Consider the following 139,283-nt stretch of genomic DNA (forward strand, 5'->3'; position numbering starts at 1 on the left):
CACAGGACGGCGAAGTGAAAGACTTTATTTTAAAGTTGTAAGGACACTGGCTTGGCTGACTCACACTGCGAGATCACTGGGAGCCAACATGCCCACGAGACAGGACTGCTCCTGCCTCAGTAGAGTTACTGAAACATCACTCTCAGGGCTGCCTCTACAATGCGGCTTGTCAGCAGTGAGGGGGACACTCAAACCTGTGAGCAAGGAAAGTTAAGTTCTGGTCCTGACTGCCTCTAATTTCCTCTGTGTTTTTGCTGAGTCACCTTATTTCCCAGAGCTGCAGTTGGCTGTTAGCACCTTTAGGAGGAGGGGTGGGGCTTCCTGGAATCCATCTGAGCTCTGAATCACGTGTTCTAAGGAAGAGTGGCTAGAGCACTGATCCTCTTCAGATGTTCACTCACTCATCCAACTAAATGGCACAGGGAGCCGCTATATCCTGTCCTAGAGAGCTCACAGGCTACTGGAATGAAAGAGATAATTCCAGAACGATAAGAAGGGCGCGGGATGAGCCACTGGCCACGACTTTAGATAACTGAGTACTCTCGCTTGCAACAGACAGACAAGCCTTTTCAGGAATTCTTCCTATGGCTCGCAGATCTTCCCTTTATATGGCCTGTGTGTGTGTGTGTGTGTGTGTGTGTATGTGTGTGTGTGTGTGTGTGCGCGCGCATGTGCAGATGTGTGCACACGTGTACAAATTTGTATGCGCGCGCACACACACACACACACACACACACACACACACACACACACACACTGCATGCGCATGTGTATAGACCCAAGTTTACTGCTATCTCACCATATCGCTCATCCATGCAGAGGAGTGGGTCTCAGTCTGCAGGCCATCCGTTTTCACAAGTCCTGAAAGATAGGAGGAATTTAAGAGTCAGCAATTGCTGACTTTCATACTCAGGAATTGACTTTAATTAGAAAAGGTGGTGGAAATATTGTAACGACTCCCGGCTGATGTATTTGTCGTTGAAGGTACTTTGGGGGGTACCCTGGGACACAGTTCCCTTTCCTTTAATGGTACCACTCTAAATTTCCAGCCTACATCTAGTAGATTGGCAGAGCACTGTCTCCAGGATCTCCCTCCTCTTTGTCAGGGTGAATGGACACGTGACCTGAGCCAGCCAATCAGAATCCTCTTGGTCTCCGTGCCGGGCCGCAGTAGGTGTTTCAGAGCACCTTTTGTCCAGGTGTGGGCATGTGTGAAGAGTCGTCAGTGCTGATGCTTAGAACCCCCAAGGCTGCCCTGACTTCTCTGTTCTGTCCTCCATTCCTGGGCCTGGTATTTGGAGAACGTGGCTGATTTGGAGGAGACGGGGAGGGGCTTGTGTTGCTCTCTTCCTGCACCCGCTGTTATCCGTGGCTGTTGGGATTGTAGCAGAAGGCAGAGTTGCCTGGGGCTGCGACAGTTTCTTCAGCAATTTCTGTTACTTCTTATAAACCGACAAGAACTTAGAAACGTCACATTTTCTAAAGAGAGTGGATGTAATTGTTATTCCAATCAATTATTCCTTCAAATGTAGTGTAATAAACAACCCACCTCCTTAACTCCTTCAATCTTGCTCTTCTAAAATATTTCTGGACACTTGAAAGAAGAAAAAGGACTTTTCACAAACCCACATTGCCTTAAAATGGAACTGTGGAGGCAGGACGTTCAGATGTATGTGCTTCGTGCGCTCGTTAAAGATTCTGTGCCTCCATGCTAGCTTGGCTTCTTGGATTTCAGTTTTTAAACCCTCGCTTTTTGTGGTTTTCATTTATGTGTATGAATGTTTGTTTGCCCGCACGCTTGTTTGTGCACCATGTGTGTGTGGTGCCCACAGAGGCCAAAGAGGGCACCAGATTCCCTAAAATTAGGGTTTCAAGTGGTTCAAACTGCCATGTGGTGCTGGGAATCAAACCTAGGTCCTTTGGAAGAGCGACTGGTGCTCTTAACCACTGAGCTATATCTCCACCCCCTTCTTGCTTATTTTTAACTGAGTCTTTTTAAAAGTAGAGAAATATGCTCAGTAAAGATTTCAGGAGGTTGGGGATTTAGCTCAATGCGGTAGAGCACTTGCCCTAACAGGCGTTAAAGGCCCTGGGTTCAGTCCCCAGTCCGGGGAAAAAAAAAAAAAAAGACAAAAAGATGTATGTTTCTTTTAGGTTGGGGATTTAGCTCAGTGGTAGGCGCTTGCCTAGGAAGCGCAGGCCCTGGGTTGGTCCCAGCTCCGAAAAAAAGAAAAAAAAAATTTCAGATAATGCAAAAGTTACAATTTTTAAAAAGTAGAAGATTCACTAGCCCCTTTCTCAGGGTAACAGCAAGGTTAAAAGCAAGTATAGAAATAGCTGTGCAATGGGGTTGAGATTTAGCTCAGTGGTAGAGCGCTTGCACCTAGGGCGCAAGGGCCCTGAGGTTCAGTCCCCAGCTCTGAAAAAGAACCAAAAAAAAAAAAAAAAAAAAAAAAAAAAATAAATAGCTGTGCTTTTCAGTGAATGTGGCATGAGATCTCTATTGTCTCGAAGCACGTGGCGCCATCTCTCTCTGTTGTCAGTGCCATCCCCCCCACAGAGAAACAGATACAAATTTTAATTCTCATTTTATTGTTACACCTGTATGCGTGTGTGCATGTGCATGAATGCCAGGACCCATGTGCGTCTTCTCTCTCTCTACCATTGGATCCAGTGTTCTAACTCAGGCTGTCAGGTTTGTGTGTCTAGTACTTTTACCCACTGAGCCATCTCGCTGGCCTAACTCCGTCCTTCCTCAGGATCCAGGTATTTTGTTGCACGAGAAAGTGCCATCCTATATTAGTCAATCCCTTATTTGTGAACCTTTTCATAGCTTCCTTTTTTTTTTTCTGATTATAAGCAATACTGATATATATGGGGGGACGAGAGAGATATCAGATTCTCTGTATCTAAAGCTCTTTACGTAGCCTAGGCTAGCCTCGAACTAAAGCTCTTTACATGGCCTAGGCTAGCCTCGAACTAGCAGTAAGCCTCCTTCTCAGTTTCCTCCAGTGCTAGAATTGCAGGTACGCTCCACTGTAGATTCGCTTCTGACTTAACTTGCTTCTGTCTGCTCTCAGAGCTTACAAGGATCATTTATAACCTTTCCCTCATGATGTTATATTGAAGGACAAAAAAGAAATACAGAGTTCTCCCAATGCCTACCTAGTTCAAGGGAAAATGTTTCCTGTTGGCCGTTGAGTGACATTTGTATTTTGATTCTGATGTCCATGATGTGTGACACTGAAGTTGTCCCCGTGTGCAGCCTGAGACCTTTGCACAGGCAGTGACTGGGAGTCCTGGCTTTAGAAGATTAGCTTGGTGATGAGGTAGATAAAGATGAGCAATAAATGACACAGGCCAATGGAGAAGAATGCAGATGTTTGTCGAGCTCTCAGATGAGCAGTCCCTGACCAGGGAACGTTGTTCACTGAATTCTCATAATCCTGGGAGGCAGGTGAAATTGTTTCCATTTTATAGACGATGACACTGAGATTCAGTTGGTTAGCCAGCATGCCAGAGTCACTCAGCTAGAGGACAATGGAGTTGAGATGTGAGTCCAAGACTGGAAATTCAGAGCTCAGGGTGTTAGCCAAATTTTAAGAGTGAATATTCAAAAATAATGTGTACCCACCTTGAGCAGTTAGAATAAAAAACGTCTAGCTTTCTCCTGTCAGTACTTGTGGATCTAGGAACATGTGTTGGGCAGTGTAGGCTGGACTCCCCACAATGGGGTACCTGCTACATAGGTTTGAAGTCAGCCTTCAGCAGATTTTAGTAGAAGCCACAGAAAGAGGGCGTTTCAACGGAATTATTCGTGGTAACAGGGAAAAGACAAACAATTGGCCAAGACGGGCATTTGGGCATTTCCCAGATGGACATGAGAAAAAATGACCTGTGAAGGAGGCAGAGGCTCAAGACAGGGAGGGAGGGGCCGAGCTCAGCAAGTGCTCTCCAGGGAACCGGCAGGTGGGCATCCTCAGAGCCCAAGTCTCGGTTCCAGTCGGTGCAACTGTTTCTGGTCATGGGAGGGGCGGTGCTGGAGCAAGGGAAAACGGAAAGATGGTACCCACGGGGCTGAGTACCCCGCCCTCCATCCTTACCCTTTTTGCCCTTTAGGATAAAACCAGATGAGAAGCAGCAAGAGCGCGCAGCCAGCTGTGGCCACGCCTGCCAGGGCTGAGACCCACAGCTGCAAACCTGGGGCGGGGATGGGAAGGGGGTTAGGCTTGGCTGTGAGCCAAGAAGGACTGGCTTCTGGGGAACAACGGTAAGGTGCACCATAGTAGGCTCCCCTGAATCCCACCCTCAGCCCTTCCTCTCCCTCCCCCTCAGCAAAGGAAAGCAGTGAGAAACGTGTTTTTTATAAATAGCTCCAGCCCCAGCTGATTTGTAAATTCAGTGGGTTTTTTTTGTGTCAATGACATCACCCTCCTCCCCATGGCAACCCCCGACGATATCAAAATTGCCAGGCAACGTTGGAGCTGCTCGCGCCCTACAGGAGCAGGTCGCTGCCTGAGGATCTAATGGAGAAATCCCAAAGTGAGCTGGGGCGCACGGTGGAGGAGGGGTGCGCCGCGGCCGAGGCTGCCGGACCCTGATCGATTGGCCAGAGGAAGGCGGGAGCGGCTGTCGCTTGCTCCGCAGCCTGGACACAACCGGGGGCTCCACGCCAGCTCCTCCTGACAGCAGCGGCGGACCACAGCAGGTGGGGGGAGGGCACTGCTCGGTTCCTGACATGCCAGGAGCAGCAAGCAGCCATCCAGGTGACTAAGCCGGCCCACCGCCACTGAGTCACCCACCCACCCTGGCTTTTCTTCCTTCCCCCTTTGCATCTGATTATTTGGGGAGCTGAAAACTTGGAGGTGTCCCTGAGGCCCGCCCCTTCTAACTCTCCCCGCCCTACCTCGGCTTGGAGGAAGATGGAACTCGCCGGGAAGCTGCCACTACCCTCTAAGGACATGGAAGGCACGGAGGGAGCCAGAGGTGCCCATGGAGAGACCTCAGCTGGCAGAATACAATAGCAGACATGGTGTTCAGGCTGCCCGTGTGTCCTCTGAAGGTTCTGGGAGAGAAGGGGAGTCTGGTCCACACCGACTGGAGTCCTTCTGGGTTGCCTTTGAGCTCACCTCTCAAGGGGATCTTTCTGTAAAACGTGTGGCTTCCAGAGTCATTGGTATTTGGAGAGCAAGGCTGGACTGGCATAGGCAGGCCTGTGCAGGTAGGTGGCTCTGTATTGGGTGTGGACCCACGTGTGTGAGAGGGTGAGGGTGTGTCACAGTGTGTGTGCGCGCCCAGCCAGATCTGAGGACAGCCGCTGGTCAGCAGAGAGCTGGGATGGGGAGCTTACAGCAGTTGATTCTGATTGATGCTGGGCCAGCCTAGTCTTGAATGCATGCTGGGGAGAAGAGACATGAAACGCATAGCCTGAGTAGACTGAAGAACAGCTGCCTGCTCAGGCAGGCCCAAGCCCTTGCTGGGTCCACAGGACAGAGACATGGCCAGATGCCAAGATAGGAAGTGGTCCTGAGGCCTGGCCAAGTGTTAAGAGCTAAACTCCTAAGGCGTGGGACTTCAGGGCCATTGCTTGTCTTCCTGACAGCCCTGAGTGCCCAGGGAACACCTTCCTACAGGGATCTTATCACCCCCCACCCCCTTCCAGGCTGAGCTGTTAAGCTCCTTCCTATGTGTGACACATTCAATGAACAGGCTACAGGCTGAGGCTCAGCTGGGGGCCACCCCGAAACCCCCTTTCAGTCATGCCCAATGTGTGTCAGGCAGAGGGGTGTGTGCCCCCTACCTCCCCCACACAACTGTTAGGTTCCTAACTGGCAGGCTGTTAGGCACACCGGTGAGTAAGCTGCCGCAGGCAGGGAGGTTGTGCCCACAGAGGCAAGATGATACCAATCAGGGACCTTCTGGAGAAAAGCGACTGAAAGAGAAAATCACTGGGGTTTTTCTTTTTCTTTCTCCTTTTTTTTTTTTTTTTTTTTCCTTTGCCTAAAGGTAGCAGCAAGCTCTGGGCTCCAGACAAGCACCAACCTGCAGAGGGAGAGGGTGAGGTCCCGCTGCCCAGAAGGAGTGCCAAGGTAAGGTCTCCACTGTGGCAGCAGGCTCTGGATTCTTAAGCGGGGGACAGGGTGTCCATATATTGAGGCCACTCCTCACCTAAGCCATAGAAGCTAACTCCATGTTCACAAAAAAAGCTGTGAGCGCTTGGACTAAAGAGGCTGCCTGACTGTTGGCCACCCCCTCTTCAGGTAGATTTTGAAACAGCTCAGTGGAAACCAGTTTCTGGCTCTGGGCTTGTTTCTACAGTCCCTGTGTTTGCTTCCTGCTCCTGCCAGACCCAGCTAGGGCCACCAGGACGCCTTCCAAGAAGCCCTTCTCACCTGCCCCTCATGTAGTCATTCCACAAATATTTATGGTGCGTCCTCTGCCTACTGGGTTCCTGTTTCCTACCTGTGCCCTTCCCTGAACTTAACCTGGCAGACTCTGACTCTGAAAGTCAGCATGAGGACAGGGCCAGGGGCCTGCCTGGGGAGCAAGCTAGTGCTACCCTTAGTCTTGCTTGGGCTCCCCATTATGCTCAGGGCTGTGAGCTGGTGGCTTCATCAGGCCCCAGGAACTCAAGTTCATGCTCCAGGGAACAAGGCTAACGCAGTGCAGCCTCTGGTGTAGAATGCCAAGGTCAGAGAATTTTGCATTTCTTCGGTGGGGGTGGCAGGGGTGTGTTTCCCTAAATTGATTCTGATAAACTGAGTTCCCAGGGTGGGCTTGGGAGCTCACCTAGTTAAGATCAGGGATTGGCCTTTGGGTTAAGAAGGGTCCCCCTCTGTGAGCATTTTTACCCACATTTTTTTTTTCCTGGTGATCAGCCTAGGAATGCTAATGGCAGGTACCAGGGGACTTGGCCCCAAGAATAAACCCTTCTAGAAGAATTTGACTTGGGTGGAAACTCTGAGCCCCTGCAGGGCATATAGGAACTGCATAACCTTTCTTTTTTTTTTTTTTTTTTTTTTTTTCCCGGGCTGGGGGCCGAACCCAGGGCCTTGCGCTTCCTAGGCAAGCGCCCTACCCCTGGGCTAAACCCCCAACCCCTGCATAACCTTTCTGATGACCCCTCCCCCACCCACATACACTGGGTGCATTTGAGATTTGCCAGGCACAGGGACGGTGCAGGCCAGTGGGACTCCAGCCTACTCTATGTAGTTTTCCTCAGGACGACCAGCACAGTTCCCTGCCCTGGTCCTGGGAGAGAGAACACAAAGGATCACAGTCAGGAGGAGACTCTAGTATTTTCTATACCTGGCTCCAGGATGAGGAAAATGGCTAGGCTGTGGAAGGGCTTCTTGCTTCCTCTCAGAAGGTGACTCTTAACCTTGGGAGCCTCCAGGTCTGCAAAACTGAGCAGAAGCCAGAGCCCAGCTGCGAGCAGGATGGCAGATGCTCGGAATGTGCAAGCAAACAGTAGTCCCTCAGGGAGGCAGCTGGCATGGCCAGGAGGAAGCCTAGGGTAGAAGCCAGGCCACCGGAAGATGGAAAGTCTGTTGCAGTCTTAAGAGGGTTCAGTGAAGCCCTTGGGCTGGTTTCTGACCATATCTGTCTCTGTGAGAGATTCTGGGTACAGAGGACTGGCAGAGCCAGTCAAAGAATAGGCTGAAATACTAGAAGATGGTATTATTCCTTACCCACATGGCCCAGAGGTTTCCCCCAGTGCAGTATATCTCCCTTGCAGAAGGCAGAAGGAGCTTCTGAGAGACCTGTGGCTGGAAGCAGAGAGCCTTTCCTGGTGGCTCCATCCAGATGTCAGTGGGGACACCCAGCAGTAGAGCAGGTGGTCAGACCTGGACAGCACTGGGCCCTGCAAACCTTACTGTCAGGCATCTAGTTTATAGCCAGCCTTGGCAGGGCGGCAGCTTGAGAAAAGAGCTCATTTCTGTGAGTCTCCTGGTACAAGTGGGCTAGCTAGGAAAGTGGGGCACAGCATAGGAAATGGGAACTTCTTAGCTGAGGTTGGCCCTCCTGTGTGTGTGAGCTATACGCCTGACCTGGAAAACTGCCGGCCCCTGAGCCCCACATATACTCTATCTCCATCATAACTTAAACTCTGGCTCCAGGAAGGAATAAGCCGAGAAAGGGACCAGTGAGAAGGAGGAGGCTTGTCTCTTCTGGTGTCTCAGTCTGTGTGTGCTACTACAACATAGTCCGTGCTGTTGTTTTAAACACAAAATCCCAGCCATTCGGTCTACCAAATGAAGACACTGAAGTGAAAGCCTGCTAGCTCGGAGAGCCAGAGAAGCACCCCACTGTCCTTACTCTACTGTCATCCCAGAGGGAAAAGCTCCTTCTCCTTCTCCACTCTGTCTTAAATACCTTCCGACTCAAAGACCCTCCTTTCTGTTTACTTCCGCCATCCCCCGTCAGCTGGTTCTCTGTCAGCTGGTCACTGGCTCTGCCTCTTGACCTGGGGTTGACTTACTTAGCTCTTGGATTAAAGGTGTGTGCTAGGGCTGAGCCACAACGCAAGTTTTTTCTGGTCCATGATCTTGGGGTTCACAATGTGATCAAATATCCTGCAATAATGTACTGCTACCTAATTTACACCCCAAGGAGCTTTATTTGTACCTCAGTTTCAGAAGCCAGGGAGTCCAAGGTCAAAGGGCTCACATTTAGTAAAGCCTCTGTGCTGACTGAGATGTTACAAGGCAGAAAGGCAAAAGAGCTGCACCCACTCTGATCTACGCTGTGTAAGGACAGCAATCCACTCATGAGGGTGACACCCTGGTGACCCAAATACCTCTCAACCTTTTGTACTGGGGTTAGTTGCCAGTAGACCATAGTACCTGGCAGGTAGTGAGATCCAGACAATGCTTGTTCCTGCTTGCTGGCTGGTAGCTAGTGATTGCCTGGTTACTAAGTACCAAATCCAGATGGCTGGAAGAGGGAGTGGGAAAGATAAACGGGACAGATCTCTGGGCCTCGGGAACTTTGCACAGAGTAAAGGGATGGAGAGAGAGGCTGAGCTTGGGGTCAAGGCTGAGCCACAGGGCCAGGTTATAACTGGATGGTTTCTCCTTATGCCTTTGATGGCCCATCTCATTTCTGAAGTTGTCACCCATGATTCATCCAGTCCAAATAATTTATGAATTCAAGCAAGTCCTAAATTAGAACTTCATAGAAATGTACCCCACCCCCACAAAGTCCCTATGTTCTGAGAGAACTCTATGTGGAAGCAGCTCCTATCTCTAGATCCAGGCAAAGCATGCTCAGGAATAAGTCCCAGACCTGGGACATGTCACCGACCGACAGAGTCAGGAGTGTGTGTCAGGCCTGCGTTGATGCTTCTGATGACGTCTCTCCACCTCAGTTTCCTCTCCCAACCCACAAGGGTAATTAGCACCCGTGAGCTAGGGCTTTTGAAGGGGTGGCTAGGATGCTTTGGAAACTGCTGAGACCATCAGAGGAGAAAGGTGCTGGAAAGAAGGGGCCCATCTTATTTAGGGGACCCAGGAAAGGTTCGCTGGGTGACTGTGGAAGACCCTCTCCTGAGAGAAGTGAAGATATAACGTTGACAGCTCCACCCCCAAGAAAGCCAGGGAGAACAGCGACACCAGATCTGTTTGCCCCATTGAGTAAATCGTGTGCCCAGGTTCTTTAAAGATCCCCAGGCCATGGAAAACAGTTCCTTCTGAGGTCCAGCATTCAGGATCCTGAGGGATCTGGAGTACGCTGTACCCATGCAAGGGATGGGGAGGCGAAGTGTTGCTTGGTACCACTCCTCTGAGAGCCTGACACCTCTCTCACAGTGGAGGCTGCAGTTCCTGAAGAGCTATGATCTCACTATGCCCATCTGACGTACAAAGGCTGCATGTAGAGAGGACCACTGATGAAAGACTTGGGATGCTCCGTCCCAGACACTTTTAAAACTTTTCCTACCAAGTGGTTTTCTATCCTAGTAATTTAGAAAAGTTAATTACCACCACCACCACCACCACCAGCACCATCACCACCATCACCACCATCACCACCACCACCACCACCACCACCATCACCACCACCATCACCACCACCATCACCACCACCACCACCACCACCACCACCACCATCACCACCATCACCACCACCACCACCGCCATCATCACCACCATCAGCCATCACCACCACCATCACCACCACCACCACCACCACCACCACCACCACCACCACTGCCACTGCCCTCTCTGATTTCACCTAGAATCAAGGCAAACCCAGAACAAGACAAGTTCCCTTGTTAAGCTGGGAGAAATTTCCTCTCCAGACAAGAGGTCACAGGACCTGAACCCCAGCAAAGCAACACTCACATTGGTCAGTAATGTGTATAAAAGCTCAGTATGGTGTTACAGTGCAGAGGCCCAAGCATTGGCAGAGGGACACTGAGTCCCGTTTTTGGACAATCGGGACTTCTCTGGGGCACTCGTTCTGCTCATGATTTGGGCAGCACTGTACTGAGGACACTCTGATTGGGTCAGCATTTTTGTCTGGATTCTAGGGCCCTAGACCTTGGCTAAGGAGGGAGCATCATGGCTGAGTCCTTCCTTCTCACTTCAGGCAACCCAAAGCTTGGAAAAGGCTTTCCTGAGTGCTCAGAAAAGTATGGGCAGAAACCTCAAGTCAGCTGTGTTCTGGCCTCTGATCTCAGTGCAGCAGGGGCCCAGGCTACTTTCCCCCACGGCAAATAGCAACAAACCAGTCACCTTGCTCAAGGCTGCCTACATGGCACCCGGACTCCCAGAAGCTCAGGCATCAGCAGAGTTACAACTGGGAGGACTGGTTCTGTAGTTTGGTTTTCTGGCCTGGAGCTTCTCCAGCTTCGTTTCTTTCTTCCAGCTTCAAAGGCATCATGTGGAATTGGACAAGAAGGAACTGAGGCAGGAGGAGCTAGGGGACCATTCAGCCAGAGTACAAGTTGCCCAGGAGAGGAAGGGCTATCCAGAAGTGAGCTGGCCCTCTTAGATGTTGCAGCACCTTCAAGACAGAGGAGGGGTTTTCTGACCATGTTTAATCCAACTCTCATTAACGTATAGAGGAAAACCAGCCCAGAGAGAAAATGGGGAGGGGGGTCCTGAGGTCACCCCGCTAAGTAGAAGCCCTGCCTCCCTTGACCAGCAGTAGGTGAGCATAGCTGGTAGCTTGATGGTTTTGAGAGAGGTGGCTTGGCCTGACAGTGGGAGGCTGGACAGGTCCCTCTGCCGCCTGTGCATGTTGTTGTAACAGGGCCTGCACTGGCCGTCTCACCCTGCATTCTGCTCAGCACAAGGCCTCAGTCTGGACTGTGTTTATTAACCAAGTATTCCCCAAGGACAGATATCATTCCTGGGCACTGCACTAGGCCACTGGCCAATAAACAGAGCTAACTAATCTGTAAATGGACTGACTCAAGTTCTGTTGTGTCCCAGGAAGTATCGCAGGCTGTGATGAAAGCCTTAGGCCAAGAAGCGGACAATGATAAGATATCTGGAAATGAGAGAATCTGGGCAGAAGGGAGGGGAGAGAAGGCATGTGTGGAGGCAGATCTCCAGTTATCTCTCCCCCCGTATATATTCTCCTCTCTCTTTCTCACCATGTGTCTGTCTGCCCGTCTATCTGTCCATCTGTGTGTTACATGGTGATGTGCTCAACAGACCCATGAGAAGGCCAGAGGCTGACATCATTGTTTTCCTCAATTACTTCTCTACCCTACTTTTTTTTTTTTTTTTTTGAGAGAGAGAGAGATTAAGTTTTCTATGTGAGTGTCTGTGGATGTGGATGCCATCTATGGATGTGGATGCCATCTATGGATGTGGGTGCCAATGTGTGTGTACAGACCAGAAGAGGACGGTAGGTTCTCTGGAACTGTCCTTATAGGCAGTTGTGGGCCACCTGATATGGGTGCTGGGAACTGAACTTTGTGTCCTCTGGAAATGCCAAAAGAAGTCAAGTGTTGAGTCATCTCTCTAGCACCCCTTTCGAGATAGGGCATCTTACTGAACCTGGGGCCTGTTATGTCAGCTAGACAGCCTGGCCAGTAAGCCCTGGGGGGGGTCTGTCTCCTGCTTGCCCCAAGAGCTGGGGATACACTCCGTGCTGCACCATAGCTGGTCTTTTATGTGGGTCTTGGCAGGGGAGAGTGTTTGAATCCAGGTTCTTATGCTTGCACAGCAATTCCTTGGCCCACTGAGTCATCTTTTTATCCCAGAAGGAGGAATGTAAGTGTGCAGCCCTCACCATCAGAGGTCAGTTCCCAGGAAGGAGAGCATGGTCCCATGTCAGCAGATCTAAGACAGGCAAGAACTTGGTGGGTAGAACTTGCTGGGAGAGGGTGTGCCCAATGTCCAGAAGAGAGGGGTGGTAGAAGTGTTAGCCCTTGGGAAGAATGGAGCCATATTCACAGTAGATGGGCAGGATAAGTAGATACTCGGGACTCTATAAAGCATGAAAGAACAATACGGGGGACCCCTCCCCACCATCCACCAGCCAAGCAGGGGCGCAGGTGTCGCTGTGGCAAGGGTGTGGGTGTGGCAATGGTGTGACCAGGACCCATCCTGTCAGTGTTCATAGGAATGGTCCAGTAAGCAAACAGGAGCTTTGACCAGAAAAGGAAATACCCAGGGAGAATAGACAGTTCAGTCAAGCACAGACCAGCCAAGTGGCAGTTAAACAAGCCGTGCCTTCAGATATCAACCTAAAGTCAGAGCTTCCCAGTGACCGCACAGCCCAGACCCTATGATGTCCATCCAACTACACTTAAGTATTTTCAAAGAATTGGGGGTGGTACTTGGGAAGGGTAACATCATACACCCTCCGAAACTTTGGTCCTTATCTGTCCAGGCACAGGAGTCTCCCCAACCCCCATACCATCACCATCTGTGGCTCCCTGAAAATCAGACCGAAGGGCTACAGGCATAGCCCTTCCCCGGCCTCAGACCTGAGCTAGCAATGGCAGGTCCAACAGAGAGAAAGAATAATGAAGGGGTTCTATTCAAGGGGCCTTCCAGCGGTTAGTTAAGCCTGTAGCAATGGCAGCTAGTGAGCTGAAGCGACAGCAAACGGCATTTGGAAGAAATTTTGGAGGAAACTTTGGAGGCATTAATAGTAGCGCCTGCAAAGCAACTGTAGCAAGAAGATATTAAATGAATTCATCACGGCTCTAAAGCAAGTGTCCTTGCTGTAGAGATAGCTTTGCTCCCCAGGCCTTCCCGGGATGGCTTAGCTCATAGTCCACACACCCGGGAAGGGTGCCATGGTCTGCAGAGAGGCCAGTGTTCCTGAATGGCTTCTCTCAGGTTACCAGGTCCCTTGGGAAGGTCTGGCTAGTTGAACTGAACTCCCACTGCCAGTTTTTGTTTGGAGAACAGTCTAGAAAAGGTCAGAATTTGGGAAAAAGGAGGGGGGGGAGGGAGGGAGGGAGAGAGAGAGAGAGAGAGAGAGAGAGAGAGAGAGAGAGAGAGAGAGAGAGAGAGTTATGGGTAAGCTCAGTATGCCTGAGTTCTTGTACCATCAGCAAATGGATGGACGGTCCCATCAAGTGGGACTTTTCCTTAGGCTTAGACTTTTCCCAACAATAACTGGATGCTAGGCAGAGCTGAATTTTTCCCCCCTGGGCCATAGAGTAGATGGACTTACTCTATGGATTGGTTGAGTAGTTGGCCGTCTATCTTCTGGAAGAATCCTGGGATTCTGCTCTGTGGCAAACCTCAATGGGCTTGACTGATCTTTATGGAAGGTGTATTTTGGATACACTGTGTGTGTGTGTGTGTGTGTGTGTGTGTGTGTGTGTGTGTGTGTGTGTGTGTGTGTGTGGTTTGTGAATGTCTGTGTGTGTGTGTGGTTTGTGAATGTCTGTGTGTGTGTGTGTGTGGTTTGTGAGTGTCTGTGTGTGTGTATGTGTGGTGTGTGAATGTCTGTGTGTGTGTGTATGTGGTGTGTGTGGTATGTGTATGTGGGGTGTGTGTGTGTGGTGTATGTGGTATATGTGTGGGGTGTGTGTGTATATGGTATGTTTATGTGGTGTATGTGTGGTGTGTGTGTGTGTGCTTGTATGTGGTGTGTGTGTGTGTGTGTGTGTGTGTGTGTCTGTGTCGTGTCTGTGTCTGTGTGTGGTCTTCCTGACCTTTCATCAGGTGTGTTCACTCGGTTTGGAGGTACTGGTCCTAAGGACCCCTGCACCCCAATGCTTAGACCTCATCATTTCATTATTCTCTCAAGGGAAGGGAGCAAAGTTCTCTCACTATCCACATCAAGAAACCAAAGCTGAGGTCATGGCGAACACCCAGACAGGGCAAGGAGCTCCGGTTCTGCAGGAATTGGTGGTTTCTAGAGCTGGACTCTGCCTTCTCCTGCAGGAGGACCCAAAGGTCTGACAAAGTTAGCTGCCAGACCCTTAGAGCTAAGCACTGTGCTCTCGTCCCACCAGCGAATGCATGGATGGGTTGCACAGGAAGGGCAATAGTTAGAACCAATCCCAGAGCAGAAAGAGATAGGTGTGGAACATTCTAGAAGAGAGGGCTGGGAGTTCCAGATCTGCCCCTCCTAGAGCCCGGTCTCCATAGGACCCCTTATCCTCCCGACAGTGTGCAGTGTCAGTGCCTGCCTCCCCAGTAGTCTCTGAATGTGGGACTCATCATTGTGGTCTGCGATGGACAGACAGCGTGAAGCAGGGTCTGCAGGCACGGTGTTGACTCATGAGTAGTGAAACCCAGGACTCAATTCCTTGCAGTGGTTCAGTGATCACCTTTGCTTTGCACATATGGAGGCTCCCCTGTCCTCTTCAGATTCTGGTTAGACATATCCACTGTACAGGACTCACCCTTCCTGAGTAGTGGTGTAAGGTGCCCTCTTCCCACTGCCACCTTTTCAGACTGTCCTTGGCTTAGGGACTTCTGAGCACCTTCACCTGTGTCATATACATGTGGCTTCTTCACTCAGCAGCCGGCTTACAGCACTGGCTGCTGTGCAGAATCCACTGACCACACTCCTTCTATACAATGCTCTTCCTCCTGACTCTGAGAGCTCAGAAGTCCAAGGTTAAGATGCTGGAAGGTTTGATGTTCAGTAAGACCCATTTTCTGGTTTATTAGTGGTTGTCTTTTCATAATGACATCAGGGGGCTAGAGATAGGCCTACTCTGGGGCCTCTTGTGTAGGGCACTGACTCTAACTCATGCCATGTTATGGGGTTTTAGGGTAGAAGCCTGTGCTCTGCAGCCCCAACAAGCCAGGTGCAGCCACCTCACTGATACAGTGCCAATTAAAGAAGAGAGTAGTGGGGACTGGGAGTAGGGGGAAAAAGATGTATACAAAATGGCCACACCGGGAAAGGAGCGGATGAGGGATCCAGTGACCCCCTAAGTCCATCTTCAGGAGTGCCGACGGGTTTGGTTTTGAATAGAGAGCAGTAAGAGTGTGTAAGTAACCGGTCTTTATTGTCAGTGTGCGGTTCTGCACTTTAGAAACCCATTTCTGTCTCAGCAACATCCTGCTAGGTGGGTGGATGGGCTGTCAGATCTGTACGAAGTCCCTCCCTGGGAGGCAAGCTCTGGCTGGCACCAGGGCTTCCGCTTAGCCTTTTCCTTAGAAAGGAATTCAAGCAGAAAATCATAATTCCTTGTGGTCCACTACCTCATAGACTGATAGCTGGAAGGGAGGGCAGAGGCGTTTCTCTTTAGAATGTTTCCCTCCAAGCCAGGAGTTACTTGGTAGTGTTTGTTTGTTTGTTTGGTTGGTTGGTTTGGTTTGGTTTTGGAGACAGTTTCTCTTTGTAGTCCTGGCTGTCTTAGAACTTGCTATGCAGACCAGGCTGGCCTCCACCTCACAGAGATCCACCTGCCTCTGCCTCCCAGGGCTGACTGGGGTTAACCACTAGGCTAGTTACAGGGCCTTTAGGTGCTAAGCACTTCTAAGACCCTGCCTTTTAGTAACCTTCTCACGCTGGTGATTTGATCGCAACATTTGAATAGGTAAGTGTGGGGGTGGGGAGGACCCATACATTTGCTTTACGAAGGGATTATGAGTCCTTTCCTAGCCATGGTGTGCCTCAGTTTCATCACCTGTAAAGTAATAATAGTAATATGGTATTTCCAGGGTTATCGTGCAGACTAAATAAGACAGTGTATGCTAAGAGCTACATTCAGGGCGCTGCCCAGGAAGCCTTCAATAATTGCCAGGTCTGATTACTACTGTTAGGGAGCAGAGGCATCCAGAGATAGGAAACTCGTAGAGAGCTTGTTAGCAAGCTCCAGTCCCTAGGAAGTGTGTCAAGTCCTGAGCAGAAAGGATTATGCCGGGAAGGATAATGTGTTTGTATTTCTAAACCACAAGTTGATCCATATCTTTCCTCTTTGGCCCTAACCTGGGCTCACAGCCCTAGCTGTGCCTGGTCAGATGTTACAACAGGCCTGACAGCCACTGACTGAGAGAGAACTGGGAAGTGCTCACCCCACCCCATGTGCCACCCTGAGGCACTTGAAGATTGTGCTGGCTGGCTGACTGGCCAATATTCCAAGAGCCCTTTTTCCTGGTGTTACCAGTGCTTTCTCCAAAGCTCCTGCCTGTTGCGTGGACAATAACACATGAACTCCCTCAGCAGCAGACCCATGCCAGAGACCATGTCTCCTCAGGGGAGTGTATGCCTGGTATCCACATCCTTGGCACCACAATGGCGGAAAGAGGCCTAGAGTGAGCTTCCTGTACACAGGAGGCAACACTTTTCATCTGTTGCTAGGCGTTTCCACACTGTGGTCCTGCTTTCTCCTCTGAGGCAGGGTTGAGCTGGGCATGGATCAGAGGAGCAGAGAGAGAAAGAGACACAGGGGAATCAGCCCCTCAATCCACCCTGCAAATTCTAGTCATCCCAACTGGGCATCATCCAACCTAGTGCGGCTGAACTTGGGTAGAGGCAGTGGGAAGTGTAAAAATGCGGCTTGATGTGTGTTAGACCATTTGACTGAGATGCCCCCCAGTATGGTCCTGTACGGAGCATGGGGACTTTTCTTACTGATAGCAGGTTTGGTTAACTTCATCCATCTTGCTTGGGAGCCCCTGCCTTTCTTGAGGCCCCAGTCCCTAGTTCAACATCTAAGGGTGGAGGGGGAACCTAGGGCTTTCTAAACTTACTCCCTGAAAGGAAAGGAGGAGTCTTGGCTGATATCTACCCTGGGATATGTAATTCTTTTTTTTCTTTTCTTTTCTTTTTTTTTCGGAGCTGGGGACCGAACCCAGGGCCTTGCGCTTGCTAGGCAAGTGCTCTACCACTGAGCTAAATCCCCAACCCCTGGGGTATGTAATTCTTGATTCAAATTAGATGCCAATTGATTTCTGATAATATTCTAGTATTCCTATTTTATTGTAGTTCAGCAATTCAAAATTAATGCTTAGAGCCATGGTCTTGGCATATAAAGGGATTTTATTAAAAGATAGTAATTCGCATGTACACTTGTGGATCAGTAAAAAGCAATTTAGGGTGTTGGTTCTAGATTCATTCAACGCTGTGTTTCTTTCCAGCCTTCGCTTGTAGTTCATTTCAAACACACAACAACCAATCTCGTTCTTCCCTCCACGCTGCACAACCTTCTTGCTACAGCCAGCATCAGACAAGTACCTTGGCCCCAGAGATCTGTGGGGAAGCCATTTGTATCACGGCAAGGGGCTCTGGCAGCTTCCCGGCTGGCCACAGATGTTAGGGTTTGCTTACAAGGTCCAAAGGAAAGCGAATCCACTTAGGAAAGATATGGCAAAGTAGGGAGCAAAGAGCCACAAACTGCACATGTATGTGTACCAGATATGGTGGACAAGAGTGGGTGACCAGAACCTGTGATCAGCCGCGGTGATCTATCCCGCCCTTCAGTGCACTGCACCTGAGTCTGGCCCCATGCTTTCTCCAGTACAGCAGGGGGCATGGGAGTCTGAGGGGCAACCAGACAGGGCACAGGCCTTTGTGGGTCTGGCAAGTTCCCATGGATCCCCTTCATGCTGGTTAGTGGAAGCCATATCATAAGCTCTAGGTAAGCTACCCAGCCCACAATGTGGATGACTTAATCAGAAATATCACCCATGATGTCCCTTAAAAGCCGAAGTTTGAGATACCAGCAATGGTGGCAAAAGAAGGAGTCCTGTTCCGTGTCCATCCCTGTGTCCACAGGGATGTCTGTGACACGTAGCCTCCCATAGGAAGCAGTCCCTTGGGTGCCAAATGTCACATATTTCTAAGCCAGAATCCCTTTAGCACTTAGCAAGGCAAGTACGGTTCTCTCCGAGAGCCCAAGGGAAGGACAGCGAAGGTCTTTTCCATTCCTTGTTTGGGGAGGAGGCACAGGTGGCAGGTGGCAGGTGGCCACTGCTCCTCCAAGCCAGGTAGAGGCTCCTGCAGGAACTTATCACTCTGTTTCCGTGTGCCAGGCTGCTGGAACCGAGCTCTCCCCAAAGTCCCTTTCTTGTAATCTTAAAGCCACATAAAGTTCTCAGGACTAAGCCAGGATGACAAAGAAATCGGGATCCCTTTATATCCTGCTCTCCTGCCTGCATAAAGAGGCCACCCCAGGACAGTCGCAGAGCTGGGGAACTTGTCCAGACTCGGCAAGCAAGCCAAGATGCGGGATTTCAGGGCTCCGGATCCGGCCCTGAGAGATGTGCGAGTGGGCACATCTTGGAGAGTGGGCCCGGGGCTCCAAAACAAGCATTTGCGAGCAACTTAACGAGCCGATTGCACAACAGCCGATTAGTAGATAATCCAAGTCCTGGCTTGGCGCCGTGGGGGAGGTCGCCGCTGGTAGGAGGTGGTCGGAGGGGTTGGGGCTGAGCTTCTGGAGAGAAGGCGGTGGGCATGCAGCCTCCCCTTAGGTTGATCCGGGAGCGCCCCTCGCGATCTCTCCGGAGCTCCCGCGCTCTCGGCGCCCCACCTGAAGCCACACCCTGCAGTCCAACTCCGCGCCAGGTGAAGCGGGCGTCGCACCGACGTGCTGCCGCCCCTCCTTGCCGTGCCCGCGCCCAGGTCCCTCCCGCGGAGGGCGGGCCCGGCTCCCGCGGCCTCTCGGGGCTCTCCGCGGCTTCCCGCTTGGCAGGTGGGTGCCCGGGGCCCCGGGCGGACCGGGGATCCCGGGACCCGAGCGGGGATTACGACTCCCTAGGGGACCGGCTGGTCGTGCGCACGAGGCCCCTGTCCCGGGTTCTCAATCCCCGAAGTTCGGGGATGGCACACGGCAGGTCTTAGGGGCCTTTGGGCTCCGGCACACGGGCTCGGCGACACACCTCGGCGTAAGCGCCGCACAGGACCGAGCGCGCGGGGACAAGGGCGACCTCCGAAGCGGCGCTGCGCCCCCTCCCCCACCCTCTTCAGCCCCACTCTCTGCGGCTCAGCAGGCACCCGAGTTCGCTCAGTCGCTAGGCGGGCGGGGTGCGGTTCCCAACGTCCTGGACTCCAGCCAGTCGCAGAATCCGCGGGGACACTTAATTACATTGATCACAGTGTGTTTCTCCCTAGGTCGGCAGAGGACTGGCCCTGTAAGGTCCTGGGATCTTCCCTCACCTCCATGCTCTAGAGAGCTGACCGCAGAAGGGAGAAAGGAGAGGCGAGAAGGCCACAGAAGGTGAGTGAGGGGCCTCCTGCCCCAGACCTTCCTAGGGGTAAGGTGGGAGGGGTAATGGGAGGGCAGGGGGCTGATTGCTCCCGGTACTGTTAGACAGTGGCTGAGGCCCGGTGGAGGTACGATTTCTCAATCCATAGCGTGTGTCAGATAAGTCATTTGCAACCTCTTCCAGCACATGGTAGGCCAGCAGGGAGTCAAATGGCCCGCCCAGTCTTGGGCCCAGCCTCTGATGTTATGAGGTTTAATAACCCGCTGAACAAGACAGTGTCCTACAGCTCAGGTTCACGGAATGCAAGCGCGAGGCTTGTGCTAATCGGTGCAGGAAGCCCTGCTAACAGGCTCCAGCCCATTCCACACTCTCCATGTGGGGTCTGCTGTGGAGTCACCAGGGGCTAAGGCACCAGAGTTCCTGGGATGTGAGCTGTAGTCTGCATTTTTGCCATATTCTAATGCTTTTTAAGTTCTTTTGGCTCTTTCCTGTGTGAAGGTGGGGAGTGGTCCCCGGTCCAGGTTGGATTATTTTGCACGGCTTGCCGTATATTGAACAGTGGGCTGGGAACGCATTGGGAACCAAATGGCGGTGGGTTCAGACCCCCACTTTGCTGTTGATTAATTAAGCAGTTGTTTTTCCTCCTAAAAGTTTCAATGTCTGTAAAGTGGGGTTCAGCGTCAAGTGTCAAGGATAGAGCTGTTCGCATCGGACAGCTCAGGTGTGAAACTGGAATGGTTAATGTTCAACAGCCCAAGAAGGTACCTCACCAGCCTTCAGCTAGAAGGGTTTATGCTACCTTGAGCTGGGGACTTTTGAGTTTTGAGAACAATGTGGTCCACTCTGTAAGATATTTTGGAGGGCAGAAGAGAGAGACAGAGAGAGACAGAGAGAGAGTCTAAGGAAGGATAATAATAGGAGGCCCTAACTCACCATCTCTAACACGAGGGAGGGAAGGGACCGTATCTAGAAGAAGACTGAGCTTCACAGACAAGAACAGCAGCATCTGTGTTCACATTCGTTCTCGAATGTTCATGGCCTGACCTGAGCATAGTGTTACCTGGGGTACTTTTGGGACACCAGGAGCCTTTGGCTTATGGTTTCTCTGTCCATCTCAGCTCTTAAGTAGATGCATGACAGGGCAGGCTGTTTGACATCTCTCGTACTTCTCCTGGTGGAGTGGCTTGGAGTCAGAGAGACTTTGTATCCCACATCTCCACAAGGAGAGCAGCTTTTTTCAGAACCTTGGTTTCTCCATCTGTAACACAGATGCCCAGGATAGCTTTACAAACCACAGATACGAGAATCAAAACCATCCAGGATGGCTTCATAACTAGGGAGCAGAGGCAGGAAGAACTCTGTGAGTTCAAGGCCAGCCTGGTTCACATAGTGAGCCCCAGGACAGTCAAGACTATGTAGGGAGACTCTGACAAAGCAGGCTTCACCTACCTCCCTGAGCACAAAGCAGGGAGGTCGACAAAACAGATCTGGAAAGCAAGGGCTACAGAAATATAAAACAGTCTTGTGGTTGGGGAGTCACTGCTGAAGTTCTTCTGGAAGGGTACCGAAGACCAGGGAAGTCACTGAGATCTGATAGTAAGAAGGGCCGTGGCCTGGAGCACCCTGACGGAACGTCCTCCTTCATCCTTCTTAGAGCCACTGTCCAACTTAGAACCTCATGCCCAGGACAACCCTGTGCTGTCTTGCACTTGCACCAGAAGCAGGATGGGACAAGACTGAGACTCTAGGTACAGCACACAGAGGTCAGAGAGCTGTGCTAGTGTAAGCAGCTGCTGGACCACAGCACTGTTAGAATGGTCTGGACCTGGGCCCAGACAAGGCCCAAGTCAATAACGACTGTCCTGAGCTGGCTAGCCTGCTCTTCAACCTCTCCTTCAGCAGAAGTGTTGACATTAGCTACTGAATGAGCTTCATCATCGTGTTCTTTTAAACAACAGCCATTATCTCTCCCCTAGGAGTCTCTCTGCGGCCTACAGTGTGGGAATGGTAGGAAGGTTTAGACCCACTTCTTCTCCCTGGGTTACACGAGTGGAGTACTCTGTTACCTGTGTCCTGCTTTCTGGGGCCTTCTACACCTCAGCACCATGGCCCTTTGGAGCTCTACAAAGCCAGCAGAGGGCCATAGCTTGAGTCTAACTTCTCACTCTGAAGGTGGCAAGTGAAACTTCCTCCTAGTGTGGTTTGGGAAATCAAAATAGGAAGCTGGGGTGCCACCTTTTCTGACTCTCAGGGCAGGTACAGACAAACAAAAGGTAGGCCTGGACCCTGTGGATGCTGAGCAATGAGGGGACCAGACAGGCCTGGGGCAGGGACAGGAGCTCCCTGTTGCTGAACTTATTTAAGCAGAGTGCGGCCGGACTCCTCTTGGGAACACCATGGGGATAGAAATCTGGGTAGAAGCAGAAGTGTAGGTCAGAGGCTTCATGGAGTGGGTATCTCTTCCTCTGGGGCAGGATAACCAGCATCTATTTGGAAGAAGCAAGCTTACCTTTCCCAAAAGTGAAGTCTTGTGTACTATGGTATGTGTGCGCAGAGCTGGGAGTGAAGCAGGTGCACAGTAAATGATATAATTTGATATTTAGGCAAACCCCAGAGAGTGAAAGCTAAAGAAAATCTTCCTGGCCAACAAGACAATTGAAACCGTCTTCTGTTCCCAGGAATTTCTAATCAGGGGCTGATGGGGACTGCCATTCCTCCTAGGGGGGTGGAATGACAAACCCAAGGTGAGTTTCAAGGAAGCTCACATGGAACAAGGCCCTCCTCCTTCTACAGGCCACGTGGGGCCTCAATAGGGGCAAAAAAAAAAAAAAAAAAAAAAGGATACATTTCTAAGCTCTGCACTAAGCTCTGCAGAATCCAGGAAGGTTGCCTCTGTCTTGCAGTCTGATTTTGAAGTAAGAAGGCCCTTCCTCAAGTGGAAACACCACTTGGGTGGGGTTGGGGTCCTGACAATTGACCGTAGCTAAATTTTCCTCAGGTCTAAATAGACCTGGTTTTTCCTTGCTGCTATCCTTGGGCGAGTAATTTAGTCCTTGTGACCATCTCATTCTTCACCTCCATGATGGAAAGCAAAGAGAGCTCCTCTCAGACCAACAGATACAGATCTTGAATTCGGGGTGCTCACCTAGAGCCTGGCACTTCAAACCTGAGGGATTCTTGTTAAAAATCACTCTAACTGCCCCCTTCGTAAGAACAGGCTGTTCTTCTCTTCCGGTGTACCTAAAGAAGCTGCCCAGAGGGAAAGAATTTCTTCTCTTGTCAGCAGTGGATACAAAGGCTGGGACCTAAAGATTAGGTCAAGGCCACAGATTCCAAGATTCCTGCCGAGCCTGAGGGCCCTAGATATGAACTCCCAGAAGCATGGCCTGAGCCTTCTCGTGAGGAAACTGGGCCATTACTCCCCGCTATGTTACTGTCACCTGGGCTGGGGGTCCCAGCCTCCTTCCAGTATCCCAGAACTTGCTTGTGTAAGTAACTTAATCTAACCTACTCCAGTCCCCTTCCCAGGAGCTTTACACCCCTCTCCATTCACGTTTGTTCTCAGCCTCTGGTCCCTTCCCTGAAGGAATTTTAAGTGCAGAAACCTAAAGTCATCGAAAGCCAGGTGTGGCAGGGTGAGGTGGGTAACCACACTGGACACTCACTCCTGGTGAAGGCAGGAGTGGCAGAGTGAGGTGGGTGACCACACTGGACACTCACTCCTGGTGAAGGCAGGAGTGGCAGAGTGAGGTGGGTGACCACACTGGACACTCACTCCTGGTGAAGGCAGGAGTGGCAGAGTGAGGTGGGTGACCACACTGGACACTCACTCCTGGTGAAGGCAGGAATGGCAGGTTAGGAGAACAAACACCTGATATTGATTCAAGATTGGACCCAAAGGTGATTCCCAAATAGAACAGCACAGTACAACAGATGTATATACCCCAAGGGCTCTGCTGTGAGGTTTCTGTCTGTCTTGGCCCTCTATAGCTCTGTTCTGGATCTGTGAGGAGCTAGCTGTGTGTTGTCTTGTCTCCTCCAGGAGCAGCAGTTTAAGAGCTACCCACTCATCCTCCAAGTGGATGCTTGAACTGTTTTCCCTTGTCCCTATAGAATGATGTCATCAAACATGGAACCCTGCCCACTTCCCAGTGAGTCAAGTCAATGGTTGCCACCCCAGGGGCTTTATTTTTAATATATGCCAGACCCCAGTCATCCCCAGTCTCTAGTGAAACCTTTTAAGAAACATTTCGCCTACACCTTACAGAGTACAAAATGTTCTGGTTCCATATATGGTAAGAGACAGCCTACAAGTTAGGCTAGCCCTGCTTACCTGGGCTCAGACAAGTCCTAGGTCAGGTGGAGAGCGAAGGTCCTGTCCTTCCCACTTTAGATTTCCATTGGTTTTCATTGGGCCATTAGCTAGACCCTGTTTTCTGCTGGTGAAGACTTCCAAGAAGAAGATCGTTAACACAGCATTGCACATAGTGCATCAGTGGGCACAGGGAAGGCATTGCTCACTGCACAGGTGGGCATAGGAATGGCACTGCTTACAGTGCATGGGGGGGCATAGGAAAGGCATTGCTCACTGCACAGGTGGGCATAGGAATGGCACTGTTCACCATGCGTAGGTAGGCATAGATACGACACTGCTCAGCATGCATGGGTGGGCATAGGCGTAGAGCAGGGCTCATAGAATCTGATCTGGGTTTAGTCCCCACCCCCACCCCACACACATACACAGTCATTTCCTGTTTCTGTGATCTGGGGCAGGCTCTGCCCTCCTGAGTCTCATCATCTAGATGATGAGAGATGATTACTCCCTTGCAGAGCTGCGAGCCCTCAGAAAAGGTCTGACAGATACTCAACAACAGCTCTGGCCTTTTCTGATTCTTCTCAATCTTCAAATCTCCTTGGACTCTGATCCCTCTTTCAGTGATCCCAGGCCTGTGGCTCCCTGAATTGTCACACCAGTGCTCCTCCTGGGTTCACTGCGTATGGTAACAGTTCACCCAGAAAGCTTCTGCCAGGGACTGCTACATTCTTTCTGATAGGCTCCCTGCCAGAGGAACCTCCGTCTCTAACTGGTATTGGCTGGAGTCAGCCCTCCCAGCACTGGGCACCCTGCTCTGATCCAGTCATGGGTCAGAGAGCTGGAAGGTAATATTGAAAGCACGCCTCAAACCACAGTGCATGCTGAGCCTGAGGTCTGATCCTCGGCCAGCATCCTACTTCCGGGTTAGAGCTGGAACCCGACAGAAGGGGAGAGGCCAGCCATCTTGTGTCTGCCCATTTCTACATAGATCTGAGGCCACAGTCTCTTTCTCAGGCTGGGCAGAAGGGAAAGTATGGTTTGAGCAGAGACTCCTGCCTTGCTCCTCTCTGGATGAATAGAGTGGTGACATTTAAAGACTGGTGTGGCCTGATTTGATGGAATGCCCCCCCCACATGGTGGCAAATGCAGCAACTGCCCTCTCAGTGTTCTCGGAAGTGTGTGAGAAGGAGGCCCTAGAAATGCCAAGCTGGAGGCCTCTGACTAAGCAGCTGTCCTCGGCAGAGGACGTGGATGTCCTGCCTCACTCATGGAGCCTGGGCAACACTGGCTATCTTGGCTCACTCTTCTATTTAAAAATATTGTGAGGTCTGGAGAGACGGCTCAGTGGTTAAGAGCATGAACTGCTCCAGCAATTTGGTTCCTGGCACCCAGGTCAGTTGGGTGGCACACAAGTGTCTGTAACTCCACTTGCGAAGGGTCCTACACCCACTTCTGGCCTCTGCTGGTACCTGCACTCGCATGCACATACGCAGATGTAAAAATAAACCAAACCATTACAAAATAGATAAAAGTTTTTATCTGGGTGTGGTGATCCGCTCCTGAAATTCCAGCGCTTGGGAGTGTGAAACAGAAGGATCAATGGAAGGGCCAGCTTGGGCTATATCTGTAATGACAATTTTGGAATTCTGGTTTCTTTAAAAGCCACAGAAGTATTATAAGAGTATGCTTTTGTTTTAATCCTAAGTGTGGGGTGTGGGCTACTTCCGATTGTCCGCAGCAGCTGACTGATTTGCCTCGAGCTCTCCAAGGCGCCTGATCTTGCCAGCGACAGTGTCTAAGATTGTGTGGTGTTTGGAATTCTGGGGACTTCTCAGGGAGTGTATAAATGCTAGGACCCCAATAGGTGGGTTCTTGGTGGGCTGCTGTTGGTTGTTTGTAGTTGTGATTTGTTAAGTAGTTGTTCAAAAGGAAGAAACTAAAACAACAAGAAGAAATTAGATATCCTGACAGCAAAGATCAAACGTTCCCCAAGGAATTCGATGCCCCCGATCGGCAAGAAGTAGTCTAACAATAACGATAATGTCGCCCCTTTCTGACCCCCGACTTTATTCAGCGATCTCTCTCTTTTCCTCTTTATCCCCTTTTCTCTCTTATGTACTGTGAGGGAGTTGAAAGGATAGAACAAGAGTGGAAAAGGGTAAAAGACACAAAGACACAACGTAGCCAGAGAAAAGCTACATATGTCCTAAGAACCCTATCTAAAAACCTGGTTGTTTTCCTTAGAAGACTAGGGAGGTGGCATCTGAGGAAATCCCCCATTACCCTAGCAGTTAAACTCACCAGTTATTTTCATCTATTTCCTTCCTACTGCACTGACAAATGGCAGAGGTGAAACTTCAAGTAATGATCCCCTATTCCTGTTTAAACAAAGAAAACCTTGATGTATTAATTTGCCTCTGGGATCCATGAACACAGACAGGTTTGGGACACAGCATGTCAGAAATTCCAGAAGAAACCATCAAACTTGGGCCCAATATAGTCTTCACATATTGGGGGAATGGACACACGCGCGCGCGCGCGCGCGCGCGCGCACGCACACACACACACACACACACACACACACACACACACACACACACACACACACACACTCCTGCTACCAGCTTTATGAGTTTCCCTTTCACATGTGGGTTATTATGATTTGTCACCAGTTAATTTGAGGGTATGCCAAGAGCTCATCTCTTCAGGTTCATCCCCGCCCACAGACATTTAATTGCTTCAGCTACAGAAAAGACCGTCCATTGCTACCACATTGCAATGTCACCCTTGCCATAAATCAAGTGACCTTATCTGAGTGGGTCTATTTCTGGCTTCGTGCTTCTGTCCCATTGCTCTGTTTGTCGGTCCTTGTGCTGTTTCTACAGTATATTAATTCTGGGAGCTTTATGGTAAACCTCGGTATATATTTAGTGTAGTCCTCCAACTTTGCTCTCTCAGATTGCTGCAGCTATTCCTGGTTCTCTGTTTCCCTGCACATTTTAGAATCAGTGTGTCAGTTTCTGCCACAAGAAATATGCTGAGCCTGAAATAAGTCTGTAGGTTGACTTGGGAGTAACTGACATCTTCACAGTGTGAACTCCTCAGCAGATGAACATTCTTTAATATCGCTAATAATGGTTTACGGCTTTCAATATGAAGTCATTTATTCCTGGGTGTTTGCTATTTTTAATGGTAGATGACAAATAGTGCCATTTCATTCCTCTCTTTTAAAATTTATCTTTATTTTGTTGTGCATGTGCATGTGTGTGCGTTGTTTATCAGCCTGCAGAGGCGTCAGATCAGTTCCAGGCCGCTGTGAGCTGCCATGTGGGTGCTGGGAACCAAGCTCAGGTCTTCTGTAAGAGCAGTAATTACTCTTAACCACTGAGCCATCTTTCCAGTCCTCCTCCTCTTCCTCCTCCTCCTCTTCCTCCTCCTTTCCCTCCTCCTCTTCCTCTTCTTCCTCTTCCTCCTCTTCCTCTTCCTCTTCTTCTTCTTCTTCTTCTTCCTCTTCCTCCTCTTCCTCCTCCTCCTCTTCCTCATCCTCTTTTTCTTTTTCTTCTATTTTTCGGAGCTGGGGACCGAACCCAGCTTCCTCATCCTCTTCTTCCTCCTCCTCTTCCTCCTCCTCCTCCTCCTCCTCCTCCTCTTCCTCCTCCTCCTCCTCCTCCTCTTCCTCCTCCTCCTCTCCTCTCTTCCTCCTCCTCCTCCTCCTCCTCCTCTTCTTCCTCTTCTTCCTTTCTTCTTCCTCTTTCTCTCTTCTTTTTCCTCTTCCTTTTCCTCTTCATCCTCTTCCTCTTCTTTTTCCTCTTCTTTTTCTCTTCTCTCTCCCTCCTCCTCTTCCTCCTCCTCCCCCTTCTCCTCCTCTTCTTCTCCTCTTCCTCTCCTCCTCTTCCTCCTCTTCCTCTTCTTCCTCCTCCTCCTCCTCTTCTTCTTCCTCCTCCTCCTCCTCTTCCTTTTCCTCCGCCTCTTCCTCCTCTTCTTATTCTTCCTCTTCCTCCTCCTCCTCTTTTTCCTCCTCCTCTTCCTCCTCCTCCTCTTCCTCCTCCTCTTCCTCCTCCTCCTCTTCCTCCTCCTCTTCCTCTTCCTCCTCCTCCTCTTCCTCCTAGACAGGCTCTCTAGCCCAGGCTGGCCTCAAACTCATACAATGCATGCTGGCCTTGAATGCCCGATCCTCTCACCTGCATCACAGGTGCGAGCTACCATGCACCACTTTATTTCATTTTATATTGAAATTCAATTAACTTTTACTTATGTTGACCTTGAATTAAGAACTTTCTAAATGAATTTGGTGGTTGCAGATTCTTCTGACTTTCCCACTTTCATAAATACGCTGTCCCAAGCCCAGTTGGCCTTCCTGTGTTTTGGATGAGCCCTGGTGGCCTTCCTTTAGGTTATAGATTTCCCATTGTTTAAATGGTCAGCCGATTTCTTAAATCTTGATCTGATCTCCTCTACCCGAAGCTCCACTGACTACTTCTGTTAGTCTCTAACCTCTGTGATCCCCTTGGCTGATGGTCTTTCTTCTCAAATCTCTCTACTGCCTCTGGGGAGAGCTTGTCAAGGAATAGCTGTTAGGGTGGATCTGGAAGGTATTAGAACTACTGATAACCACTTGATGCTGATGCCTTCCCTCCTCTAGAATCCCTGTGCAAGAGCCAAGAGCTGATCTCCTGGTGGGCATGGAGGAGTTGAAGAAATCAGGGTTCTTGAGGGAAGGCCTTGGGCAGTTCTTTTGTGTCTCTGGGTGTAAATACTCTAGGTTTCCCAGCTACAGAGGAAGCACGTGGATCTGTGTCTTAGTTAGGGTTTCTATTGCTGTGGTAAAACAGCATAACCAAAAGCAAGTTGGGGAGGAAAGGGTTAATTGGGCTTACAATTCCAGCTAGCAGTCCATCACTGAGGGAAGTCAGGACAGAAGCTGATGCAGGGGTAATGGAGGAGTGCTACTTACTGACTTACTCCTCATTGCAAACTCAGCCTGCTCTCTTACAGAGCCCAGGACCACCAGCCCAGGGATGGGACCACCCACAGATGAGCTGGGTCCTCCTCTCAATCATTAAGAAAATGCCCAACAGCCAGGTCTTATGGAGGCCCTTCCTCAATCAAGGTTACCTCCCTTCAGATAACTCGAGCTTATGTCAAGTTAACATAAAACTAGCCCACAGAGCCTGCTAACAACAGTCCAGGGAGAGGGTCTGCCTGAGAGGCTGTGGAGACTGGCCATGCTGACCGAAGCAAGAGGCAGAGGCCTAAGCGGTCCAGAGAGGCCCAGAACCTAGAGTTTTAGTCATGACCCCTAGAGAAGTAAATGAGAGGGGAAAGAACGTTGGCATCACTCCCAGACCCAAATCTACCCAAGTGTCAGTGTCTGAAGACCCCAAGCAGAGGCACAAGGTGAGAGAGAACACAGCTAGCGAGATGACCAGCAGTCTGTCGCTTGCTCCCCTCCCCCCACCCCACAAACACCACTAGACAGATAGGTAAGGAGTGCAGAGGCTCGAGTTGCTTGGGTAACCGTTCCAAGTCACTCCTATTTAGGGTAGAGACTCTCTGCAACTCATGATGCGTTTCAATGTAAAGTCTTCAGTCTACAGGGGTTCTGGCCTGTCTACTCTGTCTACAGTCTACTCTGCCCCTAGGGAATATTAGAGTCTGCTGATCTTCTAGGGGTGTGCCATGGATTCCACTGCCTTACATATGGCAAGTTCCTGGCGAGGAAGTGGTGGTCCTTCCACCTTTTCTTGGTGGTACTATTGCCTGCAGTCTCTCCAGAACCTACCGGAGTGATGGGGGAACTACCGTCTCTAGAATGAGAACAGTCGGAGACGGCAATGGCCCTGCACGGCAACTGTTCAATTGGAAGAGTAATCCAAACCTTCACAAGGAGAAACAGTGTGAGCTCTGTAAGTGCATTTGGAGTCCCAGCTACTCCAGAGACAGAGGCAGAGGGATAACCCTCTGGGAAACACAGTAAGACCCTGTTCAGAGTCAAAGACGTATTGGTCCGTTTCATTTCTGAAGTGTTTTGAGCTACTTCATATTCGAAGGCACTCAAGTGTGGTTTATCAGTATGTTTAGTCAAGCCTGGGACTCCCTAAGAGTGACCAGGACAACCCTTTGGAAGTCCCGCTACCCTCCAGGTCACCACCCCCCGCCCCCGCCTTCACATGATATCCACCCAGCCTGGGCATCAATGCTGCAGAGTGGCTGTTTGGCTTCTTGCTAATATTGCGTGTTGATTTAACAGGTTTTCTGTTAGTCAGCCAGCAACAAACAAGAGTTGACTGTGATGAAACTTTTAACAAGTCATTGACTCAGTTTACTAGTTTTGTCTAGGCCTTTCACATCTATGGCCATTTGTCGGGGAGGGGTGTTGCAGCTTAGATAGGGCCTTGCAATATAGTTCAAGCTAGCCTCAAACTCACAGCAATTCCCCTGCCACAACTTCCCAAGAGCTGGGATTACAGCCATATAATCCATAACATGAGGGCCCAGCTCACGTGTGTGTTCTTAAGTGAGATTGGGTCAGAGTTTCCTTTTCTTGAATTATTCGGCTAACCATGCCAGCTTCAGGCAACACGTCTGCTGGTTTCCTATCCCCCTGCTCTCTTTTTGTAATTTTTCAATGTGGATTGATGCTTGCAAAGGGCTTTTGGCTTTTATAAAAGCACTCCTTGGCAGGCAACTTGGCACAAGCAATAAGGTGGACACCTCTTTTTCTGGCTTGTAATCTATGTTGGCTATTGATTGATTGACTGATTGATTGATTGATTGATTGATTGATTGACTAAGGCATCTTTGTTGTTTCTATAACTGTTCTGCTGGGAGCCATCCATTTCCCCGAGGGAGTCCAGAAGAGAGTAAAGGAAGCATCAGGGACAGAGTAGTTATGTTGAGAGACACACAGAGGACTGAGCCCGATACTCAGTGCCCACTGAGCCACCCGGGATCCCTGGGACCAGCTCAGCTAACCCTCCTCTTATAGGCACCATGTTCCGTAAGAAGAAGAAGAAACGTCCTGAGATATCAGCCCCACAGAACTTCCAGCACCGTGTTCACACCTCATTTGACCCCAAGGAAGGCAAGTTCGTGGGCCTGCCCCCACAATGGCAGAACATCCTGGATACTCTGAGGCGGCCCAAGCCTGTGGTGGATCCTTCTCGAATCACACGGGTGCAGTTGCAGCCCATGAAGGTAAGGGGGACAGACTTATAGCCATGTTCAGTCTCTCCTACTCCATAGGAAGCAGTCTGTGAGACCCCAGAGGCACCAGGAGGGGTCACTTGGGTATCAGAATCAAGTCTCTTGTCTCAGTTCTCTGCTAATCAGCCTTCCCACCTGGAGAGAATTTTAAGCCGGGTGTTGGGGCTCTCAATTATAAGCCCAGCGCTTGACAGGCTGAAGCAGTCATATTGCTAGGAGTTGGAGGGCTAGCCTTGGCCACAGTGTGAGGCCCTAGATTGGAAAAAATACCCCTCAAACCAGGGGTAGCTGTCACAGATCAGTAGTCACATAGGGAGATCTAAGAGTTGGTTGGTAGTTGAGGTCAGGAGACTTGTCATAGAGTATGGGAGGTGGGGTGGGGGGCAAAGCCCCAGAACTGGTTTTCTCACACCTTGCTCTGAAGACCACTGGAAGATCTAGAGTCTGAAGTGCCTCTTCTGTCTGAAGTGTCTCTTCTGAGTTTGCCAGCTCCCTAGGCACAGCTGACCACACACTTTTCATGTTGGACCCTAACCCTGTGGCTACCCTACCTATCTGTCCTGCTTCAGGGCCTTCTCCCTGCCTCCTTATAAACAGACAGCACAGCATGGGCCTGACCCACTGTGAACACAGCCGATTATCTCAAATCCTAACAGATGGATGGTGATAGCGGAGGTGTGTGGGTGGGATTACTCCCCAGGGTCCCCTGGGAGGCTCTGAGCCACCCCCTGCCACGAAGGGGCCGTTTCTTCATACTCTTCTGTCTTCCTCTACAGACGGTGGTACGGGGCAGCTCAGTGCCCACAGAGGGCTACATCTCGGGGCTGCTCAACGACATTCAGAAGTTGTCAGCTATCAGCTCCAACACTCTGCGTGGACGCAGCCCCACCAGCCGGCGGCGGGCACAGTCCCTGGGGCTGCTAGGAGATGATCAGTGGGCGGCTGACCCGGATATGTACCTCCAAAGTCCTCAGTCTGAGCGCACTGATCCCCATGGCCTCTACCTCAGCTGTAATGGGGGCACACCAGCAGGTCACAGGCAAACGCCATGGCCAGAACCACAGAGCCCACAGGCCCTGCCCAATGGCATGGCTGCCAAGGCACAGTCGCTGGGCCCCGCTGAGTTCCAGGGTGCCTCCCAACGCTGCCTGCAGCTGGGTGCCTGCCTACAGAGTTCCCCACCTGGTACCTCACCCCCTATGGCCACAGGGAGGCGTGGGGTGAAGGTTACCAAGCATAGCTCCGAAGAGGCTCGACCACAATCTTGCCTGGTGGGCTCAGCCATTGGCAGACCAGGTGGAGAAGGCAGCCCCAGCCCTAAGACCCAGGAAAGCAGCCTCAAGCACCGGCTCTTCCGCAGCATGTTCCTGTCCACTCCCGCCACAGGCTCTGCAAGCAGCAGCAAGCCGGTCCCTCTGCCACAGAACAAGGTATATGATCTGGGGCTTCCTCCTGGGGTCACTCTAAGGAGGACAAGAAAGCACACCTAGCAGACATCTGTAGGCCAATAAGTATTAGAGATGCCAAGCCTAGAGGGGCCCTCCCCACTCACTGAATGAGGATAAGAATGTGGGAAAACAAAATGGCCGACTAGAGTGGTCTAGGCTAATGGATAGGGCCTGAATTCACCATCCGAATTCATGTCTTCCAAAGGCTTCCATGTGTGAGTCACAGGCTGTAACTCAAGTCATTTCAGGTAGAGAGAAGAGGACACTGTGGCTGACATTTCTGTTCTCTGAGGCCTGGCAGTCCACGCTGAGAGGCAGACCCTCCTTTAAAAGCACCTTTAACCAAAATCTCAGGACAGAACCTCAAGGCCCAACTAGGGATGTGTGCCCTTACCTGGAAAGGGCAGGGTCTCTCTGCCTCCCTCTTTGGGGGGCAGTTCTGAAGCCCTCTGCTTCCCTGAGAACTGCAGGAGATTCTGGGTATCGCTCACTGCCTACAATGACCGCCTCCTCTTTCTCTTTTTCCTTTTCTCTCCATAGTTCTTTCTTCCCCAAGGTGTCATGAGAAAACCAAAGGGTCAAAGAAGAATCAGGCTTCAGTTCTCACTTCTACCGTAGTGTGTGATTAATTCCTTAATGTCCCTGGAGGGGTACAACTTTCCAGAGGGTGCGCGCTATGAGAATCACGAGGACTGACTTTGCACCAGAACTTGGAGTAGCAGGACAGAGAGAGGGTTCTTTCCTGAGACAAAGAGAGGAGGCAGTCTGGGTGGCAATTCTTGGCAGGCAGATTAGTATGTTTTCCTCCTTGCCTGCCTGCCCATTCTATCTGCAGTGACAGGACTGCCATTTCCCATTTGGCAGATGACCCACTCAGAGTGAGCTAATGCTAGGGTCTCCAGTGGATCACAGGAGCAAGCAGGGAAGGTCAGGTCATCCTGTCTCAGGCCTTCCAGCCTCCTAGATCTTCTCTACGGAGTTTTGCAGTCATGGGATAGTTATCATCTAGCCCCTGAAAGACAGGATAAGCTTGAGGGTTTTAAGCTATGTACGCCTAAGAAACAGCTGCTGACAGTGGTGGGGCCTCCCCTTGAGCAGGGAGGGCATTGAGAGCAAGCTGGATCCTTTGCTGTGGTGATGGTATGACTGTGGTCTAACCTGAACTGGAGAATGACCTGAGCCAACAAGTGCTCCAGGTCACTTCCAGCTGAGGCACTGAGGAGGCCTGTGGGTTCATATGCTCCTGCCCCTCACATATCTGTGACATTAGGGGGTCTCTTCAAGGCTGTGACTTGGGCAGGGCATAGCACTAGGGAGGTGAGGGTCAATTGACCCCTCTGTCTGCTTGGGCGAGCTTCAGGGCTCCAAAGGAAAGAGGTGCTATGCTGAACAGGGCACTGACATCATTTGTTTGAACTGCCAGTCACCGTGATGTCCATCCCCATGAGTGACACTGGATGGGTACTGAGAACCCTCATGGGCCATTCTGATACACCAGAAGAGGGCATGGGATCTCTTTACAGATGGTTGTGAGCCACCATGTGGTTGCTGGGAATTGAACTCAGGACCTCTGGAAGAGCAGTCAGTGCTCTTAACCACTGAGCCATCTCTCCAGCCCCTCATGGGCCATTCTGTATGCCAGGGCACTCCCACAGTGGAAGTACTTGGTGGTTGTCATGGGCTCAGAGACAGCATGGTTCCACTCAGGGGAGTAGTTTAATTTGAAGTCGACTTTCCAGATAAACGCTCTCCTGGCTGGGGCTCTTAAAGACATGGCAGCTATCACTGTGTACTTGCAGACTCCTAGAAAGGCCCTGGTAGCTTCAGGAGATTGCCTTGAGTGAGTTCAGTGCTGTGGCCATGTCCAAACCCTAGTGAGTGCAGACATCAGCCCCTGGGGTAGATTAGGGGAACCCTAAGCAGCCGTCTGTGTAGTCCCTGGAGGGTCCCTCTCCATGTGCCTTTTAAAGATACAAGACCCATAAAGGGGTGGTGAGGGGTGGGCTCCTTTTGCTCCAGCACAGGAAGACTTGAACTCAGATGGGAGAGGGCTTCACCAGCTTTCGGGGATGGGCAGTCTTCCCTCTGCCTCATCCCACAACTGAGCCTCTGAGGCTAGGTCCCCACTTCCTTCTCCAAGGGTTCTTCAGCTAAGAGCCTAATCTCCTAGCTACACAGCCTCACAAGACACACGGCAGCCATGGCTTCTTCCCTGTCTTGGTTCTGGGAGTCAGTCACAGCTACCCAGGGCCTCTTCCACTCACACCAGCCTCTCTGAGAAATTTGTCTCCCTGAGGTTGCTTGTCATTTGACCGAGAAGAAATACCCAGCTGGAGGACACCCAGGGGACTTACTGTCTTTGTCTTCCCTGGAGCTGTAGAATGGGTATACAGAGATGCTCTTGAGCCTGTCACCTGGGAAGTTAGGGGACACATCTGCTGCTCTGGTTAGGTTCAGCTTCATTGTTTGCTTCCCCCACTTAATCTGAAGTCCTGGGTGATCCTGCTAGGGTCCAGGCCACAGCAGCCAACCCTGCCTCTAGGAAGCTTATCTCAAATGTTCTTTAACTCACCCAGTATTGTCTCTCCTTGTCTTCACAGCTCAATTCTGCTTTCCGACCACCACAAAAAGATTCCTCTTCAAACCTGGTAGCCAAGGCCCAGTCCTTGCCCTCAGATCAGCCCACGGGGACCTTCAGTCCTCTGACCACCTCAGATACCAGCAGTCCCCAGAAGTCCCTCCGCACAGCCCCAGCCACTGGTCCACTTCCAGGCCGGTCTTCTCCAGCAGGCTCCCCCCGCACCCGGCATGCCCAGATCAGCACCAGCAATCTATACCTGCCCCAGGACCCCACAGTGGCCAAGGGGGCCCTGGGCGGCGAAGACACAGGCATCGTAACACATGAGCAGTTCAAAGCTGCGCTCAGGATGGTGGTGGACCAGGGTGACCCTCGGCTGCTGCTGGACAGCTATGTGAAGATTGGGGAGGGCTCCACGGGCATTGTGTGTCTGGCCCGGGAGAAGCATTCAGGTCGCCAGGTAGCAGTCAAGATGATGGACCTCAGAAAGCAGCAACGCAGGGAGCTGCTCTTTAATGAGGTGGGAACCTGGTGGAATGCCAGCCGGGCAGTAAAAGTGTTCAATGAGGCTCAGCACATGGGGCCAACATAGCAGGGGGAAGGGGGGCCTGACCATGGGATACCGTGTCAGGGACTCTGGTCTCTCTCTGCCCTCAGGTGGTGATCATGCGTGACTACCAGCACCTCAATGTGGTGGAGATGTACAAGAGTTACCTGGTAGGAGAGGAGCTGTGGGTGCTGATGGAGTTCCTGCAGGGCGGGGCCCTCACAGACATCATCTCCCAAGTCAGGTGGGCAGTTGAAAGGGCTGGGCTGAGGGAAGACCACCCCAACACTGCTTTGATGTGGAGATCAGTGGCCTCTGGCCAGTAGAACTAATCATTTTAGACTCCTGCCTATTTGGGGCAACTGAGACTCCATGGTCTTAGAAAAACGGGCAAGAGAAAGTGTACTCCAGGGTTACAGCCTGCAGAGTATGCGCTTAGGAGTTGTAGGTCCCTTTGCCTGGGACTCCTGTCTACCCAACCCAGCCACCCTGACCTCATGGCTCTCCCATGGGTGGCTTGCCTTCCCTGTCCAGCCACCCTGACCTCATGGCTCTCCCATGGGTGGCTTGCCTTCCCTGTCCAGCCACCCTGACCTCATGGCTCTCCCATGGGTGGCTTGCCTTCCCTGTCCAGCCACCCTGACCTCATGGCTCTCCCATGGGTGGCTGCCTTCCCTGTCCAGACTCAATGAGGAACAGATTGCTACTGTATGTGAAGCTGTGCTTCAGGCCTTGGCTTACCTGCACGCCCAGGGTGTCATCCACCGAGACATCAAGAGTGATTCCATCCTGCTGACCCTTGATGGCAGGGTAGGTCCTCCCTTTTCACAGCTCAGCTGCCCACCCCCTCCTCTCTGGCGTCACTTCTCTTCCCGGTCTCTACCTACTTCCTTTCCAACTCCAGGTGAAGCTCTCAGACTTTGGGTTCTGTGCTCAGATCAGCAAAGATGTGCCCAAGAGAAAGTCTCTCGTAGGAACTCCATACTGGATGGCTCCTGAGGTGATCTCCAGATCCCTGTATGCTACTGAGGTAACTATTCCCTCCACCCAAGGCCTCCTGGTTTAGAAGACCATGTAACTCCTCTATCTTGCACGTATTAAGTATTTCCACCACTAATTACCCCAGTTCTGAGGTCCTCACTTAATCAGTACCTGTCCCCTGCTTCCTTTTTGAGACAGGGTCTCAATATGTCCTGGATTTCCTATACTCACTACTTAGATCAAACTGGCCTTAACTCACAGGAATATGCCTGCTCCCCCCATCTTCTAAATGCTGGGGTTAAAGGCCCACTACACCCGAACCTTCCTCCCTGTTTTAACGGAGTTACCCTCACCTGGACTTCACTATGGGGCAGGCCCTGCCACACACTCCTCTCTCCAGCTCAAGGAAACAGTGCCCAGTGTTCTCCATGGGTGGTGGTTTCTATGATCCCTGGCCACTCATACAAAGGGGGCTAAGCATAGGGCATCTGACTGGGGTCAGGGGCAGCCTCTCCAGGACACCTGGAAGGGGACAAGCTGCTCCGTCCAACACACTGCCACCAAGAGCCAGACCCCAGCAGTAGAGTCAGGGCTATTCTCCTGCAGGTGGATATCTGGTCTCTGGGCATCATGGTGATTGAGATGGTGGATGGAGAACCCCCTTACTTCAGCGACTCCCCAGTGCAAGCCATGAAGAGGCTCCGGGACAGCCCCCCACCCAAGCTAAAGAACTCTTACAAGGTCAGTTACTGTGTTAGGTGTGAACTCCCCAACCTCATACCCCCAAGCCCATTTCTTGTGAGACAAGAGGACAGGGACGTGGGTACCATGGAATCAGAAGGGTACACACACACACACACACACATACACACACACACACACACACACACGTACGTATATATACACTTTTGTTCCATAAAACCTGTGCTGGGTGCAAAGTCACATGTATGTACCAACTCCCAGGTTCATGTCAACAGGTTCCCACCTGCATCTGCAGCAGGAGAGCCACTCCTCAGCAGGCTCTTGACAGGAACCCACCTATACCTACGAGGAGCCCTAGCTTTCTCCAGAGTGCAAATCCTTCCATCTTACCTGTCTGGGGCCCCATACCATAGTGCCATCACATCAATGGGTTTTTCCTCTTGTATGACACTTCCCGACCATAGCTGAGCCACTGTTTGCACCTCAGAACCAGTATATACACTTATTATAATTAACTCTCTCCTGTCAAATCCATCCACCTGCTGCTGGATTGGCACAGGACAGACACCTAATGGTACTGCCACCTGGTGGCCAAATCTAGAAATGTCCCGGAGGATTGAAGCACAAGTTTCTAATAGGCTCTAAGACAGCTTGGGCCATGGAGACGGCCCTGAGAAGCTGATGAGCCGGTCTCAAAAAGCACCGTTAGTTAACTGCCCCAGGAGGCAGCCTTCTGTAGCATCCCAAGGCAGCCTGGCAGATCAGGAACTGGATCTCGGATGCCAGTTCCATGCCCCTTTCGCAGAGCTGCAGAGCCTAATGCCCAGAACCCCGAGAAGCAGGCAGGCGGAATGGGCCGTGTACGGAACCCAGCTACCGAGACTTCCAGACATCCTCATCCCATTCATTGCTCTGCCACTCTCAGAACAGGTGAAATGGCCTCCTTCTGCCTGATACTCCGACGCTCAGTGAACCTGGGAGGAACCAGGAAGTAAGAAAGCAGAGAAGATGAGGTGTGACATAGTGGGGGGGCCCCAGCAGTGAGACCACAGAGAAATGACTGCGAGCCACGGCTTCCCCTCACTGCTCTATTCCACAGGTCTCTCCAGTGCTGCGAGACTTCCTGGAACGAATGCTGGTACGGGAACCCCAAGAGAGAGCCACAGCCCAGGAGCTCCTGGATCACCCCTTTCTGCTGCAGACGGGGCTGCCCGAGTGTCTGGTGCCTCTGATACAGCTCTACCGCAAGCAGACCTCCACCTGCTGAGCCCACGCCCAGGGTGCACCTGCCACCTGTGTCCACAGGCCAAGGACGCTGGGCAGCCATTCCCGTGGCAGGGCTGATCTGCCATGTTCTCTCAGTATTCTCTCCAAAGATTGAATGTGAAGTTCCATCCCTTCCCTTTTGCCCTTTTGCCCACTGGGCTAGGCCGGACCTGCCCCCTCAGCCTCACTCCCCAGAGTCCCAGTTGCCTTTGGGATGACAGTGACCCCTTCTGCAGGTTTGGCCCTTTGTTATTTGCACAGGGATGTTTCTAAGAAACATGGAGAGTGGTGCTCCTGGCCCCAAGCCAGCAAAGCTGACAGGCTGCTGCAGATTTTTAAAGGCAGTGTCCACAGTGACCAGGGCCACCAAGAGGGTGCATGCTCCTCCTTCACACGGACACTTGCTATTCTCAGCTAAAGCTTCAAACCCTGGAGTCCCAGAGGGCCACGGGGAAGGATTTCACTGCCCAAATCCTTCTTCCTCCTTTGGTCTGACTTCGGGAAGCCCCACTTGCACCTGTTTCCTGTCTGTCCCCTGGCACTGCCTCTCCCTAGAAAGCCTCTACAGAACTGTGAATCGCCTGTGTGTGGGCCACGGGAGCAGCAAGGGGGAATCTTCTGAGAGAGTGGGATTGGCAGTAAATGTGGTTCCATTTTCCAGGACGTAGAGAACATATTCTCATTCTCATTCTCATTCTCATCTCTCTCTCTCTCTCTCTCTCTCTCTCTCTCTCTCTCTCTCTCTCTCTCTCTCTCTCTGTCTCTCTCTCTCTCTCTCTCTCTCTCTCTCTCTCTCTCTCTCTCTCTCTCTCTCTCTCTCTGTGTGTGTGTGTGTGTGTGTGTGTGTGTGTGTGTGTGTAAACTTTCCCCAAAAGCCCAGGTCCTTCCAGTTACCCACAGAGAGCCTCAGAAGAGCTGCCCACCTCTTTTCTACCAAGCTCCACTTTGGACCTGGCTTTCTGCCTCTCAAGTCCCATGTTCTTACCTAAAACAGTGAAGGGGTGTGTATGTCAAGTCTAACACATGCTGGGGGCCCTCAAGTTTCTGAGCTTCTCCCATACTAAGGCAGGAATAGTAAGGAATAAACTGTTTTACCTGTCAGCAACTTCTCAGTAGCCAGATCAGGGACCCCTCCTCATCAGAACCCTGGGCTGGGACAGAAAGGTGAACCACCTCCAGGGAGGAGGTCCCTCATGCCAAGGGATGTGCACCTCCTTGTGTGAGCCTGCTGCCCCAGCTGCCCTGCAGATACTTCCTGCCTCCCTGACCTTCCTCCCTTCCCACCTTCCTGGCTGTTGTGAGACAGGGAATGCCAAGGAAGAACTCCAGTGTCTGGACCCTATCCAGATAATATTTTTAGACTCCTCTGCTCCCTGATGACCTGCATTAGGGCAAAAAAAATTGCAAGGTCTTTTTTTTTTTTTTAAAGGGTCAGAGTTTTAAAAAACAAAAGCATCCTTCCCTAGAAATTTTTGTGACTTGTTTGCACTTGTGCCTGTTTTAAATTAAACTAAATGTTCGAACCTTTGAGTTTTTCATTCTCTGGGACTGGAGCCAGGCTTTCTTGGAGCTGGATGCCCTTGGAGTGGGTGCCTGGTGGGCTCCTCTGTGGTTACTTGAGTCCACAAAACACACAGCTTCTTTGGCTTGGACACCTGCAATGAGGGCAGAGGAAGGAGGAGACAGAAATGGAAGGCCCTAGGGATGGAAGCAAAGGGGAAAGAAGCCCTCTGGTTAGGACGGAGCCTTCTGAGGAACCACTGGGTGGAGGTTATGGGAGGGCTCTGGCAACCTGTGGCCAGAGAGGCTGACCTCTTTCAACTTTGGTTTCTCCCTTCTCCTGGTCTTCAGGCTGCCCATAGAAAGTTTCTTGAAATTTCTACCTATGAGAAAGCAGCCTGTGTTGATTTCTTAAAACTGAAAGACTGAAATTTCAAAAGAGCAGAAAAGTAGCCAGAAACTCCCCTGGGGTTGGGGAGTGGGAAAAGTGGCCTTTTAACTTTTACTCTGACAGTGATTCCAATCTTCCTTTTCTGAGCTTTATACCCAACACAATGCTCATTGAAACCACTTAACTTGGAGCAAGGAGCCATACCCAGACCTGGCCCCAGTCCCGGCCCGGAAGCAGCCCCTATGACTCTCTAGCTGTAGAATGGCCATGGCCAAGGCTGATGAAGGTAGGGCATCCACCAAATCAAGTGTGTGCTTCTGTCTTTTCAAAGGAAGCCAAGAGGCAGCAGTGAGCAGGAGGTAAAGAGAGGCCAGTTCTCCCAACAGAACAACACTGGGTTTATTAGCTGCTCCTACCCCTGCTGGTCTTTTTCGGCACACTGCTCCACACGCATGCGCCGATGCCCTTTACACCATACCAAAACCAACCAGCGCTAAGTGCCAGTGGCTGGGGCGACTCTTCACAATGATGACAATGATAGGAAAAGCAGAATATGCAGCAAAGTCACTTCTACACCGGGAGGGGACAGGGAGGACCGCAGCCTCAGTATACCTAGAGCTAGCAGGAAGTCTGGAGAGAGTAAAGTGTGCTGGAGTTCTGTACAGAGCCTGCTAAGGCTTAGCTGAGGCTAAGGGCAGACAACAAGGCCCACAACTCAGTTGAGATGGGAAAGATCTACAGTGTATCAGAAATGTCACTTCTGACCATCCATCTTCCAGCAACTCCACAGAGCAGACAGGAGTAAGCATTTACCCAACAGAGACTCACCAAGGTGATGCTCCCACAGGGTACACATCAGTGACACTGAATGGTTGACAGCACCCCTGGACACAATGTGTGAAGCAGATTTCACGGTACTTGTAAGCCAAAAAAAAAAAAAAAAGTATCCTTACACCATTAAAAACATCACTAAAAGTAAACATTGTTGAAAATGGAATGTGAGTGAGGAAGGGTCAGAGGAAAAACACTACTCACTTGGAGTGTCCCAGCCCGGACCTCCTCTGACTTTTCAGACACTGTGGTATACTGCTCTTCTGACCCTCAGGGTGAGAAAAGGTAGGTGTGTGTGTGTATGAGTTTGGGGGGCAGAGGCTGGGGACGTCTATCTGTGTGTGTCCAGGAGGGGTGGGGTGGCAGAGAGATCACCCCAGAATGGATAGCAACTGTCCTAAGACAACACACATGGTCAGGTCAAGGTTCAGAAGCAACAAGGGTTGGCAGCTCCGGCTGTTCTAAAGATAGCAGGAGATCTTCCAACAGTACCCTTCGCTTGCAAAATGACTTGGGGTTCTTGGTGGGCTTCTGAGCACTTCTTACTACACTCAGTGCTGACTTTCTTGTTCACTGTTCCTCACTTCATTGAAGTGAAGCGACTTCAAGTATCCGGATTTAACATTTTACGAGAGGAACACGCTTCATGGGTAAAAAGCACACAGAGGGAGAAGTTACACATCGATGATCTCCCGATGAAAGCCAAGTCTGAGCTCCCAGGGCGCAGCGAGGAGAGTGCAGAGGTGCCACCAGGGGGCAGCAAGGATTACCGTCCTAATTGTGGGCTGGCGCGCAGCCTCGGACGCCAGCGAGGAAGAGCAGGAACTGCCGAGCTCTCTGGCCTCGGCAAAAACTGGTTTCCGACTTCCTACCCTTCTACCGCAGACCCAGTTTCTGAGCACCAGCATTCTCTCTTGGCAGATCCCTCGGAGTGACTGGTGAGAAACCTTTCCACAAAGATGATCTTCCACAAAGATCAACGTCTTAAAAGACTTTATCGCAGGCAAGTGCGGGGTTACATGCTCACTCTTCCGGGTTCACAAACAAAAACCCGAGGTACTATTACGGCCAGAAAACTTTCTCTGCCTTGAAGCAGGACTTTTTACCCCACCTTGCTGATACAGATCTTCCACCAGGAGCTAACACTGACACTGGGGTCGTAGAGCATGCAACCTGCCAAACTCCTTTCTTCGCCCCCTCTCTGGGGCGGTACAGTGTTGGAGGGCAGGGGCGGAGAGGGAGAGGACAAAAGACTTCGCGGGGAGGGGGGCTAACTACTTCTCCACAGTTGCCTCTGACTCACTAATCTGCCCAGTAATAAAAGCTGGAAGCTGGGCTGGGCCTGCATCCCACGCGGTGGAGCTCAGGCAGGGGTCCTTGGTCTCGATCTAGCATCCATCATCTGCCCTGCCCTCCATTAACAGCCCAGCAAGAAGCAGGAGACATTTAGCAGCCCCTTCCTATGCTTTCTCGGGAGTTTGATGTAATTTAGACCGGGACCTGCGGTTCGTGTGGGCTCTCGACTCCCGCGCCCGCCGCCGTTTAACGTTGCAAACACTCTAGTCAATTATCCCCCTTGCGGAGGTGCTATTTAAAGAGACGTTGTCAGTTTCTTAAGCCTCCGATCAGACCTGCTGCTTTCTGCTTCATACACAAAGGCTCAAAACACGAGTTCTTTTGAGGGTTGGGAGAAATACAATTAAGCAAGTCCTTCCTAGCTGTTCCACCCTCCTGGAGCACCCACGTGCGGAATGGGGGAGCTGGGAGGAAGGAAGAGGTGGGGTGCTATGTCCTTTCCATTTCAGGCCTCCGGGAGGAAGTGGAAATATAAGTAAGGCTGGGCCGAGATGAGGGAAGCATTGAACCTCAGAGATGAAGTTCAACTGCAATCCTTTTGGGGGTCAAGCTGCCCCAGAAGCCAAGAGTTAGTAGGGGCTTGCAGTAGCAAGCCTACGATGCCAATGAAGTTGAATCCTGGGTCTGACTGAGACAGAGTCAAAGGAAGTTTATTTCCCAGAAGGGAAAGCTAGTAAATACCTAAAGGGGGTATTAAGTTCCAAAATATCTTTGCCTTGAATGAGGAGTTTCTGCCTCAGAAAACCTTAACCACTGGATTGCTTCATAATCAGCACTCTTGTCCAAAAAGCTTATGGGGCTACCTCGTTTCCTCCCTTTCTCCAACCTTATAGGGAAGGGAGACTTCGGTAGTTGGTCAACTCTTATGGTCAGCATCAGCAGGCACAGTCGCCTGGGTCCTTGTTCTCCAGAGCCGGTTCTACTGCTGCCTTGGCTGCCAAGGTGATAGGGAAAGTTAGAAATAGGCAGGGGATCCTGCAGGAACCGAGCCTAGGCAGCTGAACCTCAGGGCTGGGATTGGGGTTGAACCGTCCACCTTTCTGACTAGAAAGCTGAAGCCTACAGAAGCAGCCGTTCACACCTCCTTTTTCCCCAGGACAAGAAAGCCACGTTGGAGGAAGGTGGGAGATTTACATAGGAAATACCAATGAGCACACAAAAAGATGGGATCTCTACATCTGGTAGAGGTCTACAGGAGGTCTCCCTTTAGCAGTGGGGACTGGGGGGGGGTCAGCAAATTGCAGAGAAAGGAAGGACTTGGAGCAAAGGGAGACATCTCAGTAACTAGAGACAGTGGACTTTTACAGGGCTCGACCTTCGTGCTCCTTACCGCTGAGCCTGAAGTACCACAGCCTCTGTGCCCGCCTGCCAAGGCTTTGGCCCAGGCACTGAGAAAGGCAGAGCATTGTTCTCTAATTCTGGACCACTCTCAGGCCCTGAAGCCTCCCCGACCAGGCTGGGGATGTCTGGGGCTGTGGAACGTCGGCGCAAACCCAGGCGGCCAGAGCCGGGGCCACCCTCGGGATGAGGACTAAGGCCGACCGGGGCTTGCATTAAGGCTAGTGGCGCTCCCTCCAGCACCTCATGTGAACGCCACCGCCCACTCCCCGAAGACTGGGGTGAGTTTGGTCGAGCCATCAGAGCTCCTGCCCTAAGGCGTGCTGTCTCCTCCTCCGTCATGGTACCCAGAGCTAGGCTCATGCTCCGGCCCAACTCTGGCCTCTCGCTGCCTTGTGCCCTATGACGGCCCGAGCCCTTGCCAGCAGAGGCAAGCTCACCTCCGTGGCCGTGGCCGTGGCCATGGCCGTGACCGTGGCCGCCGGCAGCTCGCGCAAACCGTGCCAAAAGAGGACGCGGCAGACGACGGGGGCTGGGACGTCGACGCTCTGGGCTGGGCACCGGGGCAGAGTGGCCAGGGGGACTGTCGGAGTTGGAGCCCCGGGCCGCTGCCGCAGCCGCTGCCCGACCCCAAGGCCCGGTGAGGGCTTGCACACAGGTCCCGTGGCCGCGGGAGGCAGCGAGCTGCAGCGCGGTGAGGCCCGCACGGTTGGTGCGGTCAAGGCGTAAGCCCAGGCGGCGGAAAGAGCGCACCAAGAACTCCAGCACCGCCCCGTGGCCGCACGCCGCCGCCCACATCACCGGGCTGTTGCCCGCCGAGTCCGTCGCCTCCGGATCGCCGCTGTACTGCACCAGCAGCTGCACGGCGTCTAAGTGGCCTCGCTCGCAGGCCAGGCTGAGTGCAGTGCGGCCGCGCTCGTCCCGCAGGTTCACGGCCGCACCCTGCTCTAACAGCAGTCGCACGAAGCGCGAGCGCATCGCGGGGTCCGGCAGCCCCACGGCCACCATGAGCGGCGTCCGGCCCTGCTCGGCGCGGCAGTCGATGATGCTGCGGTCCAGCGCGTCCAGCACGAAGCGGGCCAAGTGGACTTTGCCCGCCTGCATGGCCTCAAGGAAGGTGCGCGTACCCGCTCGGGGGCACAGGTCCTTGGGCTTGAGCATGGCTCCGGCCGCCGCGCCCGGGAAGTCCAACAGCTCCGCACGGGGGCGCCCCTGTTCCCTTACCCCACGGGGCTACGGCCCCGGCCAGGACACCGGTACCGCTCTTCCCGCGCGGTGCGTAGGTGGCTGCAGCCGAGTCTCCTGCAGTTCCGGCTCGGGTCTCCCTGCCTCTTCGCTGCCTCGCTGCTCCCGGGACGTCTTGCTTTTCCTCCCTGGCCCCCGCCCGGAGGTGGCTGTTTGTTGCTTCTGACTCCCGCTCAAGCTCGGCCTCCTCAACTCTTGGGCCCTCTTCCCTGTATCCGACGCCCCTTGGTCCCTCGTGGCTTGGAGCAGCGCCACTCACCGGTACCCCGGGCAGCCCCTGCTCCCCTGCTGAGCGGGTGGCTCCCGCCTGGCGCGCCTGCCTCCAGCCTCGGCGGGGAGCGCTGCTCCTCCAGCTCCCGGAGCCTCTCCCCACCTCCTCCTCTCTTGCGGGGGCCGGGACGCTTGCTTTTTTACTTAGGGGGCTCAGCGGCTCGTGAGGTACCCGACGCCTAGATACCTGGCTTTATAGCTTCGGGGGTCTCCATGGCAATGGCTGCTCTGGAAGCAGGCTGCACCTTCAGGGCAGAGACGGACAGGGCGAGGGAGACCGCCCCTGACCCCCCACCCCTTCGTGGGCCACGAAGTTGGGGAGCGGCTCCTCCTCCGCGCTCCCCTGGGAATGCGGCGGCGGTTGCGGGGCGGGGGCGGAGGCTGCTCGCCGGGGGCCACATGCACCCGGCGGGGCCAATCCTAAAGTCTCAGTCTTCTTTCCCCGCCCCCCGCCTCCGCCAGAATCGGTAGCCTCGGCTGCTTAGAAACTGGCGGGAGCTCCTACCATCGGTTCTAGGTTAAAGGGACTGGGACCCCACGAGGACAGAACTGGACAATGCACGAACTTGAGGTGGGCCAGAGACAGAGGTGGAGTAATTTGGGGTATGAGGCATTTGTGCTCCGGACTGAGGGCGCTCAGTCTGGCTGATAACTGCCATCTAAAGTGCAGCGAATCACAGTCACACACAATTGTGCCTCCCGCACACGCTCACTCAGAGCAGGGCGGGGGTGCATTCTCCAATCTCAGACGTCTCCAAACCTGACAGCGCGCCCGCGTGCCAGCTCCACGGTCGGTCGGTCGCTGAGGAGCAAGCTGACTAGACACTGCCCGCTGTGACCCAGGGCAGGTGCCTTAGGATCTGAGACTGTGCAGGCATCAGGACTCCCCAGGTACTGTCCCCTCAAGGATGAGCTAGGGCTAAAGTCTAGGAAAGGGCAAAAGACACAAGCAAGAATTCCCCCAGAAGGCTGGATTCTCTTGAGCACAAAAACCATCTCTAGGCCACAGAGCTCTCGACCTGACCCCCTAAAGAAAGAACCTGAGATCCATTTTTTTTTTCCAGTCAGATGTGTGGAAAACTCACTGGACATCTTCCTTTGGTCAACTCATAGGTGCTACGGAGGGGTAATACTGAAGGCCTTCGCTGAGTCTTACAATGAGTGCCCCACAAGCTCCCATGTCTAGAGGGCTTGACAATAGTTGGAATGGAATTTATTTGTAGAATAAGTGAAGGGCTAGGGACTTTTCGAAGCTGGTAGAGTATTTGCCCAATATACACAAAACCATTGGTTTGATTCCCAGCATGAAACCAGGACTTAACAGCCCCAGCACTTGAGAGATGGAGGCAGGGGGATCAGAAGTTCCAAGGTCATCCTCACCTACATAGTGAGGTTGAGGCCAGCCTGGGCTACATGAGAACCCTACCATTGTTTTTCCAGTGATGTTAAGGGAAGATGTACAAACAATTCTGAATGAAGGAGAATTGACCCAGGACTGAAAACATTTGCTAAATACAAAACTCAGACAGCCAATGGAAGGACAGATGAATACTGGGAAAGAGTGGGAACTGAGGTCTTCTGAAGGCAGCAGAATTGGTCCTTAAGGATGAGTGACATTGACTGCTAAGAAACAAGGAAGATGGTCCAGACAGAGGGTTACAGGGACAAAGGCACCCAACAGGCACAGGTCAAGGGCTGTGTTCAGGGGTCCTATGCTGTAAGAGAAAGGAAACTCAGTGAAGAATTGAGGGGGTGTTCAGTCTGGGAAGAGTAGGTGGCTTTGCAGGACACTCCTGAGGATTCTGTGAGGAGTGCTCTTGCTGGATGGTGGGGGCGGGGAGGGGGGAGAGCATCCATGTCTTCTGGAACACCTAGGCTCCAGGATGGCCTAGGAGTGGATTCAAGCTAGACCCTACAACAGGAACCCACACTCCCCTTTGTCCTGTGAGGCATATTACTAAGTGCACAGTAGGTGAAGCAAGCCCCCCACACAATTCTTGGCATGGGAGCGAGGTCTCAGCCTGAGTCCTGGACTGGCAGTGTCACCCCAGGCCTGCACCACACTTCCCATCTGTAAGAGGAAGCAGAGACAGAAACTCAGCCTGCACCACACGGGGTCAGGAGCCAGTGTTGGAAAAGCACCACATCATTTAGAGGGCCCTCAAAGTCCATCCCATCAAAGGACCAGGGAACACTCTCCGCTCCAAGGAAAGGAATAGGGTGCTCTCCCTCCTTCTTCAGCAGAAGAAAGGCTTTTATTTCTCAGGACTCAGTTTTCCCTGTCTGCACCACGAGAGAAGACACTTTCTTCTCTTCTTTCTGCTTCCCGATCAAGAGGAAGGTTAGGCTGTGTACCGCTGAGAAGAAAAGCACCCAAACCCCAGAAGAGCTCGTTGGCCAAGCCCCTCCTCTCAAGAGCCTCCCTGAACCAGCTCAGCTTTGCCTGTGCCCCTACTGCCTGTGGTAGAGGGAAACAATGTATTTGTGTGTGGGAAAAATTGGTCAAGTCTTCTTCAGAGCCTCACTATGGTCTGGGCTGAGTTCCCAGGTCTCAGAACCTAGAGCCTTTGCTCTGACTTTCTTCCCTGGGCTCACTGTGTTCTGAACAGAAAAGAAACAGCAAAAGCTGGGGGGAGAAAAAAAAAAAAAAAAGCTGAGACTTCGCTGTGGAGCACAGAGGCTCCAACAGCCGGAATTAGAAGCTGTCGCTTAGGGAGCTGAAGGCTGACAAGAGAAGGAGCTATGCAGGCAGGGGGCAGGAAGGCACTTCACACTCCTCCCCTCCCACCTACCCAGCTTCTCCCTCTGCAGGCCCCAGGCAGGCAAAAGGGCTTCCTCCCAGAGGTGCCTCAGTTTGCAAGTCTGTCTGTCTGTAACTGCCCCTCCCCGCCCCCTCCTTTCCTCTTCAAGTGTCACCAGCCCCCTCACTCTGTCACATTGCACTTGCTAGCTCCTCAGGCTTGAGCCTAGTGGCACGTGCCTTGGAGCTGCAGGGAGCTGGGAGGGGTGTGTGTGTGCAAGGGGGGGTGGGGTGAGTCAGCAGAGGATCTGGTACTGAGTCAACCATGGGACTCCTAAGGGGTGAGGACCCTTCTCCAGGTCAAATGGAGATGCAAATCATGAGCAAGAGGGAACCTGGCCTTAGGGCACAACAGGGATGGAACCCAGGTGTCCAGGGCCCAGGGGAGGACATCAATTCTTCCTCTGTACCTCCCCCGTGACCACAGATTAACCCATCTCCAGGGCCTAGAACCAGCCCTTTTGGGTATCAGACTGAAAGAAAGCAGGTAGGTATCCAGACTGCCTGAGAAGCTGCTCAGCGGCCCTTCGGGAGGCAGGATTGCAACTCCTTCCCGTTTGCCCGGCTGCATCCTGGCCTGGCAAGAGAACTGAAGGCGGCTTCTCTTGTGGGTTTGTGGGTATTGACTGTGGCTATTGTCCAGGACTCTGCTGGCTCTACCTGAGGCCCATGTACCTGCTTCAGTGAGTTCCCCTCAGTCTGGGTACTCATCTCCACAGAAGGTAAGAAGGAAGAGCAGAATAGGATGTCCAGGAATGGGTTGAGGTTAGGGCACTGCCTGGGGGCGTGGATGTCCCACCCTGATGGTATCCAGTGTGGCTAGGACAGGGAGACTGGCTGACAAAGGCTTTCAGATGTGTGAATGGAAGGTCTTAGCTTTACTCTGCGGCCAGGGACAGGTAGGAACCCCTGAGGTCAGGCCCTGAGAGGGATGGGGGAAAGTGTCCTTGTTCAGTTTCCAAAGGCACAGGTGTTCACAGTTAATGGCATCTGCTGTCACTCTGTGATAAGAAAACAACCTCTTCCCAGCATCACCCCACCCTGCCAGCCCATTTGGGATTTGAGACAGAGCTGTAGGTGTGGCCTGCAAGCTGTGCCTCCAGAAAGTTTATTGCAGGGGCAGGTCCCTGTGTGTGGTCACTCTAGGTGTTCCTGAAGAGGCCCAGACAACTCAAAGGTTTGGGATTACCAAGAGTGTAGGGTGCACTTTTGTACTGGGATTAGCCCTGGTCAGGGGACACAAGGAAGGGGCACATCTGTGGGGGGTTAGAGAAGAGTAACATCATCTTTTAAGGGTTATGGCATCAGTATCAGCAGACAGGGAAGCCAGAGAGAGGCAGGGCCACTTGACAGGGCCCCAGAAGGGTCTTCGCCCTTCCTGCAGCTCCCAAGGGACCCATTTTCCACACACCATTCAAGCAGCTTCATTCAGAGGGGAAAGACCTTCCCTCTGTCTTTTCCTAACTGGAGAACAGTGGCCAGGCTAAGGTGGGAGAGTCTGGGTTTGGGTTCTTTGGTAGGAAGGAGAAAAAGAAATAAACCAGATAAAGTCAGTAAAGAAAATGATGAACTCAAGCCCCACGGAAAACTGGTGACACAGCTGCTGGGAAGTGCAGACGGAGAAAACAGGGTGAGCCAGTTCCAGAGTTGGAGAGAGAGCACCCTTTGCCATCAGGCATAGCCCCCACACCCCCAATACTCGATCAGTTGAGGGGCAGCTGAGAAAGCTTCCCTGTGCAGCCTTCTGTCCCCATAGGTAGGAGGCTACGGCAGGGGCCTTTGCTGCCATTCTGAAAGTAGCCCTTCCCAGAGAGCCTTGAGGCAGTACCAGGCTCTGCCTTAAGGAGTTGGCAACACTGTACTCAAGGCAGCCCTAGAAGGTGCAGCTAGAAGCCTGCCTCAAGGCAACAGGAAGAGGCCTTGGTTCTGCTGGAGCCACACCCACAGAGTGAAGGCTCCAGGAAGCAAAGCCAAGCGTCCAGGAAAGGGAACGGAGCTCCAAGTGGAGAGCCCCCGCATGTACGTTAGGAAAGGCAGAGGGTAGACCAGGACCCAATTTCCTCTCTCTTGGTCCGTATTCCTTTGCCTTCAATAAGTATATGGCACTACAGGTGGGACAGACAGAAGAAGCCAGCTTAGAAAAGACTCGGGTTCCATGGGGCTCTTGCCCCAATGGTCTCCCATTTCTGCCTTATGTGGCTGAGAAGCGGCGCTGCGGCAGCCAAGGCAGCCCCAGGCTCCCACAGCCCCAGAGTAATAAGGTCCTTTTCTCCCGAGGAGAAAGGCGTGGATATCCTTGCTAAAATGTCGGGGTGAGATGCTGGCATCAGAGGCGGCTCTCCTGGGTGTCTGTCTTGTTCACAAGTGGCTCCTGTGGACACGACTCCTCAGAGGCCTCACAGGGCCCCTCAGGCTTCTCTTCTGCTTCCGTGGGGAAGCAGGCCTTGAAGCAAGCCCGCACTGACTCCTTTACTTCAGCCTCCAGGCCCTTCATCTTGGCCTCATACTCTGCCAGCGCCTTCTCCTGGAACTGTGGGGACAGCAGGGACCATTACCTGGCTCAGGAGGGGGCCTTGCCTGCCCTCCCCCACCCCCGCCGCCCAGACTTTAGAATACTAATACTGTGCCCATTCTATTCAGGACTTCCCAGGGACTGGGTTAGGAATTGAGAGAATGAGGCTCATCGAAGAACTTTCTAGGAGAAATATCAAGCAAACAAATGTGTAGAGATGCCTCATTCGAAGGAGCCTTGGGACACCCTGAGAACCTGCCTCTGACCCACTGGTGACACCTGACCTCTTGCGTGGAGCCCCTGGGGTTGAACCCCTTTTCACCCAAGAGCCCATTTAGCTCCACTGGGGCCAGGACAGAGGTCACCTCACCTGCTTCTCCATTGCCTGGATCTGCTCCAGGCAGGCTGTCTGCTTCTCTTCCAGCTTCTCCTGGTGACGCTCCAGGGTCTCTGTCATCTGGGTACAGGTGAGAGACAGAGAATCCGGTAGGTAGACAAGCAACATAGAGAGACTTGGAGCAAATTCCTTAACCTCTGGGCAGCTTTTGCAATGTGTAAAATGAGGTAATCGGACTTGGCTCAGGATTGTGAAGGATCACATGTCTGGTCCACAGGAAGCGCTTGTCACAGGGCCTGACACAGGGTCAGGCCACAGTAGGTGGAAGGCCTGTTACTGTGGTCAGCAATGCCCAGGGAAGGAGCTTTAGGTCTATTCTCAGCAGTGTTTCCCTTCCTCTTTCCATTCCATGGCGCCTCAGGAAGCCTTCCTCTCCCACCCCATCCAATCACATCCTCCCTCGACCTCATGTTCCCCAGGCAGTTCCCTTCTGGCTGGCAGCCGCCACCCACGCCACCCACAGGCCAGACCCTTGGGATACTTCCTCCCTTTCCTCGCTGCATGGACACTCTGGACAGCCTGCTATCAGGGCTCGAAGGAAGGACACTCATCCCCACACACACCTACGGAGAGGATGACTGGGAAGGACCAGCCAGCGTACCTGCTTGACAGCCTGCACCACTTCCTGGATGTGGGAGTTGTTAATTTCTCTCTTGAGCCTGTTGATAGGATTGGAGTTTTATAAAGAGACAGGGTCGATAAATTATCCTAAGGGTAAAACAAATAAGAACTCCATCTCTGAAGCAGGAAGGAGCGGAGAGACCAGCATGGAAGATGGGGAAGGGGTGTTGGGGAGCCCTGGGTCCACTTCCTTATTAAAACACTCTGGGGGTTGGGGATTTAGCTCAGCGGTAGAGCGCTCGCCTAGCAAGCACAAGGCCCTGGGTTCGGTCCCCAGCTCCGGAAAAAAAAGAAAAAGAAAAAAAAAAAACCACTCTGACATAAAGGTATCCAGGGTGGGCACCATGGAGAGTGCAGACATCTAAGGGGACAGGATGCTACCCCTAGGCTCCATCTCCTTCTCTGTGCATCGTTTTCCTTCTACTGCTCCTCTCTCCTTAAGTAGTGTTAGCATCTGTGTTTTGCTCAAGGGAGAGATACAGTGATGGGACCAACTTGTAAAGGGCCAAGACAGCGGCAGATCTATGGGAATCAAGTTAGGAGCCATTGTAGGGTTGACCCTCTTCCAGCTGGAGTTCCGTCTGCTCAGATGGGGCTCCCTCCCCTTCAGGGTTTACCTCTCCTGGGCCACCTTGTCTGTGGTGACTTTGGTCATGGCTTGGATCCGCTCCAGCCTTTTGGCCTCCAGTTTTTTCTTCATCTCTTTGGTGTCACTGCGGACAGACAGGGGGGAGATATTCTGTGGTTCGCAGCCTTTGGCCGAAGGTAGGGGCAAGTAAGTAGTCAAGAGGGGCAACTTTACGTTTCCGAGGTCTCCTTGAAGGTCTTGAGTTCAGCAGCCTGTTTCTCTCTGGCCAGTTCCATCATCTTGGCGATTTGCTGGGAAGGAAGGAAGGAAGAAAGGAAGGATGGAAGGAAGGAAGAAAGGAAGGAAGGAAGGAAGGAAGGAAGGAAGGAAGGAAGGAAGGAAGGAAGGACGGACGGACAAGTTTAGTGAGAAGCTCTTGGCTGGGCAGAAGAGGTGGAGTTGGTTGCTGCAGCCGCTGTGTCCCTCACCTCGGTCACGTGCTGCTCCTTACGCTTGAGGACACAGCGGTACTGCTCCTCGCCTTGCTGCTGCAGCTCCTGCTCCAGCCTGTCCTTCAGATCCTGCACGCGGGGGTCCGGTCCCTCGAGGACCTCCCTAGGCACCACGACGGTCTCCTCACAGGGCACGATCCTGTGGAAGCCACGAGGGAACAGAACCTGAGCCAGGTACCACTACTCTTGGGAAGGCAGGACACCACCGAAGCCCTTACCTCTTCTTGCGGGAGCCCTTGCCCGGGCGGAGCTTGCAGCTTGCTGCTGGGTCCTGGAGCTCAGCCAGCTGTGCGGCGCCACGCTGCAGCAGCTCCTCCCAGCGCCGGGCTCCACGCCGCTCCAGCTCTCGAAGCTCCTTCTCATGTCTCCGCTGCAGCTTCACCACGCCTTTCAGCTCCCGCAGCTCTTCCAAGCTGGTGGTCTGTGGCTCTGCAGAGGCATGGCCAAGGTGCTGTGCCACCCAGAGCATCCTCCCTGTGCTGCAGGCCCGAGAGTCCCAGGCTCTCCCCTCCAGATCCTGCCCTGTGAGCACATGGCTTAGCAGGCCTTACCTGCCACTTCTTTCGTAGCTTCCTCCTTGGCCTTGGTCCCAGGCGCTGTAAGAGCACAGGGCTGGACTGTCAGGTGCCTTGGAGGCACCTCAGTTTGGTTCCTGCGGGGTTGTAGTTTAAGCCCTCTGCAACTCCCCCTCTCTTAGTGTGGAGGCTTCAGACTCAGATCTTCCCTCCCCGGATGAAAGTGTTAGTCTTCGGGGGACTATGGGTGTGGTGGGAGAGGTGCAGGGCTATCCACTAGGTAGGTGGACCCAAAACTACCTACCTGTTGACCCATTGCCTGCGGAGACTGGAGCCCCGTTGGACTGGCTGGCAACAGGAATCCCAGAGAAGAGCTTCTGTATGAGGGTGGCCTGTTAGAACGGTGGCTCTAACAGGACACTCCCTGAATAGGGGACTCTGCCCCTCCCCACTCATTCCACAGTTTGTGGAGGGTTCTGTCAGTGGTCCTGGCAACACACACCTCAGGCAGACTTCCTGTCACTTCTTTGAGCTTCACAGACTTCTTATCATGGGCACTGAAGTACTTGATGGGGTTGGCGAGAGCCACAGTAAGATCTGGGGAGCACAGGATATGACCAGTGCATGTGTGTGGAGTTTAAAGTCTAGAAGGATCCATCTACCACCCTCTCTCACTCCACTTCAGTTACTGGCTTAATGAACAGAGCACTTGGGGCCAGGCACAGGTCCTACCTGCCCACGTGTCAGGTACGTAGTCCTTCATCTCCAGGAAGACGAAGAGAGCAGGCATTGTGAGAGGCATGTTGCTCTCACTGCGCAGGCACAGATGGTGGTATCCTGTGGAACATGGTGAGGTGGATGGTAAGCCAGAGCCCACTCCTGCTCAGTACCACAGCACAAACAAGCCCTTAGGACTCCTGGCTGAGAGCCAAGGCCAGGGTTAGAACTCTAACGCTGCGCTTCCCTACCGTGTGGCTTTGGGCAGGCTAGGTTAACCCTGGGTTAATGCCTCAAATATCTGCTGTGTGTGTTTATTATGAGCATGTGTTATACGCCCTTCACACCTTCTTATTACATTTTAATTCATCTACTCTGCGTGTGCTTGAACGCACACGCAGAGGTCAGAGGACACCTTGTGGGAACTGGCTCTCTCTCTTTCACCATGTGGTGTCTAGGGTCAAACTCGGATCATTAGGCTTAGCAGCGAGTGTCTCTACCCGCTGAGCCATCGCTCCAGCTCCTCTCACACATTCTAAGTGCCCAGAAATGCCAGCTGCTCAGGAATCTGTAACACTGACTCCGGAAGATCATGGGCATTCTGTTAGGTGGGCAGAGTTCCCACCAGTCAGGTTCCTGTACAAAGTCTATTTCTGTCCCACTCCTTAGATCAGCTGATAACATGAGGGAGGACGCTGAGACCTCAGAGACCCTGCCTGAATGCCATTCCCGCCCCCCAGCCAGGATGCTGGTCTTGGTCTCAGACTCTCTGCAAGCAGTGAAGACCCCCGACTCCTTACCGGAATGTAAGGCATTGATGGGGATGATGCGATGTCCAATAAATTTGCCGCCTTCTTCCATCACAGCTATCCTGAGGGAGGCCAGCTCAGGCACCAAGATCTACAGTAGTTTAGGACAGCAGAGTCTGAGGAGTGGACAGGCCCCTCCCCTTGACTCCTGAAGTCTCACTCAATGCCAGGAGGAGACCCTGCCAGGCACTGCTAGATTTGGTAAGGTTAGGCAGAAGCAATGCCCTGTGACACATACAGGCAGCTTCCAGTTTGAGCCAGGCTCACATGGGAAAGTGGACTCAGATGTACAGCCCAGGACAGTGGGCCCATGCGAACAGCCCTTGGCAGCTGCCAACCAGTGTCCAAGGAGATAAAGAGCCCCATCCTCCCCTAGCTTCTGGGCTGAGAGTTCGTGTTCCGATCCCTAATCCTAATGTACAAGTTCTCCCACCCCGCCCCCCACACAAGCAAACCTAGTGAACGTGAGTTTGGGACTTCTGAACGTTAGGAAGGCATACCAGGACAGGCCAAGCACTAGGGACAGACACCAGTGCCAGCCCCATCCCTAGCACCTTCTCAAAAATGAAGGGTTCCTCCTTCCAGACAGGATTGATGGAGTTAGCAGTAGGTGACAGCTTGGTACGATAGCGCCTCTTGGGGTCCCCTGGGAGGCCAAACAGTTCTACTTCCACATAGGTGCGCACACTGCGCTCTGACAGGAACTGCCCAGAGATGACCTAAGGGTGAGAACCCAGGGGAGACCAGCATTAGATATCCCACCCCAGTTGATTCCTAAGCCTGTGGGGCTTCTGCCCCCATAAGGCCAAGCATCTACTGTGGGTATCGTGAAGGTCCCCTTTCAGCATTGGCCATCAAATAGCGGCGGTGTGACTCAAGATTTACAGGCAAGCTCTAAGGACCTGAGTGCTTCCAGGACTTGGGAGAGGCAGGCCACCCAGACAAGAAAGGAGCAACAGATGTTTACCCCCGTCTAGAACCTGGGCTTCTGCTGCCCAGCATGGCTCAGACTCTCTTTCTCTCCCCTCCCCCACTAGAGTCTCAGCCCTTCCCTTTGGTTTCCATGGGGACCAAGAGGCAGACTCCAGTGCTGAGGAGGAGGCAGTTTCCAAGGCAACTTGCCACTGCAGGAACTGGCTGGGGCTGAAGTCTTCAAGATATCAGGAAAGGGGGTTGAGGTAGAGGGGTGGGCTTCTTGGCCTTCCTTCTCAAGAACCCAGCCCTCCCAGACACTTGTCAACCCTGGGCCTTGCCGTAATGGAAAGGGTGGTGGCAACCACCACATCAATGCGGTCCACTGAGAAGGGGTTGAACTGCTTGTCCTGCCTGCGCATGAACTCGTGCTTTAGGAGGTAGCCACTCTGCCCGTTGAACTCAAACAGTGCCATGTTCTGCTGCATGGGCAGATCTGGGGGGACAAGAGGATGCAGTGAGGATGGTGTAACCTGGATCCATTCACAGTCTCTTTTCAATACTTTCCACCAGCCTTTTGTTTTTTGTCTCAGGAATGGGAGAATTTGGGTAGATCATGAAGGTGAGAGTTTCTCATGTCCCATCCCAGTCCCTTGGCCATACCTAGACTTTCAGGAAGGGCCTTTCAACCAGTCAGCAAGGAGTAATGGTATGACCGGGATGCAAATTCACAGAGGATCTGGGGTAGCTGGCACAGATGTGACATCCAAACAGAGCAGCCAGAACCCATGCCAGCCTTTGTGTCGTATGTATGTTCCCATATGTGAACAGCTCAACAGGCATGAGGGAATGTGCCCCTCCCCAAAGTGCTCTCGCCACCAGGGTATGCTCCCAGAGCCTATGCCAACACAGCACCCAGTAGGCATCAAAGAACTTTATCTAGGGAGGGGTAAAGATAGGATAGGCAGGGCCCAGAGGAGGGCTCTGGGGTGGGGGTGGGGGTCTGGGAATGGTTTAGGAAGTGCCCTTACCCATTGTCTGGAAATTCAGGGCAACCATCTGACATCCGGCATTCCAGAACATCTGGGGCATGTAGTTGGAAGAGTCCATGCGTGTGCCCTTGGGGTACACGCGGCTCATCTGGCGTTTATTATAGCTGTTGTTGGGTATAGGAGCTAGCCAAGGCCGCCTGCACCAGCAGGACCCCAGACCCTCCCGCAAGCCCCATCCCACCAGGGGGCCTTGTCTGGCAAAGCCTCAAGGATACTCCACAAACTGCATGGAGGCCTTGGAGAGCAGCTCGTAGGCCTTGAGCTCGGTGAAGGAAGAGACAAGGTAACTCCTGTTCTTCTCTGTGCAAGGGAGGAAGGGAGGGGAGTCCACGTCAGGGCGCCCCTCTCTCAGCCCTGCCTTCCTTTGGGGGCACTTTCCCCCACAAAGAGGTGCTTCCAACCCAGGAGTCTGTTGAGGTCTGAGGAGCCAGATTTGAGACTATAAATGTGCTGGGGTAAAGGGACACCGGGGTGGGCATGCAGGAGGGAACCTGCATCATGGTGGGAAAGAGTGACGGCTAAGCCATGGATAGGCATGTAGGGTGTGGCAGACATATGAGGCTGAGGCCAGGGTGTCAGGAACATGGGGTACACACACCTGTGAGAGAGCAGCTGGGGCATGTAGTTGAAAGAGACCATGCGTATGCCCCTGGGACACACAAAGCTCACATTTTGTTTGTTATAGCTGTACCTGAGCATAGTGCTGGCCAAGGCTGCTTGCAGGACCCCAGGCCTTCCTGCAAGACCCAGCTGGGGGACCTTGGCTGGTGAACCCTTACGGTTACCCAGGCAGTGATGTTTACAGGGAGTGAAATGTGCAAGCAGTCAGCAAGTGCAGAGGGGAGCTGGATAGAAAGGGTAGTACCCCATTCCCTCCAAACATATCCCGGGTGTGCCTAGGGAGCAGACCAGGTTGAGAATTCAGATATGGGGAGTCAGTGTTACAGAGATCCACCTGCACGAGAGTGCTCAGAGAGGTGCTCATGTTGGGGAGACGCACAGAGGGTGGGAAATGCACTCAACAGCATCTTGAAAAGATCGGGGCAAACGTCATGGCGACACACAAAAATGGAAGGATCCGATGAGGTACGTGAGCCTCTGGAGATTGCTCTGCCTTCCACTCATGGAAACTCTCTTCCCTCCCCCGTCCTCTTCTTTAGATGGGCCCTCTCTATGTAGAGTCCTGGCTGTTCTGGAACTTGCTATGCAGACCAGGATGGCTTCTAATTCACAAAGCTCAGCCTGCTTCTGGCTCTGAATGCTAGGATTAAAGGTATGCTCTCCCAGGAACTCTTCCTCCAGGTCTGGGGCTCCTAGACTTGGGGCAGCACTTGAGAGAGTTCAGTCCTGGGAGCTGCACAACCTTAGGAAACTGCAGAAGCTCCAGACAGGCCTGGCTGAGGTGGCCTGTCATACCTGCCGGTCACTGCCACACACCAGAACGTTCCGTTTGCTGCCAAGTTCTTTAGTCCAATGCTGGGAGCCACTGCCACTTAAACAAGCCCTTTGCCTGACTCCTAAGCTGGGTATTTATAGATAAGGCACTTCGCAAGAGGGAGCAGGTCAGGGGTTGGGGATTTAGCTCAGTGGTAGAGCACTTGCCTAGGAAGCACAAGGCCCTGGGTTCAGTCCCCAGCTCCGGAAAAAAGAACCAAAAAAAAAAAAAAAAAAAAAAAAAAAAAAAGAGGAGCAGGTCCCTTCCTTTCATTCCACTCACAAGGCCACTCTTGAACCAGTACAGCCTGCTCCTGAACCCAGCCTGCCTCCTCTCCCCGACCACCCTGTACTAACGTACATACGTGCAGAGAACTCGAAGGAGATAAACTTGGTGGGCTGGATGTAATTGACAAGGCTGGACATTTCCTCATAAGCTGTCACCTCCAAGCCTGCTGTGCCCTAGAGGAGAAAGGAGAATACAGAGACCGTACAGTAGCACATGGCCATGCAGAGAGAGTACCACAGCGGCCAGTCCACACACACCTCATCAGACTGCATCTTCTTAATTTCTTCTTCATCCAGGTTTCCTGACTCCTCCTCTTCCTCTTCTTCCACCTCCTCCTCCTCCTCTCCCTCCTCCACCTCAGTCTGGTCCTCAGCAGTCCACCCTGCCACACAGTTTTGTCAGCCCTGGCTCTCCCCCATCCCCACCCCACTCCTGTTACTCACTCACCCGAGTCCTCTTCTACAGGGACACTAGATGGGAGGCCGCCCTCGGACACCCCATCAGGCTTCTTGCTGGGGGATGCTGGCCCAGAAAACTGGTTCTTCTTATTCTTAATGAGGATCTTGCCCCGGAGGTCCTCAGGGCTGGGCAGAGGCATGCCAGGTTTCAGCTGTAGACAGGGAAGAGGTGGGTACCATTGCTTCCCCTCTGGTGTGTCCCTGTGGTGTGGGCCTATGTTGTTGCCTCACCTCCAACCACTGTCCCTTGTGTCTTGGCAAGAATGTCTCTTTCGCACATTCCTTCTGACTAGACCGATTTTTTCACGTGCTCACTGAACCTCTGTCATCTTCCAGATTTCACCTTACCCATCGCACCCCTCCAAAAAGCCTTCCTTCATCCTCTGAGACCCGAGCACTGCCTCCCATAGCAACTCACAGCTGGCTGTAATTGGCCTGGACACTTGTCTGTCTCCTCATGAAGAGGGTCAGAGGCCTGGGCCAGCAGTTGTGGTGTTTGGTTTGTTGTTTTGTTTTGTTTGTTTGTTTGTTTGTTTTAGATAGGGTCTCAGTATGCAGCTCAGATTGGCATGTAGCTTGAAATATTCCTGCCAACAACCTCTCAAATGTAAGTGCCACCATGCCTAACATTCAACCAAGTTTCTGACACTGGTAGACCCCTAATTCTAGCATACTCTCTGACACATGGTAGATAACAGGACCCCAGACTCACAATCTATCAAGTAAATTCAACTCTCTTTGTCCTGCTAACCTGGTTCCTACAAGACTGAGCACTCACAGGAAAGTTTTCCAGGGGATCTGTGAGCAAGGTCTCTCCAAACATGGTCCGGCAGTACTCGGCCATCTTAGCCTGTTGGCGGGGTCTGTTAGCAGCGGACAAAAGTACAGGTAGGGGTTAGTTGCCTAGCACTGACCTCTTCCCATCTTCAGTGCCCTGATAACCCAGATCAGGAGTACCAGGAAGTGGCAGGTAGGGACAGAGGAAGGAGAAGCTGAGAGGAAGGAGAAGCTGAGGTTCTAAGGAGACTAAACAAATGCCTAGAGGCTGGGGACAGTATATGTGGGGGTGGGGGGAAGTTCAGGCAAGAGGCTAGGGCAGAGGTAGAGAATGGTGCCAAATAGGCCAGGATACACACGAGTCCACGTGGTTTTCAAATGACAGGATGACAGGATATGGGGAGGTCTTAAAGGCACTTTCTGCAATGGCTTCGACTGCTTCCTAAAAGAGAAAGGAACCCTGTAAAGAGGGTAGCTTCTCCCTACTATTTAGTCTCAGCATACACATAAAACTAGATAGCCACCATAGCCTCCCAACAGCTTGAGGTATTCCAGATGCTTCTCCCCTTCAGCTTCACTTCCCTAACAGAAAACGCCTCAGGCCCATTCTGATGGCCACGGTAACCAGCTTCCACACCCTAAGACCCACCTTAAACAAGATATCTGTGGTCATGGTGAAGCCATGGGTGATGATGGGTTCTTCGTCGGGGGGCTTTCCTTTCCAACAATCTAATTCTACACAACGGCAGCCAGATAGCAGCACCTGGCGGTACATCTCAGCCGAGGAAGGGCCTGAAAACTGGCCAGCTGAACCAACGGAGAGAAGGAGCAAGGATGTCACTCACAGCCAGGCCAGGCCCCTCGCTACCTCCAGTCTGTCCTATTGGCAAGGTAAGCTGTAGTCGAGAAGCATCTGTGAAGGGTCCGGAGCCTGGGAGCAGCATCAGGACCCACCTGTCAGGTAGGTGTTGTGTGAGGAGTTGATGAAGTAGTGATTCAGAGGCTGTGTCATGTCTTGGTGGATCCGCAGAGTATCATGGGCCAGGACACTGTTCTCTGGTCCACAGAGAAACCAGACCATGCCCTCTGGTGACAGTTGGCCTGTGAGACAGCGGACAACAAGCAGTCCTGGCTGCAACTCAGCACCCAAGATCAGACAGGACTACATGAAGCAGGTTCCCTTGGTCCTTACCCCTCTGCACATTGATGCCGCTGGGCTCGTACTTGTCGATGAGAGCCTGCACCTGCTCAGGCCAGGCTGGTGGGAACAGCAAGGAATTGAGTCGAGGGTCTCGTTGCTTCTGATTGATGAATTTGGTCAGGTGCTCCTTGGTCATGTAGGGTTTGGCTTTAGCATGACTATAGGCCAGAGAGAAGAGCTCAGGTGTGTGTCCTTTGCCCTGGAGGCTTGGACTACCCTCTTCTCTTGTACAACCCTGTTACCCCCAAAAGGATGGGTAGAAGAATCACTGCCCTTCACGCCCAACCCAAGGAACTCACTAAGAAGTGAAGATCTCATCGATTTCTGGCCGAGGACAGAGGCTCATGAGGAAGCTCTTGTACACAGGTTCTGGGAAGTCCTCGGGATTGATAGCATCATTCTGGAACAACCATCACCTTGTTATCCTTCATCTCACCTGCTCAGATAAGACTCACCATGACCTACACCCAGCTCTGGGGACGGGGGACTGATCAGAGAGGAGTTTCTCAAGGCAGACAGGCGGCAGACACGCTGGGCACACAAATCTCAAGGTTGTCTTGAGCAGAATGAAGAGGACAAAATGTCATAAGCAGGGGTGCTGCTTGCCTGACAGGGTCCCAGGCTGTTACTTTTTTTTCCTTCATAAGTGAAAGAAAACATTCTAAAAAAAGCAGTTTGGGGTTGGGATTTAGCTCAGTGGTAGGCGCTTGCCTGTGGCGCAAAGCCCCTGAGTTCAGTCCCCAGCTCAAAAAAAAAAAAAAAAACAGTGTACCCAACAGTAGAGCCCTGGACTGTGAGAGCCAAAGCCTGGGGGAACTGGAGGGAGAAATACGATGGGCCCTGACATGCACGAACCCCAGTGAGTGCACATACACGAACGCACATGTGCGTGCATACACGCATGCACACACACCAAACAAAACACAAGTAATTGGGAAAAACAAACACACAAAATCGGACTTGATCAAAATTTAAAATATGCGTGCTTGCTGGGTGGTGGTGGAGCACACCTTTAATCCTAGCACTTGAGAGGCAGAGGCAGGTGGATCTCTGAGTTTGAGGCCAGCCTGGCCTACAAAGGGAGTTCCAGGGCAGCCAAGGTCACACAGAGAAATATTGCCTTGAAAAACAAACAAACAACAAATGTATGTTTATAAGGACATCATCAAGAAACTGAAGGCTAACATGAGCTAAGGAAGAATGGAGGGAAAGAGGAAGGAAGAGAGGGGTGGAGGATAGACAATCTACAAAATAGGATAAAACATTTACAAATCAAATATCCATTAAGTGTTCATTCAACAACAAAAAGATATCCCAAAGGTTGGAGAGAGGACTTGGTTGTTCAAGTCCCCACTGTGCAAGCATGAAGACCTGAGTTCAGATCCCCAGCACCCACATAAATGCTGGTCTCAGTGGTGTGTGTCTGTAGCCCCAGTGTCAGGAATGGACAGACAAGATCTCTGAAGCTCATAGCCAGTCATCCACACCGCACGTGAGCTCCAGGGTCTGTGAGAGCCCTTCCAACACTGATGGAAGCTGGAGAGAGCTCAGCAGTTAAGAGCAAGCCAGTGTTGATCTTGCAGAGGATCTGAGTTCAATTCCCAACACCCACAACAGACATCTCACAACTGCCTGCAATTCCAGCTCTAGGGGATCTGATGCCTCTGCCCCTGAGGACACCTGTACTCACACGCACATATCCACTCACAGACACACACAATCATGTAATTAAAAAACAAATAAACCTTTCAAAAATAAGATGGAGAGCAATTGAGGAAGACCCCTGACATCAACCTCCAGCCTCCCCACATGAACAAACGCATACATAAACCACAAACACACATGCGTACAAAAACCAAAAGAAATGAAAGAATGAATTTGAATGATGTTTCTGTAAAGGAGATATAGAGATGATCAATAAGTACATGAGAAGAACTTATTAGTTATTAAGCAAATACAAACTAAAGTCAAGATGAGATACCATTTCATCCCCACTAGGACAACATAAACAACAGACAGTAGCAGTGTTGATGGGCCTTAGGAACACGGGAACCCTTGTGCATGCTGGCGGGAGAGTAGACTGTGGCAGCCACTTGAGAGAACAGTTTGTCAGCTCCTCAAAATGACATAGAGTGAACATAGAGCTACCATATAGTCATATGAGCAATTCCACCTGGATATATATAGCCACGAAGACTGACAGCAAAAGCATGACAAAATGCTTGTATAAGCATTATAGTCAAAACGTGGAGAGAAACCAAATATCAACATGGAATATGATAACTGCTATATAATATCCTTCATATATATGTACACACACACACACACACACACACACACACACACACACACACGAAGTACTGATGCTACCCCATGGATGAATCTGGAAAATACAATGTTGAGTGAATAAAGCTCAACGTGGAAGACCGTGGGTTGTATGAGTCCAGAGCACATGAATTTATAGAAATAGAAACAGAAATCAGACGAACAGTATACAGGACCCTGTGCTTTTCATTTTATTCCTCCAGAAAACAAAACGTTAAATGCCCTTCAGGATCACACTGGAAGATCAATACGAGTCTTAGTTGGGGGACAAGGGTCTGAAGAGGAGAGCATGGCTACATCTTCCTTAGCACAGCTCTGCCTCTGAAGCTGGTCAGTGGCTTTTACTGGGACACAAGGGGAGCAGACAAATAAGGACACAGCTAGGGATAGAGCCTAGGAGAGAAAGTGGGCGGATGTTACTAGAAGCTGGCAGGCAGCGGGCAGGCAGTGCGAACGGCTAGGGCCACCTCAGGAGCCCAGTTCACCTTCTCCCTGCTTCATGCCTGGATCCAGTACGTGGCTGCACTTGGGGTCACCAGTGCTACGGAGAACTCCTTGTGCAGTTTATTAGGATGGCTGCTTAGAGTCTTAGCTCTGCTCATTTCTGGTGTCCTAAATTCTTACCAGGAGAAACATTTCGTGGGGTGAGACCTTGTAATTACACAAGGGCACTGGCCAAGGTGGAAAATGACTTGAGATCCAATACCACCCCCAAACCAGGCTTGGATCTTGGCTCTGGGCCGCATCTACCTAGAGAGCTCTTTTTTTGGTAAATCACAGAAGACATCTCATGGGGTGATCCTGCTTCTGACTTGTAATTAAAAATTAATTGTTTAATTAAAAAGAAGTGGAAAATGTGTTTCTGAATTGAGCCAAAGTCTGTGCCCTGGCAGCTTCCACTCTTGGCTCTGCCCCGCTCCCCATGCCCCTGCAGCGTCCTTCTCTGGAGCTGTCAGACCCTATGGTCTGCCTCCTGTCCCTGATGTCCCTATCTTGATCCCCCACAATGAAAACATCGAACTCCTATGCCCACTCAGCTAGGAAGGCTTGTCCCCTTGTCCTGGCTGCTGCTGTCCTCCCCAGCATGGCCTCCAGCACTGTTGGATGCAAATCTTCCCACTCTGAGTCCTGTGCTGCATTCCCTTGCCCTGGTCCCACCTTTATGCCTAGTGTCAGTAACCAGAGTTTGATTGGCTTTGGGAGCTACTGATGGGATAGCGGCGCCATTTCTGCTCTCGTCCATCACTCTCCCAGGCCGGCCATGTTTGCTCTGGTGGCAATGAGAATTAGCAGAGCTGCCTGGGGGTGGAAAAGGACTCACTCACCTTGCCTTTTGCAAGGTGACAGGCACTGAGGGCAGCTTCTACACGTTTGCGATCGGCAGGAAACATCTGGAAAAAACTGAGGGAGCAGAGAAAGGTACCAGGCAGCAGAGAAGTCAGGCCTAAGGAGGGAAGGCTTGGGGGTTGGGTGGCCTTAGGGGAAGCTCAGGAGACTCACTTCTTCACAGGGATCTTCCCTTCAGGGCTGAGCTGCATTTTAAGCTTCACCAGGCTGGAGGGATGGTCAGTAGCCCATCAGTCTGGGGACTGGTAAGCCAGCCCCTTGAGCTCAGGCAGGGAGGTGAGGAGGGGGCAGGGAGTGGGGAAACAGACACTTACATCTTGTCTAGGAATGTGCTTCGAGAAGCATTGGCTGTCATTGGGTGTTTGGCCAGAGCCAGTACATCCTCAGCCCAATCCTACAGAACACAGAGCCCAGAAGTCAAACTCCTGGTCACATGCACCTGAGCCCCTGGGTCCAGGCCTCTGACTCTCAAGAAGGTCAGGCTCTCCCAAGGGTCTACACTCTAGCCAGGTGTTGCCAAAGCACCTTGCCTACGTTCTCCTTGTAAGAGACAAAATTGTGGAAGGTGAGGTCCACCATGTCAGGGCCGGATACCACTGTGAATGTTTTCAGCAGGAAGTGGTTATCTGGAAAGTCCATGTTGAATACCTCCCGGAGTTTCTGGCTCTGTAGGAAAGAAACAGTGACACAGGGAGAGTCAGAGGTATGCCCTCAGTCTTGCCCAACATGTCTTTTCCTGTATCTCCTCATCAGCCACTTGAACTGCAGGCCACTGAGGCAGAATGGCCATGGAACCTACGAACCAAGGAAGCACAGGCCTCAGCCCCCCAACCCCCGACTCCATCACCTGCTTTGGAAAGGAGAGGCCAAGAGCTTAGCTAAGGCAGTGGGACCTAGGAATCTGGGAACATCGTTTGAAGATAGACTCTTAGCTCCTAACTCAGGGAGTCCTGCTTCCAACTGTCAGTACCTTCAATCTTCTCACAAGTTTTAGGCAAATGTAGACAAATCATTATCAAGAAGTGGGGAGCAAGGGGCAGAGGACACTTTCCAGACAGTCTGCCATACTTAGGGGCCGGAATTCCCAGCCTCAGAATCCAGGCAAGTTGATCAGCACCTTGGCCTGAGCTGCCCAGGACCCACTCATCTGGGCTCCCCACCCCCAATAGAGACTCACTCCTTGCCCTCTGCAACTCGTGGCTGCTTCTGGGTGCACTTACCTTGGGTATCTTGGCAAACTTCCCAAAGCGAGTGTCTCGGATGCTCGTGACATCCAGAAATTCCATCTCCTGGTAGCAGTTCCCAGTGGGGGTTGGGGGGAAGGTCAAGTGGAGAATAATGACACAGAGGGACAGAGCTTTCCCCTATCCCCTCACATCCTAGCTGCTGCCTTCTCTAGATGCCAAGACTGCTCCCAGCTTCCTGGATCCCTCCCCTCACCTTCTGCTTCTCTCTACGTAGGGAAAAGTACACTTCATCCCTTCCTTGGAATGAGAGCTGCAACCTGCAGCCTGTCTTTTATCCTGGAGTCCCCACCCCCATGCCCATGCCTCCTTCTGTTTCTCTAAGTGGCCACGCCTGTCCTCTGAGCCCTGAACTCTGAAATGAGCTGGAGCCATCGGAGATCGTTGCCCTTCAGCTCAGCAACTTAACTTCGCCCACTCTCTCCAAGGGATACTAACTCAAGACTAGGTGAGCCCTGGGCAGTCATGAGGTGACTGCATCGTCCCTCCCTGCCCAGAGGAGAGCCCCAGGAGCTACACTCCCTGCATCTCCTGCATCCATGTCTCCATCCTGTACCACCAGGGGTCTAGCAGAGTTCACTGAAGCAGTTGGAGTTGAGGGCCATGTTGGGTAGTGTCTTACCTTACTTTGATGTGTCCAGTATAAGTAATAGCCCTTGGGATCCACCCGAAGAATAACAGGGGAGGCTATTGAGGTTTCCTGGGGAAAAAAGGGGTCAGCTAGCTGCTCTAAGGTCTCAGGCCAACTTTCCTGGCCCAGGCCAAGGATTCAGATAGAATCCATCCCCTTCCTAGAAATCACAAAAAGGCATTCCTCTTTGTTCTCTGAGCTAACAATAGGGAGGCCTTGAGGAAGAGAGGTGCATTTTCTGGATCCCAGCAATGCCTCTACCTCTTCATGTTCTCAGGGGTCGTGGCTCCACCAAAGGATGAATATCTCTCCAAGACTCCTTGCTACCATCTGGAAAGCTTGGCACAGTGGGAGCGAGGCCCCAAGTCCTGGTCTGCACAACCAAGGCCCTGTACAATCTACGTCAGTCCTGGGCCTCAGATTTCCTTCCGTTCAACCATGAGCACAGGCTGCCCCTGCCATCCAAGTGAGCCAAAGAGACACCAAGGGCTTTCACACCTCCAAAGTGAAGAAGTCAAATCTCTTCAGCCTGAACCGTCTCAAAAGGGTTTTCTGAAGTGTGCTGGTATTAATAAGTGGGGTGCGTGGTCAGGAACGGGTTCCCAGATGCAGAAACACACCTGGGAAACTCCTATGAACCCGAGAACCCTGAGGGCTGTGGACCAGCCAGACCTTAAACTCGGTGCTTAGTGGTTAACCTTGGAGTTTGCTGAATGAATGCATAAACAAATGAGCAAACTGATCTAAATCCCTAGTCCACACTCGGCGCATAGGCCATCGTTTATTTTAATAGCCTTTGCATATATAAACAAGGTATTACAACTGAAGTTTCCAACAATGCATGATTATTGCTGTGGACACACCAGAACAGATACGGGATCTACCAAGGAAATGGTACAAGAACGGTTCCCACATTAGAGGTGGTTAGAGTACGGGGAAAGATTTGGTAAGAAAGCTGATTTTGGAGAATAGCTCTGTGGTGAGCTCTGAATCCGTTCTCCCAAGGGAGGGTCAGTGCTGGCATAGACAGGAGTCTCAGCATAGACAGGAGCCTATGAAACCCAGAAGGTGCCGGCTGGACTACCTCTGATTGAACAGTTGCTTGGGCAGTAAAATGTGAGTATTTGCTGTGCCCAGATCAGACTCATGCCTGAGGGATGGGCAAAAAGGCCCCAAAGCTGCAGAGAGAAAGACTGGTAATAAGGAGCTGAAAACCCAGTTGTGAGCGACCCCCTGAATAGAGGTACTGGGAGATTTCAAGCAATCGAGCCCCAATACGTGGAGAAGCATCTCCCCAAATCATCAAAAAGATCACCAGAGAAAGAATAAGCTTTAAGTTCTGTCAGGCTTAGGAACTCCAAGCCAGCTGTTGATAGCATGTATTCAATAAGGAACTCTCATCATTCCTCGTGCCTCTCTAGAAGGCCCTGGAAGAGAAAGAGCTGAGACCACCTTTCTCGGGAGACTGCAGTCACCCCCCACCTAGTCCTGGAAGGAGAAAGGCAAACTGCAAGTTGAAGCAAGGTTAGAGTTTCACTTCTAATTTGTTTCTGGAACAGGACTGGCTTTTGTGGGGGACCACTGGTCTATTTCCCAAGGGTGAAGGCAGGTCTGGTAGCTTGCTGACTTTCTTTCTGTAGCTAGGGGAGTTTTCCCCTCTTAGTATGTTCTGAAGGGGGCTGTTGGGGACTAAACAGAGTCACGTTTGGTTATATCCTCTACGTTACAGTTATCAATATAGCGTGACATTGTCATCTACTAACTCTACTAACTCTGCCCAAAGCAACCCGAGAGCAGAACCTGGTCATGTGTCCTGTGACCAGACTTGGTACGTTCTTGCTCAAGCAAGCCAGAGCCCAGGGACTCATAGTACTCTGGGTTGGGGAAGGGCATTGGTCAGCCAGACACACAGGTTGGACGAAGAGTTAGTTATATAGCCTTATCCCTGATGACCCCCTCAGGTTATACACACTTCCCAGAGGAACTGAGAGAGTCACTTCACTTTTCACTGTGAGTCATTTCCCTCCTTCCATAAGCTCTAAGGCCACATCACCTGCATGTCACCACCATGCCACAACCAAAGCACTTCTAACGAGACAGAAAGCACTCATGCCAGAGCCTCATTCCCACAGTTTTGACAGCTAGATGCCTTAACCTAGCATAGCCCCAAAGGGTCTAGCCTTGACTCTCCTCCTTGCATACGCACTGTTGGAAGCACCGGGCCTTCCCAACGCCAGTCTAGAGCTCTCTCTCTTAAAGGGGTCTATCCCCCTCTGAAGGACAGTCCTCATAATTCTCCTTAGACCAAAAGATTCTGTGGTTAGTGGCTGTGTTCAGGGCCCAGAAAGGCCAGAGACTACTTAGGAAGGAGCAGACTCTGGGTTGGGATACAAATGGCCTCCCCTCCCCTGCAGACAGGTTAGCAGGTTAGAAGACTGAACTGAGTTGAGCCACCACAGGGAAGCAGAAGTCAGTAAGTTCCTTCTCAGACCCCAGACCTGGAGCCTCCAGTTTTCAACTTTTGTGACTGTTCCCACAGTAGTAGCTTGAGAGAGAACATGGCTTCTCTGGGACAGGATACATCTTGTTCTGTGGACTAGGTGGTGGGGCCGGTTTTGGTCCTTGTGCCAGAGCAAACTTGGGGTGTCTGTGCTGGGAAGGGAACCTGATTGATCTCTTTTACTGATCTCAGCTGAGGAGGGAGGAGAGGGGTATGCATTTCCCTACCAACACTGAAGTTACTAGAAACAAACCTTTATCATCTTCGGGGTTTTGAAAGGGGCGAATCAGGTCCAAAGAGATTACTTTTTCTGATACTGACCACCTCCACCACACACACAACCCACCCCCTCATTCCTAAACACAGAGGCTTCCCTACAGCAGCCAGGAGCACCTATCCTCACCCCAGACTTGTTTATCTAGACTGTTGTGACAGCTGCCTGGTCAAGCCATGTAGGCGCCTGGGTGCTGGGAAGACGTAAACCAACCCTCCAGTTCTGCAAAGCTCCCAAGCAGCCCTGCCCGCGCCGCCGTCCAGTCCCCCGGGGGAGCCCAGCCCTACTCACATCGTCCCACTTGATGAAGCGCTCCCCTTGGCTCAGATATGCCTTCACCTTAGGGGGCAACAGGACAGGGTTGAGCAAAGACATGATGTCAATTGTCCCTCTTTGCAGAGGTTGGGCAAACCTCTCCAGTGGACAGGAGGAGAGAAGGAAGGAGGGCGAACTGGAGGGGAAGCTAGGCTGGGCTCACATGGCACCCGCCCAGTACTGGCCCGGAAGTCGGGGTACTCTTATAGCCTACAGGGTGGCAGTAGCGGGTAGCAGGACTCAGAGCTTCAGGCAGAGGCCCAGTTGATCTGCCTTGTAAATCAGCCTCCGCCCCCACCCGAAGTGGGGGCTGCTATGACTGTTTCTGCCCAGGGGGCTGGGCTCCCCTCCTGGGAGTCCCTCCCCGCCCCCTGCCTCAGCACTTCCTGCTCTGGGCTTCCCTCTCTGGGCTGCTGTGAATGGAGGGGCAGGCTATGAGGTTTGGAAGTGTTGGAACCAGGATCCCTGTCACAAAGGTAGTCGTCTTTGCTCAGATTTACCCCAGTGGCTGGACGAAAGTGATATATCATGAAGGACAGTGGGAGATGCCGTTACTGAGCCTCGGGCTGAGGTGAGAACACAAATAGCTCTCTTAGGAAACCGGTCCTCCAGAGAGCAGGGGTTCTGTCCTCAGAGGGTGGGCTCATTCTCAGAGGTGGGAGCCAGGGATGGGCCAGGCCACAGCTGGCACTGAGTGTTTTGAATAAGCAAAATTACTCGAACACCCAGCTCCTCTTTCTCAATGCTTCCTCCCCATGAAAATGAGAGCCAGGTGAGGCAATATGCCCGCCTCTCACCCAGGACACTTATTTGGGTCTTTGAACCTTCAGTGAAGACCTCCAGTGCACAGCTGCTGCCTCACAGAGGGGAGGCCCTCTGCTGCTAGACTCTACTTGAGTGTTCTTCACGCACAGATCCTGGAGGAGATGGTTCTGAGAGGCAGAAGGGACCCTGCGCTAGCCCCTGTTCGGGGTGTTGCGATCCTTACGACAGTCCATATCTGTCCCAGAGGTTCAGTTCCAGCCCAGATAGAGCCCAGTCACTTCCTCTTACCTAATGCACTCTTATCAAATGGCTTAGCCCCGCTGGAGAGGCTAGAAGCTTAACCCATGATTTCCTTCCCCTCTGAGGCCCTGGCTTTCTGCAGTAGGTCCCGCTAGGGGTCTCTGTGCCACCTCTGACAACTGTGAAGCCCTCCCCACGCCCTGGAACTACCCCTGTAGTTAGAAGCCAATACAGGAGAGTGTGTATGTGGCGGGGTGCGGGAGGAGGCTGAGGGGATAGTGGCAAGGAAGAACGGGTTAGATGAACAGATTGGTTAGCATTCGTGAGAATCAAAAGGTAAAAACTACAGGGCTGTGGCACTTGAAGGTGGAGGGACAGGCATCAGGAGTTCAAGCCTAGGCTACAAGCCCCTCCCCCGCAATAAAAGTAGTGAACTCCTCAGAGGAAGCTAGCTTAGAAATTGTCCCCAGAAAAACAATTCTAAGACTAGAGGAGCAGAGCCAGAGCAAGATCTGAATGAAACACATGGAAACAGCTCCCAAGCTCCTACAGGTGACAGGCGTTCCAACCCCTCCCTCAACGTCTCTCCCTGCTCCCTCCCTCTAGCCTTGGACCTTCCCAGGAGCCTCCTGGGAGCCCCTGCACATCTGGCTGTCTCCCTGGGATCAGGTTCCACCTCCGTTTGAATGAATTTTGCAAGGGAAATCCCTGCCCCTTCCCAAAGCCCTACACCTGTCACCTGCAACGGATCTGGATCTGGTCCCCATATCCAAGTTCCTCCTTCCTGTCTTGCCTGCAGCCGTAGGCCTGGAAGAGAGCCTAGAAGGGATGTCTCTGTTCCTCCTTCAAAGATTTCTGGACTCTTTGCTCCTTCAATCTCTGGCCCTAAGCCCACAGAAGAAAGGCTTTACACCTTACCCATTGACGGCATCTTCTGGACCGGCTCCGGCTGTAACATCAGTAGTATTCTCTTGCTAAATCTGGATGCCAGCCAAAAAAGTGGCGAGCTATTTGAAAGACCTTTCCTAAAGAGGGGTTTCCTCTTTTAAAAAGTACATACACGTTGCCCAGCATGGTGGCGCATGTCTGTAGTGTCAGCTCTTTGGGGAACAAACTGAAGATTGCCAGAACACTGGAGTTTAAGTTTTAAAAATATCAAGTTGACAAAGGGGAGGGGGGGCATGATGTAAATAATATCAGAGTGGCCATGGCTGAAGGAGGGAAGTCTCAGGAATACATTTGGGAAGCTGGCCTTGGACTGCCTCTTGGGCATTGCTGGTTGGAAGGCTTCCTGGCAGTCGGCCAATCTAACCCCCAGGGTGGACAGTGGAAGGGTAAGAACGCCCCCTGCTGGGCTCCTTGGAAAGCTGAGTCTGCTAGGGAAAGAGGCGGACTCAGGAATCAGCCACTCCAGGAGGTCCCTGGTAGATCTGGGTCATTTGGCACGCTGAGTTTGACAGGTGGGAGCTGTGGGCTGCAGACTGGGAGGGGCTTCTACTAACTGACTGTCTCTGCAGGGGTGCAGGGGGAGAGGGTCCCAGTCCCAGCTTCCCCTGCTCACTCATGGCACTGGACTCATGGAGTGACTGGATTTCCAATCTGCTCACCAGAAAAGTTCATATCCTCAGGTGGCAGAATTACGGACCAGGTAGATAATTTTCCTACTTGATGCAGTGGGATTCAGGAACAGGGAGGCACACTGTATGTGGGGCCCAGGGTCGGGCAACGGCTACCTTGCTCCTGAGATAGAGAGGGATCATCGTTGCATCCTCTGAAGCCTGTTTCCCTCACACTACTCTATGAGCCCAGCCAATTACCAAGGAGGACTATCTGGTGATATGAACCCTTTTCTGCACCTCATCTTTCTCACCTGTATAGTGGGGAATAATCCTACAGCATAGGGATGTTGCTGAGCCTGCTTGGGAAAGGGGTGGACCCAGAAGCAACCACTCTAGGAGGATGCTGGTAGATACGCCATCTGTGACACTGAGTTTGACATGCGGGAGCTTTGGGGAAAGAGCTGATGTTCCGCAGTTGCCTCCCAAGATTGGGTCCCAGCCACCCATGCTCACAGCCTGACCTAGGACACCCCCTTCTGCCGCTGGTTCTCCGGTGCAGGTACCGCAGGCATCTCTGTCAATTCTCCTCTTCCTCCTTCTCAGTGAGTTAGCTTCTGAATCCGTGGCTTCTGCATCTGTGGCGTCAACCAACCGCAGATTTTTTTTTTTTGAGGCTAAAAATGGCATCTGAACTGAATATGCAGACGTGTTTTCCTTGTCAGTATTTTCTATATAATACAGGATAATAAGTATTTACATGGCATTTACATATCAGGCATAAGGGAATCTCCATATGACTTACAGAATGTGGAAGGTATGGTAGGCGATATGCAAAAGCTATACCACCTTATATAAGGGGTATCTTTGGATTCTGGTGGATACGGAGACCCAGAAGCCAATGCCCCATGTATACCAAGGAATAATTTTACACACACACACACACACACACACACACACACACACACACACACACACACACACATACACAATGCTTGGATCCACCTTCCCAGAGCAAACCAAATTAGAGATGCTTCAACTATGGTCTTGAAATTGGCTGTCTCCAAGCTGCTGTCTCACACAGATACCAGCACTGGGGCTCAAATTATTAGCAAACCACAGCTTTCTGTGCGTGTCTCAGCTCAACCCCCACAGCGGATAGGACGGATATGAGGATGAGGACCCAGGGCAATCACTGTCCAGCTGTGCATCAGCTGCAACTCCATTAGCTGCCCACTGCAGTGCTGGGGGCTGAGTGTGAGTGGAGGCAGAGGCAAAAGACGGAAACGGTGCCAAGGAACTAAAGCAACCAAGAAGCTTCAAGCGCCATCTGAAACTGGAACCGTTCATTGCCTATGATCCCAGAATTCACAAGGCAGGGAGATTGCCACAAATGGGTGGCCAGCTTGGGCCACAGAGTGAGGCTCTCACTCAAAAATTAAAATAAAAAAATAAAATATATTAAATTAAATAAAAAGAGAGTTCTCTGTAGCCAGGAATAATGGCATATGCGTGTAGTCCTAACACTCAAGAAGCTGAAGCAGGAGGATCACAAGTCTGAAGGCAGCCTTGGCTACATAAGATTCTGCCTCAAAAACAAATAAATGAGTGAATAAAAGTTCTCTGGAATCCCAGGAGTTACATGTTTGCTTGTCCTCCCCGCCCAGCCCTCTGCAATACAGGAGAACCACCTGGAATGTCCCCGTGGAAAGGGACAGAAAGAGTCTCAGATATGTTTTTGGTTTTGGTTTTGAGACAGGATATCTCTGCTGTAAGGCCCTGGCCACCCTGGAACTCACTATATAGATCAGGTTGGCCCTGAACTCACAGAGATCCACCTGCCTCTGGCTGCTCCGAGCTAGGATAAAGTGAGTGCCACCACTCCTGGCTGTATGTTTCCTTTTGAGGTGTCATTTTGGATCAAACTTCATCTGGTCCATGCTCAAGGAACCTAGGTGATAGTCCCAGGTCCCAGCAAAAGGACAGCTCAGTGATCTAATAAACCTAGTCAGGTCCCAATCCGTCTAGTTCTAAAAACCCCACTCCCATCAGCAGGGCCAACCCTGTCTCTGAGAGATGGTCACCTTAGGGGTGAGAGCGACAGATGACAGAAAAAACCTGACACTTGACTCAGCATGTATTTTTTAGACATGGTCACTTAGCTTTTCTGCCTCTGTTTATATATCTGTAAAAGGGGCCTGTTTTCCTATGGACGATGAGAATAAGTTAGTTGATGTCTGTCTGTGAAGCACAGTGCATCACACTATGGAGTGTCCTAGGTGGGATCGATTGCTTCTGTCTTTATTCCTAATTTAGTCCACCTCCAGCATTTTTTTTTTTTTTAAATTAGGGCCCTAGGGAAACCACGGCCTCTCGGTTGTGTGACTAGCAGGAAGCTAGTCATTATGGGAATATTTGGAGAGAATTGGGACCAAATGCAACCTTCTCTGCTGGAGCAGCAGCCCAAACCCACAAGGTAAGATGAAAGGGCTTCATTGAGGGATCCAGGCTTGGCTCCAAGACACCGGCTGCACAGGGACGGGATGGGGGAAGTGTCGGCTTAGCAGACGCATGTGTGAATAAAACAGGGATTTTGCTGACAGCCAGCTCCATCTGAGTCAAAAGACAGAGCTGCCAATAAAAGCGGACACTCTTGAGTTGCTGGGTTGGGATGCCTGTGAGCCTAGCAGTCCTTCATCTTGCAATTCCATCAGAACCGCCTGCCAACAGACACGTTCCCTGCCGCACCCAGACCCTTGGAGTCAGGATCCAGAGTGAGAGTGAGGAGAGGACAAGGCAGTTAGGCAGTTTGGACGTCTTCAGATCTTCACTCTTTGGTACCAGGAGCAGCCAGTGCCCTCGAACCAGTGCCCCATTCTCCCTCTCTGTATCATTAGGCCACATCTGAGATAATACTTGTATATTTCTATCTGCGTTGCTTCATTGCAGGGAGTGCGTGAACTGGAGAGCATTTGCTAAATATCAGCCAGGGTGCAGGAGATGTGCAACATGTTGTTGGAGCAGGAGAGAAAGCACCAGCGTCCAGAAGCTCTACCTGCATAAGGGCGGCTCTTATTCTCTGGGTCCCAGATGCCAGAAATAGAGATGACCTTGGGGCTGGGAGTGTATGGGGTTTCCTTTCAGAGAAAACACTTCTAAAGTGGGAGTATGTCAGGACAAAACTGAGAAAGAAATTATCAATGATATGGCCACAACCCAGAATGCCTCCATAGACAGTGGTGGTTTGAATGAGATTGCCCTCATGGGTCTGTATATTTGCATGCTTAGTCCTCAGTTGCTGAACTGTTTGGAAGGATCTGGAGGTATGTCCTTGTTGGAGTAGGTGTGTCCTTGTTGGAGTGGGTGTGTCCTTGTTGGAGTGGGTGTGTCCTTGTTGGAGTAGGTGTGTCCTTGCTGGAGTGGGTGTGGCCTTGCTGGAGTGGGTGTGGCCTTGCTGGAGTGGGTGTGGCCTTGTTAGAGGAAGTATGTCCCTGGAGTTGGGTTTTGAGGTTTGAGGTTTCAAAGCCTGTTCTCTCTCTCTCTCTCTCTCTCTCTCTCTCTCTCTCTCTCTCTCTCTCTCTCTCTCTCTCTTCCTGACAATCTGTGGATCATGTAGTAAAACTCTCAGCTTCTGCTCTAGCACCATGCTCCCACCATGATGATAATGGACTAAACCTCTAAAACTGTAAGCAAGTCCCCAATTAAATGATTTCCTTTGTAAGAGTTGCCTTGGTTATGGTGTCTCTTCACAGCAATGGAATAGTAACTTAAACAGGGGGCTCTGGGGCTGGGATGTCCGTGAGAAGCTACCCTCTACTGAATAAAGAGTTCTGTACCTTTAGATGGGTCTTGAAGCTGGGCAAGGCAGTTCTGTTTGGCAGCTGAAGGAAGTCTCTAGGGGAAACTCAGACACCAGCCCCTAGCAGCCAACACTCCTGAGAACTTAGTCCTAAAGACAAGACCAAGGGTCCACCTGCAGCATCTCCCTTCTCAGAGTAAGTCCCTTCTACAAGGACTAACTCCTTCACAGTGCTGGCATTTTCCTCTGGGAAACTTACAACATTTAAATGGATGAGCTAAGGGTCCCACCACCACAGTCAACCTTAGTGTCACAACAGATATTTCTTTCCCATCTCTGTCCTCTATTGTCCATTTTGAGTTTCTTTACCTTCAGTGTGACTGCTGCCTGTCTAGATGGGTTACTTTTCCAACCATGCATATACCTAGTTTGCATCAAAATCAGGCAAGGGCATACCAAGAGGCAGCACGGTGGACCCCCTGGATGCCAAGTACAGTTTCCTTACTCTGTTACATGATGGCAGACCGCTGGAAGTAGTGCACATGCCTCTGATCTCTGTAAGTTTGAGGCCAGCCTGATCTATAGAGCAAGTTCAGGGCAGCCAGAGCTACAAAGAGAAACCCTATCTCTAATAACCAGACCCAAACAAACCACAACAACCCCACACAATGGCAGTCCTTTCTTCCAAAGCACGAGGGTCAGTTACACCTGCCAGTAAGTGACTCCTGATCTTGCTTACTGGTTGATTTCTACAAGGATTCTGGATAGAAAGCAGCACATTTTATAGGGGTGCTATTCTATTCCTTTGGGGGAACTCTTCCTCACTCTGAAGCCAAGTTCTGAACCCTGGGGTTCCTACTTAGAACTGAAGGAACACAGGGAATGGTAGGTAAATGACGTCAGTCTTATTTCCATCTCTGGTTTCTTAGGATTTTATGCTGGGCCATGGTAGCATATAATAGACATTAATTAGGGTGTACACATCCTCTGGATTGCAGAGGCCCATCTTCTTAGCACTTTAACTGCACTCCAGAGAGGCTGGCCCATTCTTGTCTCACCTCTGTGCAATCTGTAGCCTCAGAGGAGTGAGTTGTCCAAGAGGCCAGAAGACTCTGTGATCATCCACCTTCTTTTGCTATAGAGCACCATTCTGTGAGACCCCTTGTCAGCAAGTGAATAATTTCTTTTTTTTCCCTTTTTTTTTTTTGGAGCTGGGGACTGAACCCAGGGCCTTGCGCTTGCTAGGCAAGCCTCTACCACTGAGCTAAATTCCCAACCCCAAGTGAATGCTTTCTAAGCATCCCAGAAGTGATCTGAATTTCAGGTGGAAAGCCAACCCTATATCCAGAAAACATGCCAGTTTGAGTCAAGTGACACACCAGTGCTTCTAGAGCAAAACAGGTGCAACAATCAACTTGTTACCTCATGGCCATTTGGTTCTGGAAGGTAGTAGATAAGTCCGTTTTGCTGTGTGTGTTGTGACAGCATCGTGGCTCCCATCCAGACAGACCACACCAGGCCAATGCAGCTCCATGCACGAGAGGTTTATAGTGAGAGAAGGGAACAAAGGGGGGTGGCAGAGACAAAGGGGGGAAAGAGAGAAGAAGGGGCAAAGGTCAGAAAGGGTCTGCCTTTTATTTAGGCTGCGATGTGACATCACCGCTCCCTGGTAAAGTGGGAGGTAAACCAAATGGATGCTGGGAGTGTATGGCATTGTCGTGGCAACAGATGCATAGGTCCCTATCGCCTATGAGTGATGTCACCATCATCGCTGGGTTCGGTGGTGAACTGTACAGCCGGATCCTGGTGCCAACAGTGTGGGAGTCCATTCTGGTGGACCACCCCTACCATCGCTTACAAGCCTGTACATAACCTCCATCTCGGCCAACGGGGCTGTTCATATGACTGCTGAGCCAGACATGGAGGTCATTCTATCTACTTGGTTGTTGAATATCTCCTTTGTGGTGGGTTCTTCTGAGCGGACATTAACATGTAATACGCACTTTCCCATTTCATACCTATCTCCACAGATGGACGCCTCCCCAATCCCTAGACTTCCTTGCTCTTCATCTGCATTTGCTGCGGCTCCTGTGCCTGAACAGATACCCAGGGTAGGCCTCTGTACTGGATGGCCATGATGATGATGTAATCTCCAGTCAGGTAGCAGCATTACTTGGATGCTGTGTCTAGCATTTAGCTTCCCTGCTTGCCCCAGTATTCAAGTATTCAGTGTTCAAACAGTGATGGGTACCTCCGAAGAAGTGGGGAAATCATGATAGCATTGTCAGAGTGCTTTGGGAGAGCCTTCCTCTTGGAAAGGGGACCTCTAAGCCAATGTTTCAGTCACTGCTCTATTGCTGTGAAAAGGCACCATGACCACAACAATCTTCCAGAGGGGGAGCATTTAATCGGGACTGGCTCAGTCTCAGTGGTTTAGTCCATTGTTACCCTGATGGGAGCATGGTGGCATGCACAGGATAGCTAATCTGCTGACCCGTTCTCATTCTTTGACTTGTTCTGTCTTTACCTGTCTCTGTAAGACACAGGGAGCACATGTGAACCCTGAGATTGCATTATTTAGTGAAGAAGGAAAAAAAAACCTGTTTCTAGTTGTGGTGTGGCTTACCTTTAGCACATGCCTTTAATCCCTTTGGCTGGAATAAGACATGCCCTTAGTATACACATTTAATCCCCACAATGAAGGTAAAGTCAGTTTGTAGAAGGAAGCGCCTGTGTTTGAAAGTGATGTCTGATTGAGTGGCAGACAAACTGACGAATCAGAGGAAGATTTGAGAGAATAGGATCTTCCCAACTCTCATGAGAAGACAGAGGAAAGGGAAGTTACTTAAGAGAATGGTGCGGAGAAAGGAAGGAGGGAGGGAGGAGGTGGCTTTACCAGGAAAGTTTTACAGAGACAGGTGAAGACAGAACAAGCTAGAGAATGAGGAGCCAGAAGACTAGAACAGACTGTCAGTTAGTATGAAGCCAAGCAGAGCAATTCAGGAGAGGCCAAAAGAAAGAAGCCAGATTGAGTCAGTCAGTGTGGAGAGGAACCCCGACAGCTGAGTTGAACCAGTCAGCCAGAGTTCAGAAAGAGCTGGACAGGGCAAGCTTGCTCAGCAGTAAGTCTCAGAGGCTGAAAACATTATAGGCCTAGATAAGAGTGTAGGAGACTAGAGCTTCCAGGACTAAGCCTAGGTTAGCAGATGGATGCAGTAGGCCTTGGGGAAGACAATTACTTCAGGAAAATAAAAGTTCCTTTTATAGCGGCAGGCAAGCAGACATGGTGCTGGAGAAGCGGCTGAGAGTTCTACATCAGATCCACAAGCATGGGGAAGAGAGACACTGGGCTTGGGCTTTTAAAGTACCAAAGCCCATTCCCAAACCTTCCTTCAACCTATTCCAATAAAGCCACACTCCCTAATCCTTCTCAAGTAGGGTCATTCCCTGTGACCAAGTATTCAAGTATATGAGCCTATGGGAGCTATTCCTATTCAAACTTCCACAGTAGTTTGAATGTAACAGATATGAAAATAGAATTAGGTTTAGAAACTGGCCACATACGTAGCTTTTTTTTTTTTTTTTTTTTTTTTTGGTTCTTTTTTTTTTTTCAGAGCTGGGGACCAACCTGGGCCTTAGCTTCCTAGGCAAGCGCTCTACCACTGAGCCAAATCCCCCAACCCCATATAGCTTTTTATTGGCACAGCTGCCATTGATCTCTTGTCTTTCGCACTTTGTCTTACTAGTGCATCTTTAGTGCACTTTACAGCTTATCTTGTGCGTGTGTGCACACGTGTGTGTGTGTGTGTGTGTGTGTGTGTGTGTTAGTAACTGGTGGGACTGGGTTCTCTCCTCTCCTTCCAGGGATTATCTCAGGTCTTCAATTAGCAGCAGCTTTACCTGCCATGGCCCTGTTAGCATACTTTGATGGTATCAAAAAGTGGATTTTAAGGTGACATTTTCACACATGTTGTTACTATACTTTGATGGTGTTTAGCCTCCATTGTCCTCTCTTGCTCCGTCTCTCCTCTCCTGTTGGTCCCCTTCCTCCTCTTCCACTTTCCTTTCTTTTTTAAAAATCTAGATCCCTGTGATGGGTAATTTTGGTTGTTAACTTGACTACATCTGGTATTAACTAAAACCAAGCTGTTGGGCTTGTGGTTCGGGGATGCTCTAAATCAGATCATTTGGAGTAGGAAGACCCACTCTAAATCTGGGCCACACCTGCTGATGGCAGCCCACAGAAGAGACCGTGGAGAAGGAAGCGCTGCTTCTTGCCTGCTTGCCCTCACTCTTGCTGGCAAATCCATCTATCCTGCTGCTGTGCCAGTCCTTCACCAACTTTAGAACCAGCATCTCCGGCATTTCAACATGACTGAATACCAGCAGCTCCCTCAGGACTCCTTTAGACCATCAGAGACAGATCATGACTGCAAGGATTCTAGCCTGTAGACTGAACTAGATTCACAGCCTCAACATGAGGCAGCCATTGCTGCCTGGACTCCCTGGACCAAATCCTGTAAGACAATCCATTTTATCAGTTCTGTTCCTTTAGAGAACCCTAATACAAGTTCTTGTGTGAAATTGGTCTTTAGGTTTGGCTTATGATCTCAAGTTAGGTCCATAACTTCCTCCTCCTTCCACCCCTCCCCCTTCCCCTCCTCCCCCTTCCCCTCCTCCCCCTTCTTCCTTTCCTCCTCCTCCTCCTCCCCTCCTCCTCCTCCTCCCCTCCTCCTCCTCCTCCTCCTCCTCCTCCTCCTCCTCCTCCTCCTCCTCCTCCTCCCTCCTCCTCCTCCTCCTCCTCCTCCTCCTCCTCCTCTTCTTCTTCTTCTTCTTCTTCTTCTTCTTCTTCTTCTTCTTCTTCTTCTAAGACAGGGTCTCTGTGTGTAGCCCTAGCTATCCCGGTACTCACAGAAATCCACCTGCCTCTGCTCCTGAGTGCTGGAACTAGAAGTGTGTACCAGCACGCCAGCTTGATATTCTCTTTCTTGATGATGATTATCCTAACTGGGTAAATGAGGGTGTTATTTGGCTTGCTTTTGCCTGATGGATAAGGATAAACACCCTCTCCTATGGTTTTATTTTTTATATTTCAATAATTTTTAAATTATTTAAATTTTATTTTAAATTTTTATCTTTATTTATTAAATTTATTAAATTTTTTATCTTTAAAGATTTCTTTTTATTTTATGTATATGACTGTTTGGCTGAGTGTCTATGTGTGCACTGTGTATGTGCCTGATGTCCACAGAGGCTAGAAGAGAATGCTGGATCCCCTGGAACTGGAGTTACAACTATAAATCCATGGAGCTGAAACTCAGGTCTACTGCAAGAGCAAATGTTCTTTAGCCACTGAGCCATCTCTCCAGCCCTCCCTGCCCCCTTTCATGTATTTATTGGCTATTTATACTTTTTCCTTTTGAGAACTCAGTGTTCAGTCCATTCACTCATTTATTGGTTGGGTTATTTGTTACCTTGGTGTTTAACCTTTTAAATTCTTTTTTTAAATCTTATTTAATATGTATGAGTGTTTTGTCTGCATGTGTCTCTCTGCACCACAGGCATGCCTGGTGCTCTCAGAAGCCCTGAGACAGGTAGCTGTGAGGGGCCATGTGGATACTGGGAACCGAAACTGGATCCTCTGGGAAAGTAGTCAGTGCTCTTAACCATTGAGCTATGACTCCAGCCTCTGAATTCTGCATATACTCTGGATATTAGTCCCCTGTCAGATGCATATAGCTGGTAACCCCTACACACACTAACACCCCCACACACATTCACACACACACTGTCCCTTCACACTGGCATTCGTTTCTTTTTCTATGAAGAAGCCCTTTCAGCGATGGAATGGATCCAAGATGTCAGTTCGGACTGGTTATCGGAGCTCCTGGAGGCCCATTCAGAAGGTCTTTGCCTAGTCCTACATCTCGAAGTGTTTTCCTGTGGAAGTTTCAAAGTTTCCAATCTTACATTAAGTTCGCAGACCTGGGGCTGGAGAGATGGCTCAGCCGTTAAGAGCACTGACTGCTCTTCCAGAGGTCCTGAGTTCAAATCCCAGCAACCACATGGTGGCTCACAACCATCTGTAATGGGATCTGATGCCCTCTTCTGGTGTGTCTGAAGACAGCTACAGTGTACTCATCTATAAATCTTTTTGAAAAAAGTTCTCAGATCTTTTCAGAGACTTCACAAAGTCAAAATCATTTTCACGATACTAAGGTGTCTGTTCTGCCTTTTAAACGGCTCTGACGTTTGCACCAGTGGTACAAACGAGTAGTGTGAAGGAAGCAGCAACAGGGGGACTGTGAGTTTAAGAGATGAAGGGAAGAAAAGGGAGCAAGCCCCAGGTTCACTGAAGAACATGTTCACAAGCAAAAGCCGTGTTACACTATACTACATCACGAACGACACCCAGGCACAGCTCCTTCCAGCATTCTCAGTGGCAGAGGACTGTAAAGCACTCTACTGCACACAGAAGTGTGACTGTCCTTTGGGGAAACCTCTTGAGTGACTGGGCTGTGACCTGAGCCAGCCACCTTTGCTGTGGGACATTATCCTCACTTGAAGAATAACGACATAAAGCCATTGTCACGCAGGCTTGACAACTTGGCAGGCGTTTTCTCAAATGTGAACCAGGTGTCCCTGTCACTTTAAGGAAAACTGACATCTGGTGCCAATGATAAAAGTCTGACCTCTCAAGTAAAAATAGAATTTGGAATAACCTGCGTGCACTATATTATGAACTTGATTGATTTCCCAGGGTTTGCTTAAACTGTTTCTGGTATTCCCAAGTACAATTGTTATATTGCACCATTAAATGTATCAATATTTGGAATTATGCATGCCAGTAAGTCAATATTTTCCTAATAGCTAAAACAGGATGTCACAAAATCATACGTAGATAAAAACGCCTTCCCAAGAGCAAGGTAGACGGTGACTTTAATCAAGGAAGTATGGAAAGTTCATTGATAGAGTAATAATGGGGTATGGCTTTTTCTGGTTGGTTGGTTGGTTGGTTGGTTTGGTTTGTTGTTGTTGTTTTTGTGCTTTTTTCTGTTTTTGGTTTTTGTTTGTTTGTTTTGAGACATGGTTTTTCTTTGTAGCCCTGGCTGTCCTGGAATTCACTCTGTAGACTTAACCCATCTTGAACTCTGATATCCGCCTGTCTCTACCTCCTCAGGGTTAAGATTGAAGGCCTGCGCCGCTGCCACCCCCACCCGGCTAGTAATCACGTTTTATAGTCTGCATGGCAACTTCCACTTAGCACTTGTTGAGATTTGGTGTAGTACAAAAAATAGCCACGACGCTCCGAAAGACTACTAAAATACTCTTCTATTTTCCAACCACATATCTACATGATGCCAGATTTTCTTTATATATTTTGACCGAAGGAACACAGTGCCAGCGAAAGTAAGCCTCCAGCTGTCTTCTATAAAGCAACGTTCGAGAGAGTTGTAAAAATGTGAAAGTGGCCAGGCGTAGTGACACATGCCTTAAATCACAACACCGGGGAGGCAGAGGCAGGCAGAGCCCTGTGAATGGAAGCCTGGCCTCATCTACATAGCAAGTTCCAGGCCCGCCGCAGTCACCTGTAATCCATCTTGGAGACTTGGTAAGTCTAACTTACTTTAAAAGTAACCGGGTTACTTTTTAAAAAAATTTTTTTAAGAAATATATTGATTTTCATAAAAACATGTCCTTTATTCACATGCAACGGGACTGAAATGTCCTAACGAATTAATAGTTTATAAATCCCTGCCTCCTTTCTAATGTGTCAATATACCGATAATTATAACCCACACAAAGAAAAGGGTTTGTTTATGTGCATTGGTGTTTTGCCTATATGTATGCCTATGTGAGGGTGTCAGACCTTAGAGTTACAGACAGTTGTGAGGCGCCATGTGGGTGCTGGGGATTGAACTTGTGTCCTCTGGAAGAGCAGACCGTTCAATGCTCTCAACCGCTGAGTCATCTCTCTAGCCCTACAAAACTGTTTTGTTGACCTCAATGTTTTTCATGTCTGTCTCATGTTGCTGAGATTGGTCTTGAACTCCCAGCATGAAATGGTTTCCCTACCTCAGCCTCTCAGGTAGCTAGGACTACATGCTTGTGCTATGAAGACTAGCTCTGGAAACCTGAGGTAAAGTGCTTGAGAACTTCGGGCACAGTTGAGGCACAGTGGGCCACTGTGAGCGCCTGGCCCCACTGGATGCTAACTCATGTTAGCTATCTTAACAACTGGCTTCCGATATTTCATGGGGCCAGTTCTAGGAGGGCCTCTTGCTGGCCTCCGGAGGACAGCTCAGACCGAGAAGCTTCCTGGTACAATACGGGTATCCTTCCCACCAGCCATTCCTCACTGATTTGATACCTAAGTTTGTCTGAGCCTTCTGGCCAGACTTAAATAGTCTGGCACACATAGAATACCCACAGTAGCACCCCAACTCTTGGGGTTTTTTTTTTTTTAACCCTTCTTCCATGGCAGTTCTGGTATTCTGTTTTACTCTGGTGTTTCTCCAATCTCCCAAAGTCTTTGTCAGCGTCCTAAATCCTTCTTCACAGGCTGGTGCCTCCATAACAACAGCCTCCCTAACTCAATGTCAGGTTCAGCCCGTCCCACCCACTAACCTATACTGGACATCTGTCTCTGCCAGTACGGGGTGTCCACATCTGCAACTCCTTCAGGACGCAAGGTGCCTCCTGTTTTTCCCAGAAGGGCCCTGCAGATCTCTGGATGGGTTTCATTGCCATTTCATTCTCCTTAATGGTCCGGTAGAGAAAGAGGCAGCTTCCCTCCCTGGCTGGGGACAGTTCCCAGGAACAGTAGCAGCAGGGAGCCATCCATAGCCAACACTGGCACAGCATCTCCCTCCCATGGACACAGGGCTGGTGCCACACAGAATCCCCTAGAGAGACAAGGTTTGGCTGTGCTTTCAAGCAGAGTAGAGCCAGAGTCAAGCATCTAGGTCCTGGAGTCAGTGAGACTTGGGCGTTAACTGAAGTCTAGTCAAGTGGCCTGAGATAAGCACCTTAACCCTTTTGAAGCAGTCTCTTCTTACAAAGCGGATGGAGATCGATATTAACGACCTGATATATGGCATATAATTATGACTGTAGACGTAGTGCCTGGCACATACCGAGACTATAGGCTGTGCTGCTGCTTTGACTGCTTCAAACTTTTCCAGAGGCCAAAAGGGTTTCTTCGGGGACCAGACAACGAGGCTCGTCGCAGAGACAGTCGTTTAGTTGGCGCGGCACAGCGCCCCGCAGGAGTGTTGCACAAGAGGCCCTAGGGTGGTTGAGGGTTCACCAAAGATGGCCTTTTGGATCCATTCTGTCCCCAAACTTGCCTTGATTCTTGAGTTCCTGCCTAACCTTGGTGGGAGAGAGGCACTTAGAAAAGCATATTCACTTTCAGGCCACTAGGGGGCCATTTAGTTGCCGGCAACAGGAATACGCTAATGGTTTCTTAATGGCTCAGGCACCAGGGAGATCAGGCTCAATTATATCTGAAAGCATTTTGAGTTCCAGGGGTAAAAGACACTATGTAAATCCAGATAATAAATAGTGCTTATTGACGACAGGTTAAAGAATCTGGCACTGTTTCATTTGGGGAAGAATAGGGAGAGGAATTGAATAAGGGCTTCAAGTACATCATTGTTTAGAATAAAAAAGGAGTGACACGTTGTTTTCCAACTCTGCTGGGAAGCAAGCTAGAAAAAGGAAGTGTAATTTGCAGCAGAAATATGAAGAGGCAATATGGAGTGCATTCCAGAAAGGGAGTCAAAGGGGCTCCAGGTGGTTCTTATATGAGATCTTAAGTTGTAAGATCTTCACCTTGGGATGGTGCTATGATCAACCTCACCAGGAAGGTCGGAGAACAACAGAGAAAAGAGAAAGCAAGATTTGATAGCAATTCTTGGGACTTTAATGCTACAGGCCACCTTCAAGACCTGCTCTGGCTGCCCTGGGAACAGTACCCCACCGCATGTGTGTGTGTGTGTGTGTGTGTGTGTGTGTGTGTCCCTCTCTCTCTCATACACATGCACACAGACACACATGGCCTATCAATCCACAGGAGCCAATAAACACTAAACTCCCAATGTCCTTGTAATTTCTCAGAAATTAAAAAGTCACGGATTCCCTTGAAATAGCATTGGGTGGGCCATTGCTAGAGGCGCAGCCCCACCTGAGCGTCCAACCCACACCGGATTAGAAATGTGGTTCCAGCAGCCCACTAGCACACTGCATTCTGGTAGCTGCTTCTGTGCTTAGGGATGGAAAATTTGGGGAAGGGCTTAGATAAGGAAAGTCAAGTCAAAGGCTCCTGGAAAGGGAGAAGTGGACCGGGCAGAAGGAGTCCTGCTTGGGGGTTGGAGGAAAGGGTAGAAGTCAGCCAGGCCCTCGCAGAGGCCACACCCCACCCCAACTACATCAGGAACAACAGTCCTCTCTCCCACACAGGGCACATCCACTGAGACATCCAGGCTGCTTTGGGAACACAAGCAGGAGGGACCCAGAAATCAATCGCCAGTGAATTACAAAGAGAAAACAGAGAGGAAAGAAGCAAAGAAGAAGAGGGTGAAGGCATAGAAAAGGTGGTACGGAAGGGTTGCTGGCATCCAAAGGGCCCTAAGAGCAAACAAAGTCTGAAGCCCACTAGGAACAAGCCTCAATAGGAAAAGACAATTCTCTAGATCCTAGGACTGAAGAGGCTCAATGAATGAAAACGCTGGGAGATGTCCTTCACCAGTTCAGTGCAACCCCTTGGGTACAATTCAAGACCAGTCAGAAGACCAGAAAGTAGGACCTGAGACCTGTTGTGGGATTTGAGATTAAGGTGGCAGGCGAGTCTAGGAAGAAACTCAACCTTTGGGTCTGCCCCTGAGGCTCGCCGTAGCCTGACTCGGGGGTCCTAAGAAGACCCAATCAGGCAAGATTCGAGTGGTCTCAGAGTCTAGCCCAATGGAAGAAGCGCGACAGACCGCGGTTTCGGTGTGAGGGCGCCAGGTTTCCAGACCCAAACCAGGCTCTGGGGTGAAGGGGTCTGGGACATTACCCTCTCCTACGCGAGAGCACCAGCTTAGTGTTAGCCACACTTCGGAGACCTGGTGTACGTCGGCCTGTTTAGTTCTCCCACCTACTACCTCCTAGCCTGGGGCCATGTGAGGAGACGCCTGAGTTGACAGCTCTCCAAGGAGCCTGCCCCTCCCTGCCACCTCCCAATTCTGCACTCCCTCCCTCAAAGTGTCATTCCCCCTTTAAAGAAGCGCCTGTCGCCCCTTTAAGGCCCAGCCTCCCTTAACTCTCTCTTAACTGGGCGTCCCCCACGGGGCCCACGACGCCTCGCCGCAGCCGCCTCCCAGCTCGGCACTTCCGGGCCCCTACATCGCCCTTTTAAGGGGCAGCCCCCCGGCAGCGCGCGGCCCCGCCCCCTGCACCGGCGCGCCCCGCGGGGGAGCCGGGCTGGAGCCGAGCGCGCGGTCCGCGCGGCCACTGGAGACCAGGCGGCCGGCGGCCGGGCAGGCGGCGGCAGCGGATGGGGACGCGGAGTCGGGCGGCTGTGGCTGTGGCGGCGGCCGGAAGCAGCTGGCGGGCCGGCGGCGGCGGCGGCGCTGGCGGCGGTGACAGGCCCAGGCCCCGGCGGCGGTAGCGACGCGGTGGCGGGCTGCGGGCGGGCGGCGTGAGGAGCAGCGGCGGAGCGCGGGGCCGCCGGGAAGCCAGGGCGCCGAGACGCCCCCTGCCCAGTCCTCGCAGGCCGCCAGGCCCCCTCCAGCCGGGGCCGTGGAGCACCGGGGCAAAGGCCGGGGCCCCCATGAAGGAGCGCGACGCGGCCCCGGCCGAGCGGGGCAAGCCGGCCACCTACACCGGGGACAAGAAGGCGAAGATGGCGGCCAAGACCAACAAGAAGTGGGTCCGGCTAGCCACGGTGTTCGCCTACGTGCTCTCCGTGTCGCTGGCCGCCATCGTACTGGCCGTCTACTACAGTCTCATCTGGCAGCCGGTGGGCGCCGGGACCTCGGGGGGAGCCGTCGGCCCGCCCCCCAGCGGCTCCAACACCACCGGCCCGTCTGGGACTTCGGGGGCGGCGGGGCCCAACACCACCAGGTCGTCCCGCCGCGAGGCGCCACGCGACGCGCCCCCGCTGCAGGCGGCGAGGCCGGCGCCCCCGGAGCCCGCTGTAGACAGCCCCCTGACCGGGCCGCTCGAGCGGCCGCGGGGGCCGGACGAAGACGAAGAGGAAGCGGCCGAAGAGTCCCGGAGTCGTTGAATCTCTCCGTGTTGGGGACGGTCGGGAATCATCGTCCCCCAAGCCCCCAAGCGGGACTTTGCAGCAGGACCGGCTCCGGAGCCCGCCGGAGTGACCCCTACGCGAGCGTACGCCCCCACACACCTCAACGATAGCCAGCTTGCCCCGGGAGCCGGTAATGCACAACCGGATCTTCAGCCAAGGGACCACGATTCGCCGGGGACTCCGGGTTTGATCTTCCCAGCACCGTGCAGCGCCGAGGGCCCTGAGCCATAAGGGGAACTGGGGGGATGGTGGGGAGAGCCTAGCACCCAACCCTTCTGCGCTGCTAGCTCTGGTGTTTCCTAAACGCAGGGGGTGACTCGGGCGCCCCCTCCCCAAGACTCAGGGGAAGGTAGGGAATTGTGTAGGGGCTCTTTTTTAGTAAGCTGAGGCTCTCCCGAAGAAGAGAGCACCAAAAGTAGCGGAGCTCAGGTACGTCAACCTAGTTGCAGTGGCCAGACATGCGTTTAATTTATAGATCCCTGTATATAGTTGTTGACATATGCACTAGACGCTATAATCACATAGGACTATGTATCTCCCCACACCCTGTGTAGCTACTGAATGGTGGGGTCCAGCAAGGGCTATTTGCTGGCCTTCAAACTGCACTTAGCCTGAGGGCACAAACACAGCTTTTATTTTTCTTTTCCATCACCCACTCTTTCACCTGTTCTCTTCCTGTTTCAGAAAGATAAGTTTCTGACGTTCTTACACAAGAGTATAATCATTCTTAGACTGCTACCATGACAGTGGAAAAACCTTAGCAATAGAAACTGTTTAGGGAGAGTGGGGACTGTGCTGATCCCCCTCCGGTTCCCATCCTAGTGCTCCCACCAAAGTGGCTTCCTGTTGTAGCTTGAATCTCTGGATCCGTGCCAGGGGCAGTGGAGAGAAAGAGTAAGGCTGCTGTGTTTAGATTGGTCCCTTCCCCTCACAGAACTCCTTTAGGAAGAGCAAGCCTTTTTAAGTACACTGATTGGCAAGTGTTTTCTCCCATTCCCTTCTCAACTCCTCAACTATCTTATCGGTTCCAGATCTTGTCTTATTTAATTTCTTGCTCTTCTAGATCTTGTCTTACTCATTTTTGCATTTCCTATTTTCTGAGCCCAACACAGCAGCTTGCTGTTAGGAACAAAATCAGTTGCAAAACCAGAGCTTTGATGTGGTTCTGAGTTGCTTTATTGGGTAAGAAAGAGCAGAAGGTAGACTTCAGGCTCAGGAGTGTGCTTAGATAGCGAGTGAAGAGACCGGCTATGGGAAGATTGAATTGGCAGCTTGTCTTTCTCATTCCTTATAAGCTTCCACTTAAATGCAGCCAACAATTTTCTAGAGGTGGTGACACACACACACACACACACACACACACACACACACACAGAAACACACAGCTCCAGGGCAGCAGGAATTATTCTTTGTTTAGATTCCATTCCCTCCTGCCACTTGCTTTTAGGCAATAGAGTGTGGGTAGTGACAGAGATCAAACCCCCTAGTGTTTCCTTTTTGGGAAATAAGCTATTTAAAAAGAAACAAAACAGGAACCTTGCCCACCTTAGTCCTGAAACTGTCTATCCACTTTTCTGGCCTACCTTGTAGTTAGCTCTGATTCAGGTTTACAGGACAACAGTCTTGATTTAAGCCATGTCCTGTCCTGGGCAAGAAAATAGCAACTAAGCTGGCAGCCTCCCAGCAGGCTGCCAACACCCCAAGGTGTCTGGGCTTGGAGATTTCTTCACAGCTGATGAGGACTTAAGTCATTAGGAAGCCCATGGGGACTTTTTAAATTTTTGATGAGAGACTGGGGGGAAGAAACATAAAATGCCACTTTGTATCTTCAATAATAGCCTGTCATTTATATTCATGGTGTGAATTTTTAGTCCTATATTTTAATAATTTGTAAATTGATCTCTTATTCCAAGAATCCTCTGGACTCGTGGGAGAGTGTCTGGGAGTCCATTCCTCTTCCCCTCCTGACCCTGCTTTATGGACTGTTTAAATCCACTTTGGATCAAAGAGTTCAGCAAGACCACTTGTGGTCCAGCTGGCCTCCTGACTCTATAAGCCTTCACTGGAATTGGGACATTTTCTCCAGCCCTAGCTGTGAACATGACCAGAGACATTATTTATAATTCAGCCATTCAAGATATACCTGTACTTTAAAAGTCCTGTATATTTTTTAAAAGTTTTATTTTTCAGGTGAACAAAAATACATTCTAAGAACTCTGCCTAAGCCTGTGTAATGGATCATTTCTCACTCACTCGGTGGAGGAGGAGCAGAGGTGGTCTCAGGTGCGGAGACTGTGATGGATAGGTTTTCGAGGAAAAGGCAATTGCCTTGCTGTTCTCAGTGCCTGCGACTGGACATCAGAAAGGGTAGCAGGGTCCATCTTAGTCAAGGAGGAGCCACTGGTCAGAAAAGGGTGCCAGCTTTTGCCACAAAAAGTTCTACCCTACAGGATCCTTAAGTGGATACTTAGCTAAAGGACTAGTGAGTGTGAACACTGTGTTAGTCACAAGCATTTAGCTGTCTGAGGTGAAGATATGGTTACCTGCTGGCATCACATTCTCACCCTAAACCGTTGGCCTTTTGCTAACTCAGGAGGTACTGACACTGGGAAAGACAAAGCCGTGCATATGCACTGCCTGATCAGAGCCTGTCACCCCTGGAACCAAGCTGCTGAGACTGTAGGTTGCTTCAAAGGTAAGGGTTTTTTCCTACCCTTAAAGCAAACAAAAAAGATCTGTGGGTGAAAAGTATAAATATAAGGGATTCGTTATGCTGCAAAAATACATGGTACGAAATTGCACTCAGCTCATTACCAGACAATGGAGCTCAGTACAAATCCGAAAGAGAAGCCAGTGTTGGTGGAGCCCCCTGTGGCCTGCACTTCTCCAGAGCAGTTAGTGGGTAGCCACTGTGCTTTTACTTCACCTTGTAGTCTGCAGCGAGGCAAGGAAAAGGTCCGCCTTCCTTTATTTCCCTCCTCTGCCTACACAAAGGCTTTCTGTGAGAGGGCTTGGTACAGCAGAGCAGGAGAGAGAGAGAGTTTGTTGGCTTTTGGGCACAGCCCCTCCTTTCTGCAGATGGGGACATGTGGCTTCTACAGCTGCACATAGCTTACCCCACTGGCCAAAGCCAGCAGTCGGTACACGGAGAGCCTGCTGGCTGATGAGAACAGGGCCCGATGGGATGGGAACCAGCTTGCAACAGCGTTCTTTGCAGATGCTGGGAAGGAAAACTGTTTGTGCTTTTAAGCCTGGAAGGTCTGTACGAAGTGGGTTCGTATCTCCCTCTAACTGCACTGCATTGGGACGATCCCTTGGTGTTTGCTTATACTGAGTGTTACCACTATTCACGATTTAGCAGCCTGAGTTTAAAAAAAAAAAAAGATGAAGTTTTGAAGGTACTGGGTGCAGGAGCCCTTTGTATCTAAGCTTTGTACCTAAGCTTGTATCTTCCTCTCTCCTCCGTGGATGATCAGGTACAAAGAATTGTTTCTCTGAAGCGCTATTTCCCCTCTGACAGCTGTATATTTCTACACAGTACAGTACCACGGTTGGGAGCTTTTGCGTCTACCTTGTTTTCCAGTGTTCACTGGGGAATTCTACGCTGGTGTGTTCTGTAGTCAAGTATTTATATCCTGGTTTGAAATGCTGAAGGCAGAACATGGACTTGTTCCTACTTGCTGCTGTAAGGAGGCTGAAAGGTTGGTGGCTTTAGGGCCACTGCAGCTATTTAAAAGGGTAATAACTGCCCTCCCTTTCCTGTCTGCAGAAAATGGAGGTATTTCTGCAATTGCAGTTCAACAACAAAAGGGCCACAGCTGTACTGTTTAATTGGCCTCCCTCTGGGGAGGAAAGGAGTACAGTCGCTTTGCTCATTTCTCATGACCAACGCCAACTCGATGCCTGGCACAACACACTGGGCCCTCAGAGTCTGGCGATCAACACACTGGAAGTAATTGGCATGCCATCATGGTGTCCCTGTCACGGCCCACTCAGAACCCGCATGGGACATAGCCCATATTCTCATTCAAACGATAGCCACACTGACCCGGCGGAATGGTTCCTTCTGGCCATGTTGACAGGCCTGGCTTTGGCCCTCTGGCTTTGTCTGGGAACCATGGCTGTCATCATGTGGGTGCAGTATAGGCTTTCGACCCATTCATTGTCCTGTCTGCCCCAGCACTAATGCAGAGCTACAAAAATAGCTGCACTGTTGACGGTCTCTTGGTCACATCTGTTTCCCTCACAAGCATAGCCTGTGGTTCTCTGCTGCAGAGAGCCAGCCTGTGTTACGATTTTTTGTCCCTTCCAATGGCTCATCAAAAAAATAAACAAAGCCTGCCTCTGCCACACACCCTGACTCTGTTAAGAAGTCACAGTCACAACAAACAGGGCCCCCAGCGCTCCCTCTCACACTCGAGTCACCTGGTCAGGCAGAAGCTCCTTTACCGAGCCAGTTCTTGCGGTTCTAGTCAGTTCTGGAAGCCTTGGTTAAGCTACAAGAAGGGGACCAGAAAGCCACCACACACTTTGCCCGTGGCCATCATGCTCTCTCGATTGCCTAAACAGCCCCATTTCCCTAATTTCAGCCATCAGATTTTATACCAGCAGTAAGATTCTGTTTAATATCCTTAGGAATATTTTCCACAAACCATTACCATTAATTTGGTATTTATTGAGCCAAGTGGACTTCAAAACTCAAAAGAAACTTGTCAAAAAAAACAAAAAAGCAATCGTGTTAATCAGAAATGGTTTCTTTTTAAATATCTCTTCTTCTGCTCCCTAAGTGCTCATAGCCATTCCGAGCTTTTCCTACTTGTGTCCTAGAGGCCACCTGTCCCCTTAGGTGCCTGCGGGGCAGTGCCACGTTACAGAAGCAGAGCTGCAGAGATGATTCATCAGTTAAGGGCCCTTGCTGCTCTTCCAGAGACCCAAGTTCAATACCCAGCACCCACATGGTGGCTAACGACCAAGGAGTCCTCCTTCTCTTACGGCCTCTGCAGACACCAGTCATAAACGTGGTGCACCAATGTCCACATAGGCAAAACCACCATACCTATACAGAATAAATTCTATATTTAAAAAAGTTACAGGCGGGGTTGGGGATTTAGCTCAGTGGTAGAGCGCTTGCCTAGGAAGCGCAAGGCCCTGGGTTCGGTTCCCAGCTCCGGGGGGAAAAAAAAAAAAGTTACAGGCGCCCATCTCTGAGCCACAGTTGGCTCATGCATGATCAGGACCTAGGTGTGGAGGCAGGATATTCTCAGAAGGAACTCTGAACAGGGAGGTAAGAAACATGACACCTCGTCCGTAGCATTGATAAAGTCTCGGGGACCAAATGGCATGTCATGAGAGCCAACGAGGTAGTGGATGTGAAAGGGCTTTAAGATCTTGGGAATAAAGGGACTGTGCATACACATGAGGTAATATATCCTCAAGGGCATGTGCATCCCTTTGGGGGGAAATGATGCATGGAAAGAAACGTGAAGGGAAAGCCAGTAAACAGGACGCTAACTCCCGACCGACAGCATCAGCATCACCTGGGAAATTGGGAGAACTGTGACACTGTGGGCCACATCCCAGACCAGCTGGGCAGCTGGCTCAGGAAGTGGAGGCAGGCCTTCTGTTTTAAATCAGCTTTCCAGCTGTGTGGTGGTGGTGTCACTTTTAATGCAGACAGAGACAGATAGATCTCAAAGTTTGCTGTCAGCCTGGTCTATGGAGTGAGTTCCAGCATGGCCAGTGACCCTGTCTCACAAAACCAAAAAATCAGCGTCCCAGGGGATTCTAATGTACACTGACGTTGGAGAGCCGCTGGCCCTGCCTTTGCCTCTAGCTTCTGTAGTTTGGGGAATCTCTGTTATCGTGGTGACTTTTGGCCCCCTTGCTTCAGTAGAGCCATTTGCCCTGTGCAGAGGAGAGAAAACACTGTCTCCAGAGTTTGTAAGAAAAAGGAAAAAGCCTGCACTGTCCATTATTTTTGACAGTACGCCCTGGAGAGCTTGTTAAGATGGAGGTAGGCTTGAGAGCCTCCTCCCTCTGCCTCAAAGGTGCTGGTGTGTTTGCCTCACCTCCTGCCCTGGGGCCTGCTGCTTCTCCAGCCAGTCCTTAAAAGGAGCAGCGAGTGCCACGTTTGTTCTTTCTGGTGCCAGGTCTGCGTTATTTCACCTCCCTGGCGTCAAGTGGATGCTTAATGAGAGCCGTGACGTAGGTGCAGCAGACTTGAGAGAAAGCAGCCACAGCCTGGGCTATCTGCTGGCTCTCTCCTCTTCACCTTTCCCAGCCTCCAGTTCTGCCTCTGCGAGGCAGCTACAGCCACCCATCTGTCCTAACTCAGGAGCCCAGAAAAGGCTTCTGACTCGGAAGGAGATGCTGGTGGGGCTCTGTGGCCATTGATAAATGACAGTGCGAAGTGGTAGTGACTTTGTTTATCTCTATCCTCTTGGCAAGCCCCGCTGGCCCCATCCTCAGTCATAAGGAAAAATGTTGCCGTTTTCTTGGTGTTTTTAAGGACCAGTGCCATCTCTTCCTATAATTCTTGTCCCTGACCTCGGATTCAGGTCTGGAGTTCACTAGTGGTCACACCTTCCAAACTTGTACCTTGTTTTAAATAGCTAAGGCCAGCCAGAAGGAACTCAGTCATTTGCTCATTTGACAGAACTTCATTCCGGGAGACACAGAGGAAGCTCCCTGGGGAGGGGGTGGCTTCTAGGGGAAAGCAGTGGGACAAAAGCCATGCTGTGGATTTGTGAGACTGTTTCTGTTTTAAACAGAATGGAAGAAGCGTCCTCTCAGCTAAAGTCAGCTGTGGAGTTCAGAGGGCTATGATAGAGTCAGAGAAGTGTACTCCATATAAAAGCAAGGGTACCTACCCCACCAGACACCCTCAACTTGGGGTCAGACATGCCTTGCCTTACCTCCAGGGAAGTAAAAGAAGCCATCTGTCCTAAAGAGCTGTCAGAATGGCTTGAGCCATTCCTCCTTTCCCTGACAGAGTACTGATCCCCAATAACAAGAAAAGTTAAAAAAAAAAAAAAAAGAAGCAGATAAAGACCACATGTCAAATGCTCACTTCGTTTAATTCAACGTATTTTCAGAGCACCAGGCTACTGTTCCGAGTGTCTACTGAGTGTAGGCATGTCTTTCACACTCTAGCTTTCTCAACAACCCTTCAAGGTCAGCACAGCAAGCCTCATTCTGCAGGTAAGGAGACTGAGGCTTTTAGAGGTTAATGTTGAACAAGCAGATGAGAGGTGTGGGGTTGGGATTTATTCTCTCAGACTCCAAAGTGTGCTTCGCCTGGTGCCTGGGATCTGAATGTTCTGACAGGATTGCCCCCCAACTCCCACCCCTGCTGACCTCGTGCTCTCCCTGCCAGGCCCTCCGGGTGCCCTCCTTGCCTGGCTTCTTCCAACCATGCAGCTGGTTTTCCAGAGTTGCGTTTAAAGAAGACTCCGGACTTTTAAAGAGTAGTTGCGTCTGCTTGTTGGAGGGAGGAGGGTTTCCTAAGGGAAAACTCTGGGTCAGACCTTTCAACAAAGCAACCAGGAACAGTCATGGCTGGCCCTTCGAGGCCTCAAGAGGAACGACTGACATGGGTTTCTCCTGTTCCATAGTTGACACTAAGAGCAGGATGGTACAACCTGGACAGACAGCTGGGAGGTGTCACCTGTGTCTTGTCCTGGAGAAGAGCTCCCCTCTCCCAGGAAAAGCTTGCTGTTGTGCCAGGCACTGCAGACTTCTATAATGAAGATGTCCTGTGTCAGCTTCCTGTCTCACCAATTGCCAGGACGGCTTCCCTCTAAAGGCTGTTGCCCATGAAGAGAAGCCCCCATGTCCTCTCAGTCCTCTTTGCCAGTTCCTGCTTAGGTTCATTTGTAAAGACCGAACCAGATCCCCGCCATATCTTTACATCCTCAACCTGTGGTCAGACGTGCCTTGCCCTGTGTTGTTCGATGGATCACATTGCACAGTGGGCAGCATCAAGCGGGAGGCAAATGTGACTTTTCTTTTTCCTCTCTCCCTTTTCCCTACCCCTTTTCTCCTCTCTTCCTTTCTCCTCATCTCCTCTCTCTTTCTGTATCTGTCTGTCTGTCTGACTGACCGACTCAGTCACTCATTCACCGTCTGTCTCTGTCTTGAGGAGTCTTAGAGATTGAACCTGTGAGTTCATGTATGCGGAGAACGAACTCTACCAACCCACGCCCCCCAGCCAAGACTTCACATTCTTGATCACAGCCATGTCTTTGCAACATCAGAATTCAAGAACTCTTTCTGCCCGAACCTGCTCTATTCCAGTCCCATCTTTAGGAGTCATGAGCTCCAGGGCCTGTGTCACACTCCAAAGTCAAAATATCCTTGAGACTGGAAGGCAAAATGGAAACATGAGTTTGGATTCTTTGCTCTGGCCCAGGCGTGTCTCATATGTACAGGAATTTTTTTTTTCCATTTCTGGATTTCCTCTGAGCCACCACACTGACTCTTCCACCCCCTTCATCCTGTCACACCCCAATCAGCTTCCTTTTGATGCACTGCAGAGTTGACTCCAATACCCACTGCCCAAAGAATCTTCTGCAGGCACCTCTAAAGCCAGGAAGCCTCCTGCACTTGGTAGGGTAGCACTCTCCTGGTTCTTAAGGGCCTGCAACTCGCTTTAGATCTAGAGTCTAAACTGGCCACTTTGCACACTCAAGTCCAGACCCTGACTCCTCAAAGGGTTCTTCAGGCCAAAACGGAGCAGCCATGTCCCCCTCGCCTGGGGCATATTAGAAATGTAAGCATTTGGACCTTCCCCAGCCCCACTGAGTTCAACTGCACCACACGTCACACACAAGTGTGAGAAGAGTTGTCTAAACAGCTTGACCTGCTGAAGGTTCACCCCTGCCTGAGTAGAGGGAATAGAGATGGGACCAAGAGGCAGGAAGAACAAGGCAGGAACCCAGGTCACAGGCCTCCTGCGTAAAGATGAGAAGACGAGCACTTTTCCTAGAGCTTCAGAGGGTTATGGAAGACCCACTTACCCTTGTAGAGAGGAGGGCAGGAAGGGGGGCTACATGGTGCCACCAAGATAAGGGCTTGGGCGCAAAGGGCACATGCTATATCAAGAGGGGAGTAGAGGTGGGGCTCCTACCCTCATGATACCCAGTGTTGCCAGGCGTCAACAGATGAGAACACTTGCCATTCAGCCTCGAGCTGTCGGATGACTGGGTTTCTTCCCTCCCTCCTGTTGGCAGAGTCACCCTCGCCCACTGGCTGGATTACTGGGAGAGGATGCTCAGGAAATGTTTGTTGTATTGAAAGGAAGCCACAGCTTGTGCAGAGTCTGGATAATTCACCAGACGTGGGCCTCGTGGGAGGGGCCTGGATGGAGTTAGAAAGACACATCCCGATGTCTGTCCTGTCGCACTCAGCTGAGGTTGCTATCCCTCTGTCTCTGACCGTGTGCTTGCTTTTGCATGGCCTTAGTGAGGGGAAGTGGAGAAGGAAGAGAGGGCAGGAAATGGCTCCGGGCTGCAAGGTCTACTCAGGGCACCCATTATGTCAGATCTGGATGTGAGGAGGGAGGCTCTGCACCTGCTAGTGAGCTCTCCCACTCTCCCGCAGCAACAGGGGAATCCTAGCCCAGTTCAAAGAGGCCCTCTGAATGCCTCCTTTCCCCCAAGTAGCCTTGGGTTTTACTCTTCCTCTCCAAGTGTGTTCCTGACAGCTGTGAGCCCCAAACCACTTTCTCTGGGCCTCCATCAACTGCTGACATCCAGGTTTGGCCATCTTAGAAGACTGTGGAACTGTGGAACTGCGAGTCACCTGGATAAAGGGCATGGTTTTCAGAAAGAGGCTAAGCTGACCATACCAGCTTTGAGACGGCCTGGAGCCGAGGAGCCTGGAGGCTTGTGACTGGGGAGGGAGACCAGGCAATGACGAATTACAAGGAGCCAGGAGACCTATGTATTGGGGTCCTACCAAATCTCTGTGGGAAAGGCTTATGGCCTAGGTAACAGTAAGCCCAGGCCAGGGGTACCAGCCTTGAACAGGAGACCCCAGCCTGGCAAGTACACCAGGGCCCTTGCCTGTGTTTAACAACCCACTGGTGTAGAGAGGTATGCAGAAGAGGCCCTCACTTGGTGTCCCTGTGGAGTTTTGCCACATTGCTCAACCAGAAAAGTACAAGACTCCCACCAGCAACCATACTCCCACCTCACAGAAGACTCTTGACTGAGCCCCCCTCCCCCCAGCCTAGCTCCCCAAATCCCCTGAGCTTCACTCAGCATCTTCCTGCAGGGCCAGGACCCCCTGCCCTGCTTCTTTTACTCATGCCTCTTGCCCTTGGGCCAATTCCTCTGGGGGGCCTGCTTCTTGGTGTCAGGTTCTGCTGGGCCCCAGCCCTAGCAACCCTGTCCTCTTTGGGCTCTGGGGTCTCTGCTTCTCTCAGTGACTCAGTGCAACTGTGGACTTCCAGCCCCGGCTGCTGGTCACTGCACTCCAAGGTCTGCTGCTCAGAACAGTTTGGCCGTGACTCTGGACTTTCCTGAGCCCCAGCCTTTGGACTGGGTATATATGTACTTTCTCCAGGCCTGGGGCTGCTAGCTCCTCCCACAGAGAGGTCAAGGGGAGCCAAGTCAGAATGTTGTGGAGAGTCTGGGGCCAAACTGGCTGTAGAGGTTCCCAACTCTTCTCTTAGACCCTCTGGGGAGGCTAGAACTGGGCTGGTTGCAGACTTGGTCTCTTGTCTGTCTGGCTCTCTTTCAGTCCGCTTCTGTATGCACTCTTCCTCTGCACTGGGAGTCTTCGTGGTGCTCTGGCTTCCCTGAAGCAAAAGAATAGTGCATCTGGCTAGTACGTTTGGGGCTTCTGTCCCCAGCCTGTCCTATCCTATAACAAAGGACCCACCTCCTGGCTCTGCAGCTTCTGATCTTCTTTGACATCACACCTGTAGAAACACAAGCAAGCAGCAGGTCCTGTTCCGGGCTCTACCTTGCTTCCAGTAACCCCCCTTTATAGCTGGTGGCCTGCGTACCCCAGTAAGAAGCTAAAGCCCAGTGATTTCAGAGGGGAGTCAGAGAGGCTCCCGGATGCTTCCTTCCCAGCCTGACCTTACTCCTCAAACCTAGCCGTTCCCTCTGAGCATCCATCCCAGGTTCCCAGTTGCTGTTTATGACCAAGCCTGATGCACCTTGAGATCCATGGGGACTCCAGGCATGTCCCTGCATGCTCTGCCTGGGAAAGGCACACCTCACATCCCAGGGGAAGTGAGCTGTTGTAATTACCACAGCCTCTGGGCACCAGGCTCTAACCGCTACCACCTCTGCTGGTGGCCTTTCTTGGTATCTCATTAACCTGTGGCAGGCAACAAGCAGCCAGGAATCAGGGGCCCTGGGGATGGAGCAGAGGGACCTGGGCCAGTCCAGGAAATTAGGACACCTACATACCTGCCTTGATTTTGTCCCCTGTCACCTGTTACCTTCGGGCCCTGCCAGTTAGCCTCTCCTTCCCCTGGGGTTTGTTGCCTATGGTGGATGTCACAGAGGGTCTTCCAGATTGTCCACCCCGACCTGCAAGACATTGAAGAGGGCAGACGGCTCTAACAACTGCCTTCAACAGCCGAAGCGATTCTGCTCCTTTTCTACCCCCAACTCACATTTTCCATCCAGGAATGACGGTGGGTGCTGAGGCTTTTGGTGGGTCCTAGGACCTAAAGGGAAACAAAGCAAATGGGGACCGGACGTGTCAAAGGATCTAAAAGAGAAACCGGAACTCTCTAGTAACAGGAAACTTACAATGGTCATTCATTCCCTTAGGAGTTCTACCTTCTAGAAGCCCAAGCTACCTCCCCAGAAAAGCCTCCCCTGGCCTGGGGTCCTGGACTGTGTTTACACTGCCCATCTAAGTGATTTGGCCAGTTCATTGGCCCCAAGGTTCTGTGTATGGAGAAGGAAATCACCAGAAATCCAGGGGACTCCTCCCACAGCAAGCTAGGGAAGGTCAACAGGACTTTTACCCCACAAGGAACAGCATCTGGAAAGTGTAGTTAGGCTCCCTGAATCTACTCTGAGCAGTAGCTCAGAAAACACAAGAGAGGTCAAGTAGTGTGGAGGGGAAGGAAGGACAGACTTTTTCTGTGTTCCTTTTCATCTTTGATGAATAGAGAGGATAGTAGGATCCTAGACAAGATAGGAGGATCATGAGTTCTGGGCCAGCCCTGGTTAAGACTCTCAAAAAACAAACAAGGCACAAGAACATAAGGTGGGTATTGGCTCACCCTTTCTGCTGCCCATGGCCAGGTCCTTGTCCCTAGGCTTGTTGCAGTTCTGTGGCCTGTGTAGACAGAGGAGGGCAGTTAGTCATTAGTGGCAATATGGACAGAGGCTGCAACAGGCTCCACTCAGACACTGTCTTCCCAACCCCAGAACTCCGGGCAGCACAGAGTTGGTGGTTCCAAGAAAGAGAGGGCATACAGAACATTGGAACCAGGGTCTGACTAGAAGTCCCAGGTAAGTCTTTTCCCTCTAAGAGGCATCCATAGTTAGCCCTACCCCTGTCCCACATTCACAGCAAGCTGCTCAGCCATGCCACCCACATGGGCTTGGCTTTGTCCAGGTCCCATGGGCGGCTCCAGTCACCCTGTGGGTTTCTATGCCGGGCAAGGCGGGCCAGGTCAATCTGCTCTCTCTCTTGTTTCCACTGCGTGTAGTCCCAGCTGGCTTCAGGAGGCATCCCCAAGGGCTGTTGGGAAGGTGGGCCTGGGACCACGCCTGGACTCCGGAGCTCCAGAGCACCCTGCAAGGGGATGACACTTAGTGTTATGGGGGAGAAGTAGGGAGAAGATTTGAGTAGAGCTCCAGAGTCGGCTGAGCCCCTTCCTCTCTCAAGGTCTCTGCTTCCCAGTTCATAATTAGGTCTATCTCAACTCCAGCATTCTGTGTTTGCTATGAACTGTTTGCAGGAATCCACTTGGTCGCTGCCAGTTTGAGACAGGTAATTTAACCTCTCTGTGTATTAGGTCCTTATCTCTGTAAAAGGAGCTGTCTCTTTTCTTAGAGTTGTTAGTGTGGGTAGACCAGCCCTAGATAGGAGGGGCACCCACAGACGGTGAGCAAAATCGAGAACAATTACAAGGGGCTGCTGCCACCTAGAGGTCAGAGCTGGCACATAGCCAGTCCCCTACACATCCCTCTGACACCTTAAGAGGCGAGTCATGGGTCATATTATGGCTGGATGATGTATCTGGCTTTATCACTTCTCACCGCAAGGCATACCCAAAGTGGATATTAGCCAGAGAAGGGGAAGAAAGTCAGAATTCTCCCAGGCGGTGCCTAGGCCAGGTTCGCCCGGGCAAGGAACATATCTGACATAGTTTCTCGCCCTTCCCCAGATGGGGATTGTGTCCCTAGCCCATTTTTAAGATGTACCTTCCCTGCGGAATCTGGGCTGAAGGTCGTCTGCAAGGAAGAACTCTGGCCCCGGCCTCCTCCAGATGTCCCCTTTGCCCTTGGGCTCCTTGCTTGGTTCATGGGTTTCTCGCTCACTATCCGTTTGGCCTGGAGAGGGTATGGATAGGCATCATGGCTGAGCCAAGGGAGGGAGACTGCCCACCTGAGGTCTGGAAGCCTCAACTGCTCACCTTGGCTTTGTTTTCCATGGTGACAGCGAGCTCCACCCGGTCCCCCATGCTGAAAGTACCAAGTGAGTCTGCAGCATCTCCATCTGTCAGTGTGGCCGTCACTCCAGGGGCAAGGGGTGCCCTCACCCAGTTTCTGCTGACCACCCTCTTCTCCTGCAGAGTGAGACACCTGCATCCTCAGGACATATGGGTGATCCTGAGCAGAACCTGGGTGCTGGGTGCTGGGTGCTGGGTGCTGGGTGCTGGGTGCTGGGTGCTGGGTGCTGGGTGCTGGGTGCTGGGTGCTGGGTGCTGGGAGGAGGGGCTCCCTAGGTTTGGGTTCCAGCCCTAGGCCTCCCAGGAATGCCCATGGCAAAGCTTAGCCCTTCAGGAGTCCACATGCCAATGGCATTAGTTATTCAGAGCTCAGAGCCAACAGAGCGGCCCAAGATGCCACAAGGGCTTGTCATCCCTGAGTCAAGAAATCCAGAGAATGCAGACAATATGGCCTTATCTCTAAAACAGTTTCTTTTGCTTTCAGCCCAGACTTCTCCAACCTCCGCTCCCTGCAAGGCTTCCGTCTCAGGTTCTGCGATAAAGGTAAGGAGCACCTAGGGCATATGTGCACCCAGAAAGGCAGATAGGAGAAAATGGGATAGCATGGACCAGGCCTCAACCCTGCCAGTCTCCAAGGTGACACTTACACCGGGAACCTGGCTGATGGTGACCGTGAGGCTGTCAGGTTGGAGGAACCCTGGAGTGGTCACAGCCATGCCTCCCTGCTCTGCCTGCCGACGATCCTCCTCGATCTCCTGTGGGAGGGCCTGAGGTCAGCAAGGCCATGGACCCCCAGGCTCACAGACAAACAGACGCTGACAGGCCTACACAGAGAAACACCAATGGGACACCAGGGGGCAGAGGCACCACATCACCAGTGCCCAAGACTCTGACCGCGCCTCTGCGAGAGACTCAAACTCTGAGCTAGAGCCTGGGGACACGGTCTAGAGCCCTCAGAGAGAACCCGCTGTGGAAACAGCCTTTTGAAGGTAGCCAGGCACCGGGGTTCTCTCAGTTCACTCACCTGGTACCTTCGGAGTAAAGCCTGGTTCTTCTTGCGCAGGGCAACTATCCTACGGTCCAGCTCGGCATCCTTCTCCTCGTGCCTGCGCATTGTGGGCTCAGCGTTGGGAGGCCCCTATGGAAGGCAAGGAACCCAATATAAGAAACAGGTTATAGTCCTAAGCTACAGCACACAGGGTGACAGAGAGTCCTTAGGAAGATAGTCTACAGAGGGTCAAGCCCCATCCCAGAGATGCCTGTCTGCCAATCTGCCTCCTGAGGGGCTCAGGTCAGGGATACAGACCCAGGTCCTCTGCTCCCAGCAGCAGGCTGCCCCTCCCCCTGGCTCCCCAGGGGGTTCTGCTGTGAGCACAGCCTGGAATGAGAGTTAAAAATGGCTCTGGCAGCCGAACCTGCCGTGACTGGGAAGCTGCCAGGGGATTCAGGAGGTCGAGGGGGGCGGGGGGACGACTCTTTGCCTCCCAAGTCTAGAACCGGCACACACAGACAGGCTTGGTTCTGCCCTCCCAGGCACTGAACCCCACTCCCTAAGCCTGTGCGCGGTCGGAAGAAGAGAGCAGCTCTCACAGGCCCAGCCAGCCCTCCAGGTCTGAGCTGCTGGCTGATGGAGCAGTAGAGCAGCAGGTCCATAGCAGCCCCGGCTGGGAGCTACTCTGGGCAAGCTATGCCTCCGGATCAAGGGCCGAGGTTCTATTCTGTCGGGCTGCGGGGTCTATGCTTTCCTCGGTCCCTGCCCAGCCCACCACCTGCCTCATCATGGCCCTCTTCTTCCCAGGCCCAGCTGCCACCAGCTGTCCCCAGAATGTGGCTGCTTAGTAGTTTGGCTCCCTCCCATCCTTAGAAGACCCCTGCCAAAGAGGAGGTGCCACTCACAGCCAAACGCATGGAAATGCCAGGCGCTGAGAGAATTCCAAAGCAGCTCCCGGGAGCCAGAGCTGGAGGTAAGCTGGAGCCACCAGAGCCCGGCCTGTCGGCCTCTCCCTGCCGGCTTCAGCTTTGCTGCTCAGCACAAGAGATCATGTTGTGATTACAAAAGAGTGCTCTGGGCTCCCAGCCAGGAACGCCTAGCCGCCACCCCCACCCTTCCACTCTCAGAGGGCGAGGACCAGGGCACCAGCAGCCGGCCGGGCTTGTCTAACACCTCTCCCTGCCCTGCCTCAGTGTCCCCACACACGAGATCTAGGCACGCAGGGCCCACTTACTGGTCCTGAGTCCCAGTAAGTCTCCTGTCCGTGTTTGCCTGCAAATGGGATAGCTGGCCAGCGCACACCGGTCTTCATCCCTCCCACTAGTAGAAAAAGGCAAGAGACCGCAGGTTCCACCCTCCGACAGCCCTCCCTCAAGCGTTTCTCTGCTTTCCTGCTGGCTGTCCAGTCAGTGTGTTTAAGTCGTTAGATAAGAGTGAGAAGCCTCCTTCCCAAGGCCTACTACCCCACACTACCACAGACCTAAAATGCCGCTCTCCACCATTTGGTTCCTGAAGTGGAATGTGGGTTTCTCTGTACTCCAAGCATGACCACTCCCGGAGGCCTAACTCCCTGTGTCTCCAGCCCCCTTCCATGCCGAAAGGAGCCTTCTCTGGGGTCCTTATCATTTCCTCTGGGAACAATCAACTGCCTTCCTCCCTCGGGAGCCTTGCACAGGGCCCTTTCATGCCTTGCACTCCCAGGATAACCTGTGCGGACTCTCTGATCCCAAGAAAGGACACAGCCCCCTTTCCCAGTTCACAGCAGAGGCCAGTCTCTGCCCAGGGTTGTCTAGGTCACCTTCAGTGCTTATGTGGCCCTGACTTCCAGGCCCTGACATGATCGTCACAAACTCTGACATTCCCCATATCCCAGACTGACCAGGTTGCAGATGTTTTCCCTCACCATAAACCAGCCACCCCCACCTCCCACCCCCCACTCCCTTTTCTCCAGCTACTATTCTCAGCCCCATTGCTGTCTAGGCTTTTGCCCCTGGCCCCGCACCCCATCTCTGCAGCTCCAGAGTTCCCATCCTGCTTGCAAATGCCACTGTGTACCCTCCTCCCTTCCTGCCGGATGTTCCCACTGAGTCAGACTCTTGTCGACTTTCCCAGCAACAGTGACAGTGACGCACCCAAGCTCCTAGATCGCTCTCTGTCTCCCTCCCCATTTCTGTCTGCACACACACGCACGCACACGCACGCACACGCACATGCATGCACACGCACACACGCACACTCGCGCACACACACGTACACACATGCACATGCTCAGGCACACACTTCCCCCATCTTCTCTGCACCCTGACTCACAAATACTGCTGAGGTCAGCCCTATCCCAGAAGTCCCTAGCTTCCCACTCTACTTGCGCCCTCTATGCTCCGTTCACCTAGGATGTCCACAGATCCCAGTCCTAGAGGACAGAGACCTAATGCTATCCCCTTCTTTGTTATTTCAGCCCTTGATCAAGTTTAGGGAGGAGGGACAGAGGGACATAGACAGACGACAGAGATAATGCAAGGTTTTTGTTCTTCTCAGCTCCCAGCACGGTCAGAGCAGAGGGGTCAGGAGGCACAGGCAGAAACCCAGCCCCCCGGAAGGGCCACAGGAAGATATCCTGAACGCAGAAGCAAACATTTCCCAGACATGGGGCAGAAAGACCATGTACTCTGAACAACTGTACCCCAGTCAAGATGAACCCCAAGTGTCACTCACACAGCTTCTCACACCCTCGATCAGCCCCCATGGTCTTTTACCACTTTCTCCACAAAACACTGTTTACTGGTCTGCTCTCCCGCTGGGCAGAGGCTGTCCTCTGAGAGCAGAGGTTGGTAGCTAAGTGCCCTGAGCTTCCCCGTGCTGTAGAGCATCATTGCCTGCAGCGTGAGTATGAAGTTAGCCACTCTGTCACTGTGGGTACCTGTGCACGGGCTGTGACTGCTTTTCTGACCACTCAGATGCACACAAACTGAAGAGGGGCAGGTGAGTAGCGAAGAATTCCATGGGGGGTGAGGGTGGGGGGGTTGATGAGAATTTCCAAACCAGGGGTCTTTTACTCTGAGTCACCACTAGGGGGCAGAAGCATTTCAAAAGCTCGGCTATTGATTGGAGAGGGGGTGGGGTTTTCTTCACCCCTCTGTGTCACTATCATCTCCCAAGTCTAGCTCAATGCCACCTTCCAACTCCGACAGAACAGTCAAACTACACGGAGGTAAAAGCTCTGTTTTATTGATGAGCCCAGACAGGTGTTGCCTCCACTTGGGCTGCCTCACCTGTTTGTGCTGCAGACAACACAAAGGCCTGGGCGGTGGCCTTGCTGTCTCAAGGCCTCTCATTACAGCTGCTCCACCAAAACGAGTTTGATTGAGACTTCTCTCTCTCTGCCCTCTCTTTCTCCTACTAGGGCTGGGCTGGATGACCTGGGCTTGGATCTCTGCTCTTCCCAAGTGACTCCCCACACCTTCCCAGGTCACCTGCCAACTCAGGTGGCCACCACACCTTTTAGGGCCTATATCACATGTACTTTATTGGTGGCATCTGGAAAAAATACAGTTGGAGCCAACTTCAAGAACAGGAGAGCTGTAAGGCCACGCCTTTCTCTGGGGAGAAACAGGAGATCTGCCCAGGAGGAAAAGCGTAAGAAGTCCATAGGGGTAGCACTGCTCAGGCCCTCTTCCCCATTTCTGTCACCGTGCACATCCCCGCTGCCCCCACTGCTGCTGTGGGCGGCTGGCTGATGAGTATAGTGTTTAGCCTTTGTCCTACTCCTCTCAGGCTCAGTCTAGGCAGAGGTAGGTGGGATGGTGGATTCCAGTCTCCTTCCTCCTTACAGGCAATGTCCCTTATCTCTGTATAAAGACCAGGTGGCTATCCCTCAGTGAGTCATATGATGACAGCATTCAAATACCTAGCAACATCCATATTTGGAATAGTGTGTAGCCAGAGGAAGGGTCAAGCAGTTTTCTTCTTGCCTCAGGTAACTTCGAGGTGGTCATCTCCTCAGTTTAAGGAGTGCCTAAGGCTGCCTGCTCCCTTCGTTCTGGGGCTCTGAGCAGCCGCAGTCGTCTAGTGCATAGGGGTCATTTGTACTGGGGCCGTCCGAAGGTGCCTCTTTAGCATCTTTCCCAGACCTCTTTTCCTGTCTTCCACCCAACATATCCAAGCCAGGTTCCCGCACCACCCACTCCAGGCAATCCCCAGTGTCTGCTCCCTTTCCAGGCCCCTTCTCTCCACCCCAGCACTCTGTACTTCTGGAAACGGATGCTGGCCTTTACCTGCCTGCGGATCCCAGCAGGCTGCTCTCAGCTCCCACCCCAGTGCTCAGGAACGGCTCTTTGTTGGCGCTGAGTCCTTAGAGGCCACTGGTGGGGAAATGTTGAAGAAGAGAGACGAGGCTAGGTTGAAGAAGGCCCAGCTGTAGGTGGGATACCCTCCAGGTGGAAGGAGAGGCAGCTCAAAGCACGTTCTTTTCTGCTTGGCCCCAACACCACCTGCCCCTGCTGCGGACACTCCTGTCTCATGACAGGTCCTGATTCCTAGGCCTGGAATGGAGACCTCGAAGCAGAAGCTAGAACATGAAGTAGAGCTGGAGGGACCGGACCTGAGCAGGCTGCAAAGTCTACGCCCCACCTCACCAAAAGCATGCATGCCACAGCAGGGTGGCTTCTGGACGGAGCTGGTGACCTACCTGTCCTCAGACTGGGTGTTGCAGCCTGCGCCCTCACTCCATCCCCAACCTCCCAGGCTGCAAGGCCCATTCCGAAGACACACCCAATCTCTGTGTTCTACACCCCAGTCCTAGCAGTGGGAGGTGAACCCTGGTGTGGGACTGACCCCCTCTGCCCCTGAGGCTCCTTAGGTTGGGCCTCTGTTCTTCATGGTGGAGACAGAGACTCACAGAATTCTCCCAGAACCCTCCATCAGGTGCCATTGGCAGAACCTTGACTGTGGGCTTCAAGACCTATGTAGGAAGAGGCAGAGGAACAATCGTTACACCCCCCTCTCTGTCTCTGTCTTTGTTTCTCGCTGTCTCTGTGACCCCCTTTCTCTCTCCCTCTCTCTGACTCTGTCTCGCTCTCTCGCTCTCTCTCTCTCTCTTCTCTCTCTCTCTCTCTCTCTCTCTGTGTGTGTGTGTGTGTGTGTGTGTGTGTGTGTGTGTGTGTGTGTGTGTGTGTTTAAGACAGGGTTTCTCTGTGTAGCCCCGGCTTTCCTGGAACTCACTCTGTGGACCAGGCTGCTCCAGAACTAAGATATCTACCATCTCTGCCTCCCCAGTGCTGGGATCAAGTGTGGATGGTGGCCTTTACCAGCAAGAGGATGTCAGGTTAGGAAAGTAGCAGCCAGACTGGGGAGGTCACTAGAGGGCAGCCTCAGCGGTGACAAAGTCGAGGAGCTTCATTGAAGATTCCAAGGCAGGGCTGATGAGACCCTGTGTCAGACAAGGAAGTAGAAGCCAGAAAGTCTCAGATGAATCAGTTGAGGGAACTGGGATAGACACTCCGAGGCAGTGTCCAGACACCAGAGAGTGGTGCCTGGGCCTGGGAGGGCCCTGGGGGATCTGGGGAAAGAGAGCGTGGAAATCTTCAGGGAAAACAAGAACTACCATGGACACAGAGCCAGCCAGGACAGTCTCCAAGTCTCAAGCCAGGAGTCCTCATGGAAGCAGAAAGAGCTAGTCTGTGTCTCCCTCGGACAGTCCTCATGTAGGCCTGGAGAAAGGCACAGAGGCCCAGGGGCAGGAACTACACAGGCTCTAACTACCATGAAGCTTACCACCTCAGGCTAGGGTGTGGGTGAGGCCACATCCAGTCGAAATAAAGGAACCTGGGCACAGTTTTGAAGGCCATGAGCAGGCTGAAGTGTGGGTGGAGCTAGCCAGGTACAATTATGCAAAAGCCAAAGGTGGTGGTGATGTGTCCAGCAGCCAGATACCCACTGTGAAGCAAGGCATGATGGATTAGAGGGTCAGACAGGCCAGGATGCTTACACTCACCACATTGCACTCACAGCCTATGTTGCCGAGTCTCATACCTCTGATGTCATTTGATCTCTTCAAGTCCCAAAATCTGTGAATAAGTCTGAGCTGGTGCGATTGGCATCTCTGGGGAGATCAAGGTCAGTGGCCTGCTTAAACGTCTCTGTGGGTGAGGCCTTCTCCCTCCTCCCTGGCACTAATAGCCCTATAGAACTTTCTCCAACCCATGTCCAGGCTGGGCTACCTTTGTCAGCACAGCCATGCAGCCAAGGGAGTAGGGTGGACTGGCTGACTCTACAGACAAGTATTGGGAGGTTCCAAAGAGAGTTAGTGTCCTGCGATGGGGGACTATTGTGTGTCTTCATCAACCCAAAGAGCCCGTGTGTTTTCCCTCACTGCCCTAGGAGACCCCCTTACAGCTCTTCCTTCTGATGAGCCTAATCCCTGCATTTCACCACAAAAATGCCCTCCTCACCTCCCAGGAATTACCGGCAGGAAGGTTCCCTCTGTCATTAAACCAAGCATTTTGGGACCATTTATTCTCTGTGAGGCACAGGGCTGAGGGGGGGGGGGATGCACATTTGGCTGAAGCTCTGAGGCCTTCAAATCTTAGGACTGCGGCCACAGTCAGAAGCGCTGATGTGGATTGACCCCAGTGTGCCCATCACTGCTCTGGCAGCTGCCTTGTCCCCTCAAGGTCTCTGCTCAGACTACCCACAATGTCTTATCTTTGTCTATCCCATCTTCCAAAGCCCTCAGCACCTCTACTTTGGCCTTCCTTGCCCTAGGCTAGGGTCTCAGAGCTTGACTCCAGAGAAGGAAGGAACTGAGGCCTCCAATCTGGAGCCCAGAGCACTGTCCCACCTCCCTCCTGAGAGGGTCTATGAGGACACGGCTCTTTTCTCAGTTTCCTGCCCAAGGCTGGCAGTGAGGAAGATGTGTTGTCAGTATCCCTTAAAGATACAGGACAATTTCTGAAAGAGGAGGGCTGGTAACACAGGTGGTGGTGGGTACAGGAAGTACCATCTGCCGGAACTGCCATGTGGGAGCTCTGCAGGCCCCACACTGCAGACCTCCTCTGGGGCTCTGCCTGTCTGCTGCCTCTGCCCTGGCTCACTCTCCTCAGAATGGCAATGACTGTAAACAGAGCAGTCGTTAGCGCCCTGCCTACTTACAAACCAAAGTCCTCTGTGCAGACTTCCAAAGGCGTTTCCAAAGCAGGGTGGATGGTTTTGCTTGTTTGTTTTTGGGTTTTTTTTTTAAGGTTTATTTATTTTATGTATGTGATTGCACTGTAGCTGTCTTCAGACATACCAGAAGACATCGGATCCTCATTATAGAAGGTTGTGAGCCACCATGTGGTTGCTGGGAATTGAACTCAGGACGTCTGGAAGAACAGTCAGTGCTCTTAACCGCTCTTAACAGCTGAGCTGAGCCATTTCTCCAGCCCCATTTAAAAAAAATTTTTTTAAAGATTTATTTATTTTGTGTATGTGAGTGCTCTATCTGCATCTACACCTGCATGCCAGGAGAGGGCATCAGATCGCATTATAAACGGTTGTAAGCTACCAGGTCATTCCTTGCTGGGAATTGAACTCAGAATCTCTGAAGGAGCAGCCAGTGCTCTTAACCATTGAGCTATCTCCCTGGGTACTCCTCCCCTCTTTTGAAGAACCGCTTTCCTGAAAGGAAGATGGGTCAACCTAAGAAAAGCCCAGGACCTACATTCAGGCAGTCCCTGATTAGAACCACTGTGTACTGGCAACCTCTTAATATCTCTGAACCATGTTCCCTTTAAAGTCTGTCAAAGAAGAGAAGATAAAACTACAGTGGCAGTGCGCGCCTATAATCCCAACTCTCCAGAGACGGAGGCAGAGCATCAGAAAGCCAGTGTCCGTCTCAGCTATGAGAGACTAAGTCTCAACACACACACATGTGCCCATGTATGCACTCATGCACACATGCACAAAACAAACTCATAGCTGGTTGGGTGTGGTTCTGTACATCCGCAATCCCAGTGCTGAGGAGATGGAGACAGAAGGATCAAGAGTTCAAGTTTAGCCGCTGCTCTAGTTTGAGGCCGCCTGGGAGAATTGAGACCCTGTCTCAAAAACTGAAGCCCCGCCTCTAAAAGAAGTGAGGATGGGCCTGGAGAGATGACTTAGTGATTAGGAGCATGTGTTCTTGCAGAGAACCCAGGTTCCACTCCCAGCAACCACCTGTGACTCATGACCATGAGTAACCCCAGTTCCAGAAGGTCCAAGAGTCACGTGTGGGAGATCCTATATGCATGTATGCAAAACACTTATAGACATAAGGCAAGATAAATACATCTAGACAAAGGTTTAAAATATAAAAAAGAGAGGTGAGGGTAATACCTCCTAAATTGTAGGTCTGGAGACATGGCTTAGCAGTTAAGAGCACTGGCTGTGGGGCTGGGGATTTAGCTCAGTGGTAGAGCGCTTACCTAGGGCGCAAGGCCCTGGGTTCGGTCCCCAGCTCAAAAAAAAAAGAAAAAAAAAAAAAAAAAAGAGCACTGGCTGCTTTTCCAAATGACCAGGGTTCAATTCCCAGCACCCACATGGCAGCTGATAACCAGCTGTAACTTCAGTTCCAGGAAATCCAATGCCCTCTCCTGGCCTCCAATGATACCAGGCATTCATGTGGTGCATAGATACAAATGCAGGCAAAATATCCATAATGACGTATGTATGTACATATGTTTGTATGATGTATGTATGTACACATGCATGTATGCATGCATGATGTGTGTATATGTGTATGATGTATGTATATGTGTATGATGTATGTATATATGAATCATGTATATGCATATATGTATGTATGATGTATGTATGTATGTATGATGTGTCTATGTATGTATGATGTGTCTATGTATGGTGTGTCTATGTATGCATGTGTGTCTATGTATGATGTGTCTATGTATGGTGTGTCTATGTATGTATGATGTGTCTATGTATGGTGTGTCTATGTATGCATGTGTGTCTATGTATGATGTGTCTATGTATGGTGTGTCTATGTATGTATGATGTGTCTATGTATGGTGTGTCTATGTATGCATGTGTGTCTATGTATGATGTGTCTATGTATGGTGTGTCTATGTATGTATGTGTGTATATGTATGATACATGTATGCATGATGTGTGTATGTGTGTATGATGTATGTATATATGAATCATGTATGTGCATGTGTGTATGTATGACGTATATATGTATGTATGGTGTGTATATGTATGATACATGTATGTATGATGTGTGTATGTGTGTATGTATGCATGTATGTATGTATGTGTATGTATGTATGATGTATATATGTATTCACAACACCATCTAGAGCTTACCCAAGTTCACTGACACTATAGAAGACCCTGGTTGGCAGGTTTCTTCCTCCCCAGCACTGAGATAAGGAAGACTTACCTTGTTCCTCAAAGCTTTCTTCTTGTTTTCCGATGGTGGCCACAGTGGTTTTTATTTTTTATTTCTTTTACAGAGTTGGTGGACTGGGTGATCAGCATATTGTTGGTTTTATAAATTGCAGAATGGTAATAATGATGCTTAGTTCACCTATGTATAGGAAAAAAAATGTTTTTTCACTGGACAAAAAGGGGACAAATGTTGTGGTTTGCCTTGGGGTTTTCTCTGAATTTGTTAAATAAAGGCAAGAGCGTGAGATTTGGGCAGAGGTAGGAGTTGGGAGTGAGAGGGGATTAGATTCAGAGGTTAGGTTGACAGTTGACAGTTGGAGACAGTTGAGCAGAGTGGAACCTGAGGAGGGGGGGGAGGATTGACAGTTGAGGGAGGAGGGGTTAGAGAAGGAAGCCAGGAGGAAGAAGAGGGGAGTTGGAGAGACGATGGGGAACTGAGAGGAGTTAGAGGTACCAGGGGGGAGAAGAAGCTGGAGACTTGGTAAATAAAAGGTGCAGGGATGAGTAATTTGGGAACTGGGATTAGGACAGTGTAATGTGGATCTGCCAAATCTAGACGCTGGATTGCTTTAATGCTAAATGAGTGTGTTTTTTTTTAAGAAAGAGTCTCAATTTAAGTAAGTGTGGCTGGGCTGAGTTTATGCCAAGATATCCAGCAGATATCTGGGGCACTGAGGTGTGGAACCCTAGCAGGGTAAAAACACCAGTTGTATGCTCTTTTGTGTAAGAGTCTCAGTATAAGAAAGTGTGTGGCTGGGTTGTGTTTCTGCCAAGATATCCATACTTTTACTTTTACTTTATTTTTATTTATTTACGACAACATATGGCGCCCAACTAAACCATTAGAACTCAACTAACCTGAGATAAAAGTTTACTTCCCTCTCAACCCCAGAATAGGCAGGAGTACTAGTGGATTGGGAATTGACTGGGTCTGGAGGGTCTACGAAGGAGAGGACTGCACGTATTCTGAAGCAGAGGGAGAAAAAGGTACAAGGGGCTTCAGATCAGATACTACTTTGATGTAAGAGATATATAACTTTATGATACTTAAAGATGAGAAACATAATGAATATCTTTTGGGCCTTATGGAATGATATTTTGAATGGTCTGACAGTTGAGAATTTTGAGGAAAAAGACACTTTATCATTTACCAGTATTGCAATATTCATTCTTCTGATTTACTATATCTTCTCAAAAGACAGGGCCCTAAATAACAAATTTCTAGCTTTAGAACAGAAGATACAGGTAATTATGGAACAACATGAACAACAGAAAGAAAAATTAAAGCTTGGCAATATAGCCTAGAAGGAACACTAGAATTGAAGACACAGAAAATTATAGATCAGAATAAGAGACAGAAAGATGAAAATGAAAGTGATAGACAGGAACTAGAAAGGATGTTAGAACAGAACATACAACAGCACACAGCCCTAAATAGCAAATTTCTAGCCTTAGAACAGAAGATACAGGTAATTATGGAACAACATGAACAACAAAAAGAGAAAATTAAATCTTGGCAATGTAGCCTAGAAGGAACACTAGAATTGAAGACACAGAAAATTATAGATCAGAATAAGAGACAGAAAGATGAAAATGAAAGTGATAGACAGAAACTAGAAAGGATGTTAGAACAGAACATACAACAGCTCACAGATCATACTGAACAGCAGAGAGAAAGTAATGAGGTTTGGAAGCAAGACTTAGAAAATAACTTTTTAAAATTAATCAATCAAAAGATAATGGATAACAAATTATTAGAAGTACAATATAAAGAAAAATTCAAAGTGTGGAAGCAAAACCTTGAACAGAGAATTCAGGAACTCAAAGAACAGGGGGAAAGACAGAAAGAGAAATATGAAGCACGGATACAGACTTTAAGAGAGGAATTTAAAATTACAACTAAAGAAAAAACTCAGGTAGAGACAGAAGATAAAATTAAGGAAAGCCAACCTAAGGTATTTAGGAAACAAACTTTAGTCTATCCAGTCAGTGTGCAACAAAGGACTCCAAACGATCATCATTCACAGGGTTATGAAGAATTTGAATGGCAACCCATGGATGTATTAGAATTAAGGAAATTTAAGGAAAGTGTAACTAATTTTGGAATGCATTAGCCATTTGTAAAACAAATCTTAATTTCTTGGGCTATTAAAAATAGAGTAATCCCCCAAGACTGGAAAGATATGGTAAGAGCAATTCTAGAGCCTGCTGAAAATTTGCAATGGATTTCATGGTGGAGAGAAGAAGTGAGGGAGATAGCAAGACAAAATAGAGCTAGGGGCAGAGAGATTTCCACAGATCAACTGCTTGGTGAAGGCCGCTTTGCTGAAGTAGAGGTGCAGGCTATATATGACGAAGAAACTCTGTCATGGTGTCGATTGTCAGCCTTAAAGGCCTGGGACAAAATCGCAGAATCAGGGAAAAAGACTTGAAACATTCACTCAAGTCATACAAGGTCCTAAAAAACCTTCCCTGACTTTTTACAAAGGCTTACCTCAGCTGTGGAAAGGAGTGTATCAGATTCAGCGGCGAGAAAGGCGATAATTGAGTCTTTAGCCTTTGAAAATGCAAATACCAAATGCAGGGAAGTAATTAGACCACTAAAGGCAAGGTCCGCACCAATAGATGAGTGGATTAGATATACAGCTGATGTTGGATCTTGTTCTCCTGATACTACTTTGATAGGAGAAGCTGCCACTGGACAGCTAGAGATGACCCAAGATTTCAAATGTTTTAATTGTGGTGAGCAGGGCCATCTCAGATATTACTGTAATAAAAACCAAAGTGATACAAAAAGGGGACTGTGCCTCCTAGAATGTGTCAAAGATGTGGCAGATATGGACATTTGACTAGGAAGTGTACAGCAACAACAGACAGATGGGACCGCATCCTGACAAAAAAAAAACTCCCAAGGGGGCCTCTACAGAGCCCCAATACCAAACAGGGAGAGTTCTCCTCCTCAGAACGATTAAACAACAAGACTTCAAAACGAATATTTTGGCTAACGTCTATAGAGGACCAAAGGCCAAAACTAAAAATACTGGTAGATAATATCGAAATTGAAGGAATGGTTGACACTGGAGCAGATGTTACCATCATCTCTCCAAAATCTTGGCCCATTAGTTGGCCACTTCAAGGAGTGGATATGCAGTTTCAAGGTGTTGGCACTTTATCCCAAATAAAACAAAGCATCAGGTGGCTTAAATGTATAGGACCAGAAGGTCAGGTAGGAAAATTAAGGCCATACGTGGCTGATATAGCCATTAATTTATGGGGAAGAGATCTACTACAGCAGTGGAAAACTCAAATTAATATCCCCTCAGTTTCAGGTTCTGGCCCTAAAATTCATCAGACTCCTAATAAAAACTTTAAATTAGTCAGGGAATGTTATCAAGGACAGTTAGAGACTGTCCAAGCTGTCCATAAGCAAGATACAGCAGAGGCTGACAATTTAGTGCTACCCCAAGGAGCCACTGCTGTTAAAACAACAACAGCCTTGCCACTAAGGTGGCTGACTGACCAACCATCTGGATTGATCAGTGGTCCATGACAAAAAAAAAACTACAGGCATTAGAGCAGCTAGTCCAGGAGCAGCTGGAGGCTCAGCATATAGAGGAGTCCACCAGCCCTTGGAATTCTCAGTATTTGTCATTAAAAAACAGTCTGGCAAATGGAGGTATTGACAGATCTCAGAGCAATTAATAAGATTATTCAGCCGATGGGTTCCATGCAGCCTGGGATCCCTGCCTTCTTTGTTGCCTAGGGAGTGGCCTATTATAGTGATTGACTTAAAAGATTGCTTTTCACTATTCCTCTACATGAAGGCGATAAGGAAAGGTTTGCCTTTTTTTTTGCCTACCCTAATAAGGTAAGCCCCATAAAAAGATATCAATGGAAAGTCCTTCCACAAGGAATGTTAAATAGCCCAACCTTGTGTCAATATTTTGTACAGCAGCCATTAGATATAATTCGCAAAAAATTTCCCCAATCTATTATTTATCATTACATGGATGACATTTTATTGTCTGATTCAGATATAAATATCCTGGAAAGAATGTTTGATGAAGTAAAAAAAACATTACCATGCTGGGGATTACGAATCGCCCCTGAGAAAATACAAAGAGGGGATTCTATTAATTATCTAGGGTATAAAATAAGTGTACAAAGAATTAGGCCACAAAAGGTGCAAATCAAAAGAAACAAATTAAGGACATTAATGATTTTCAGAAACTACTTGGAGACATTAACTGGTTGAGGCCTGTGATTGGCTTGACCACTCAAGAGTTGAGCAATTTATTTCAAACACTACAAGGCGATAAAAATTAAATAGCCCAAGGAAACTATCAGCTGAGGCTGAGAAAGAGCTAACTTTGGTAGAAAGGAAACTGCAGGACGCACATCTGGATCGTATTGATCCAAAGATGGCCTGTATATTAGTCATCTTGCCCTCTACTCATTCCCCTACAGGAATTCTCATGCAAAGGGAAGATTATATCTTAGAATGGATATTTTTAGCACATAAACAGAGTAAGAAACTGAAAACCTACATTGAGAAGGTCTCTGAATTGATACTTAAAGGAAAATTGAGACTTCGACAATTAGTTGGAATGGATCCGGCTGAAATTGTGGTACCTTTTACTAATGCAGAAATTAACTCTTTGTGGGTACAAAATGAACATTGGCAAAGAGCATGCAGTAACTTCTTAGGAGACATTAACAACAAATACCCTAAAAGCAAAAGACTTCAGTTCATAAAACGAACTAACTGGATCCTCCCTCGTATAGTAAAGGGAACTCCAATATCTGGAGCCCCTACATTTTACACTGATGCCAGTAAGTCAGGGAAGGCAGGATATAAATCGGAAAATGTAAACAAGGTGACTGAGAGTCCCTATAAGTCAGTTCAAAAATCTGAACTGTATGCAATACTCATGGTGTTGTCAGATTTTAGAGCCTCTTAATATAGTAACTGACTCTCAATATGCAGAAAGGGTTGTTTTGCACATAGAGACTGCTGAACTTATTCAGGATGATTCCGAGTTGACATCACTATTTATTCAGCTACAACAAAAAATCAGAAATAGGAGTTACCCACTATATATAACACACATAAGATCCCATACAGGTCTGCCAGGCCCTCTGACACAAGGTAATAATGAAATTGACCAGCTACTGATAGGAAGTGTACTAGATGCTTCAGAATTTCATAAAAAACACCATGTTAACAGCAAAGGCTTAAAGAAAGAATTTTCTATCACTTGGCAACAAGCCAAAAGAGATTGTGAGGCAATGTCCTACTTGCTCGTTATATAATCAAACTCCATTGCCTACAGGAACTAACCCTAAAATTACCCAAAGAAATGAAATTTGGCAAATGGATGTTCTCCATTTTACAGAGTTTAGTAAGCTGAAATACATACATCATACTATAGATACATATTCAGGATTTCAATGGGCAACTGCCTTAGCGTCAGAAAAGGCCGATTCTGTAATTACACATTTGTTAGAAGTTATGGCTATAATGGATACCCATACAAATTAAAACGGACAATGGTCCAGCATATATCTCTAACAAGATTAAGTGCTTCTTTGACTATTATAATATAAAACATGTTACAGGTATACCACACAATCCTACAGGACAAGCGATTGTGGAGAGATCTAATCGAAGTCTAAAGGAGATGCTTAACAGGCAAAAGGGGTCAACAAAAACTCCCAGAGATAGGATACATAGTGCTTTATTAACCTTAAATTTTTTAAATGCTGATGAACAAAACAGCACAGCTGCTGAAAGACATTGGATTGTGGAAAAGACTACTGAACTAAACCAGCCTGTTTATATTAAGGATATTCTGACGTCAGAATGGAAAATGGGAAATGTGTTACGCTGGGGAAGGGGGTATGGCTATGTTTCTACAGGAGGAGAAAAGGTGTGGGTTGCTTCTAAGCTGATAAAAATCAGAAATGACAGGGGAGACCTCCTGAAGTCCTTGGCAACACAGAAGAAAAAGGAGACTAAGACGATCAACAAATAGGTGATGTATATATGAGGTTGTTTAGGTCTCCGTGTATGAACTAGCTGAGACTGAAATGTCTATAAACAGCCAGTGATATTTTGAGTGCAAATTCCTCATAACTTGTGTCGTATGTATTACAAAATTATATTCTGTTTGATTATATGATTAACCTAACCTGAAAAAAGGTAGTCATTTTTTTTTTTTATCTTTATTTACTAAACTGTGCACCCTGCTTATCCCATTTGAAAATGCTTATAGAACTATATAATGCTTGTAAAGTTTTGTGTGCTGCAGGATGAAGGAAGATAAAGATAGCTCTGAAATGATACACACTCTGGGATGCTGAGATTCCGGGACTTTCCAGTCCAACTTCGTGTTTGATTCTCCCTTAATTACACTGAAGATGCTTGATTTAAAGGCCTGCTTTCAGAACTTTCCCAGAATGGACATCTTACTTATCCAGCCCTTCAGACTGTCATAGTCAAGATGTCAGCTAAGCGATGAACTTTCTCAGCACAGAATGACTGGCAGGCAAATCCCGGCTAGCTCTACTTCGACAAAGCCAACTTTTCCTAATACCCCTTGGGCCCCAGAAGGGAATTCTTCGCCCCAATCCAGCTGGAAGCAGACAAGGAAGATCGTCGTCCCATTTCCTTATGTTGGGGTGGATGGTTCTGTTTATTTTAAGAACTGTGGATAAGTTTTCTTTTAAGGGATACAATACAAATGTAGCTTTGGGCAGGGGAAACTAGAGAATGTAAACTCAGGGATTGCTACTTTTCCTTTCCTTTTTTGTATCCTTCTTAGATATAGTAATACATAGAAGTTAGAGAAATAGACAAACAGATAGATTGGCAAACTTACTCTTAAACAAAATTTTACAGCTATATTTTACATTGATAGAAATGTTTGTAATTGATACAAAGTTGAAGCTGTAATCTTTTCATTGGTATAGAATGCATTTTACACAAATGCGAGGTTTTCAATGGTATACTTTCTTGTTGATTTATAATTGAGATTAATATTGCTACTTTAACATGGGCATTGTGCCTCCACTATGCATCTAAGAATACAAGTCTTAGACACGGTCCTATAACTGCTGTTATACATTATTTTTAGTTGATTAACCAGTACCAGCTAAGGGTCAGATGGCAAGGTTATGGTTCTAAGTCAGTTTAGATGGGTTTTGTAAATACTTGATTAGAGAGGGCCAGCGGTACTCTATGTTAACAGTTCAGAAACGCCTATGTAGATAGGAAATCTTCAAGGGCATCAGAAGTCCAAAGAATAACCTGTTTATGGACATTTCTTCATCTAGATCATTTTACTAGAGACTTGTCTGCCCCTGACAGGGCCCCTTAGACTCGAAGAAGAACTTGAGCATCAATGGAGTTGCACAAAACGTGGTAACGCAGCCACTGACCAAATTGCTTCAATTCATCTACAGACAAGACACTGTCCAGAAAGGGACAAATTATGCAGAATAGTCGACTGATAATCTCTGCCGAGGCAGGGTGATCAGCCCTTCAAAATCTGCATTGATAAGGTCTGTCAGATGATCCTGGGCCAGAAGGCTGAAGACTGATGCTCCAGCATATTAAGGAATAAGGGGACTGTCCAGGTGATCAGCAGTCTTTATAAAATTGGCTAAGCTTGGAAGCCATGTTTTGTGCTTCCTATGTTTTCAGGTAATATTAATCATTCTTGGATTTCTGATGTGGTTGGAGACTAGTAGTCTCATAGACAACCCGAATGGTTTAGTATTGAGAAAGATGATAAATCTGTTAGAGTAGTTTTAGGGTGGCATAGGATCTAGAACCAGGATATAGTCAAGTATAGTTTTTAGTATAGATGACATGGTTAATGAACAAAATTGATGGACTGGGTGATCAGCGTATTGTTGGTTTTATAAATTGCAGAATGGTAATAATGATGCTTAGTTCACCTATGTATAGGAAAAAGTTTTTTAACTGGACAAAAAGGGGGAAATGTTGTGGTTTGCCTTGCCAAGATGTGGTGTGGATAACATGGTTGGTGAACAGAGTTGGTGGACTGGGTGATCAGCATATTGTTGGTTTTATAAATTGCAGAATGGTAATAATGATGCTTAGTTCACCTATGTATAGGAAAAAGTTTTTTAACTGGACAAAAAGGGGGAAATGTTGTGGTTTGCCTTGGGGTTTTCTCTGAATTTGTTAAATAAAGGCAAGAGCGTGAGATTTGGGCAGAGGTAGGAGTTGGGAGTGAGAGGGGGATTAGATTCAGAGGTTAGGTTGACAGTTGACAGTTGGAGACAGTTGAGCGAGTGGAACCTGAGGGGGGGGGTGAGGATTGACAGTTGAGGGAGGAGGGGTTAGAGAAGGAAGCCAGGAGGAAGAAGAGGGAGTTGGAGAGACGATGGGGAACTGAGAGGAGTTAGAGGTACCAGGGGGGAGAAGAAGCTGGAGACTTGGTAAATAAAAGGTGCAGGGATGAGTAATTTGGGAACTGGGATTAGGACAGTGTAATGTGGATCTGCCAAATCTAGACGCTGGATTGCTTTAATGCTAAATGAGTGTGTTTTTTTTTTTTAAGAAAGAGTCTCAATTTAAGTAAGTGTGGCTGGGCTGAGGTTATGCCAAGATATCCAGCAGATATCTGGGGCACTGAGGTGTGGAACCCTAGCAGGGTAAAAACACCAGTGGTATGCTCTTTTGTGTAAGGGGCTCAGTATAAGAAAGTGTGTGGCTGGGTTGTGTTTCTGCCAAGATATCCAGAAGATATCTGGGGAAGCGAGTGTGGAACCCTAGCAGGGAAAAAACACCCTGAGGAAAACATTCCACCCCGGTTTTCGTTTATACATTTTTACTTTTACTTTATTTAAACCATGACACTCATAAATTCTAGGTATCAGACCTAAGGACCTGGGCATATTAGGCATGATCGCTGAGCTATACCCCAGCCCTGTCATTTTTTTTAACATCTTTTTTATGTGTATACACACGCACACATACATCTTTCTTTCCTTCCTCCCTCTGTCTGTGTGTATCTGTGTGTGTGTGTCTGTGTGTGTGTTTCAGTGTCCATGTGCATCTGAGTCTGTGTGTCTCTCTACCTGTGTATGTCTGTGTCTCTGTGTGTGACTCTCTATCTCTGTGTTTGTGTGTCTCTGTGTCTCTCTGTGCATCTGTGTCTGTGTATGTCTATGTGTGTGTCTGTGTCTCAGTGTGTGTGTCTCTGTGTGTGTGTTTTGTGTATGTCTCTGTGTGTGTGTCTGTGTGTGTCTCTCATCTGTGTATGTTTGTGTGTGTCTGTATCTCTGTCTCTGTGTGTATGTGTCTCTGTGTGTGTCTGGTCTATCTATGTGTGTCTGTGTGTGTCTATGTATGTGTCTGTGTCTCTCTCTGTGTGGGTGTGTGTCTGTGTTTCAGTGTCTGTGTGTGTCTGAGTCTTTGTGTGTGTGTGTCTGTCTTTGTGTATATGTGTATGTCTCTCTCTCTCTCTGTGTCTGTGTGTGACTCTCTATCTGTGGGTGTTTGTGTGTGTCTGTGTGTTTGTGTGTGTCTGTGTCTGTGTCTCTGTGTGTATGTGTCTCTGTGTGTGTGTGTGTGTGTGTGTGTGTGTGTGTGTGTGTGTGTGTCTGTGTGTGTGTGTGTGTGTGTGTGTGTGTGTGTGTGTGTGTGTGTGGGTGTGTGTGTGTGTGTTTGCATGTGTATGTCTCTCTCTCTCTCTCTCTCTCTCTGTGTGTGTGTGTGTGTGTGTGTGTGTGTGTGTGTGTGTGTGTGTGTGTGTGTGTGTGTGCATGGGCATGCCATGAACTGAGTATGGAAGTCGGAGTATAGCTTTAGGAGTCAGTTCTCTGTTTCCACCATGTGGGCTCAGATGATCAAGCTCAGGTTGTCAGGGTGGACAGCAGCAAGTGCCTTCACCGACTGAGCCATTGCTAATCTCAGTTTTATTTTTATTTTGACAGGTTCTCATTCTGTAGCCTACCTTGTAAGGATCTTGTTTGGAGCAGCATTGTAATATTAGGGCAGAGCACAGCCATCTTAGAGAAAATAATTTTTAAAAACACATAAACACAGAAGGAAAAAAATCCACACAAATATAAACCACAAAAAAAGAAGTCAGTCTTTACCCAACAACAGCTAACTTCAGCAAATTTATCAAAACTCATTCACCGAGGGGCTAGAGAGAGGGCTCCACAGCTAAGAGCACCTGGGCTCGATTCCCAGCTTCCATATGACAGGTCACAAGTGTGTGTCACTCCAGTACTAGGGGCTCTGACGCCCTCTTCAGAATCCAGGGGATTCTGGTTGACGTTCACAGGCACTGCATGTATGGCGTGCACAGGCATACATGCAGGTAAGACACCTATAACACATAAACTTTTTAAAAATGAAAAGAAAATCATCCATCAAACTTACTGGCCACTAACTAACACCAGAAGAGGGGTCAATGGCCAAGTAACTGAAGGAGCCACTGTGTCGCTGAGTCTGAGGTGTGCGGAGATCAGAGGCCCTGGAAGAAAGGATCTCAGAGACAGGAAGCTCACAGCCAGGGCCCCTGTCTGCCCGAGGGAGCACAGGAACAAAGTACCTGGCACAGCAGGTGCCGGGCGTCTGCCCCGCAGTTTACAAAGGTGGAGCAACTTGGCAGCTTGAGTTCTGAAAGTTTTCGTCCTCTCTGCCTCATCCAGATCTCATCCCCGTTGTCCCCTTTTCTGTGTGTGACTTGTTTCCAGACAGCTCCCTGGACTGGATAACAATTTAAGAACTCTGGGCCATGGACCTCAAGGTAGGAGGAATGTACTGAGGGGTCACTTGCCAGTCCTGTCTAGTTGGCGGAAATCAGTATGCTAGCCCTGCGACCTCGCACCTGGCTCTGGGAAGGTCCCCTCTCTCCTCTCTGCCCCACCCACCTTTGCTTTCTAGTGCTCTTTGCCCAGGTAGAGATTAGCCCGGCCCTCTTCATTCCCTGAACGCTCAGCCCTGAACTCTCCCGAAAGCATATGACCTGACCCAGCCCCACCCTGTCCTGTACAAATACTCCCTGGAGGGGAGACGGTCTCAGTCTTCCTGTCCCTTCTCTACATTCCTAGGTAAGGACCTGGGCCTGCGTGCTGAGGGTGGTGAAGGGAGAGGGCTCTGTGTAAATGGATGGGTGCCTGTGTGATCCTAGTATGTGTCAGTTCATTGAAATGGTTCCTGTGCCTCTGGCTCTTTCTGAGGATAACATATGTCTGCACATGTTGATCGGTTTCTAAAGGATTGCCTGTGTCTATGCCAGGTAGTTGTTCAATTGTATGCATTTCTGTCCTCCTCAGCTTCCAGGCTAGCCCTTGGACCTCCACTCTGCAAGAGTTAGAACTGACACACCAGGTAGAGAGTCATTTGAGAATTATAGGCTCGCAAAGTCCCTTCCAAGGACTGTCTTTTCTCTTGCTTTTAACCCCGGTCTTGATTGGCCCAAAGATTTCAGTTAACATCGCTTCACACACCTAAGCCCAGCCTCGAGAGACTCTTCCAAGCTCATCATTAGTCAAGGGTGAAGAGTTGGGAGCAGTTGAGGCTGGAGAGCCGGCTCAGCAGTTGAGAGCTCGGGCTGCCTCTCTAGAGAACCTGGGCCCAATTCTCAGCACCCACTAGGTGCCTCATAGCCACGGGTAACTCCAGTTTTTGAGTATCTGGTTCCTACTTTGGCCTCTGTGTGCACTGCATGGATATGGTGCCCAAACATAAGTTGAGGCAAAATACCCATATGTGTAAAATTTTTTAAAAAAAAATTAAAAATAAGTAGAGAGCCAGAAAGACTATGGGCATAATTTGGGACTGATTTCAGTTGAACATGCAGAAGCAAAAAATAAAAAAAAAAAAGAGTGGTTTTCTAGGGCTGGGGAAAGACCTCATGGTAGAAAGCCTGCTTTCCAAGTACAAGGCTCAAGATTTGATCTGCAACTCTGTGCCTTTGTATTGGTGTGTGTGTCTGTGTGTGTGTGTCTGTGTGTGTGTGTCTCTGTGTGTGTGTGTGTGTGTGTGTGTGTGTGTGTCTGTGCTCATTTGCTCAGTGTCTGTGTGAGTTCAGAGGGTCTTGATACCTTTAGTCTTCAAGTGCACTGTGTTATAGGGTTGTCAGATCTAGGACTGTCAATTGCACCTTGGGGCTGGAAACATGGCTCAGCGGGTAAGAGCACTGTTCCTCCAAAGATCCTGAGTTCGATTCCCAACAACTACATGGTGGTTTACAACCATTTGTAATGGGATCTGATGTCTTCTTCTAGTGTGTCTGAAGACAGGGACAGTGTACTCACATATGTGAAGTAAATACATCTTTAAAAAAAATTGCGCCTTGCATGTCAGGTCCCAAAAGATGAGGCTCTAGCCTCGACAGACCACTCGACAGCTCCAGGTGATGACAGCTTGTCAGTGGATGACAAATTGACTCAGACCTTAAACTCCTCGCCCTCTTCCAGTCTTTGTGAGAGGAGACAGTAATAAGCAGTAAGGACTGGGGAAGGCTATCCATTCATTTGTGCGGCAAGGACAAAGTCCTTAAGGTCCCCCTCCTCCCCAGAAGCCCACACCCACCCATCTGTTCTGCCCCTCCCTACTCTGCATACAGGAAGGAGCCAAGCCTTCCCATCCCAGCTCTTTAGCAGGTGTTTATACAGAGACCTATGGGTTGGGGGGTGGTATCATGACCAGGGCACTTGGCCGGCACCCCTTTCTTCTTTTGAAGGGACTATGTGTATACAGCCTTAGAAAGGAAAGAGATTAGATTGGGGGTTAGATCACCGCAAATAAAAATGTTATCCGTTAACCACAGGTGTTCTGTGTGTCGCTTCCTGCTCTTGCCCGGTAAAGATGCATCCAGGTAAGCATGACTGGGTGGCTCGGAGGCAGAAGAGGGAAGAGAAGGGGGGGGGGGTGCAGAGGCAGTCAACCAGCCATATGTATTGGATGCCAAGTGTGCTTGCGCATGTGTGTGTATAGGTGGGTGTGCACAGAGTTTCAAATATAAACAAACCTTTGTATTCCAAAGAGCACTTTATATTTAAGAAACAAGTCTATACTCCCTCCATCTCATTAGCCCTTCAACCACAGGAGAAAACAGGCAGGCCAAGTCCCTCTTCCACAGTCCCCACGAGGCCCAGGGATGTTAGATGTTGTGCTTGAGATGAGACCGTGAGAGCACTGCCAGGTCTGGAGTTCTTGGCGGCCATACTGTTGCCTCCCCTCAAAAGACACAAAAGAACTAGAACTCCCACCAAAGCCCACCACACAGGCTTCAGCAGAATGAGCTGTTTTGTGCACAGTGGGTATCTCGACATCCCAGTGATGTGGAATTCCTGCTGGACAGTAAGGCAGAGCGAAGTTAGAGAGATTTCCAAGCAGCAGACAGCGTGAACAAAGGCCTAGAGTCTTTACAAAGACCAGAAGGTTGTAACCAGGATATGAGGAGAAACCAGCACAGAGCTCTGAGGGGCTATGGGTTGATCTTCAGGGATGAGTCAGGGAGGCTGGCTGGGGCCCAGACAAGGCAGAAGAGGGCTTACCACAATAGCATGCCTCCCTAGGGCCCTGAAATTTGACCAAGGTTAGGAGGGCAGACCACTGGCAGTGTGGACAAAACCTTAACCTCCTATCTGGCCCTGTGCCACCCAGGGGACTTGGCCAGCTCTTGAACCCACAGGGATACACAAGTAAGTTTTGTATTGACTTTCAATATGAATCTACTGTTAGTGGATGAATGAAGGAATGACTGTCAGGCAAGTGGCCAAGCCTGAGGAGCCTGGGTGGGGCAGGGGTGAAGACATCAGGGAGGAGGCAGGAGCAAGTTGTCCCCTTTGGACCCAAAGGACTGAAGCCCTGTTTCTTTCCCCCTTTCTCTCTAACAGGTGGCAAGGTAGGAACATTCTCTATCCTTCTTTCCTCCCCATCCCCCTGCCCCTACCCTTCCCACCTTGGCGGCTTCTTTCAGGCCTCTCACCTCATTCTTGGACCAGGACTTTGCCAAATGAAGTCAGGAAAACTCAGGCAGCAGCCTGGGAAGGGCGGAGTGCTGCGGCATCCGCCCACCCCTGCCAACTGCAACCTTCTCCTTGGCAATCTCTCCTCTGTTTTCCCATCTGTCTCTCTCCTTTCCTTACTTCCCTCCCTTGGCCCAGCAGCCCGTCCTTTCTCCTGCTGGTTCCCAGCCTGTTCTGTGCTTCCCTAGCTGGCTGTCTCACTTGCTCTCAAGCCCCAGCCACACTGCAGGGCTCCTAGGGCAGGCTTCTGCTAGGGAAGGAAGGGAAGGCTGCCTGCTCACCCCTTCTACCTCCCAGCCAGCAGCAGACAGACTTCCTGACCTGGGTCTGTGACCCTGCCATAGTAGGGTGAGAAGTGGTTGTTCCCTAGAATGGCTGAGCCCAGATGGGGCAGGGACTGTTGGAAGAGGATAACCCCCCCCCCCGTTATGGAGACTGCCTTCCCTGTAGGTATTCTGCCCTATCAACCCCTTGGATGGCCAAAGCAGAGAGGGAACCATCCCACTCCCAGGAAAGAGGGGCATAACCCTATTTCTACAACCCTGGGCTCCAGACGCCAGTGCCCTATGGTTTCCTTAGGCCTATAGCAAGAGATGATCACTCCTGGTCTCCAGCCAAGGAAGGTGAAGCAATACTTTCCCAGGCCTTTTAGATCTGAGAAGTGGAAGTTTAACTGTACTTTCCCTTCTTCTTGACTGGGTCTGGCAGTAGTACAGGGGCATTATAAGCCCATACCTTGTCACCCTGAGCATACATCTGTGTACATGTGTGTACATGTGTGTACATGTTTGTGCACCCACCTACAGGCACATATCCAGACATAGCTATTTTGTTGTGGTTTAATTTTTACAGTACCGGGTTTACAGTGTCTGGATAAATTCTCTACCATTGAACTCCGTACCCAGACACACTTTTAAAATTTTATTTATTTACTTTTATTTTTGAGACAAGATTACATCATGTGGCCTGAAGCTCACTATTTAGATCAGACTAGCCTTGAACTCACAGAGATCTGCCTGTCTCTGCCTCTTATGTTGCTAGAGTTAAAAGCATCTACCACTATACCTAGCCAAAAAATTTAAAGGGGGCTTCATTCTATAGCCCCGACTGGCGTGAAACTACTATTTAGATAAAGCTAGTCTCAAACCCACAAAGATCCACCTGCCTATACCCCTTTAAAAGGTTAAGGGCACGCACGTGCCACCCACTCTACAACCATAGCTATTGTATATACATTTAACACACTTCTCTCTACACACAACACATCCCAGCTGTCCACCCTCTCTACCTCTTCTCCTCAGCCTGGCTTTCTCCCCACCTGGCTTTCAGGGAATTCTTCTCCAGCCTCCCTAGCGTCGCCTTTGCTCCCCAATGTAGTGAGCTGCCATTTCTAGCAAGGCAGAACTCATTAGCCATTCTGCTAGAGCCCAGATCGGGTAAGTGACCTATAAGATACTCTTGCTTCTTACAAATAAATAACTCAAGATCTAGAAGAAGAGGTCACAGCTCCGCAAAGGGAACAAACGTAAAGCATCTAGACTCTTCCCCTTTTCCTGCCCAGTAGTTAAATAACTTCACTGCAAAAGAAGCAGGGCTAGGAGCAGTTCCTTGCTACTCCTATCACCCAACTTCCCACTACACCCCCTTGCAGATGCCCAGGAATCCTGAGTCCCTTTGGGGAGGGGAGGTAAAGAGGAATTGACTGCAGCCATTGACATTGGTTCTAGCATTTCTCTTTTGGCTTTCAACAGGGACACTGCCAGGGTCATTCTCACTGTGGGCCACCTCCTGCCCATGGTCCAGGACACTGTCCTGGGGGAAATCACCCTCCAGGGCCTGGTGGCCCATCCCATGGCCATGGTCCAGGACACTGTCCTGGGGGAAATCACCCTCCAGGACCTGGTGGCCCATCCCATGGCCATGGTCCAGGACACTGTCCTGGGGGACAACATCACCCTCCAGGACCTGGTGGCCCACCCCATGGCCATGGCTCAGGGCACTGTGGGTCTCACCCTGGTCCACATCACTGAGAAATCAGAAGAAACGAAGACACAAGATGAGAAGTCTGCATGGAATTTGCTGTCCTGGCACCGGGCCTAAACTAGAATTTTCCCTTGCAAATAAATAGCCTCCTGGAGGCCATATTTGTTCTTGTTAGAGACTGTCTTTCTTCATATCCAACTGGGGCTCAGAGCCCAGTTCTATCTATTTCCTTACTGTGGAAACCAGATATCCATCTTGGCATTCTCAGAAGCATGGCTAAGCGGTGCCCACAGTATAGAGCTACTTAAGATCACTGATCTGATGGGGCTTCCACTGGTTTCTATTGACGGAATACATTCTCACCATTTCCTGAAAACACACCAAACTCCTGACCTTCTTTTGTTACAATCTCCTAAATCCCACTCCAGGTGAGGCATGGTCTGTCTGTCTCTCATACCTTCACATGTTCAAAACCTTCCTAGCCAGTCGCAGCTCCACTGTCTCCAGGCAGTTTTCCTTAGAGCTATTAGAAAGAAACAGCTCTCTTTGTACCCTGCCCTTTCTCTGCCACAAACTGTAGATCAGAGATGGCATCAACCATCTCATAGGCCTAGCCACACCCTGGACACCTGGCACCAATTTAAGGCTGCCTTTATCTCTCCAGCCAACTGAAAGTCACTAAAGGCACTTCTAAAGCTTTAGATCCTATGCCCTAGAGCCTGTACCTTGCCTAGATCAGCACTTGGACACAATTAAGGGATATCTTCAAACCAAACCCTCTTTAGTCTGACTCTCCTCAGCCCCTTGTCACCTCCATGCACAACACAGCCAGAACTGCCTGCTTGCTGTGAAATTCTTTTTTTTTTTTTTTTTTTTTTTTTTTTTATCCAAATCTATCAAGGACTCATCCACTCTTCTGCACCGAGGCTTCCCCTACTTCTTGTATTCGTTATAATTCAGCCACAGGCCTCTAGCCAGGCCTGCCCTTCGACCAACACCTCAATTCCTTCACAGCTAGTCCCTGGTCAGGGCTGGCAAGTGCTCTGGAGTGGGTGGCTATCAGGTCTCTCCGTAAGGCTGAGGTGGGGAGTGGTGGAAAGGGGCTGGGCATCTCTCCTCCTCTCACTCCCTTTTCCCCTTGTTGCGTACTTAAAAAATTCGAGAAGAGGCTCTAACATAGAAAGAGGCCGCAGACTCAAGGCCAGGTCCTAAATGGGAAGAATGACCTAACTCGAGCAGATACCCAGCCCCCCTCGGGAGGACAGAACACTGAGAGAAGCCTAGAGAAATAGGGGTGTTCGTGAGATCCAACCTTTGCTTCCCTGCGCTATGGAGTGTAGAAGCCTGCGGTTGGTGTTGTGAGGATTTTACCCGGGTCGTTCTTTCTGGTTTCTCGTAAAAAGAACAAGGCGGCCAGGAGAGGCGGTTTGGCACATTACTAAGGACAACGATGAGTCCCAGCCAGGGTAGAGAGGCCTGTACTGCAGCCTACAACCTTAGTGACAAGAACCCCCCAGCCCCCTATGCTGCGGCGCTGCAGCAACTTGTGTCCCTGTCTCCCCTCCCTTCTTCCTGTCCTGCGTCCATTGGCGGATTTCTCTTCGGCCCCGCCCAGCGACTGGCCTCTGGAGTGACGCATGCGCAGGAGCCCACCGCTGCCGCTGCTTCAGCACCAGAGCCCGGACAGCGGCGCCGCCCACGGGCATGGACGGTGGTAGCAGCCCCAGCTGCTGCAGCGATCTTCTCTTTGCCAGTTTCTGAACCGCAAGCAGCGGCCTGAAGGGAATACATTAGCCCCAGAAGGCAGCTGCCGGAACAAGTAGGAAGAACCCCTCCGTAGATCCTGCTGGAAGATCTTCTCAGTAAGCCTGCATCAGGTATCCTAAATAGCCGTCGCCACATATCACCTCATCCATTCCTCAGCTCTTCTGAAAGCCTTTTCCCGAGGCGAGTGTGTTTGTACACCTTCATCTTGCCTGGTCAGTTCATCCTCTCTCATCGACACTCGATAATGCCAGCTCTCGTTGCTTTTACCTTCTGGGGGACCTGCCCCACCCACTGTTCTCTCCTTTTCCCTAAGGTCGCAGATGTCCATTTCCTTAGCCTCTAGAGCTCCCCTAACTCCCTGAGGCCTTGCCTCCGTATCTTCTCAAAAGGCCTCAGGACCACAGCTACGTCAGTCTGCATGTCAGTGAGCAAAGGGGTGTGCATGTACAACGGAAAAAAAAAAAAAAAAAGGCTGACCAAAGCAGATGTCCTAGGGAGGGAAGGTGATATTTGAGATCTACATCAGGGGCTGGCTGTCTTTGTCCAGCACCATCAGCTGCTTGTCTGCCCACTGCCATCGGTTGCTCGGCTGCCCAGATCGTTGTTTGTTTTCCTTGCATGGCCTCCTGCTTGTGTACATACTGATCTTAGTCCCTGTGTATGGCAAAAACTAGACTGAAGCTGTGACCCCTGAAGGAGCCTCCCTGGGGGTGGAAGAGAAAAAAACACCTTCCCGCTGAGCACCCATTCCCAGATGTGGGTGCCCTTCATTTTTCTGACTTCATCAGACGTGTGGTGGAACAGTCTGGCCAGGTAGCAATATGGCGCCATTTCTGTGTCCTGCCTGACTCTGCCGCCCACAGAATCTCTCTTCAGACATGAACTACATCTCTCTCCTGCCTGGACGGAAATAAAAGGCATTTTTAGGAGGCAAAAAGCAGATGCAGATCCATTATCTCCAAATTATCTGATTTTAAATGTACATTCTGTTTCTCAGAAGCAGGAGAAAGCCCCACAGGTGGAAGCAAATGTTTTCTCTCCTCTTTTATTAAGTTATTAGACTGGAAGATATAAAATATTCTTCAAGAGGGCAAATCACAGTATGGGCATATTCCCCAGACCAGAGCACAGACCAGGAACTCTGCTTGGAGCCACAACCTGACCAAAAGAAGATGGTGCTGGGGCTGGGGGTTGCAGCTCAGTGATAAAGCATTTTTTCTAGCTTTGGCAAAGCCTTAGGCTCCATCCCCAAACACTGCAGAAAAAAGGGGGGAGAGGAGGGAGGGAACAGTGACAAATCAGGGCAGGGCCCAGGACCAGGAGCATCTGTACAAGGGGCTACAGCATCATTAGCTGTCTGACAAATCTTGCCAAGGATCAGTCCTGTCTGGTCTCCTCATTTCTCCCAAGCATGAGAACTACTTGTTCTGTTCCAGCAGTCCTCTGATCTCTGGAGCTCTCCAGAGACCGTGCATACTACATAGACATAACAATTTTGTTCAACTCAAGAGAGGAAATACACACACACACACACACACACACACACACACACACACACACACTACAGTCCTTTCCTCCCAGGAGAAATCTGGAGATTAAACCTCAGCCTTATATGTGCAAAGAACATATGCATATATGTCAAAATAATATGCAACAGTGTGCTAGCCCTTAGGTGTCTGGAACAGGAAAATCACAAGTTCAAGGCTACACTGAACTACATAGACCTTGGCCTCCTCCCTTTTCTTGGTCTCCCAAGACCCTTCCTCTAGGCCCTGCTTCTGCATCTTCATGTAGCCTACAGAGAAAGTATCTATCTTAAATAAAAAAAAAAAAGTCAAGCATGGTAGCAAATTAACCTCAGCACTCACTTAGCAGGCAGAAGCATAGAGTTCAAGGCCATTCTCACTTGCATATTAAGTTCAAGGCCTGCATGGGCTATCTGTAATCTCAGTTTGGGAGGCTGAGAAGGGGATTTCTATGACTTTGAGGCCAGCCTGGGCTATGTGTCAAAAGCAGAGAGGGGAGAGAGAGAGAGAGAGAGAGAGAGAGAGAGAGAGAGAGAGAGAGAGAGAGAGAGAGATCATGTTTGCCTAGGCTGGCCTCCAAGTATCCAAACTACAGGCACAGCTTTCAGTCCTACAGTATTTTATAATTCATTGACTGCAGAGATATTTGAACAGATAATTATTTGTATTTTTAATTTTTAATGAATGGCTCCCCTCATCTGTCCTGGTCACTCTGTGGGATCGCAGTGACATCCAGATGATTAGTCTGTGGTTCAGGGAACGATTAAATTATACAGGTTTACCCCTTCTGGAGTTCCCAGGTTGGGGCTGTTTGCCTGGGGCCAGATTCAGCACTTTCCACCCACCCCCCACTTGACGGGTGCAGGCAGGCAGTCCAGGAAGTTACTCATCCTCATTAAAGACCTGGCTCATTTCCTTGGGAAGACGGAGACAATGGCTGAACCCTACCATAGCCAGGCTAGAGAATTTCAGATTCTCTACACCGGTATAACATCCTGCACAGTGAAGAAGGGTAGGATTAGGTGCAGTTGATCCTTGATTCCCGTAGAGGAACTGAACCGGTTAGAGAGAGGGAGCTGGAGTCTTACAGAGCCGAGTGGAAGCAAACCAAAGATGGAGACGAGATCCCCTTCAACAGAAGGTTAGGGAAAGAGAGTACTCCATTTTCCAGCAGTATTCTCTGTGGCTGGCTTCTATTACAAATGAGACTGACACACCAAGTTGGGGACTGGTTCCTAGCATAATTCCTCTGTTCAATGCTCTCAGGTCGTCGGCTGCTAGGACAGGCTCCTCCCCTCTACCCTGGCTACTGGACTGTCTTAAGCTCTAGGAGGCAGGCCCTCCTCTAAGAGGGAGAGCACAGCTGATGCTGGTCATGTTGGGTCCCAACTCAGGTCAGGCACAGGGCTAAAAATTAAACAAACAAATAAACAAACTGGGGAGATTGAAATGAAGACCAAACTCTACGGCAACAAGACTAGAGGCTTCCAGGCTCTCCACAGTGGTATACTGACTAGCATGGTGCAGAGGGGTGAGATTATGAACAGTGGCATCATCTAAACCAAGCAGAGGGAATCGCATGACAGGCAGGGAAGCAAGCAGGAAATGGTGAAGTTAAAGACCTTCAGAGGTAAAAAGCAGAGACTGATACAACTGTCTCTAGATTAACTGATTTGAAACGTGTGTTGGGTTCCTCAAAGGGAAGAGAAAGCCCCAGACGTGGAAGCAAATATTTTCCCCCTCTTTTAGTAATTCATCAGTCTGGTAGGTAGAAAGCCTTCTTCAGGAGGGTAATACACAGGAAGCCAGCTTTGTTCTCAAAGAAACAGTTGCTGATGCCGGCTTTCAAGTCTCAGGACACAATGTAGACCGAGTACTGTATCGAGCACATAGAATATACAAATAAATAAACGAACAAGTAAAATAGGAAAAAACTCTAGGTTTAAAAACTCTACTAAGTGTCAGCACCAGGCATGGTGGTGTGCACCTGTACACCGAGCGCTCAGGCATGATGGCTGACTTCTAATTAAAGACCTGGCTCATTTCTTTGGGAAGTCAGAGACAAAGGCTCAACACTAGCATAGCCAGGCTAGAGAATTTCAGATTCTCTACTCTGGTATAACATCCTGCACCTGTACACTGAGCACTCAGGAGGCTAAGGCAGGAGAGCTACGGATTCAAGGCCAGCCTTGGTTACACAGTGGGCATCTGTCTCGATAAGTAAATTAATTAACAAATGATCTCATGCATACACATGACCCAGGGCATTTATCCAGTTTCTCTTTGGCCCAAAGGGATTGGCCTCCAAGGGCTGGCACCCCGGCTGCTAATGTTATTAGCTTTATGGAGTCATCTGAGGTCTTGCTTTAGAATGTCTTTGGTGAAACCAATATATTTCTAAATGTCAAATCAGTACAAATAAACATCAGTGATCTCAGTCATGACATCAGATTTCTAATGCAGACATTATGAAATGGGGGTATTACCTGAGTGCCTAAGAGAGTCACGTTATCCGTGCAAAATATACTTCTCAAGAGAACATGCTCCCTGTGGTCCTGAACTTGGGAAGGAGTAGGAAAGCAAATGTGTCCTCCACGAGCCAAGTTCTATTTCAGGAACGTCATGTGTGCTATATCAAAACCAAGAGCTCAAAAGAAAATGCTCCAAACATTGTCTTTTCTGAGGGCCCAGGGCCAAAAGCTGGGAGAGCCTGAACCCACCTCTGTTGCCCATTGTCCCCTTTTATCTTCAACTGAGGCGTGTTCTCTCTTTTTTGGTTCTTTTTTTTTTTTTTTTTTTTTTTTTTCCAGAGCTGGGGACTGAATCCAGGGCCTTGCGCTTCCTAGGCAAGTGCTCTACCACTGAGCTAAATCTCCAACCCCTGGCGTGTTCTCTCTTAAACTGTTGATACAGCCATTCTTCTGACAGGGCAGGAAATAGGCAGAGTCCACCCGTCGTTTCCACTTTCTTGTCATGGTTTCTAGGCAGAACTTAGCCATTCAGCCACCACAGACAATGTCCACCGGCCACTGTGGCCAGAGCTGTGGTTCTTGACACATCTGTCAGGGGACTAGGTAGGCCTGGACATCAGAGTTAGTGTAGCACAGAACTGGATCTCCCATGGAGTTAGGCAAACTCTGCTGGGCTGGGTAAGCCAAACAAGGGAAAGTAAAGAAGACTCTGCCAAGTCATTCGGCCCTGAACTTCTCTGAGAAGCCCCATCTCTAGGCAATCTGCTCTGTAGCCATTTTGTTTCTGTCTTAAGACTGGCAATCCTGACCCAGGAGTAGGGCTCTCCCTTCCCATGGCAACTAGATGTGCATGCAGTGTTGTCTTGATGACTAATTTGGGGACCCTCACTGACTCCTTCCTGCTATATTTCTTGGAGGTTCCAGCTCCCTCTGTGAACTGTGCACATCCTGACAAAGCAAACCTGTGCTTCGTTCATGACCTGTGTCAGGACTGTTGAAGAAGCAGCAGTCCTGTTTGCTGACCTTTCCAACTTCCCTTGCCTCCACTAAAATTGGGCCATGTGAATTTCTTGCTCATAGAAACCAACATGTTGGGCTGTCTACATCTTCCAACTACCATGAATTCCCAGGGCCAAGTCTTGGGTCTTATTTATCATAATGCCACTCTTAACAGCCAGTCAAGCACTGTGTTTACTTAATAGTCATCCCCGGGCCACCTTCTGTGTCAGTGAGCTGTTCAAGGCACTGCGGATATGGAGAGGAACCTTCTATGCATCAGTATCTGGCTTTCCAGCCTCCACAGTGCACCTGAAACGTGGGACAAGTCTCCGATCTGATAGCTAGTTGCAGCAAATCCATGAAGAAGTATCCAGTAGGGCAATGGAACAGAGAGGGTGCAGGTGACTGGTTTAGAAAGAATAATGAGTGACTCCGCAGGTACTCAAAGGATGTCTGTCAAGAGTATAGACGAGCTGAACATAGCGGTGCACACCCGTAATCCCTGCACTGGGGAGGCAGAGGCAGGCAGAGTTCAAGGACAACATGGTCTGCGTAATGAATTTCAGGAAAGCCAGAGTTATATACATACATACATACATACATACATACATACATACATACATACATACATACATAGGGGGGGAGAGGGAGAGAGAGAGAGAGAGGAGAGAGAGAGACTATAAACAGGCAAGTACACAGTCTACACGTTCAGAAGACCTTGAACTTTGTTCTAATCTTTACCTCTCTTTGAATCTGTTTTCAAACCTGTAAGGCAAGAAAATTCTTCTTGGTTTTGTAGGCAGTAATAAGGTTATGTACATAGAAACATATTTCATATAAAGCAGTGTATGGCATATGGCAGGTTTGCCAGTGATACTTTAAGAATGCATGATGGGCTGGAGAGATGGCTCGAAGGTTAAGAGCACTGACTGCTCTTCCAGAGGTCCTGAGTTCAATTCCCAGCAACCACGTGGTGGCTCACAACCATCTGTAAAGAGATCCGATGCCCCTTTCTGTATGTCTGAAGAGAGCAACAGTGTACTCCTATACATAAAATAAATAAATAATTCTTATTTTAAAAAAGAATGCATGGGTTGGGGATTTAGCTCAGTGGTAGAGCGCTTGCCTAGCAAGCGCAAGGCCCTGGGTTTGGTCCCCAGCTCCGAAAAAAAGAAAAAAGAAAAAAAAAAAAAGAATGCATGATGTTTTGGATGAGAGTGTGGACCCTGTCATCCATGATTTGAGCTCTCACCCTCCTTATCTATCCGCAGAACTAGAAAAGAAAAAAAGAAAAAACACCAACCCTAGGTTCCTATTTCTTTATTATTATTATTATTAATTATTATTAATTATTATTATTATTATTATTATTATTATTATTTATTTTTCAGCCCACCCCATAGACTCCTATTTCTTGTCTCACTTACTGAATGATTCTGGGACACAGATAACCCACTACCCCTATCTTTCCTTCCTACCTTCTTCCAGGTCCTAGACCAAAGCCATGGCTCCCGAGGCAAGCCCAGAGAGAAGCTGCTCCCTCCACACCTGTCCCCTGGAAGACCCAACCGGGGCTCCGGTACCACCACCAACAGTTTCCACGCTGCAGGCTGTAGACCCAACCAGTCCGTTAACAGCTGGCCATTTTGCCTTTCCTCGAGCGCCTCAAGACTATCAAGAAGGCAGTTCGTTACTAGGATTTGGAGACCAAGCATCTCTATGTGCCCATATCTCCAACCTCAACACTTCCATAGACCCCTCTCAGCATGATGGGGTCTGGAAGCCACCTTCTATGCAGCGCCATGTGGTCAGTGTCAGGTAAGAAGGGGGCTGAAAAGGCCATTAAAAGGTACATCAGACTCTGAAGCCTCCAATTCCTTTCTTAGTAGGTGACTTGGATGTCTCCTGCCTCTGATGGAGGAGGCAGCTTGGATGGAGTAGGAAACAAACAAACAAGCAACAAAAACTGGAGCTCGGGCGTGGGCAACATTAATACCAATTTCCTCTATGCTTTGGCCTCTGTCTTACACCCCCTCCCTTCCCAACCCAATGTGTACTTAATCCAACCCCCAACCAGCCACACACACACACACACACACACACACACACACACACACACACACACACACGCATGCACACACCAGAAGACTATGGTAAATTTCTCTTTTTGTCTTCCACAGGCAGGAACGCACTTTCCGGATGCCGAAGAGGTAGGGCCAGTCCTCCTCTGTGCTCCCCGGAGTGGCTAGGCTGGTACCCACTCCATGGATTCTCTTCTCTACTACTCCAGCTCACCAGCCTTACCACCACACCCAACACCGACTCATGCAGGCTTTCTCCCTCTTTTCCAGCTATTCTCATATGATTGCTGAGTGGCCAATGGCTGTGCTCCTGGGGTGTCTGGCCTTCATCTTCCTCTGTACCCTAGCTGGATTGTTGGGAAGCCCACCGCTTGACTTTTCTGAGCCTTTACTGGTGAGAGGCCACGGGAGGGAGAGAGAAACCCCTACACTGAACAGTACAGCTCAGTCTGGGGCAGACAGTTGACTATGTTGGGGGATAAGGTGGTGATGGTGAGTTCTGGATCACCAAAGAACTATAGAGACTGTACAGAAATTATATGCCTACAATCCAGGTAGGAGGGAACCAAAGGGTCACAGCTGAGAAGCGCCCAGAGGGAGGGTACTCTTCCTTTGCCCCACCCTTCCTGAACACTTGTTCCTTTCTGCTCTTCTTCCTGCAGGGTTTTGAGCCTCGAGACACAGAGATCGACCGAAAGCTAGAAGTTTGGAAAGCCATGCAGGCCCTCACTGGCCCCAAGAATCTGTTTTCTCTTTCCCCAGATCCTGAGGTGAACAGGTAACATGCCCCCCCCATCTTCCCACTGAGAGTAGCAAAGGGAGGGACACCAGGTGACCTCTTCAAGACATGTGAGAGGAGGCGGCTGCTCCTTCCATTCCCTGTGAGTCTCCTATCCCGAACGGTACCCTGGAAAAACTTCTCTCTCTATTCAGCTCAAGCCTCCTCAGCACCCTGAGCCCTGCAGCCTGGGGCAGGGCCGAGGAAAGTGTGGTCCGGACCAAGAGGATGGTGGGGCCTGTGGAAGTCAAAGAAGAGGAGAACTTCTTTTGTGGTCCCCCTGGTAAGCTGCATCGTGGCCAGTCCTGACGTCAGTGGGGGTCTCTACCCCCACAGAGTAGAATGAACAAGTCCAGAGAAAATAATGGGCAGATAGAAAGAAAAAAATGGCCACCAGTCACGTCCAAGCCAAGGAAGATGGAGTAATAAAATCAGTCTCAAGTGCTCCAGCTAGGTGCAGTCAAGCTGAATGAACATAGGCAAGAAGTAGGCATCGGGCTTAGGCTTCAGGCTACTGGGAATCGAGGCTTCAGGGAGCCCAGCATGAGAATATTCTCTGTTAGAGGGCCCTGCCCTGGTTCTGGGGTCAGAGGGCTGAGCTGTGTGGGATTGTGTTGCAGAGAAAAAACTTGCAAAACTGGTGTTCGTGTCCACCTCTGGGGGAAGCCTGTGGAACCTGCAAGCCATCCATTCCATGTGTCGCATAGAACAGGAGCAGGTGAGCTGGCTGGGGACATGACAGGGTGTGGGTGGGAACCGAGGACACTAAGTACCTAGTCCCTGTCTGATACTGCTTAGCCAGGACTGCCTGGGTAGACTGGGGATTAGAGCTCTTCCTGCTTAGAAAACTGTTCCAATTCTACTGAGGCTCCAGGTTGGGCCCAGACAAAGAAAAGTAGGCTGATTGGAGGAGCTCCAACCTCCCGTCACATAGAGAACTCAAGCCCGGCATAAGGAGCTTAAAAAGGTTTGAAAAGAGATCTCAAACATACGTTGAGGAGACGCTGGCCCCGGGAAGTTGAGACTCTAGGCCTCAAGGCTGCAGCCTTGTCAACCCAAGCAGTGCCAATCCAGTTGCGCCAACAGAGAACCATATGCAGTGGTATCCATGGACGTGTTTGCTGTTAAAACTGTATGCAAACCACTCTGTAGCTCTAAGCCCCAAG

The 139,283-nt window shown here is 50.4% G+C and overlaps 7 protein-coding genes across 11 annotated transcripts in view; 4 read left to right on the top strand and 3 right to left on the bottom strand.

The window, feature by feature from the left end:
- The first annotated feature begins 4,446 nt into the window (after positions 1–4,446).
- Positions 4,447–39,308, top strand: Pak6 (p21 (RAC1) activated kinase 6). Of its 2 annotated transcripts, XM_032903925.1 has the most exons (11): positions 4,447–5,221; positions 6,007–6,089; positions 19,495–19,600; positions 30,893–31,101; positions 31,887–32,540; positions 35,159–35,656; positions 35,794–35,927; positions 36,367–36,493; positions 36,588–36,713; positions 37,271–37,405; positions 38,466–39,308. In XM_032903925.1, the coding sequence occupies exons 4-11, from the start codon at positions 30,898–30,900 to the stop codon at positions 38,631–38,633; spliced, it is 2,046 nt and encodes a 681-aa protein (XP_032759816.1). In that variant the 5' UTR covers positions 4,447–5,221; positions 6,007–6,089; positions 19,495–19,600; positions 30,893–30,897; the 3' UTR covers positions 38,634–39,308. The 2 variants fall into 2 exon arrangements, with proteins under 2 accessions (XP_032759816.1, XP_032759817.1); XM_032903926.1 differs by lacking the exons at positions 4,447–5,221; positions 6,007–6,089 and adding an exon at positions 19,020–19,075.
- Positions 39,309–44,036: 4,728 nt separating this feature from the next.
- On the bottom strand, positions 44,037–45,209 carry Ankrd63 (ankyrin repeat domain 63). The gene has a single exon (XM_032903927.1). The coding sequence runs from the start codon at positions 45,207–45,209 to the stop codon at positions 44,037–44,039; it is 1,173 nt and encodes a 390-aa protein (XP_032759818.1).
- Positions 45,210–50,428: 5,219 nt separating this feature from the next.
- On the bottom strand, positions 50,429–69,907 carry Plcb2 (phospholipase C beta 2). Its single transcript, XM_032903928.1, has 32 exons — positions 69,750–69,907; positions 66,676–66,753; positions 66,030–66,098; positions 65,335–65,475; positions 65,124–65,203; positions 64,963–65,016; positions 64,788–64,863; positions 61,437–61,537; positions 61,129–61,295; positions 60,891–61,037; positions 60,586–60,743; positions 60,296–60,378; positions 59,938–60,022; positions 59,149–59,311; positions 58,959–59,083; positions 58,778–58,874; positions 57,194–57,278; positions 56,958–57,082; positions 56,268–56,422; positions 55,569–55,733; positions 55,006–55,105; positions 54,221–54,325; positions 53,991–54,085; positions 53,793–53,865; positions 53,525–53,569; positions 53,192–53,402; positions 52,950–53,112; positions 52,696–52,772; positions 52,511–52,606; positions 51,874–51,931; positions 51,246–51,332; positions 50,429–50,893 (listed from the first exon to the last, which is right to left on the bottom strand). Exons 1-32 carry the CDS (start codon positions 69,831–69,833, stop codon positions 50,690–50,692), a joined length of 3,552 nt encoding a protein of 1,183 aa, XP_032759819.1. The 5' UTR covers positions 69,834–69,907; the 3' UTR covers positions 50,429–50,689.
- Positions 69,908–87,517: 17,610 nt separating this feature from the next.
- Inafm2 (InaF motif containing 2) lies at positions 87,518–90,652 on the top strand. Its single transcript, XM_032903929.1, has one exon. The coding sequence runs from the start codon at positions 87,949–87,951 to the stop codon at positions 88,402–88,404; it is 456 nt and encodes a 151-aa protein (XP_032759820.1). The 5' UTR covers positions 87,518–87,948; the 3' UTR covers positions 88,405–90,652.
- Positions 90,653–95,483: 4,831 nt separating this feature from the next.
- Ccdc9b (coiled-coil domain containing 9B) lies at positions 95,484–107,360 on the bottom strand. Of its 3 annotated transcripts, none has more exons than XM_032903931.1 (12): positions 107,342–107,360; positions 103,976–104,101; positions 103,104–103,217; positions 102,727–102,834; positions 102,044–102,196; positions 101,832–101,960; positions 101,000–101,199; positions 100,682–100,737; positions 100,061–100,114; positions 99,884–99,974; positions 99,313–99,352; positions 95,484–99,229 (listed from the first exon to the last, which is right to left on the bottom strand). In XM_032903931.1, exons 2-12 carry the CDS (start codon positions 103,985–103,987, stop codon positions 98,687–98,689), a joined length of 1,500 nt encoding a protein of 499 aa, XP_032759822.1. In that variant the 5' UTR covers positions 103,988–104,101; positions 107,342–107,360; the 3' UTR covers positions 95,484–98,686. The 3 variants fall into 3 exon arrangements, with proteins under 3 accessions (XP_032759822.1, XP_032759821.1, XP_032759823.1); XM_032903930.1 differs by lacking the exon at positions 107,342–107,360 and adding an exon at positions 104,305–104,385; XM_032903932.1 differs by lacking the exons at positions 103,976–104,101; positions 107,342–107,360 and having other exon boundaries at positions 102,727–102,903; positions 103,104–103,196.
- Positions 107,361–123,477: 16,117 nt separating this feature from the next.
- On the top strand, positions 123,478–128,669 carry Phgr1 (proline, histidine and glycine rich 1). Its single transcript, XM_032903934.1, has 4 exons — positions 123,478–123,584; positions 125,309–125,356; positions 126,381–126,388; positions 128,264–128,669. The coding sequence occupies exons 2-4, from the start codon at positions 125,347–125,349 to the stop codon at positions 128,540–128,542; spliced, it is 297 nt and encodes a 98-aa protein (XP_032759825.1). The 5' UTR covers positions 123,478–123,584; positions 125,309–125,346; the 3' UTR covers positions 128,543–128,669.
- Positions 128,670–130,040: 1,371 nt separating this feature from the next.
- The window catches only part of Disp2 (dispatched RND transporter family member 2), a 15,795-nt gene continuing 6,552 nt past the window's right edge, over positions 130,041–139,283 (top strand). The window contains exons 1-7 of one of the 2 annotated variants that reach the window (XM_032903936.1): positions 130,041–130,357; positions 136,747–137,076; positions 137,439–137,468; positions 137,610–137,733; positions 138,002–138,117; positions 138,273–138,400; positions 138,738–138,835. In XM_032903936.1, the coding sequence (XP_032759827.1) occupies positions 136,763–137,076; positions 137,439–137,468; positions 137,610–137,733; positions 138,002–138,117; positions 138,273–138,400; positions 138,738–138,835 (810 nt within the window). In that variant the 5' untranslated portion in view covers positions 130,041–130,357; positions 136,747–136,762. Of the gene's footprint in view, positions 130,373–136,746; positions 137,077–137,438; positions 137,469–137,609; positions 137,734–138,001; positions 138,118–138,272; positions 138,401–138,737; positions 138,836–139,283 lie in introns of both variants that reach the window. The other variant, XM_032903935.1, reaches the window with a different exon arrangement.

This window comes from Rattus rattus, chromosome 5, assembly GCF_011064425.1.
Source record: "Rattus rattus isolate New Zealand chromosome 5, Rrattus_CSIRO_v1, whole genome shotgun sequence".
NCBI classification, from domain to species: Eukaryota; Metazoa; Chordata; class Mammalia; order Rodentia; family Muridae; genus Rattus; species Rattus rattus.

Coding starts and splice junctions, on each gene's coding strand:
- Ccdc9b (XM_032903931.1), bottom strand. Junction 102,835..103,103: donor CTTTACTCCGAAGGTACCAG/GTGAGTGAACTG, acceptor GCCCTCCCACAG/GAGATCGAGGAGGATCGTCG. Junction 100,738..100,999: donor CTGGACAAAGCCAAGCCCAT/GTGGGTGGCATG, acceptor CTGTCTACACAG/GCCACAGAACTGCAACAAGC.
- Pak6 (XM_032903925.1), top strand. CDS start 30,898: ATGTTCCGTAAGAAGAAGAAGAAACGTCCTGAGATATCAGCCCCACAG. Junction 31,102..31,886: donor TGCAGTTGCAGCCCATGAAG/GTAAGGGGGACA, acceptor CTTCCTCTACAG/ACGGTGGTACGGGGCAGCTC. Junction 37,406..38,465: donor AGCTAAAGAACTCTTACAAG/GTCAGTTACTGT, acceptor TCTATTCCACAG/GTCTCTCCAGTGCTGCGAGA.
- Ankrd63 (XM_032903927.1), bottom strand. CDS start 45,209: ATGCTCAAGCCCAAGGACCTGTGCCCCCGAGCGGGTACGCGCACCTTC.
- Inafm2 (XM_032903929.1), top strand. CDS start 87,949: ATGAAGGAGCGCGACGCGGCCCCGGCCGAGCGGGGCAAGCCGGCCACC.
- Plcb2 (XM_032903928.1), bottom strand. CDS start 69,833: ATGTCTTTGCTCAACCCTGTCCTGTTGCCCCCTAAGGTGAAGGCATAT. Junction 65,017..65,123: donor AGCACATTCCTAGACAAGAT/GTAAGTGTCTGT, acceptor CCATCCCTCCAG/CCTGGTGAAGCTTAAAATGC. Junction 54,326..55,005: donor CATCAATGCCTTACATTCCG/GTAAGGAGTCGG, acceptor CATGTTCCACAG/GATACCACCATCTGTGCCTG.